Consider the following 144,179-nt stretch of genomic DNA (forward strand, 5'->3'; position numbering starts at 1 on the left):
TGCACAATGTCCTAACGTCACTCCAAATAAACAGACAGTGCCTTCAGAGATCTGAGTATTTAGTTCTACTGAAGCAAATAGCGTTCTTTTCATTCTCAAGTCAAAAGTGTCCCATAACCGCTATTTACGGAACAAACAATATTTACTACTTGTGCAGTCTGAAGCAACCCCTTCCACGTTTCAGCGAACCCATTCGACCTGACGTGTTAACCGAATTTCACACGGAGAGAGGAGAAAGACAATAACGCTGTTAAATTCATTAACTTAGTTTCTTATTCAGATAAATGAACCAGATCCTGAAAATGTAAAACTGATGCAAAATTGATGTCTTCAATAGTTTTGTTTTTAATCAATGCCAAATACTGTTAGAGCTTTCTGTCAACCAATACACAACATATTAGAGATTTTAATGTCCATAGAGAAGTAGAGACCAAATTACTGTATAGTATACCTTAACAAATAACTGTATGGTATACTTTAACCAATTTCCTATATATAGAACAACACAAATCAAACACCTGCTAAGGTCGTCAGGTCATGTTTAATAAACACTTTATCTTTCTACATGTGCAGATGTGAATCATAATAGATCTAGAGCATACTTGAGAACGGAATAAACCAAAACACAATGTAGATAGTTGTACGTCTTTGGCTCATACTAAAACACGATAAAAATACGAAGGCATAAAATTCTCTTAACTTATGCAACGCTTCCAGGATCTGTGATTTATCCTCATCTATAAGAAATTTATAAAAAATATCTTTAAAAATTCACCAGACTGAGCTACAAAGAAATAAAAAGGAGCAAAAGAAACGTTTTTATGTGGCGCTTTATTTTGATTCAGCATCCCTCTGCTAACATCTAAAATTTGGCTTTATTTGATAATAAACTACGTCAAAAAAATAAGCATATCTTAAGAGGCAAATTTTGACAAAATCACCTTTTATCCTGATTTGTTTTTAAATTAAATGAATGAGCCATGAATTCCAGTGAGAGTTACCTCTCTTATTTAAAGATCAAGATACCTCAATATATATCACTGAATGCACCAAACAAGTACAACGTGTGTGAGATTGAATCCCCCTTCCCCAAAGAAATACAAAAATAACCTCTTTTGTTGTCACCCATACTTTTTTATTTTTATGCTTTTTTGAGCGTCACAATATTATAACCTTATAAACAATTTTATAGTGTGGATACACAAAAAATGATAAAAGGTTTTTACAATATCCATGACAATAGAGAATTGAAAACAATATTCTTGTTTTTCCCTAATGTAAAAACCTGTATAACACTGTATAACATTAAGTTTACAAAAAGTAAATTTGAGCTACTTTCAATACAAGTACATAGTCATGGATAAAATGTTATTTTGTATAATTTTTGGCAATAAAAATATTTTATTTTAAAAAAGCCAATATTAACAAATAAGGTAAATACAAAACATGTCTACAAATAACATTTGCTACAGAAACACTTTAAATATTAGCACTTTTATCATGTAGAAAATATTGAATAAAATCAATTTTATCTTTTAAATTTTTTCTCATTCTTTAAAAATCAGAATTCATTTTGGTTAAAGGTAACAACAGTACACAACAGACTATAAAATTATGACATCCATAACATTAGTTTTCTCCCTCAGGGTCTCTTTCTAAAACATAGACCAATATTGTTTTTCTCCAAATGTCACCTCCATGGTGCAGATATACTTTGATCCACCGGAAACATTTTTAGATCACAGTGGAATAAATGCCTTGTACACAGTGTCACAACAGTGAACATGGACAATGTGTGCATGCAGCATATTTAATTAATGTATCTGATAAAACTTACTGAGATGATAAGATTTTTACATTCTTTTTCTCTCTCCTTACTAATTTACTACTATCTACAGTAAATAAAGTCGAAATCAATACATGTACTTATTGACTATAAGCCCGATAATTACATTCCCTCAAATACATTTCAGATGAATTTTAAAATTCTATTCATTTCATTATGTCTTGATTTGAAATCAGTTAAAAGTAAAATAATTTTTAGTGCAAATTGATATTCGTCACATAACAACTCCTGGGTTTTTTTCATAACTAGGAACAACTGAGCAGAGCTTTAAAAACTCTGTACTATCAATATTAATATCACCCCTTATACAAAAGTTAAACTAGAATCTGAACAATTTAAGATGTTGTTTATTTGCCCTATTAAGCAAACAGGGTACATTCACATGGCGAATGCAATAAAAAAAGACAGTGTTCCCTGTCATAAATATAACAAATTCTTCAACACATACAGAGCAAACATTTCACTCTACCACCTTAGGGTAGGCTATTTTACGAGAACATATTTGAACAAACACACAAAATAGCATTCAAGCACCATTCTCAAGCATGCCATAAACCACACTATAACCGGTACACATATAATAAGGCAGTAGATTCGCTCCCCACAACCTTGATATTTTGCACCTTTGACCAAGCTGGGTCGTAAAGGCAGATCAATAATCACTTACGTCAAAACGGGACAAAAATCAATAGATATGTTCTCTGTTAATATTACACTATTGGGACCCAGTTTTCTTGCTGTGTCTTGAATTGTGATGTACGTCACCTAATAATTCTGCCATTCAAGGTTGTAAGTTCTCTATGAACGAGATGAAGCCTATGTATACACACAAACAAACAGACGTATTTCACCTGGTGTGAAATGACCTTAGCAACAATGATCATTGTGTAATGACAGTACTTCCAGTTGTAAACTACAACATATACAAGTTCACTGAATTTTTTTTAAAAATGTTATCGACAATAAGATATGCTATATTCAATAGATTCTAGGGATATGTTTTTTTTTGTTTATGTTACAATTGATTTATACACACACAAAGCAATGCAGATCAAACAGCATCAGCTCTTATTGTTTTTGAAAAATAAGCAATTTACTATGATAGCAATTAAACACAAAGCTGAACATGAAAACAGAAAGCAGGATACTGCAGTGAATGATGGGAAATGTTGCAGTGGCTGATGGGTAATACATTGTGAGTATACTCTAGAGGTAGGTGCTGCCGAGCCTGAAGATTCCCTGAACATTTTATTGTCCTCCCTGAGGCTCAACAGTCAAGATCATGCCACTGAAATGTCTTTACACAAACCTAGGCAAGAACTATAACACACAAAAGCTTCCGAAAATGCACTATTCTCTACTTATAGCAAGCCTACAAATCATGAAAATTTTAGCTTCTTTAATCCCTCCTTGGGGAGTTAATTTTAATCTGTACCCCCCTTTTTAAAGGAAATAAAATTGGATTAACTCATCTTAATTTGTAAAGTATCTTTGCTAAAAATAAGCTTTGTATTTCACTAGATAACCACACAGCTTTGTTAAATACAAGACAGCATGCTAAATTTCCTATAATATTACAGACTTGCAATTCATTCATACATGAAGTCTTGGTCCTAATTGTGGTAGGAATAATTCTATCCTTACCAACCTACTCCCCATCCCAAGACAATAATAATAGCTTAGCTGCCTGAGCCTGGTGCTTCAGAACAAGAAGACAACATTAAGAGCACGATGATGCCATATTGTACAAGGTCGTTGATGTAAAAACATACTACTGTTTGTTTACTCCTGTTTAACCTCACATTTTTTTGTGCCATTTTATGTCACTTTTGTAAGCTGAAGATTTCCACTAGCAGTGGTTCGAGTCGTGTAATATCAAGGTGGGAGGCCAGTTGAGCACTGGACTCTCCCAGACTTCTCACGTCCAGTAGCTTCATTAGAAGCTTGGGATACAGCTGTCGGGCTTCGCTGACGGGATAAATGGACTCCAGGTAGGCTTGAAGCCAGGTAGAAAACTTTTCCTGTCCCTTGGCCACTAACTCCTTGTTTTTGAGACATGGTCTGTCTGAGGAAAATAATTCAATCACGAATAGTAGGGTCAATATGGTTTTGTTGGCTTTTGTGAGTTGATTTAGACTCATGACAAATTTCACATGGTCTGAATACATGTGGGTGTCCATCGTTTTGATCATTTCTGGGCTAAGTTGTGTTTCACATATTTTATTATTTTGCGATAACCCTCCTCTCACTTTCCATCCCATGGACTGTGAATCAAAGCCCATCACTGAACGCAAAACCATAATTTCCATGATGCCTCCCTGAAAGAAAGTAAAAAAAAATATATTGTTTAGTTATTTTTTCATATTGCAATGTATTTTGTTTCATGTGTCATTTAATTTCATTACTTAAAAGCCACTGGCTTCACAAGTTGTATCTGATTATTAAGTATTTTCATTAAGGTAATAAATTGCCGTTTCATGTTGATTAACAGTGCTAGCCCTGTGTTGTTTTCCTGATATGCAGTACATTAAATTCATTTTAGGATTCAGCTAAATAACCAGAACTTGTCCTAAGGTGATTTCATTATTCAAAGATAAGGAATGAAACAAGAAAAATGTTTCTGGCATAACAATTATTTTTATGATAGTGGATCGATGGCCCCATATACAAGATTGTGTTTAAGATAATTTAGTAGGCTATCCAAAGAATGACTTGCATGTTGATTATAAAATTCCTTGCAGGGGTTTAAACATAAAGCATAGTGCTCATCTACATATTACATGGCATAATGACCTAATTTAAATTAGAAATGAATAAATCTTAATTAAATAAGGAAAAATTAAAACAACATTTAGAAATTGTAAAAAGTTAACCATATATAATCATTTTTTAAAAACCCTAGTTATTTATTTTTTCCTCAAAACAATAGTGTCCTTTTTTTTTTTTTTATCAGTTTGACTTACTGAATGATTGCTATGAGTTGATTGCCAACTAGCAAACAAAAGACCATGCATCAAAGGTCTATATTGAATTAACAAATTCCTTTGTCATACACTAATGTATCATTTAGTATATGTTCTGGTATTTTTTTGTCATGGCTGAGTGAACGAGTCCTTTAAAGTCAAATACTAGAAAGAGAAGCACTTAAGTTACCTTAAAAGTTGAGTTCTTCAAAAATTTTAATTTTCGAAATTTAATTTATCAATTAAATAATTTTTTCCCATGAGAAAAATAAAATAAATGCAACCAAAGCTGTTACAGCTGAAAAGTGAACACATACTTTAATTAATGAAATCCTCATGAAATACATTAGATTTTTGGGTCAAAATACCATTTTCTTCCCTGTAGTACCTAGAATCTGGGGATATCACAAGTGCTCTAAACAGCAATTCTAATTAGACAAACATTTGTATAAAAAGCATGATTGAAGTGAATGTCAAAAATTGGAACCATTATAAGCCAAGAACTTAAAAAATATGTAAGGAACAGCAATTAAAAATATTGAAATGGGAAAGTACACTTGACATTGATGTTAGTTGTGAATTGATAAATAAGACCTTAGGTACATAAGTGGGAGGTTTAGTGCAAAGATAGATCAAGGAGTTAGTACATCTAATGCTGCAATCTTTTCATTATCTTGTGTGTGAATTAAGTCTTTCCATTTCTGTTTCCCCATAAATAGAGGTTGAAAAATAATCTTCATCATCTTAGACAAGAGTCATTAAAGATTCACATTCAAGCGGGATTTTTTCTTTCATGCCACACACGTTTTATCATCAATAATTCACACCAATGGTACCAATCTGCTCTTTCATCTGGTATCCCAAAGCCCACCAATTATTTATTATGGCAGATTAGGTTCCATTTAAAACAGAATTTGAAAAACTTTTTCTGGTTAACAACATAATTGTCTTGCTAGAAATAGATGTGAAAAACTGGGTAAAATGAAATTTAAAATTACAATGCATTAGAGCAAGAAGGTTGATGTAATGTAAGAAAATAGCACAGGTTCATCAAGTTCTAAATATGACTTTTTCATGGCTGACCTACAATGCTTCTCTCTGTAAATGTCTAGACAGACGGCTAGTCTTGGTATTAATTTTAAAATTTTGGTACCTTCATTTTAATGAATTATAAATGTTTCAGATACATATTTGTACAAAGATAATGGATTAATTTGCCATTCTTCATATGATTCATTACAATTAACATAGAGGCATGAGTTAAGTTTCTAGAAAAATCTTTAAATCACTAACCCAATGAAAGTTAACAGTTGCTGAAAAACAGCATTAAAAAATCACCCAATTTTTAATGAGGAGGAAAAGGGGGACAAGATAGTTGAGAGGAAACAGATAGGAAGTTACATAATATGTTTCTGGCAATTTTCTTAACTGCAATGTTCCAAATACCAGCACGGCAAGATAAAATATCTGAAACTAGAGTTTCTTGCTTATCTTTTGAAAGGGAAAGTGTAATCCTGATATTGAGCAATTCATCAATCAAAACCTAAGTAGATGATGTAAAAGTGCACTGTGAAGTAATGAATATAAACACATATATCAAGTAAATATATAAAACATGGCTTCATTTACATGTACTTGTACATGTCTAAACAACCTTGAAAGTTTATTTTTAATGCTTTCTGATAATGAAAAATCTGATTTCATCTTATAGATATTTACATAAATATTAAATGAATTTGACCAGTGTGGCTTGTGATTATTTTTCGTTACAGATACTATTAGTCCATTTTTATTTGGGCAATTTTTGTTTGCAATCCCACTACTCAAAAATCCCACTACTCAAAAAAAAAAAAAAAAAAGTTAGGCAATATTCATTCAAGATTTTGTTTCAAGTCATCTTGATTATTCTGATAATAAAAATACTTGCTCATGGCCTTCAACTGGACAATGCTATTCCCTAATATATCCATAAAGGTTTAAATGTATACCCACATGATAGGTGCATGCTTTAGTTTGAGAAACTTGATACATGGAAAAACATTGAAATTGAATAGGTTCCTTTTCAATTATTCAATGAGAAGTCTCTAATGGGATTGTAGCTCTATGGTCTGAACTTTCACATTGACTTGAATCATCTTAAATGTTTTACATGAATAAATACGACAAAATTATCTTGATGTTGTAGGTTCTCGACTTCATCGGGCTAGGAGCACCTAAATGTAAGGATTTTCCTACAATTTCCAATTATTGCAACAATGTTCGTTTACATAATGAAGATAATGAAATGAATTATACTGTATTCTATATTGTACTATTTCATTGAATCAAATGAAAACTGAAAGAGGATTAGAATTCTAAAAGATATATACTATCCATTTATTAAAATCAGTTCAAAACAGTAAAACGAGTTGATTTATGGACCTGTATGAGTAAAACATTATTCTGTGAGTAGTAAACATTTTAAATGTTTTTATCAAAGACAAAAAGACGGACAGACAAATCCCAAAAGAAACTTGTTCATGAATATACTAGTCTGTTCTTCAACAGTGCAGGAGCTAATATCTTAGGGATAATCATTTTGTGCAATAAAATATATGTAATGCAATACATATAAATTGATAAAACCTACTTTAAGTAAATGAATCTGGTCTTCCTGCTGTAGCTGCTTGAACTCTGGTACATGTTTGGCAAACTTGATCAATCTACGAATAAATATGTCTGTTAAATTGAAAAGGTCATTAGCTGACCGGGGACTTTCTGTCAGTTTCCTAAATTGGGTCTCATTGTATGGCTGGTCAAACACCGCTGCGTACTGCTCCTCCAAATTCTGAATTTCTTTGCGGATGTCCTCGGGCAACGGTCTTGGGTAGTCATCATCATCCATTTCTGATTTGAAGGGAGATAACTCTGTGGGAGGGGATTGGTTGTAAGACGACGACTCGTCCGAGTGGTAGTTGCTGGTGGACACTTCTGGACAAGCTGTGACCGGACATCCTGGCTCTTCTATCTTACGAAGTTTGGCTCGATCCTGCTTTGTAAGCTTCTGTCTACGCTTTGCCAACTGATCTTCACCTACAAGGAAAAGAGGAAAATGAAATTAAACCTTTCCTTCTTTTTTAAATACATATACAGTAGAGGGGATAAGGGCCAACTAACATCTACACTTTGCATAAAACCTATGGTTGTTATAATGACCTTGTAGGCAATCTTTCATTGGGTCAGATTTGACCAACACATTTCATACCAATTTAATTGTTATGCCTTTTTTAAAAAAAATTAAATTCGATGTTATTTCATCTACCTTATCAATACATAAAATCAAGTACGAAATACAAGAGCTTACAGTCAAATTTCCACAAATCTTTTGCATTACATTTATTTTAGAACACTTCACATGGGATACAGAATATTTGTACCTTGTTCAGATTTTACTTTTTTTTTTATATTCAGGGTGTATTTAATTTAGTTGTCCATAGTCTCAATTTATCTTTTTCATTAAAATAGAGATTTGCAGACAAGCATGACTTATATATACATTATTTAGACATCCAGAATTAGTGTTAAATCTAAAGCAAACTAGCATGGCGAGGCGCCATGCCCCTTTTTCTAGGCGCCATGCCCTTTTTTCCAGCGCCATGCCCTTATTTCCTAACCAAAAATTAATAAATATACCCAGTTGAGGCAATATTCCTTAGCTGTTCTGTTTATTTAGTGCATGCTGATAATCCCTTATTGTTTATACAACACACGAGGAGTGGATTCACGACAGGAAATCACTTCACGCTTGAACGCACGCACACAGCCACCTGGCAAATTAACATGCCTCAGGCTGTCAGGGTACAGGATTTAACTTGAGAAACTGTCATTTGATTGCATTAATTATGCAAGAATTAGCCCAAGACCAAAGATAAATTAACTTGTAAAGTATTAACTAATTAAAATCAGGATCGTTTTTTTTTAAATCGAAAGTAGAATAAAACACATAGTTGAAGAAAAAGCTGGTATTTTATCTGAATAAAATCAACTTACATTGTACCCAAAACTGAGTGTAATGTGATAAAAAGACTTAAAAACAATAAAGTAAGTTAGTTTCTTTGAATGAATGGATAGATTTGACAAGATGAGAGTAATGGTCATTTTTCTCATTTAAGCCCGAGTTTTTTTTAAAAAGAAAAACAATTTTTTACATGGCATTTATTTTTGAGGGGAGTAAGATAAGTTTTCACTTGATCATGTCAGTAGAATATTTTCCAAGTAAAAAGAATGGTCTCTACATGTATTATCCAAAATGCACCCCCCCCCCTTTCCTGGAAAAAAGTATTTTTGTTTAATATTTAAAATGACTGTACTTAGTACACAAATAACACATTCCAAGCAGGTAAAAAAAGTCATACCGCCAAACTTGAATAATTTTTGCACTGTAATAATTTTTGTTTTAGCTAGATTAATACCATTACTTTCTCTAGTGTAACCTTACTAATTTTTTGATTAAAGAAAATGGATGTAAATATTTTTTTTATATTCTTTTTGTTTCAGTAATTGTCATGTCAGCCCAGGTGTGCTAATTGTGTTGGTATATATATATTTTTAAATGAATAGAATACAGATATATGAATTTATTTTCAAATTACTTGTTTAGATAAAGATTTCATTATGAAAGGATATCAGAAGTAATTAAACATGTTAAAGTATGTTCAATATAATTTTAAAGACATTAACATTTGTTTTAAAAGTGCCCTCGTGAGATCCTGTCGCGACACAAAGGGCCCTTTTGATTCCTTGATTACCATGCCCTTTTTAGGGTCTAGATTTAACACTAAGAATATTTATTTGTGTTTTCAAATGAATAAAATTTTCATCACATTTAAAGTTCAGTCATCATTTTGAACCCAATTCTAAGTCAAGGGTATATCAAATGTGGTACCACGAACATTCTTTGAAGTTAATACCTCATACCAGCATATAAAACATATTGATTACATCTAAACATTTTGAAAGTACATGATAACTAAAATTTGATAACAGATTTGGTAGGCTGCCAGTGATAGAGGTAGATCTTTCTATTTAGGTGTCTTCGTTTCCTGTAACATGAGACCAATCAACCTACCAGTTTGCCTACAGCTCATGCATTCCAATGCATAGCTACAATTGCATAGGAAATAGTTCACAAAAAACACAGAACCAGGCCCGGGTGTATGAAAACAGATGCCATCGAAACGCAACATATTTAGTTTTTGACCCAAGAACTTGCAGTGTCTGAATTTTATTGTATTTGTCACAACAATCGCAATATGATACTTTTGATTCTGAATATTGAGTAACCAAAAGCTTTTAAAAATAACATGAAGCTTTGACCCAGAAAGAGAGGAAAATACATGCATGTACTTTTTAAAAAATTATTTCATTATCATATATTTTACATATGGTCATTTTGTCTAATGTCATCCTGGATTTCTTTTTTACTCAAAACAAACTGATTGAATAATATGTCCTTTTTGCTGAATATTTTGCCTACTAGTTAAACTCTGCAGCATGTCTAATCAAAAAGAAGCTTTAATATCATTGTTAGGTGCCCGGTACTACAAAATGACACCATAATATCAGATACAATGAATTACAGTGTGCAAAGTAATTACTGCTGCTCCTGAGGCCTGGTATAAATATCTATTGTCTAGAAGAGAGATCAAGTTCTATGTAATCCTTATGTACAAATGATCAAGCATATCTTGCTTACTTAGAATCCAGTCCTTCTTCATGCCGATGTCAAAGCACTTCTTAAGACGGCAGCCAGAGCAAAATTTTCGTGTGTGGGTGTCAAGCTTACAATTGCCATCAAAGCTGCAAGCAAAAACCTGAAAGAGTCCAAATAAAACATTATAATTATACATCTTCATTATTTCCAGCTCATCGTCAGATACCCAGTTCTTCTAAATGCATCAAGTAAAATTAATAAGTACCATGACTAATGTAAATACTTCAGAATGTTTTTGCTTTAAATTTAACTAGGAATGTGAACTGGAAAAAGCAGTTAGAAAATACCGGTAGAAAAATTCAATTACAGAGCAAGCCATTCTTGATATGACAAGTAAAAAATAAAGAATGCAATTATATATGCTTGCAAATTTGCCATGTAATTTGTATCTACAGTTTTTCAGGCTTATAACTTTGTATTATGATTTGTATATGAATTCAAAGATAAAAAAGCCCCATTTTGGTATAAAACACTTTTAAAATGATTTCATACAAATGCATCCTTTGTTGTTTTGCAATTCCAACTTATTTGATTCCAAATAAATTTTGTAGACTTTAGGGTGCCATTGTTTACTCTGCATGATTTAATAACGAAGACACTTATGGCAGTGAGAGTAACCTGTACCAATCCTTACAGTACTTTGAATATCTGCTAGTTTCAACATCAAATTTGATCAAAGCAAAGTCTTAGACCCTGCTTCTGATTAAATCATTATCAAGTTTTGAGGATTTTTCCTGTAATGCATGTTATTTATTGGTACTTCAAAGGGACACAGCATTAAATATATATAATTATGCAGAGTTTGCATTTCAAATAAATCAATGCCTGGATACACTGATTAAACATTGAGAAAATACTTCTGACAATCTACAGTAGTGATTGTGTCATTATTCTGTACCAGTAAATTATAATATTTAAATTGTAAAAAAAATACAGTATTTTCTAATTCAGTGTGAAATTACTGTTTTATGAAAACGATTTTTTCAACTCTGACTGAATGCATGTTTTTCCTGAAATCAGTGACCTTTGTGCATGAAGTACCATTGAACCAATAAATGAATAAACAAAATTTACATATTGCATAATCAGAATTTTTCCTTTTTTCTATATCTTCTGTTTCCATCTTATCACTTTTTTGACATCACTAATACAAAGATATTTTATAACAGGCAAATAAAAAATAAATAAACAAAATGTACTATATTACCTGACCCACCCTATTTTTTTCTGTCAAATTCCTCACCCTACATTTTTCCCCCTGAAAATTTCTGGTTTAATACGTAACTGTTTCTTATGTTACAAAATTGTAACAACTACAAACTTTTTGCCTGCAAGAAATGACATTCTCTGTCATTAAAAAGGATCATAAAATTATTATCTTTAAGTTAATTAGATTTGAAGATGTAACAAATTTAAATTAGTCCTCTACAAAGCCATTTTCAGGGTACATTGTACCTATCCTGTAAATCTCAGCTGGAATCTACATCGGATTGAGATGACTGCATCAAACAAGTACATGTAATGCAATACATATATCTGATAAATGACCACCAATGTTTCATTATTAATAATTAATTAATTTAGGTGTAAGTTGGTCCTTGAGTAAACCTAGATTTATTTGATTGTTAATCATGTTCAATATACTTTGATTCTCCAACCCTACAACCTGTCAAAAAAAATCATCAACCAACACAAATATTATTTTTTGGCTTCGCAAAATCAGAACATAGGGCACCTCAAAGTAGAGCAGCCCCTTGTATTTCTACATCAAGGGAGCAATCCTGATGCAAATTACAACATTTCTGTTACAAACACAAGGACAACCTAACCCAAATACAGATATGTTACTATATCCCCTACAACTGCCTTGCAAGGGGATAATAAAACCTTTATTCTTATAGCTTAAGCTGAACATGATTTGTAATACAAATATATATAGCCAGTGAATAAAGGAATTTGAGCACCATATTCCTTTATTCAGTAGCTTTATCTGAGGGCCCCTATATAAGCCGCTCACTTAGTCTCTGCTTAGCGTAATCACTTGTCACTTGTGTAGACAGATTGACTCAACTCTTGGTATTGACAAAAATTGTGTACTTCATCCAAGGCAGGAGAAAAAGATATCAAAGAAATTTACAATAGTTGCACAGAACAGTGCATTATACAAACAAACACACATACACATAACTGCAATAACATAAATAAACAAGAGGCCCAGGGGCCACATCGCTCACCTGAGCAACTAGCTTGGTAAAAGCAAAAATTAGTTCAGTATTGAAAAGTTTAAATATACATGTACACTACGACTTATGAAAGTGGGTTCGAGGGACGAGGGGGGGGGGGTGTTGAACAAACTTAAATCTACACTTCCTAAAAATGATTTTGAATTAATATGACACATAAAGGCTTTTTTGTTTATTGTTATGATCCACTTTAATGATGCTTTTAAATCAATGATCAATCATGACTTTGTGAAGAATTGTAATGATTTTTCCCATGTATTCGTATGTAAAACTCTGATACCCCATTTTGCCCCACTCTACCACCAGGGGTCATGATTTGAACAAACTTGAATTTACACTACCTGAGGATGCTTCCATATAACTATGACCAATCACAACTTTGCTGTTAAGAAGATTTTAAAAGATTTTTTCTATGTAATCCTACTTTGATCACACATAATGTCCCCACCCTTGTCCCAGGGCTCATAATTTGAACAAACTTGTATCTTCACTACCAGAGGATGCTTCCATATAACTATGACCAATGACGGCTCTGCTGTCTTTGGGAAAAAGATTATTAAAGATTTTTCCTATGTATTTCTATGTTAAATTTTAATACCCCATTGCAGCTCCAACCTACCACCAGGGGTAATGATTTGAACAAACTTGAATCTTCACTACCAGAGGATGCTTCAACATGAGTTTCATCTTTCCTGCCCCAGTGGTTCTTGAGAAGAAGATTTTTAAAGATTTTTCGCATGTATTCCTATGTTAAAATTTGATACCCCATTGTGGCCCCACCCTACCAACGTGGGGTCATGATTTGAACAAACTTGAATCTACACTACCAGAGGATGCTTCAACATGAGCTTCATCTTTCCTGCCCCAGTGGTTCTTGAGAAGAATATTTTTAAAGATTTTTCCATTGTTTTCCAAAGTTAAAATTTGATACCACATTGTGGCCACAACCTACCACCAGGGGTAATGATTTGAACAAACTTGAATCTTCACTACCAGAGGATGCTTCAACATGAGTTTCATCTTTCCTGCCCCAGTGGTTCTTGAGAAGAATATTTTTAAAGATTTTTACCATGTATTCCTATGTTAAACTTTGATACCCTATTGTGCCCCACCCTACCCACGGGGTTCATGATTTGAACAAACTTGAATCTTCAATACCAGAGGAAGCTTCCCAAAAGTTTCATATTTCCTGGCCCACTGGTTCTTGAGAAGAAGATTTTTAATAGATACCATTAATTTATCACTAATTCATAATCATCTCCCCTTGGGAGAGGGCATGGCCCTTCATTTGAATCCTCTTTTATACCCAAGGATACTTTGTGGCAAGTTTGGTTGAAACTGGCCAAGTGGTTCTTGAGAAGAAGATGAAAATGTGAAAAGTTTACGACAACGACGACGACAGACAATGGACAAATTTTGATCAGAACAGCTCACTTGAGCCTTCGGCTCAGGTGAGCTAACAAAGGCAATGCAAGATAACTAGCATGAACACGGGTTGCCAATGAAGCAGTCAGGTGTAACAAATGCAGAGTATACCCTGGTGCTGATATTAGATAGTATAATCCAGTATGGCATATGCCTCTTTATGAGTCGTGTTCATCAAGTGAGAAGATAAAACATTTTATATCAAACATTTAACAGATATTCATTAATTATTTCATCTGCCTAATGGCAAAGGATCATCAGAACACATATGAAGGGTTACCTTTGTTTTTAAGGCATTTCTCCTGAAGAAAGCCTTACAGGATTCACAGGTAATGGCATCGAAGTTGTAGCCCAGCGCCTTATCCCCACACACCCCACAGACGAGCAGGGTGCCATCTTTAGGTTTGGGTCGCCTCTTCTGTTCTCTCTTGGAAGCTGCGTCCCTTCCATAGTACTGTATTAAAATAACAGGATAACAATTAAAAAATAGACAAAGAACTCTGATGAAGAAAATTTAATGACTGCAAGGAGAGCATACTTAATAGATATATAAACTAAATGGCCATCAGAATGCAAGTGCCATGGTTCGAAATGGCAAATTTTAAGACAATAATCTCCACCCCACTAATTCATAGAGTGGTGAATTCATATGAAAAATTACATGTATCTACACTTGATCATTTCCTATCAATTAGCATAACTTAAAATAATATATAAAACAAATGAATGAGAATCAATATGAAGACTGTAAGCTATGATTAAACCAATTGGATATAAGACAAATACTGTAAAAAGAGTAGTGTATATATTTCATCAGCGGTACGTTAAGCAGTATGTTCTTAAGGTCACACTAACACCTGCAGCACGTCCATTACAAGCCACAGGTAAGTGTGTAATCTCTTACTGGGACAAGGATTACGCAATACCTTGGAGGCAAATAGGGGGAATATGATGATTATTTGGCAAAGTAAAATTACCATTTTTTATTGAAGTCATACCAAATTATTGGAGTCTACATATCAACATTTTTAAAAAGAATGTTAACAAATAACAAATTCACAGACATATCAGTATTTTACCAGTATAGAGCTAAGAAGAACTGAGTGCCACTTTTTTAATGTTCAATGAGCACCCTTGCTCCTGAGTAAAAATGCTTACTATTCAAGATAGTTACATTTTTTTGACATTCAAAATGCACACACAAAATATTTGCTTTCACTAAAGAGTTGAAAATTAATTAGGACATTGATCTAATATTAGGATTTTCCATGCACTTCTGAGGGGAGTAATTATTGTGGTGAGGTAAAATCTTCAGTCCGTTGCTTATGTCATACACTTCTCCATTCCTACAACAACCTTAAATTTCAGCACAGTGAAACCGTCATCAGCTAAGGTTAATTTTTATGTACACGTTTTATATGATAATAATATTTGCCCTGAGTGGGTACAGGACAGGGGTCAGATTTACAAAGTCAGCCATTATCTACTGAAAGTTTACAAAGGCTATAAGTACATTATCTGTACTGTATAGTTCTAATATTATGGCCAGGACAAGTAAGACACAATGACGCAATAATGAAAGGCAAAAATGAATTGCTTAGCTGGAGAATATTCAAGTAAATTAAAGATCAAGTGACCAGTTATGTGAAGTTAACCTTGAAATCTGAGCCTTATATTTAAAGTGGTTTAATTATTATTAATTTACATTGTATTCTCCTTTATTCGCTTGCCTTTTGTTTGTTTACTTTTTACCTTAATGGAATCTTCCACTGGAAGAATCTATTTGCTAATTAAAAGATGGGTTCTGCCCGGAGGGCGACTATCGGAGGCAAACTAGCGCCACCTAACGTCACCATTATCCAATCAGATTGCTTACTTTCTTGCTTTTAAATTCGTCCATGTGCCATCCAATCAAATTGCTTTAATCATCTATTTCAACCCATGTTTTGGCCAGTTAACCTCACTTTCTTAGAAATTCCTCCGAGGCAGAACCCACGTCACTTTATTTCATAATTCAAACTTAGTAAAATTTTTTTTTTTTTTTTTGGTTGTATGTGTGCGAATGCATACATGTTAACTCTCCCGATTTAGGCGGGAGTCTACCGCTTTTTCACTCCAGCTCCCGCCTACCGATTTAATTCAAATATCTACCGCTTTTTTACAAAAGCTGCGTCTAAAGTATTTTTCGTTCGCTTGGGTATCCATTTTTGAAGCCACCATCATAAAATCTCGCTAGATATCGCGTGATTTGACTCGGAATCATACAAACGCTTTTTTGTACATAGATTTCAAGCACGGATTTGACAACGACAACAACATAAGACTACCAGTGATTACATTGGTTACGATAAATTAATCAACATCTCTGCCATGAAAAAGGAGATACAGCTTTTAAGAATTAGATGAAAACATTTGACATCGTCTTTAAAAGCACAGAAGCTCACAACTTTATCAATAAAGTCAATAGAAATCACTCGATTGACCAAACTATGTGGCACATCTCTACTTTCGTTTTCGATCATCGCGGGAAATCTGATTTATATAACGAAAGATACAAACTTGTTTTAGATCTAGATTAAACCATGCCATCATTTGTTTTGTTTAAAAACTGAATGAACATTCAGAATTAATGTCTCTAGGCTATTTCAGCGAAGATCGCTCTTCAAAAGGCTAAGTAAAGCAGCCAATACAAGCAAAATGATGAGCATGCATGAAAAATATTTGAATTTGTACAATTTATGTCAAACTTAAGGTGTTTCTGTCTTCTTCTTTGCTGTTGATATTTAAGATTAATTAGTGTAGGTACCTGATTTCATTTAAGGCTTATAATATACATGTATATTACATGAAGATATCGATAATCCAAGCGTTAAACAACACGCGCACAATGCTACCGCTTTTCAGGTCTGAATCTCCCTCTTTTTCATCACAATAGGTTAACATGTATGGCGAATGTGTGTATGTGTTGGGTGTGTGCGTGATATCTATTATGATGTCTAGTTTAGTAGTATTAGTTTAGATTCTACCATGATTTGTAATTTCTCACAATGCTGAAAATTACCCATGAACTCGAATAATACTTTTATGTTTACTTTGTAACAATGCTGAATAAATCATGGTTTTGCCCAAACTGTGTCCTTTCTATATACAAGAGGAAATTAATATTTCTGATTATATGAACTACAGTACACAATTAAGATCTGATGTACATGTAAGTCTCTATGTTGAAAGATTATCTTATTTTTACATAGGAAAAGAAATCATGAATATCTAACATAAACAATTTTAAAGAAGGAGTATACGATCATGTGTGGGAATTATTGGTGTCTTTACTGTGAGTTCAGGTCTCCACAGAGAAAGGTTTAAATAACACAACAGGCTCTTGCCCAAATATTGATATTGCTCATAAAATTCCACATCTGGGCCGTGAAATGAAAATGTTGATAGGTATTGGATGTACATTTGTTTAGCTTGGTTAATGTTTTGTTCAATTTAATGCCTTTAAATGGAAGTTAATATATAGGTACACTGGTGAACTTAAATTAATCCTTTTTGCTAGGATTGCCAAGATTAAAACCAATACAAATCTCCCATTCTGTTAATCATCAAAAAGTTATTGGCCTTGAAAAGAAAATGCCTTGCATGTAAGCTTACAAAATGACCTGGTCAAAATATGATTATCTTCTTTTCTGATTTAAAGTGCATTATTACTCTATGTGCTTCATATTTAAGCGGCTTTGGCATGGACTTTGATGCGCTAATTCATGAATGCCGCTAAAAAAAACTATTTATAAATACGATACATGGTACTGTACAAACATACATAGCATTAATTCATGATTATACACCAACATCTCCATACCCAGTGACTGTGCTAAATTTTGAATACCCCAGTTAAGTACACTTACAGTATTTAATGCATCCAAATTTACACAGAAACATTAAATAGATACCAGGTAATATATCAAAACCTGGAATTGAGAAAACAACAATATATCCTCCGGAGCTATCAGAGCATCACCCACATGTACATGCACTCATAATACTAATAAACCATGAAACGACTCACTTATAGAACACCAATGGCTGCGGGTTACCCTAATTTTATTGTTAACGAGTAACCAACTAATTAAAACACACCAAGATAACCTTTAAAACATCTCTGATAAAGTGTCCTTTTCATTAGGTTCACCTCAACTGCACCCAATGCTTCCAGATCTAAGGGGTAACTTTATGACATTTAAAGAGGTTAATGATAAGACTTGAATGACCAGTACAGGCTCATTACAGAAATAGGTGAGAATATTGGTTACACGCTTGTCTGTCTGTTTGCAATCTGACTGTGCTCCAAGGTCTTAATTAAAGCAAATGTGTGTGAATCCAAAATATTGTTTTTTTTTCTTCAAATCTTTCATTTCTGGACATTAATTTGCATATCATTAATGGCCTGGATACTGTATAATCAAGCAAGATTAAAACATTTTCTCTAAGTTTCCAGTATCTTTCTTTGTAATATGCATAACAGTTTATTAAATATAATGTCATTAACAGAAGAAGTTCAGTAAGGAATCATGCATATAAAAGATTTATTATTTCATAATAGATTAAGAGGGTGTCCTTCAGAGAGATTAAAGGCTTATATGTTATATGCAGTGTAGTAGTTTGGGCTACTTTGGACTGTGGATATCAGCCTGGCTGGCTTAGTGGTAGAGCACCTGTCTAGTGATTCATGGAGCCTGGGTTTGACTCCTGGTCTGGTACAACATATTAGTAACATGTGGTGCTGTGTCAGTGACCATTAGTCCTGGAAGTGCCCGGAGAAAAGACTAAGGAAAGCTTGGGTTGCTGTCTTTTGTGGCACAGACCTTTAAGAAAGGAAGAATTTGGTGGTTAAGCCAGTTCAATAACTGGTGGTCAGATCGGTTAAGCACCTGATCTGGGATTCAGGGGGCCAGAATTCAAATCCTTGTCAAGTTCCTTGCATTTTCTCCTCTCCTGGACAACAGGAACAACTGTATTTGTTATGTATATACAGTTGAACTTCAGTATCTCAAACACACATATCTGGAATACTTACAATAACATGGATATGTCAAAGTAATTGAGAGATCCTAACCTCTCTTTATTCTAGTGTTTTCCCCTTGAATATCTCTCAAATCCCAATATATATCTTAAAAGTTCCGTCCCATCAAATTTGAGATAAAATTATTTTTTAAGATTTAGACCTATAGATCATCTATAGATGATATGTGCCAAATTCGTTGATATTGGTTCTACAATTCCAGAGAAGAAAATGATTTTTTTTTAATATGACAATGAACAAATTAATTAAAGAGCAATATATAGGTCAACTAATTTTCTCTGGTGATAAAAATAATAATAATAATAATATATTCTCTTAATAAGGTTTCATACATCTCTAAAATTTACAAAAATCAAGAGTAGGGTTTACTTGGACAAACTATGGGCCTCAAAGTGGCCCCCTGAAATCCCCCCTCCCATAAATTCCTTGATGTGCATATCCTTTAAGATTGGCGAACAATTGTATATCTTGAATGATGACATTTGGAGTCTTTAACCCCTCTGCAAATGTAATTTGTGTGGCAATCACTAAATTGAACTTTGCAAGTTATTTTCACAAATGAAAATATCTAGTGTAATCAGCAGATATCTTTGTTTATTAACGAGTTCAGATATTTTTAATCTTAAATTTATATATAAGATAAAGAACAATGTATTTATGAGAGTGAAAAGCATTTCACAACTTTTCACCTGTCGTATGTAACAAAGGTACCATGATAGTACGTAACAAAGGTACCATGATATAGCTTAGATAGTGAATCCACTTATTAATAACACAGATATACGTGTAGCCTGCAGTTATTGTGTCTGAATATAGATATATATACATGTATACTTATATAGTTCATATACTCCAAGGAATGGGAATGCGTTATTAAAATGATATAGAATATATCTGTATTACTGGGCATTTACTGTCATCTTGACCCAATTTTTAAATGTTATGGTTGACATACAACCTCGGTTTTTGTTGTTTCAAACTTGCTTTAGGCATTTTCGTGATTTTAAATTTAAATATGCAAATTGAATAAAGACGCATGGAAAATGATATCAATGATGGGATCTATTAAAACTGAAATAGAATGTTTAAAATATAAGTACGTATAGAAGCGTGTGTGAATGTTTTGTATGGATTCTGACGTTGACGTTTTTCAAGCATGAATATAAACAGGGTATTGTTTACGTACACGCAAATCCATATACATTCAGCACGAGTTAAATATATGTTACATCATTACTTACATTCATATCCTGTCAATACATTACTGATTTTAATGCGCAATACTTGATAAGCACTTGACTCCAATATGATGTAGTATTCACCATAACTGGGTCATTATTAAGTGCCAAAATAAGCCTGAAGTTCATCAGTTTTAATGTATATACCCTCTTTCTGCTTCATATGTGTTGAAGAGACTAAATTTTTTATTATGCTTTTATCATTATAAAAATTCATGGAGGGAAGTTTAAGACTGTGATCTATAAAGCATGGCAGGGGAGAAAAGAAGAGCTTATCTTTTAATTGTCACTTATTTCTGTGCTAACATATTACATGCATTCAAAAGTAGTTACAACGGAATCTGACAATTCTGTACATAGCACGTTCTCAGTGGAGAGCTGCAGGCAAGGAAAGCTAGAAATCTATTAGAACGTTGTCTTATTTTTAATTGCCTTAAAAACTTTGTCTTATTTTCGGTTTGCCTTAGAAATGTTGTCTTTTTGGGGGTTTACCTTAAAAACATTTGTCTTGGGGGGTGGCCTTTAAAACTGTCTTATTTTTTTTAATTTGCATTAGAATATGTCTTAATTTTGGTTTGCCACTGAAACTTTGTCTTAAGTTTATTGGTTTGCTTTAGAAACTTCAGGTTTGGTCTTATTTTTGATTTTTTTTTTGAGAAACTTTGCTTTATTTTTGATTTGCCTTTGAGACTTAAAAATTGTCTCATTTTTGATTTGCCCAACTAATGCATAAACCATACCACATTAAAAACCTGATTAATTTGTTTGTATCACTCATATTTCTACAGGAATTTCTATTGTACATTGTATGAACTGTCATCTTACCAATATCACAGCATGCATGCTGTATGATTAAATTTCCTTTGATATATTTTTGTACAATATATTAATGTGGTTTTTTAACATCTCACATTATAGCTATATATAATCAAAGTCCACCTCTTTTTGTATAATTTTAAATTAATGTCAAGTACATATAAATTTAAATCAATTAAAAAGAGTAGTTATAATAAATGATTTAATCTACAAATATTTTCTGTTAAAAATATTCTGAGTTGTGAAAAAAAAATTATATTAGAAATCTGTTTCTAATGTATCAATATTTACAAATGTATAACTCAGTGTGTGGATAGCATTCTTTATAATCTTAGAGATATTATAAATTTTTGATTTAGTTAAATGTTATTTTAAAATAGAGTAGACATACTTTTTGCCATTAGGGGTCAAACTAAAAATATGACGATAAACTTTTATGACAACTGATTTTTAAGGCAATATTATAAATGGATCTTATTTTTTTATAGTAATCTACACAAAATATAACTTGGGCAGCTTTAATAGCTTGAAGTTAACGCAATTTCTATAGAACATGAATGTAAACAGAATTTTTTTTAAAGATATTACTTTTTTTGAAACGGTATGGACACCCAGAAAACAAACAAGCATTAAATGCATGTGGATCTCTGCTCTTAATCGTTTGTAAAAATCGGAAATCATTTAAAATCAGCAAATCGGGGATTTTTTTTGTCCCTCCCCTCCTATCCAAACATGTCCAAAGATTGTGCAAATTTTCCCATGAAAATACTCATTCACAGATTGAGATTATGATGCATACATGATCAAAACAATTACTCATTATAAGGAAACATTGACGAAGATAAACCATATGTCTTTATTGTTTATTTCATGAAAAAAGAAATCACTTTAACTTATTGATAATTAAACTTTCATGCAGGTACTTTTAGTTGATATATTACTCTAATATGTATAAAATACTGAATGAATTGTATTTTTTAGGGCCAACAGCTCCTAGAAGTGTTTGTTTGGGGGGTTTTGGTAGATAAGCAATGTCTGGTCCTATCTCCCTAACAGCATAAACATGTTTTAAATAAATCAATAATTACAAACCACTACTGACATTTTTTTGCTATCTTGAAAAGCTTGTTGTCTCCAAATTATCATTTCAAAGAGATTTTTGATGAAGGCACTGACAACGTGTCATTTGACTTTCACTCTCTACAATTATTGAGATTAATAACGGAATACCAGTCAATAAATATAGAGCTTCGATATGACGAAAGGTTAATTAAGCCAACAGGTATACGACTGGATGAATCCTTTCATTGTGGGGGAAAATGCTCCACAATTTATTCTTCAAGACACAAACACGGTTTGATATGGTAATACAGTATCAAAAAAATTTTAAGATCCAGTAATTCACCCCCCCCCCCCCCCAATAAAACAAATTAAAACAGGGACAGCTTGACTTGACAAATCTGGAAATATTAAAAACAATAGTTACATATACTCACTTCCGAAATGACCCAGTTTAATATTTCAATGTGCTTTATACTGCACAAACACCAGATAATGAAAAATCAATATTCTAAATAAAAATATGTCTTGGTGTATGAGGTTTACTTCAATAAGCAGTTTGAAGGTGTGTATAAACAGTGTAAAAACCAAGTAACAGTGCACATATTGTTCATGTTTGTTTACAGATCAACTTGCATGAGCCTGCATGTAAACATGAATCAATGACAAGTACTAAACAAGAGAAGTTAAAGGTGAACAATGGTAGTTGTTTACAGTAAAAAATCTGGAGAGGAAACTTATTTATAAGTACTTATTACTTGACATCAACATTAAGATAATGCAATTCAGATAAATAAGGATGTCCAGTCTATTTATCAGATTTTATAGACACATAGTATCCCCCCTCCTAAATGAATTTGGAGTTGAAAAAAAAAATCAAAAAAAAAAAATAAGTACAAGGAGGTTACACTTAAATTTTAATCTTTTTTTCTAATACTTTGAAAAGAAATACCCCTTAAGAGAAAAATAGCTAAATATTCTTGAAACAAGTGAAAAAATATATATTTTTTTCTCTTTTTAAAATGTTTGTATTTAAATTTTAATATTTTCATAGGGAGTTTTAAAAACTGAAAGTATACAAATATCTTCAAAAAATTCCATTATCATGAAAAATATGGAGGTAAAACTAACAAATGATTAATCAGTTTTTTAATTTAATGTTTACATTGGTCTTCATTTATTTGTATATTCAATATTTCTTCTGGGCATTTTGAAAATTGCAGAAACTTCTCTTTTAAAATATTGCAAAACCAAAGAGGGAAAAATAACAACTATTTAACAAGTTCTATTTTATTGACTATTTACCTAATTTATAAACTTAAGATTCTATAAGTTTGGGGCAATGATTACAGGAATCCCCTCATCTTTCTAAATTTTAATCGGTTATCATTACAAGACAGATGCACCTCAAATAACACACTGAATTACCAATCCACTTAAAAAAAAACTAGCTACCTCGTCCTCCCCTCTGAATCCAATAAAGATAATTATGTTGGAGACACAATGGTAGAACTGTTATGTAATAAGAGAATATTATCTCCATCGTGCCCTACAATATATAGAGATTTCTAAGTGACCTATTTTAGGAGAAAAATGACCTGATATAACCCACCTCAGATGAATCACAGTCCATGTAGGTATCCCCCGTGGTGGACACTTGCATGGGTTCGCTGGTGTCCATACTCTCCCTCTGCTGCTGGCCGGGGTGCTGGTGGGGAGGGGAGATCATCGGGGTGCTACTGACCACGGGCGGAAAAACCCCTTGATGAACAGTACTCACTGGATGGGGATTATATAGCCAATCTTGGAAATCGTCGTAAATGATGCTATTCATGATTCCTTTTTTTCTATATATAAAACTACTACTTGCATCACATAAGTTGGAAGCAAAGTAAAACTACAGGTTTAAGTCCCTTGAGTGAAGAGATTTTTTTTGGTTTCTAATCCTTGAGCTGATGAAATATTTCCCAGACGAAGCACTTTCAACTGAATTACACAAATAACAACACCGAAACGATTAGATCATTGAACAACACTACATATGCTACTGGCACACTCTTACACTGGTACAGTCACTGCATTCTTAGGATCTATGATCCAACGTGTGTCATAAACACTTAAGTGTCAAATACGAGGTGGGAAGATCTAAAACCATTTATTAATATCTTTCCCTCTTCAAGCCATTTACTTCAAATCTCCCGAGTTTCAAATAAATTATGCACATTCCATATCAGGTAGAGAATATTTATCTACTGTTGAAACAGCCAAGAATATGACCTCCTGTCCAATACCAGTGAAATATTGACCCACTCGGGTATGTTTACAGTAATATATACATGGCACAATCAGATTCCAGCGTGTGTACGTAAAGTTAATTGTACAACACAATGTCAGTGGTATGTAATATTCCACGGAAAACTCTTGATATGTAATATCCTGTCTTGCTGGGTAAAACTAAGTCAGTTCACTGCGCTGTACTGGTAATATGGTGTCAGATGTTCAAATTTCAACTCGTCTGGTTATCTGTGCCCCGCTTACACAGGCCCACTATCTATATGTAATCCCGAACAAGGTCATATGAGGCCAACGGGAAACGCCACTGTCTCTATCACCCAACCAGCACAGCAATTAAAAGAGCCATCAATATTTGGGTGATTATTTAAATCCACAAATATGCTTCGACAACCACCAATGTTTATTCCACTCAAATGGCTTTTAAAATGCTGATCAACTCCTCGCAAACGTAATAGTTAAGAGAACAAAAATCTACAGAAAAACAGCACAGCACACTCTTCCAAAATATTTCTAATAAGAAAACAAAAGACGTCTGTACGGCTAAGTCCCTGCTCGATTTCAATCAAAAAACAGAACAGTGTGTTAAATTAGTCCAGGCTTTAACAGTTCACTGAGCACATACAGTTAAGTCAGGTAAGAAGATATGGGAGTATGTATAAAATCACGGTTAGGAAACAAATAAGTTTCCAACTGGTAAACCTTCTCTAAGAACACGTGTTCTCTTCACGTCATCAGAAAGCAATTTTAAAACATTCCATAACCCTGCTCTTTTCATATTACAGTGACATAATTTCCAGCTCTATAGCCCTACTGTACATGAATGGAAAGTCGATAGACAATAGAAAATTGATTTTTTTTCTCTCTACCAATTCTTTTTAAAAAAAAGCAACCTACTTTGTATTTTCTCCCAGGAAATTTGTTTAATTCAGCGGTGTAATTTCACGTAACCAAATGTATTTTTAACTTTAAGAAGTCAGGTTTGATGCCATAACTTGTATTTTTTTAATCGTATGTCATAATCAAGCTTTTAAGTTGAGAAGTGGATGAGGCTCTTGTCATCTAAAGAGAAATTTATAGGGTTACTCTATCATAGCTTGTCTTCGCAAGCTGCTCCTTGTAAATTTCATGGTTAAAATCTCATTAATAAAACCTTAATTTATAGTAAATTAACAACACTTTATGCATGCTCAAATGCTTTTATTTTTAATGAATATATTTATTCCATTTGACATTTTGCTTCGTTAGAGAAAAAAGATCTTCCTTTAAAAATTTATTATAATTTATTCTATGCAGAGTTCTAATTTCTTCTCAATATTTTATTTCAAATTCGATGCATTTTTTTGAAAATATTTTCCTGCAATGATGTTTCTTAATTGTTTAACTGCATTCACAACTATCCTCCCTTCCACCCCTTATATGCTAGTATATCAATTCTATTAATGTGTTTTAATGATACATTCTTTTTAATGAGCAGTTTTATAGTTAAACCAACAAAAACTTCTACATAGTTTACATTTAGATCCATGCATGCACCTCTTAAAATTTCAATAACACTAGACACACACTCTTGAATGTCATCTGATATACATTTACTAGATTTTCATAATTAAGTGTCGAAACAGTGCAATACTTTCATAAAAGATTTTGTAAAGTAGAGATAAACTTATTTTTATTTCCATTATGCTCTCTGCAAAAACCTAATCACCATAATTATGCACGTTATATTTGACATTAATGCATGGAATTGTGGTATCGAATGAATTCTGGGAAGGTTTCACACGAAAAATTATCCTCATGAATGTTAAGATTTTAGTTCAAATTTCCTCTGTATTCTTATACATTAGTCTATTGAATTCACTTCCTAGCTAGCAGTGACGCTTGCTGTGCTTCAAATTACATCTGAAACTAAATGCATTTTTCTAGAAAAGTACATGATATTTTCAATATACTTTAGTTTATTTCTTTTTGCCCTGTATTCAAGTTTATTAATATAACTTCTGATCAATATGTTACATAAAGGCTAATTTCGATTTAACTTTACGTAGAAATTCACACACTAAAAACATGAAAAATTGAATTAACTTTGCCAGAGTTGTTGCCCTTGACTATTTCATCTGTCTACAGTACAAAATCTGGACTTTTGATTTAATTAGTATATATGTTGCCAATCATGATATAATGCAGAAGAAAATCAGAATATATTCAACTAATAAATGTTATTCTTTTCAAATTTAAAATTCCTTACATAAAAAAATTGTATAGATCTGCAACTGTAAATGAGCTATTTATATAGCACATATATAAAATACCTATTGGATAAAAAAAAAAAACTAAAAGGAGAACCTATGGACTTACCAATCGTCTTTAGACAGAGGTTATTTAAACATATGAAAAAGAAAGAGAGATTATATAGAAAATTCTATTTTAAAAAGGTTATAATTATTTAAGGAATGACTCTAATTCTTGGCCAAATTATCGAGTATAATATGGTTTGGGTCAGTTTACGCTTTATAATCCGCGAAGCGGATTATAAAAAAGCGTAAACATACTCAATAATCTGGCCAAGAATTAGAGTCATTCCTTATAATTTAATTTTAAAATAATTATTCAACTGGGGATGTAAAATTGTGTTGTTTTTATGAGTTCAAATTTACCGCGCAATAATACAACCGTAGTAACGGAAGTGATGGGAAGCGAGGGGAGGTAAAAACTGATACACAGATCTAGCAGCCATGATGCTTGTTTACATGAGGTAAGATCGAATAACTGTTTGAAGTTAAAGGTACATTCATTAAATCTGGAATTTTCCATGAATCCCAAGGACTGGAAATGAGGGGATTGATGGATACAGATGATTCAGCTGGTTGTCAAGGGGGTGTGTCCCCATACCAAACCAGATTATACAAAATGTTATGCGTTCCTTTTTGGAAATCAACCAATGAGAGGCAAGAATACAAGCAAAATTAAATTATAATAACATATTGGAAAAAAATGTTATTTGCCATGATCAGGTGTTGACCTATAAATTTTGATGTAATTTCATTGACCTAATATTTGAGGAATTTTTTGGATCTCTATTTAGAGGAATATCATGCATGGCAAGTTGGTATCTCCCGGATAAAGGCATTACAATTTTAGATTAAATGCACCTGCACACACTAGAAAAATCTGATAAAGTGAAAAAAGATGTTAATTCGTTACTTTATCAAAAAGAATCTCTTGGCTGCTGCAGCAAATTGTATCACACCAAATGAATTTTTTTCCTCTACTGAAATTGATCAATGTGTTTAAAAGCTAAACCCCAAAAAGAAAAAAAAAATGTTTGTAAAAAATGTTCTGTTCATCATTTCTCAATTCTATCACAGCTTCTTCAAGTTAAATCATTATAAAGGAACTCAAATGTTGCAGCTAGAAAGGTTAAAAAATAAGACATATTTTCAAAAGTGAAATGGTGATTTTATTAATTAGGCACCTATTGTATGCATGTTTAGGTGTCACAGAAATGTACACTAGCAAAGTTAATCCTATATTGCCAAAAACTTGGTCTAAGGAATAGGGCCTGGAGAGACATGAGATTCTTAGAGCAGTGCAGAATTCTTATTTCATTGAAAGATGATAGGTGTGTACTTTCAGGGTTCTGATCATACATATTCATGAGAAATGCAAAATTACTGAATATTCTTTGGCAATGTGTCCTTTTTAATGCAAATTATGTCTTACACACTTGACAAGAATTCAAATAGTCATAATCAAGCAGAATTTGTGAATTATATTTGCATTTACACTTTTTATGTTATGAAGCTATGTACCTTTACATCTTAAATAAATCAAAATTAATACGAATTATACAGACATGTAGTTGGATATCTACAATGAACAGCACTATAAGGATACCACGCAATATGTACATAGGCGCTGTGCATGCATTGTGCAATTCCTTTCAAATATGAATGTTAGAAATAATCTTTGCCTATATATATATCTTCTACTTTGCGAGACTACACTTAAAATTCATCTGAGGAATAGACTAGGCCGGGCTACCCTTCCAAGCATTTCAAGCTGAATCTTCTGATGACATATATCATATTTCAGTATTTTATCTATCTCCTAGACAGTTATCACCAGGCCATGTTGGGTTGCAAGGATAACTGATTGTCTCCTTAGGTGTAGAAATGGCACTGGCCTATTGGCCATGTGAATAAAATAGGAGAGAAAGGATATTAATCTAAGAATCTAATTATCTGATAAACCCCTGAATCCTTTCTGTGGCATCAAACTCCTTCCTGTTATTTTGATGGATCCTCTATCGGGGTCCTTAACTTGTAACTGGGGCCAAATATGATTTAACAAATTCTAAACTACAACATTAGAGAGAGCCATTAAATTAAAATCTCCTTTGGTAAAGACAGTCTTAAAATGATGACAAAATATCCCTGCCTTTTTTCACCATTTTTTATTCTGGATTATATACCATTGAAAAAGGGAATGTTTTCCAGTTGCACAAACTTTCTTCATGGCATTAATTTGTTTTAATATAATAAAGTGGTTCTATATTGATTAACGATGTGAAAAGGACAATTCAAATTGATCAACTTCATTAGATGCTAACTTAGGAAAAAAAATATATATATGTTCAAATCTTTTTATGCATGCTTATTTCACCATGGCATCTGATCCTACTGACCTCTGATGTTTTAGAGCTCTGTGTTGCTCTGCTCCCAATATCAATTGACTTTTGAGCTAGATTACTGTTTACTATCCCCATAGTTCATATATATATATTTTATAGAGGCATATGTGTAACAACATTTCATTTGGTAATATTTTGAATTTTAAATACTGAGGTTAAGTATATTCTTTTCAGGAACCAGGAGTCATAGATATACGGTATTTGAATGATCTCTCTTTCATCTTGGGAATTCTTCCACCAACAAACTAAAAGAGTCCGATAAAAGAAAATATTTTGAGGTAGTTAAAAATTGAGCTTTATAGATCTGCCTTCACCCTCCTATGACGGAGTTAATCAAAAAGACTACGCCGCCAACGTCTTGGTGCCGAGATTCACTTCAGACGCATCTTATCCAATTGAGTAAATGCAGGTTTTCCTGTTGTGTTTGTTCTGCCTTGTTATTTCTAAAGTAGATCAAGGCTAAAAAAAACTTTTGTATTCTTTTTGTTCTCAGCAGAGCCTGTCATTTCAATTCTCCTAATAACATTTCAAAGAAGAGCGCATCACGCTGCCCCAAACTATCTTTTCGACTAGAATAAAAATTCCGAAACCAGTTGTTTGATATGGTAGTAAAAGACAATTACAGGGGGGACCATGCTAGATACATAAAACAAAAGGATATTGACATCATTTTACAGCTTAAATGGTGAGCTCAAACCATTTGAATGAATGTGGAATAAAAATGAAAGCAAACCAGTGCAGTGAGTCAACAATTAATAAAAAAAAATTCTGCACCACTTCACTTTTTCTGCATAATTAACTTAAGTGTATAGACCAAGATGGCAAAGCCAATCTTGCAGTTCCTGTATTTAAGTTGCAACTAATGTAGTGGCTCTTTTTCTCTTGAAATAAAAAAGAGGCAGCTAAGTTTGTTTTTCTCAATAACGCATGACTGGTTCCCATTCATCTGTAATAGCGCTGCACCAGACAGCCTCTTTATTCAATTGGAATTCACCAGGCCTCTGTTCAGGCTCTCATCCATCCCTGCTTTATTGTCTCGATATATCTTTTTTCTGAACTTCAGTTTACTATCAAGGGATGAATTTACTTTGCATATTGTTAGATAAAATTTCAGCAAGTATTCCATTGGCCCTACCAAAATCAACAAATACATCTTGCTACTTGGTGCCCTAGGCTATGATGAATTGCATAAAGCTCACTCGTGGTTCCAGTTCAGCATGCTGCAAAAATTGCACCATTGATCTGTTTTTTTCACCCGACTTTTTTTTTTTTTTTTTTTTTTTTTTTTTTTTTTTACCAAGAGGCAATTCTATACATTGCCATTTCAAAGGGTTAAATCTCTTGATATCTGATAAAGCTACCTAAATACAAGAGCTGATATCTCAAATTTTTCCAATTTAAATGTAACAAAGACCTGCTGCTTTATACTGAATGTCAAAATTGAACTTAACTTACTTCAGCTTTTTTTGGGGTGAGCAAAAATTCTTTGAGTATTGCATAAGGATACGGATATTTAAATAACTAAATGTAAATCTTATTTCATATTACTAAATAAAAATCTTATTGCAAATACATGTATGTGAGAAAAGGAATTTTTATTCAGTCCCACATTTCTACATTGGAGTTGAACAGATATTGATAGCATTTTTATCCATATTACTAATGTGCAAGTTGTTGAATCAAAGAAAACTAAAGGCCTGAATAATTCAGTTGTAATTTAGACCCCATTGATTAATTTTCAAACTTGCTGAACTTCTGCTTGTCCAGCATGACTGCTTTTCATATATTTATCACAAGTAAATGAACAAATAATCTTTGAAAAAAAATATATATGTAAATTTTAAATTAATAGTCTGGTCATGCACCTCTTTGTGTAAAGTGTATCCCCCCCCCCCCACTTATAATCATAACTACTGTGAAATATTTATCCACTCCACTTTTAATGTTTCTGAGTAGAAACAGACTCAAACAGAAACCCTAAGTTTATTTTCAATTCTGGAGGTGGGCTTTACAGGCCGTAAAGGCCTTCATTGTAGTTACACCTGATGAAATTGAGCATCCATTCAATACAACCCTGACCTTTCAGTCTTCAATAGTACATGTACATGGACTGATGATACAGGTAAAAGTTGATGCTGCATCTTAGATAATTTGAATAACATCTCAACCTTACTTTAAATTTTTTAAAGCAATTTGGTATGTTTCATGTAATACAATATATCCATTTTCCCCTGTTTTAGGAGTGTTTGAACTTTCTATGCCTGCTGGTGTATATATTTCTAATATGATTCCTGAACATGCAAGAACTTTCTAAGCTGATGTCATCTCATGCCTTGACCCATTTACTTTTTCAGAAAAAAGTTGTCTGTCAGTATTCCTTTCCTTTCGTCATAGAATGCTATATATCTTCTGATTCTTAGGGATAATTTATGAACTAGCTATATAATAAAAAATTCTTTATGAATATTTTAAAAGTACAAAACGATTGTTAGTAAAAAACGATTGTTAGAAAAAGTGCTGTAAGCGAAGTTTCAGGAATGCGCCACACAATTTAGAATCATTACAAGAGAGTATACTTAATTACAGGAACTGCAGTTTGAAATGTAACTTATTACCAAAAACTCTTCTGAATGATTGAAAAAAATCAATTTAGATTCAGTAATGTTCTCTTCAAGTTAAAGCATCAGGTTGCCTGGCGATTACACTTATTATAAATGCTAGGATGTTGTGTATGTTATTTTTGACTTCAGGAATGCTTTTTTTCTGTGTGTGCCAATCCTAATGAATTGTACTTTGCTATAGAAGTGCAATAACTCTTACATGTTTATCATCAAGGCTTTAAAATACTTTCATGCAATTTGATAAAATATTAAACCATTATGAATGCTGAAACTTTTCCAGCAATTTTCTTAATTTATGACAGCAAAATTTCAATCATTTTTAGCCAATAAAATTCACTTTATATTTACAATTTTATATTACAGCATTTCAAGCAATTGAGTATAAAAAATAAAGAGGCCCATGGGCCTTAATTGTCTGACAGGGGCCATGAAATTCACATTTGTTGTACCCCTTTATTCATTGATGGTATATGTCAAATTGGTTAAAATTAGTTAAGGGTTCAAAAGAAGAAGCTGAAAATGTTCAAAAGTTTACAACTGGCGAATAAAGATGGCCAAAGACAGACTAAGCGTGTGACCTAAAAATAAGGAGCCCATGAGCCACAAAACTCACCTGAGTAACTTCTTTAGCAGATTCTTTTCTATATGTATTATTATGTTCTAATTTTTAAAACATATTGTGGCCCAATTTACCCTAGTGATTCCAGAGAAAAAGATGAAATTGTAAGATGTTTAGGACAATGCAAGCTAGTCCAATAACAAATTTTGATACTTTTAGTTTCCAGCAAAATGATCAAATACATGTCTTGTTTCCATCTACATAGATAAGATTTCTTTGACTCTGTAAATTTAAGTGATACAGTAAAACATGCTTATATTCGTGAACATACTTATAATGACATTACGTTTACAGCAGAGTGATTTTTCATTCCTCTCCACTTTTAAAATATATTGTAAACTTTGTAGATATAATGAATTATGCTTGTAACGAAGCAAAATCATCCACCACTAGTGCTTCGTTATAAACATGTTTTACTGTTAACAGAGTTTATTTATGATAACTGATATTTTTAATTGAATATAGATAGGTGGCAATATATGTCTGTCTTTCAACAGTACTGCAAAGTAAAGATGACAGTTTAGATATATTTCCATGTCAAGTGAACCAGATTCATTGGTAGCCAATCAGATAACTTTAATCAAGTTTCTCTTGCAGTGGATGATGGGAATAAGGATCTGGACGTTCAGCAGCAAAGCTGTGTAAATTACCACATGGAGACATCTCATTTTGTAGGACCAAGCCAAGTCAGCAATCAATAGGGTAACAACTGGATAGGGACCGTAGTAAATCACGGCTCTATCTGTTAGAATCCTTCCACATGTCAGAAGCCAGCGAGATTAATCCTATCATACAGAGTCTACAGTCCAGCAATTCTCAGAACCCATTCTGATAATACAGTTTTTGTACAACAACAATTACTCAATAAAAAGACATTTTTTTCAATAAGGTCAAAAGACTTTTTGCAGGGTTTTCTCTTTCATTAGGATAGAATTTATTTCTTTCTCGTGCAGTTGTGTTTATTGTGATCATCAGAGAAAATTATATTAATCGAAGAAACGCTGGGTCCCAGGAATTACATGGTACATGTAAATAAACATACATGTACATCCAAACATAATACATAAACACTGACAAAATAAAAATTTCCTTTGCTCAAAGTCCATGTTTATTAAGTTAAAGGTTTTCAAGTAGATGTTTTGAAATCTTTATCGTGTACTGACAGACAGACAGAGATAGAAACTAAAGAAAAAGAGATCTGTATTAAATAAGCAGTCATAAATACATGCATTTGATCTAAAATGCTGTGTGACTGAACATTATATTGTTATCCTGTACAAAATGTTGCTGGCAAGGATAGGTACCTACCCTAAACTTATATGTCTTATGCTGCCTCACCTAAGGGCAAAATATGTACTATACAAGCCTTATATCAATTAAGGGTATAATTATATATAACAAAATTACATTGTCTTAGGCATACACTGGTACAGTCAAACATATTGCATATATTAATAAATTTCCAGGGCTTTCTTTTGTCCAAAATATGCATTTGAAATTGAAAAAGGAAAATAACTAGATGAGATCTCGTTGCGAGCAATGAGTAGGTCACACGTTCGATTTTTGATAAGGTTCTAAAACAACTTTAAATGAAAAAAGTGTTAAGATCAATTATTCAAAATACGTGAGAACACATTTAAGAGTGAAATCTATCAATTTCAAACAACTTCCGGTCTTTATAATTCACTTCCGGTGTGACTGGAAGTACTTAAAATGACCTATAACTCCTTTCTGAGTGTGAAGGAATCATCCCTGATAATTTCGAGGAAAAATGCTCATTTTTTGGACTACTTCCGGTTTGGAAAAAATAACTTCCGGTGGACATAATATTACATGAGACACTCTATTTGCCTTCATAAGAAACATTTTAAAAAGAAAAATAAAATTTTGCATATTTTTAAACTACTTCCGGTGGACAATATGATAACGGCAACAAAAACCATATATCCTTCTCAAATCTAGGAGTCATAATCTATCATCCCTGAAAGTTTCAGGACCCAATCTCCAACCGTTTTCCAGAACACTCTCGGACAAAATGACACTTTGAAAACAGAAAAATGGCTATATTTCGCGACCGGAAGTGACGACGGCAAAATAAAAAAAAACGCATGAAGTTCAAATAGTTTCCTATCATTGCTGAAAGTTTCATGAAAAACTGTCGAGGCGTTCTTGATTAAAATCGTCTGCACAAAATCGGTAAGAAAAAAAAGAATAATAACTAGATGAAACTCGTTGCAAGCAACGAGAGGTCTTCCGTCCGATTCCGGAAAGAAAACGTAAAATCGAGGTGAAAAAGTAACAAAGATTTGCACACAAGGGGGATTGAACCAAAGTCGCCAGCATGAAATTCCAACGCACTGAATATTACGCTATTGGGACTTCAACTCTATATCTACTTTTATATGTTTACGAAACAGTGCTTCTTTCTTAAAATTATGAAAGGCAGGTCACTATTCAAAATTTAGCGCCAGACGCCACGAGTTAATCTTCGCCTTTTCTTTGGAATGTTCTATTAAAAAGGTGTTATAGCTTCAATGAAATTAAAAAAAGAACGTTCTTATAGCCTAAGATTCGAAGTTTAGAAAGTATATTTAAAACATTTTACAAATTCCATATTGTATATATGCATGTAACACTAAAGCGGTAAAACGGTTATGATTTTTTAAAAAACTTTTTTCCAATTTCCTGTTTATCCTGTCTGAACTATCCAAATAAGTTAATCGAAAATAGTTGAAACATTTCGCCGAAAAACATAGCTCGCCCTACGGCGGTCAAAGAATCAGATATCATTTAAGCTCAATAACTTGAATCAGGTCTTTGAGACAAGAATGCTAAAATAAACTCCATAAAGCGATCTTTAGAAAAAAATCGTTTCTTATTTTTGTCTTATTTATTAGTTTAATATAACACAAATGTGCATAGGAAAAACAGTGGTTAAGATTTATACTTACAATATGAATTGATATTCTTTTTTGAGAAAGTATTACTTATAAGTATGATTTAAGATCTGTTTTTCCGTGGTGTACAAAAGATATTAGGTATCGAATTTCATTTTCACATTTAGTCTTTTCTTTTTCTACTTTGAGAACCAGCCAATACCAATTATAGAAGACGTTAGTTTGACACAGAATTGCAACGTAAATACGACGTGACAATCCAAGTATTCCATTACATTTCATTTATCCTTATGTTACTTTAGTTCAAGCAAACGCTCAGCTGCCTCCGTAAAACCCTATTGCGAAATGTCGGCGTTGACAGAGACAGCCGCCATTTTGGACCCGCTTCAGATGTTTGAATGCTAATATCTTGAGTATAGATTTATCAATATTCAAACAAATTATATAGTAAGCATAATAAGAAAGGTTTCTATTAATATACAAAAAATAAATAAAAAATATTGAAAAACAAAAAAGTTAGAAAAAATGCAATTTTTTTAATTTCATCTCTTAACGACCGGAAGTACTGACGACAAACGAAAAGGCAATTCTGCAAACCACAAAGTCATGATCTATCATCTCCTATAAGTCTCCAGTTCATACCTCAGCCATTTTCGATAAAAGTGCGCGACAAAATCGCATTTTAAAATCAGGAAATCGTCCATAACTTGGCACCGGAAGCAAATTTTCCAAAAAAAATACAGACTGCACAACTTCATGTAAAGACGCATATTTTGTGAAAGTTTCGTTAAAAACCGCTGAATAGTTTTCGAGAAATCCCGTCCACAAAATTTTGTCAAAAAAAGAATAATAATAAGAAGAAACAATACAATCACTATAAGGTCTTCCGTAAAGACGGAAGACCTTAATAATAATAGTGGAAAAGAAACAACAGAATCGGTAGAAGGTCTTCCGTTGGAGACGGAAGACCTTAACAAGAGGCCAAAGGGCCACATTAATCACCTGAGCACACACGACTAGGAAACAAGCAAAAATTTATTTTTAAAAGGGCTGTGAGAGTTTTATACCCTATAGTTGTATTTATGCTGTCATAATACAATTCATGAAATATCCTGAATACTATAAGTATGTCAAAGAAAATCCATGGTCTTGACCTCATTCTTAATTTCTCATCTTTCATTTCTCAATCCCTCAGATACCCGGTAGCTTTTTTTGTTTTTCCCACTCAGTATAAGATGTCAAGGTTTTACTGTAACTTAGATTTTCAAAAAATATATCACTAAGGTATTGAGGGATTGTAAAATCAATGTCAAATCCATCAACGGCAATTCACAAAAAAAAACATCAAATGTTAAGTTGCTTTCACATTTTGCACTTTGAAGTTATCAAGTATGATATAGCTGCTCAATCTGTTGAAGCTCTGTCATATTGCTTTTAATTAAATGTCATAAAATCTAGTGAAGAAAGAAGATTTTACTGCTCTGTCATATTGCTTTTAATTAAATGTCATAAAAATCAATTGAAGTAAGAAGTTTTTACAGCATCTATACCATTTTTTAAACATTACTATTTGTCTTTTGTAGTTTAACTTATGTTCAGGTGATATCTTTGATTTATTAAAAGTTAATTTTGCATATTCTAAACAGAGGATATTCGATGTTTTGTAGTTACATATGGAATTTATTTCACGAGTGGGACAGGATTTTTTTTTCACAAGTGCGAAGCACGAGTGAAGATATAAAAAAATCCTGTCTCACGAGTGTTATAAATTCCATATTCCACTAAAAACATTAAATTTTCTGTTTATTACATTTTCTTTGATTTTATCCTTGCCTACTTGTATTTTTGTATAATACAGTCATAGGCAACATGACATCATAGTTGAGTGGTTGAGACATCATAGCTAAGTGATACGAGATTGAAAACATTGTAAACATGAATTTTTGCAACATATTTGGGGGAACTTTGGCAGTCCTATTCTCTGTCAGAATGGTTTATTTACTCTCTCTATATATTACAACAGTCCAAGGAATATTTTTATAATACTCTTTATTATGGGATGGTAACTTGAGAGTTTTATCGTACTTCTGATATTTGTCACACTCTGACAAAATATCATTTTTGATATCCTTTCACACTGTGACAGGATATCACTTTTATTAAATGGAAAATTAACAGTATATCACTGTTGAAAATATAATAAAACAAATATTGTTAATGCAAATGAACAAGCATTATAATCAAAATATCAAATTTTGTTCTGCAATCCTTCCAATTAACTAGGGTATATATTATATAGACTTGTGAGTTTCATCTTCTAAAGATTTTCAATGATAACAGTGTCAGCTAGGGTATGAGTTACAAACACTGCTTTCAGCATACCATTTAAAAGAGTACTACAGCAACATTGCATACTTTTTACCTCACAGTATACTATAGACGTGCCTTCTGGTTCAGTAGGAAGCTAGAGTTAAAGTTATCAATGGCTACATACCTCTCCATATTCATCACTTGTGGACATGGGTTCCGGCACCGAATGATCTGTGTAACCATAGCGCCATGGGTCACTCATTGCATGATGGGGTATGTCACGCACATGTTCCATTGCAGTGAACCTTTCTACAAAAATAGATTGCTTTATTAATACATCATTTAGATCTTTCCATAACTTCTTGAAATTACACTTAATTTATCTGACGATTGATACTGCATATATATACCAAACTAATATATTGTTAGTTGTCAAAGAAAAGCATATTAACAATACTTGGTTTTTCCTGAGTGAATACTCAAAGGTAAAAAGTTATTGGTGACAGATATATCTTACATGTAAGTGCCACATGTTTCCCACAAGTATCCAACAGGATTAGTACAAGACACCTTTAGCAGTCCAAGAGATGCAACTCTTACAGACATTATTAATTTTCAGTGAATGAAGAAACAGTCTGTACCCAATCATATGACTTCTCAGATCTATTCTGAGATTCATGACCGGATTATTTTTTTGTGAATAAAAATGTATCACAACTATAAAATAAAATTAATCTTAGACTAAACACCTATCTAGACATATTGGTTGATTGTTGTTTTTACCTCCCTTGTGAGGTTTTATTTTAGTCATGCGAGATATTCCAATGTGAACAACATAATGTGCCTTATCTATGTCTGCTTGTGTACACGGTGATATCAAATTGAAATTTGATGATGGAGGAAGAAAAATAAAAGGGCTAGGTGGGGGAAAAGGTTAAAAAAAATTAACTAATAAGAATGTAAACCAAAATGCATCATTAATTTGAACCAAGTCTATCCTACAGAACTAGGAAGTACAATAGATAAAATTAAGGAACAATTTCTTTGATTGATAAATTAGAGTCCTCTGAGCAACATGATGTTCTTGAAGCAATAAATTGACAGAGGTTCTTGATCATCTCAAACAATATATTCCTCTAGGAACTCCAAACACTGCACAATATGAGGTTCTAATGCCAGGGCAATTTCTGTTTAATAAGTACTTTAATGTTAACTTTTTAAACATTTTTTAGGCAGGTACCCCATGTTGTAAATGGACTTTAAGAATTCAATACATTCCTTTCAAGAGAAAAAAAAATGGAATTCAAATAAGTAAACTGTAGTTTGTAGGCCACCTATGTGTGACATAAATCACCTCTAAAGGTTTTATATAATATAAGTCAAAGTAAGTATAAGTGCATGAGGAACATGTTTTGTAAATACAGGTGTATTTCATTTACAAGTGAAGATTACCAAAGTGTTAGTGAATATTTCACTTTAATCTTGGCCATGTCTTTTGAAAATTTGGTGCTAGCGATTTTGTTCTTCACATATGTATCCTTGTAACAAGACCTTCCTTTAGATACCAACAACTTTGACCCTTTGACCTACTTAAAAAAAACTTAAACTTTTAAACAGTTAGGGCTAGGGCTTTCTTACTTCAAATATGTAATCCTTGTGACAGCATCTTCCTTTAGATACTAAGAACTTTGAACACTTGACCCTGAAGTTTGACATGCTTTAATTTTTTTTAATCTTGATCAAAGCATCTGAATAGGTGGTACTTTCATATTTCACAAGTGTATTTCTTGAGAGAAGGTCTTTGGGTACCAACATAGTTAATTTGCATTTGAGATTGTTTACCTTCGCTATGAGTTGCCATACAACTGGATATGGCAGTGTTTCACAAACACATCTTGTTAATTTTTTTTTAATTTTAACTCCCTTTGCATGAATATCCAGTTGTTTTCAGGTTTTATTAATTCATAAGAAGCCTATTGGTAAAAAAATCTTGATGACTTTTGTCCAATATTTCTGTTAGTGAACTGAAACAATATATTTAGTTTGCATCATAAAGCAAATTAAGTGACTATAATTAAGTGACTGACAAGTCAAGCATGTGACCTTATTTACAAAAAAAAAATCCTTATAAGTCACTTATCAGTCACTTATAAATTAGAAGTATCAGTGAAGTGAAAATTCTGAATAAACAACTTATAAGTAAAATAATTAATCACTTACAGGTCAGTCTTCAGTAATTCCAGTCAGGTTTCTTTTAAAATATCAAACTCTAACTTGAATTTCTTACACAGAAAAAAAATGCTATCAAGATTGATTGTTCATGAAAAAGTTTAATGATCCAGTACTTCAACATACTATTACAGAATAAAAGTGATAATATCAATTAATTTTTTTGATACAGATAACTTTTTTATTGCCAGACAATGGTTTTGCTTAAAATTAAAACCTTATATATTTAATGTCATTGAAATATCAAACCTTATTACTTTTTAAAAGCTTCGATCCCACATAAACAATAATCTTTAAAAGTACAGTTGAACCACACATGTAAATGTAATCCATGCTTGTGGTTACTTTAAATGCTTTAAGAAAAAAAAAATCTATTAAAATCTTCAATATCTAACATTATAATTTCATTTCTAAAAAATATCTTTTTTACAAATATATTTTTTGCAGAGCATTTTCACTCTTTTCAATATTATACTTGCAAATTGCATGCACCTTCCTTTTCTTTCTAGAACTGTCAAAAAAAGTCGTTAGGTTGTTATTTTAGTTCATAACAACTAAGCACATATCCTTTGAATATTTGAAGTATAGAGTGAAAAAGTACAAACATGAATTATTCAATGCATGTCTAAGTGCAATGTTGCTATTTTACATGTACTTCATGTGTCTAGGATTTTCAGGAAAAATATGAATCATTTCCCAAGATTTTAAAAAAATCAGGTGGAAATAGTTAATTAATTTTAACAGTCAATCAAGAAAACGGCTCCTAATCTTGACATTAATAAATGTACATAATAAATACACTCGGTTCAACAGCAGCTTAAAGGTAGCATGCACTTCTAGATTTCACTGTGGGGAATAATTAATACACACATGAATCCAATAACAATACAGTATATTGTGTCATATTTGTGTGTAATATGGCAAACCACACTAATCAATTGTCATTATTTAGTCTTTGTAGAAAATGATACAAAATTCTGAAGAGTTGACTATTAATTGATCAACTTTTCATTGAAGTGAGTTCCATTACACCTTCAAAGAGAATTTCTTAATAAGGTTCAAAGCACCCGTGACCTAGGACAAGAGGAAAAAACCTCAGGTCATACCAAGTACTTGGGGAAATTTTGTAGTCTTGGAGTCTGCTGCTGAAATAATTTTTTAATAAAAAAGTCTCCAGATTATGGATTATAAAGTAATGTATCTTGAAATCAATATACTAACAGAAGGGTTGATATTCAAAACAAAACAATTGGTCTCACCCACACAATTTAAGTTGATGGAACCACAATCTATAGTCCACTTTCAATATTAGATTGTCTATCAAATATGATTTATCACTATTATATGCTTAGAATATTGTTGTAAGGTTGAATGAAGCTATGAGGCTTCAGGTACCGTAAGCATATAAAAAGACATATTCTGGACATGAATTTAAGGGGGAAAACTCACAGCAAACTGATATCATTATCATCAAACTATAAAATTCATCAAATGTATTTGGGTAGAATCATAACTTGATTCCATAATAATTTGACTATACATGTATTATCAGCTTCTGAAGAAAAGTCTCTGATATCAGAAAGTCATTGGTTCAATCTGAGACCTGAAGTTGAACAAGAGGCCCATGGACCACATAGCTCATGTTCCCATATTGGCTAGATCAGTTAAATTAGTTTTGAAAAGATTAAACATGTGATTATGAATACTCCCAGGAAAGGGGTGGGGGTAGGGTGGCTGATTTATTCACACTTAAATCTACACTAACCAAGAATGCCTTCATGTTTCCTTGAATAATCATGACTGTATAGATTCTTTTTCTACAGCTTTGTTCTATTTTGGCCTTGCCCTATCCCAAAGGGACATGATTTGAACATATTTAATATATTTTGCTAATTTTGCCTTTACATTTTGGTTCTCTATAGATAGTGAAAACATAAAACAACACATAACAATCAATTTTTCAATCAAAACAAGTATTGATTAGGACAATTACATTCAATTTACTCTAAACCAACTTTTATTCGCATGCGAGAAATTTTCACAAAGTTCTCGAGAGTCTCGTCATCGCGAAAATTTCTCGCAGCGAACCGTCCTTAAAGTCTCTGTGTCTATAAACAACAGATCCAAAAAGGCTTGATCGCAAAAATTAATTGTTGCGAACTAGTTTAACCCTAGTACATCGCAAAATAAAGTCGTCACGAATAAAAGTTGGTTTACAGTATCATAATATGCATTCTGGCAAGAAAAAATCTTTTAACAAAAAACAATTTTGGTCAGTTGATTTTTTTTTTTTTTATTTCAGATTTTTATGACAAGCTGCCTGCCCCCTCCCCCCTTTAGAAACCACTCTGCCATAACTTTGATTCCACAGGAGAACTATGGTTTGGCCATACAAAATCCTCAAATTGAACTTCAAAATTTATTCCTTTTGAAACTTTCTTTGAAGGAAACCGAGTGCAATGATACATCATCAAGTCAGACTTCCGATAAAGGCGCTATTTCTATATCAGATTATGTCAGTATTCTATTGTCTCAGGAAACATTAACAGCACAAAATTGATTAAAACATAGGAGAGATATTAAGACCACAACTGGGTTTTGCAGCATCAGTGCACTTATCCCCCGAAACCATACAATATCAGATAAGCAAAAGTCTCTGATGAAGGGAGTTCTACTGTTCTGCACCCAGAAAGTTGATCAAGTTTAATATAAAATTTTCTTTTTTCAAGAAAGAAAAGGAAAACAACACCAGAAGTCTATGATAAGACTGTAGCTCTACTGGTTTAAACTTAATTACTTTGAAAATATCCACTGTTTACTATATTTTTTAACGTTTTTACATGTAATTTGCATTGCTTAGAAAAATTAGATTGAAATTTTGATACCTTGTCTTGTTTATATTTAAAAAAATAACTGGTAAATGACACTAAAAATGGTGAAAAAAGTTTTAATGTAAAGAGTGACGTTCCTTTAAAAAGTAATACAACAGTAAATGAACTTGGTTTACTGAAATGATTCCAGAAAATGTGTTGACAACTGATGATTTTCATTTGCTTTTGATGGTTGGCATTGTACACCCTCTAGCAACATTTTACTGTTCACATATTTTATAACATAAATCTTTTATCTAGGATTATGTAATTTTTTTTTAAAAGCACTATTCTGACTGTTATCTGTCAAAAACTGTAGGAGTACATTTTTTTTGAAAATCTGATTTTTAAATATAACCTATTTTAAATTAGCGACGTATTAATATTAATTCAAAATGAAAAAAAAAAATAATTGATAGAAGGTCTTATGTTATCTTTATATTGATATTTTTTCATGCAGGAAGAAACTAAAGGAAACTAAAGATTATTTAACTTCAGCAAAAGAACGAAAAAACTGATCAAAAGGAAACATTATATTAAAATGAGAATTATACAGATCTCAAGTCTACTTGTATCAAATTTACTTGAAACAGCTAGCACTGCATCAGGTGAAAACAGCAATTTATTAAATAACAGTCATCAATTCTATCTTAAGTAACCAAGGCAATACACATTTTACAATAACCAACAAAATTTCAGCTGCTGTGTGAGCACAGTGTTAGTAATCATGCAGTTTCCAATTCTTTTATGAACAAAAAAAAATAATAATAATTGTGCAAAAGATAACTGAAAAGAAATGAAACAAATGGAGGAGCAGAGCAAACACAGACCTCCAAAACATCAGAGGTTGGATCAGGTGCCATGGAGGAGTGAGCATCCCCTGTTGACCGGTCACACCCGCCGTGTGCTCCTTGTCATGATTGTGAAATAATGGAAAAATCTGTTGTCAATTCAGTGTATAAATAATGGACTAACAAATAGTATGAAAAACGTCAGTCAGCATTTGACTCAATGATCAATTATATTTGCTGACATGGTCATTGTATCGACCAAAGAAATTACGAAATGATGACTTTAAACGATACTGCTGAAATTTTTGTTTCATCAACTTGTTTGTCAATAATTTACCTCGCTTTAAAAATTGTTCATAAGTAAAGCATGCTTTTGCGTATCAAATCAACTGAAATAAATATCAAACAATAAATCATTATTATTTTATTCACCTTCAAATTTATACTACCGGTATCAAGTTAAAAAAGACAACTTTCAATATTTTAAACATTAAATCTGCATAAAGATATGGAAATAAGTATTCTGTGATTTGAATTTACTTGATCTACACTAACAAAGAATTCTTACATATCTTTGACTTAATGTGTTTTTTTTTTGTATAAGTTTGAAAATTTCATTTTGGTCCCATCCAGTATCCCCTGAATCATGATTTGAACAAATTAAAATTGAATATACACAACCTTTGGAACTTCCGTATAAATATAACCAATCATGACGTTGTTCTTCTTGAGAAGATTTTTAAAGATTTTTCCAATACATGTATATTCCTATGTAAAACTTTGACCGTCCATTGTGCTCCCTACCTCCGATATGAGCAAACTTGAATTTACACTTCCTGATTTCTGACCCGGTGGTTCTTGAGAAGATTTTTAAAACAAAAAATGCCACCAAATTTTGTTTATTTCTTAATTATATCCCCTTGAAAGATGGCATGGCCCTTCATTTGAACAAACTTGAATTTCCTTCACCCAAGGATGCTTTGAGGCAAGTTTAGTTGAAATTGGCCCAGTGGTTCTGGAGAAGTCAAAATTGTGAAAAGTTTACAAACAGACAAAATATGATCAGAAAAGCTCACTTGAGCTTTCAGCTCAGGTGAGCTAATAATATTAAATGAATTGAAATAATTTATTTTAAAATCCCTAAATATGAAAAAATTCTGTTATATAAATTAAAACTTTGAACCGTAATATGGGTCAAGTATGTGTTTGGGTTAGCATTTACCCATAACAAGGGCACCCCAAAGATGAGCATCTCCTCACAAAGAGCAATTATCTATAAATCAAAGCCGCATTCGATATTGATCCCAATGCAAATTACATCACTTTTATTTTGCATATTTATAATACAGGAGATTAAGTGGAAGAAAAGTGTTCACAGCGAGATTTTTATTTTATGTGGGTGGAAAGTATGCTTGATGTGAAAGTCAACTAAAAAGGAGACATCTGATGGTCAAGTCCTGAAGATTAACAGGTATAGTGACACCAAGCCACCAGTTATTTTTAGAAAATCAGTGATGCTATATGAACCTTGGTGTCATGCGTTACATGTACTTTAGTATCAAGATAAAACTAGAAATATGTCCATAGGACATGAATGCCCCGCTGAGGTTATATCAGTAATGCAACATGAAAATTCGAATCTGTGTATGAAATTTAAGAATATCTTGAATAGTGATGCAGTTGAATTGCTTACATCAGTATGTATCAGCATATGAAGTTTGACACTAATTCAAGAAAAGTGAGGTCAAGGTCAAAGGTAAGGTCAAGGTAAAAAAAAAATTGATGCAGTTGAAAAGCTCTCATCAGTATGTATCAGCATATGAAGTTGAAAAAATATTAATGGTTTCTTTAAAACTGAATCACAATTTGATAAAAGTGAGGTCAAGGTCAAATGAAAGGTAAAGGTCAAAAATGTTGATGCAGATGAATTGCTTACATCAGTGTGTATCAGCATATGAAGTTTAACACTAATTTCTGAAGTGAGGTCAAGGTCAAAGGAAAGGTCAAGGTCAAATGTTGATGCAGTTGAATAGCTCTCATCAGTATGTATCAACATATAAAGTTTGATAAAAAATATTTTGAATGGTACCTTTAAAACCGAGCTAAACACTCATTTAAGAAAAGTGAGGTCAAGGTCAAAGGAAAGGTCAAGGTCAAAAATATTGATGCAGTTGAATAGCTCTCATCAGTATGTATCAGCCTATGAAGTTTGATAATGCTTTTGTATGGTATCTTAAAACTGAGCTAAACACTCATTTTATATATTTACATATTTCGATCTTCACTTAATTTACATGCAATTTCTTCACGCCCTAAATTTATAAGAATGTTAAGATTCATTCTTGCATTTCACAACTGATTTAAGTCGCCCCCATGCATGGCACAGTGGTAAGAACATCTCAGTCTCAGAGTAAGGAGTTGATCCTTATGTTGCAGGTTTGAATCCCAATTTGACGTGGAGGTCCTTCCAACAAAACCGTATAAACCAAGCCCTGTGTCGCAGCAGGTGCTGGCACTAAAAAGACCACTCCATACACAATGGCCCTCAGTGCCAAGTTAAGTTCTTGTGAGGGATGTTAAACGACAACACAATTACTTGGAATTTGTGTTGTAATCTGTTTGATTTACATCAAATAAGGTCATTAATAATGTCAATATTGTGGAAAATATGTATAGCTGCGATTTTGATGGGTATCTTTTTTCTTTCAAGTCAAGAACATACTTGCCAACCTCCAGCATGTAAAAATCTGGTCATGACCAGATTTGGAAAGTAAAAAATCTGGTCATAACGCGTAACGACATTCACGACATAATTACCATGATTAAATTTTATAATATATATACAAAGTTTTTGTGTATTGAGAATTCTTTTATTGAAAAAGGATTTAATTTACTATGACAAAATAATTCATATATAATTTGATTTAATTTACATGTTAAAAAAGAGAATTGAAGGTTTCATATTTCAATATTGACCTGATTCAGAAGTATATAAGTGTGCATTTTTTTTTAAAAAGCCTTTTCACATGTTTCAGTTTCTGCTAAATTTGAAAGTATACCAATTTCAGTTTTGAAGTTATTTTTCCTCTCTATTAACTAATTAACTACTGTAATATGTTTTAAATGTGAAGTTAGGCCTACACTGTCTTCGATCACTTTATTTTATCTAGAATGAAAGTTTTTTTTCCCCAAGATTCCTAGATATGTACATAAATATCGTTTCTCTTTTTCTTGGTTCAATCAGAGACATGTGTTTGGTTCAATTTGTTCCTGTTGGCCCTGATAACGATCTAGTTCTATCGGAAGCCATTTTAATTGACTCCAAACATTGAATTGTCAAAACAACATCCAGTTAATTGTTTACACCTGCACTGATAATTAATCCATCGGCATTGTTTACGCGTAGATCTAAGCTTGGGTTTTAACTGGAAGTTAAAAGTGCAACCTAATTTACGAACCAAATCCGGAAATCGGGAGATTTTCGGGTTGTTTGGCAAAAATCGGGTGATAAGCATGACCCGCCGGGTCATAAAAAATAATCGGGTTACGGGTTGAAAAATCGGGTGTGACCCGACGAAATCGGGTGAGTTGGCAAGTATGCAAGAAATATAGTCTACCACCTTAAGCAAAAGTCTACCGCCTTTTTACTCAATTGGCCTCCTACCACTTTTATTAACTAGAGTGTTCCAAGAAACATTTGTCACCTGCTTTACACAGCATCAGCTAGGCCATCATTTTTTTTATTTCCTGTTATACGGGAGCGCTGACCCTATTTTGGGCTAAAATGAAATAAAAATAAAAGTCTCTACTTCAAGTTTTATTTTTGTTTCTCCTGCTGATAACTTATTTATAGTCACCAAAAAAATGAAAGAAACGTCAACAAAATTTTTACAAGCCTATTAAAACATGAATTGTCATTGGCTATGGTTAATATATATATATATCCATCCAATCACAGTTGGCAAAACTAATGAGCATGAATGTGAAGCGTGGATAGTCACTGCACAGCATAACAGTTAGCGGCAAAATGTCAGAATTGTGGGGTTTAGTATATTCTTTAATAGACCCAGTCATTTTAAAAAGTGACATGTCATTTATTAGAAAAAAAGCATTAATTTCAGAGTAACTTTTAATGAAAGATTGAATAAAATAGATGAAACAGTTAAATCTTAAAATCAAATGTTATGCGGAGGGCCACGCGGAAATTGAGGTTCTGTCAACCCCTTGTTTTGAGAGGTTTCAAGTATGTATTATCTTTGACAATTGTTTCAAAGCATTGAAATACGGCTTGAAGATTGTTTTGAAACTTATCTTTAATACAATAATGTTTTCTTTTACGTGTAATGACAGAACAGAACACTGTAGAAAGTGGTGTGATTGAGGAAATTGGAGTCACAACTTTCACTCGTTAATATCATGTTAATTACACATAACGTATAAGTAGAATTTTTAGCAAGGATTTAACTTTAGCATTATTAATGAGGGTGCTGACATCGTTAAAACTGAATATCGCTAAAAATTAATTGAATATTATTTGTAGTAGCTTCTTTATTAGCATTTTAAAATCACTAAAATTACTTCTCACTAAAAATAAAACACCAGATTTTAGGTAGAAATCGCTAAATTTGTGTCTTGCTAAGATTTCCACTTACTGTAGGTCACTAAATTTTCGCAACACCTTATTTTCGTGAGATAGTCACTGACTCTTGATTAGCGAGACAAAATTTTCACGAATTGTGGTTAATGCTCTACATAATCTTAAGGAATACTATTATACGCGAGAAATAAATTTTCGCAAGCACATTGTCTCGCGTATTACGCGAAAATAAAGTTCTCGCGAATAAAAAGTGATTTACAGTATACAAATTTTACCAAATTTTTTAATTCTGCAGTAAACAGAGTATTGTCATAGTCTATTTTACATGTACATGTATATACTTATGGTAAAGACGTGTATTTTGTACAATCATGTTGAAAGTTACAGCATTGAGGCATATTTGAATATGTTTTCAAGAGATAGGATACATTTTATCCACCTACGTGTCTATTAATTTGAATTACATTGATTTTCTTTAATTAGTCTCCCTTGTGAAATAATTTAACTGATCCATTAAAAGCCTCACTATATTTCTTGCCATATGATAGCTACTCAAAAATCTTCAAATCTAATTATTTATTGAATACCAAAAAAATTATAATAAATTTTTTGCATGCATTAATTTTTCAAATAACACCCTTTTCTACCAAAGGAACCAGGCAGCAAAAAATTCCATTCTCAATAAAAAAAAAGAAAAAAAGATGTGTTTGTGAAACACTATGCGCCCGGTGGCAACAAAGTTCCAAAAACTATTTTTAGCATATAGGTAACAGTCAAGGTCACAAGGTCATTTATCTTACTGTCATTTGAAAGAACTTTATGAGTGGAGTATGCATAGCAAATATGAAGTCTCCATCTCCTAAGGTTCAAAAGTTATGGTGAAAGTTAAAAAGCTATTTTTAACACATAGTTTACAATCAAGGTCATAAGGTCATTGAACTTGGTATCATTTAAAAGAACTTTATTAGTGAAGTATGCATATGAAAAATGAAGAATGTATCTCCTATGGTTCAAAAGTTATGGCGAAAGTTTCGGGGAAAAAAAGCTATTTTTAGCATATAGGTCACAGTCAAGGTCACAAGGTCATTTACCTTGGTGTCATTTGTATGAGTTTAATAAGTGAAGTAGGCATACCAAATCTGAAGTCTCTATCTCCTATGGTTCGAAAGTTATGGCGAAAGTTCGAAAAGCTATTTTTAGCATGTAGGTCACAGTCAAGGTCACAAGGTCATTGACCTTGGTGTCTTTTGAAAGAACTTTATTAGTGGAGTATGCATACCAAATGTCAAGTCTCTATCTCTCAAGGTTCAAAAGTTATAATGAATGTTAAAGTTGACAACTGACAGACATGCAGACAAACAGATAAACAAACAGACAGGACGAAAACAATATATGCCTAGGATCTATTGATCGAAGCGCATAAAAATTGTTACATTTTTTTCATTTTATTTTTATTTTTCTGACCGACTGCTTGAATTTGAAGATTTTATTTCTATTTCGAACCCCCAACTCAAATTTTTGAAAAAAATTCCAGTAAAACAGGAAATAAAAAAATGTTGGCCTAACAAAAAGATTACTGATCAAATAATTTGTTTCACAAAATAGTAAGATATCTCTTAGTTGATTCAATATGAAAGAGCATGATCAGCAGAAGAATAATTTCTAAAAACAAAGCATGCTTGCTATTAACAAACAAGTTAATGAAACAAAGATATCAACAGTTTCATTTGACATAATCATTTTGCTATTTCTATGGTCAATACAATGACCTTGTCAGCAAATACAATGTATCAAGTCAAATGCTGAGTATTGTTAGGCCATTATTTACATGCTGAATTGTCCAAGGAATTTTCCTTTGTTTAAATCTGATCATTACAAGAAGCACATGATAGGTGTGATTGGTTGGCAGGGGATGCTCACTCCTCCATGGCATGTGATCCACCACAGTGTTTTTGGAGGTGTGCTCTGCTCCTGGTTTCCATTGTTTAAATAGACTGACTTTGAATAATGTTTGTTATCTCTATATTTCACTTTTAAAATACTTTTTTTTAAAATCCCTGTTATTAAAAATGATTTTTAATAATTATCATGACAGTAATTCTGGAAGTTATTCAAGTTATCAATGACTATTTTAATAGGATTACATTTAGGAAATCAACAATGAATAAATTAAAATTGGAAGATGACGGAAATAAATATAAAATTCATTCAAATATCAATGAGAGAACTCCTTTTTCTTACGTAAAACAAACAGTAAACATCAAATTATAAGTCATTTTCAGACAAGAAAAACTATAACTGTCATTTGTAATCAAATTTACCTTTATTACCTAAAATAAAAGTACAGTTGTGCAAAAATTGAATATTTTTATAGTTGTTCAATCTAATTTAAGTTTATACCTAGCATGTATAAAATCGTTATGTGATTTCCCTAAAATGTTAAACAAATTCTTCTTTAGTGTAATATATTCACAATAATATATTCCTAATTGTATAATTTAATTTTCAATAGAACTTCCCTACATCAAAACATTTTTTACAATAACAAAATGTGAGCTACTTTAAATTTATGCTCACCAGAATATTTTAATCTTACAAAGAGATATATAAATGCAGATGTCAGTAATCTTTTTTAGGTATGAAAATCTCAATGTTGCATGTAGCAGGCCACCAAAATTTTTACCAGGAATTTAGTTTTGTGAATAACTACTTGTTGGGATGTAAATTTGTGGGCAAGGCATCTTCATTAGCTAATGGTTTCTGATATGCCCCTCTGCTTACAAACTCTTTGGTTCAACATATATCTCATCATTTTAATTAACAATCACTTATCAATAATCTTCAAACACAACTCCAGAAATGCTTACTGTCAATTTGTATCCAATGCTTCATAAAAGAGAAGAGGGTGGAAGAACTAGACAAAAATATGATGGCAGATGGAGATAAAAGGCCAGCCTTGACCTTTCAGCTGAGATTTTGGCCCCAGTAGTTGAGTTTTTTTTCCTAAGTTAAAGAAATTCATGACTAAAAGTTTCATTGCAAAGCTTACAGAAATTTGAAAACTATACTAGCATATGGAATATTTATTTCCCTGCCCATGACCTTTGATGTCACCATGTAATAAGCATAATATACAACAGATAAATTTATAACCTTGATCTTTGACCTCAAATACAAAGGGGTCTTCCTTTAGCCATAGGGAGTTGTAATATCAAATTTATTTGTAAAAGTTCAAAGGCTTCTTGAGATATCTTCTGGAAATGGAAGTGTTACACACAGACAAACTGACGAATAGATGGAAAAGGCAGACCAAGTTTAATATATTTCCTACTTTCAGAAAGTGGGGGGCAAAAATCACAGCTTCTGAGAGCATCATAGGCAGTGTTTTAAGAAGGAAAGGATGGAAAGGTCTAAGGAGAATAGAGTTATGAAGAAACTTGATTCTTACAACATTGTCCTATAAAACTTCCAGACAAAAGTTTCATCTTTGATGGCCTGGTGGTTCATGAGAAAAGTTTAAAAAGATGCTATTAATACATGTATTCACCTATTCTTCATCTTCTCGTGGAGGATCATCTGAGATGCAAGATTTCATTTAAACTAATTTGAATTCCACACCTAATGAAACTCTTTTTAAGTTTGGTTAAAATTGGCCCAGTGGTTTTTTTTCTACTTAAAAATTAAAAATGTAATAAGTTTTCAAACAGTTTATTATATAGTCTATAGACACATTTTTATCAGAAAAGCTCACTTGAGCCTTTGGCTCAGCTGAGCTAAAAATGACTGAACAAAAATCAAAACAAATAATTTGATCACCCAGCTTCTCTATCCAATGATATCTGAAATGAGATCTGGAAACAAACACTTTTTTATTGATTATTATAAGAATATTAGTGAATGTTTTTCATTACAAACAAGCTGTTTTTTGTTTTGAGTGATAGACTTTTATTAGAACTTTTATGAGAACAAAGTACATCATTATAATACTATACACACACTTAATGTAATTCTAGATTAGATAGAACAAAAGAAGAAGTAGAACAGAATCTTAAGATGCAGTGGTAGACTGGTTACCACACCCAATATACAGCAACAGATAATTCAAACCTTATACAACACTTACTAGCTTTGTAATTTATATTTTCAGCCTTGAAACAAACATTAAGATTATTTTTCCAGTACACTGGACCAGAGCATGCAATATTGGGTACGTCAGTCTTAGGTTAAGTTAGTAAATTAAGAATTTTCACTTAAGTCAATTGCGAAGAAATATCAAATAGCACTGTTTTGTCTTTATATATCTCCAAGGTCAGGATCAAAAGATCAAAGTTGTTAGTATCTAATGAAAGGTCTTCCCACAAAGAATACATATATGTGAAGTATGAATGTCCTAGTATCTACCCTTCAAAAGTTATGGCCAAAGTAAAAGTTTGGAATTTTTGTGTAAAAGTGGGTCAAGCTCCAAGGTCAAAAGGTCAAATTTGGTGGTAGCCAAAGAAAGACCTTGTCATAAGGAACACACATGTTAAATATGGAAGTCATAGCCTCTAAGTCAAAAGTTATGGGCAAGGTTAAACTTTTTGTGGCAGATGAACAGACTGATAGACAAATGAGATTTAATGTCCCCTCGCTTTCCTGAAAGCAGGGGACAGAAGAATTTGGAATATGTCTTAAATTGTTTAATATAATATATGTACTTATCAAAAACATAGGTAATCAGAGATTACAGAGCTCACCTCAACGAATGTTGTCTTTAAGTAAGGCAAATTAAGTCACACACTTAACCAACAAAAAGTGTACATCCAAAAATGCAAAATTTATGCAATTTTGATACTTTGGAATAGTCCTTTATAAAAACTTAAAACTAGTTCTTCATCATGAAAATGTAATTAAAATCCAGCATCTGAAGCAAGATTGAGAGTTTTCATCCCTCGATGCATCATTTGTGCAACTTTGGTTTATATAAGCCTTATAGTTTCTTGGTGATAGACCTGCACCCATAACTTTTACGAGGTCTATTATCTGGAAAATGTATGTCGAATTCAGCATCTGAAGCAAGTCCATTAGTGTGCATCCTAAGATGTATCATCCATGCAAGTTTGTTCAACATAGAGCTCAAAGTTACTTGGAAATGAAACCTGTATAAAAAACTAACCTTTTCACTAATCCGGAAAATGTAGGTCAGATTCAGCTTCTGAAGCCAGCCTAGTAGAATGCACCCTTAGATGTACCATCCATGCAAGTTTGGTCATTATAGGGCTCAAAGTTACTTGGAAATGAATCCTGCACCATAAACTTTAACCTGTTTAGGCTTAAAAAAAAAATAAGTTTGTTTCCTGTAACATTCCCAAAAAATCAAGGGTCGGTAGGTCGGAAATTTTTTTTTTTTTTTTGCTTATGAATGGTCAAACATACCCGGACCGAAAATACCAGGTGTTATATTTACAGTGGACACCCAATATGGCATCCAAAATGGCTGCCAAGCGGCAGAAAACAAACTTCAGAAAGTTGTAGGGGGAAACTGTTGTTACAATAATGATTACTCTTTATATTTAAGGTAAATGTACACTAAGTTGACATATTTTATGTCTCAAATTAAGCTACAAGGTATTTTTTCAAATTCAATAAATGGAATCAGCTGATTGATCAAACGAAGTTTTGCCATTTGTCAGAAAAAAAAATCCACCCGGGGATAATTTGAATGGGTCGGTCGGGTTACAGGAAACAAACATATTTTTTTTTTAGGCCTTACTCGTCCAGAAAATGTAGGTCAGATTCAGCATCCGAAGCAAGTCTGGTAGTTTGCATCCTAAGATGTACCATCCAGGCAAGTTTGGTCATTATAGGGTTCATAGTACATTGGAAATGAAACCTGCACCAAAAACTTTAACCTGTTCACTCAACCGGAAAATGTAGGTCAGATTCAGCATCTGAAACAAGTCTTGTAATATGCATCGTAAGATGTACCATCCATGCAAGTTTGGTCATTATATGTCTCATAGTAACTTGGAAATGAAACCTGCACCAAAAACTTTAACCTGTTCACTCAACCGGAAAATGTAGGTCAGATTCAGCATCCGAAGCAAGATTGGTAGTATGCATCATAAGATGTACCATCCATGCAAGTTTGGTCATTATATGTCTCAAAGAAACTTGGAAATGAAACCTGCACCAAAAACTTTAACCTGTTCACTCAACTGGAAAATGTAGGTCAGATTCAGCATCCGAAGCAAGTCTAGTCGAATGCATCCTAAGATGTACCATCCATGCAAGTTTGGTCATTATAGGGCTCATAGTATCTTCAAAATGAAACCTGCACCAAAAACTTTAACCTGTTCACTCAACCGGAAAATGTAGGTCAGATTCAGCATCCGAAGCAAGTGGTAGTATGCATCCTAAGATGTACCATCCATGTAAGTTTGGTCAACATAGGGCTTATAGTTACTCAGAAATGAGACCTACACCAAAAAGTGCACCAAAAATGTTAACCTGCACCAAAAACATTAACCTGGTCATTCCTTTGCTGAAATTGCAGCATCTGAAACTTTGACTGGTACAATGAAACACATTAGAAACATCTTCCATGCATGTCTAATCAATATAGGACATAGAAGTACTTAAAAAGAAAACTGCTCCAAAAAACTTAACCTTAACCCGGGACGCCGAGGGTATCACATATGCTCCCCCCAACTTCGTTGAGGTGAGCTAAAAATTTAACCTTGGCCAGAACTTTTGAATGGTAAGGGTTAGGGCTTTCATGCTTCACTTATGTAATCCTTCTGAGAAGACCTTTCATTGGATACCAAGAACTCTGACCCTTTGACCTATGAGTTTGACTTACTTGTAAAAAACAAACCTTGGCCATAATTTTGAAGAATTTATAGGGCCTTAAAAAAAATTGTGTGTTTAGGGTAACACTGTTGACAAAATTAGGGTAGGTAGGTAGTGATTTATTATTTTTTTATTATTATATTTTTTGTATTCATGACCACTGGAATTAATGTATATAGAAAATCAATACATGAGAATATTATTTCGTATTATATTTAACACCAACATGTTTGAAAAACATCAGACAACTAAATTTTACCGAGTTTCATGTCGATTTAATATTTTCATTTTATCTTTATTTCAGTGCATATGAGTGGCTAAGTTCCAAATATGTGTTTAACCCTTGTGGGTACAATCAGAGTGGATTTGTTCTGAATTAAAAAGATAGCAATTTATATTGGATAATTTAAAATTATTTTATTGAATCTCTTCTGCATGGGAAAACTTTAATTTTTACACAAATCACATATTCATAATCATTAACTGATTATCCTAATTATTATATAAAAGTATTAAAATGTATGTTTACTCACCAATCAAGGGTCCTTTACAGGGGCATATACAATTATTTTAGTATGATTACATATAAATTATATTAAAGTACAGTAATATGAAATAATATTAATCATATCCATCGTGATGGTACAATTGATAGATTGTACAATACCAAGTAAGATACTTGTGTCTGAAAAATATTTACAAACAATGTGTTTTATTTTCATATATAATTGCATGAAAATGCAACATATATTAAAGCACAGAAGTCTTAAACAGGGTCAAAAATATATATACATATATTTACATTACATATGCAGTTTGAATTCAGAACAATAAATTATAACACAATTCCTTATTGTAATTGTGAAGCAATTATAAATATTTTTTTTACCAGTGAAGATTTTTGATCAGAATTAAGGCTGTAATTTTGTTAATGTTTTTGTTATCTAATTATTGTTTACAGTACAGCTTGTCCTTGCATTTGTGGGGTCTTTCAACTTCTTTCCAAAACATTCAAACAGGCTTTTCTGTATGAAAAAAGCCATCTAAAATATTCTAATACACATTCATCAAAATCTATGATTTTTTAATAAAAATCTTTTCGAAATATAGGAAAAACATTTTATTATATGTACCTGTGGCACAGGCTGTGCGTTTTTAAACATGTTGGTTCACCTGTGGGCATGTATACCAGTTGGCTTATACATACGCAGTACGAAAACACGCGGGTTCAACACTTAATCGGAACGTAACCACCCAATACCATTTCAGCTATGTCACAATACTTTTAAATTACAGAAATAATCAAAAAGATTTCCCTCCATGCTGTCGGATCCATCATAAAAACGCTTGCATGTTGATCTTAATTCCGTTCATGTTGACTGTAAGCCTAAGCGTTTTAAAGACGTTTCTTAGGAATGAAAAAGTAATAATCTGATAAAAATGGATTTTACATAGAAATAAAAGGAACTTTAATCGAATAAATTCAGACATCGAAGAAAAAAAGCATTAGGATTGGCATATTTTTTTTTAGGGTAGGTGGGGTTACCCGAAACACACAATTTTTTTTCAAGGCCTAGGGCTAGGGCTTTCATACTTCACATATTTAATTCTTGTGACAAATCCTTTAATTTGATATCAAGAACTTTTTCTTTACAATCCAGATAAAGTTTTCTTCAATAATCTTCTTCCCGTACCCCCGTATTTTTACATAGGTCTAACGGTCTAAAATTTCAATTTGCTAGTTGTGGACAAATGTCATGAATACCCTAGTTTACTACATGTTTTATTATGCATATTTTGGATCTATATTGGCGATATCTCGAGCATTACACATAATTTAACAAAAGTGTGGTGCACCGTCAATTCAAGAGACGTCATTTTCACAGTCGTTTTCACGGGGATCGCATCAGAGAAAAATCACTATATTTCTGTAAATACTTCAAATATCACATCAGAAATCTAAATTTTATACATAATAATAGAACAATTTAAAAATATATACGAGAAAATTGTCGAAAAATATCGCGAATTATAGAGTATTAATGAATTAAATTTTGGATCCCGTATGCTTTTGCTTCTAATTTTTTGTCCTGCTCTGTACCTCTCCATCAGCAATATCAACTTACCGATAATTTTAGTAGAATTTTATTAAAATACAGAAATTTTGCCCAAAATTTATTCGACTCTTTAAGATACATATTTCTGTGAAATTTCATAACTATATGACGTCTGTAAGAGTAAATAATAGCACAGTCCGCATAATTTTTGAACGGCCCTCGTAAGAAGGGCACATGATATATAAAGTTAATTCAATGAACAAACATATCATAATTTAATGAATCAACATTCGATATCACGGGAATAATTTCATTTTGATTTTTACATCGGGTTTTCCAGGAGCATTAGGCCTATTTGTGTATAAATGCATTTAAAGTGCTAAAACACTGATCTGGAATTTCACCTTCGATGATTTTAGTTTTTACGGACATGCTCAATTTGTAAAAAATTAACACATAAAAATTTTAATCACCTTATTTCAGCCAAAATTCGTAAAAATAACCTGATATATACGGTATATCAAGAAAATAACATCTCACCCACAAAGACACCGAAAACAGGGGACCACAATTCTTTGAATTTGCTCATTTTACCTGTTTAATAATCTTTAAAAGAGGCCCATGGGCCTTAATGGTCACATGAGCATCATGTAACAACTTTCATCACTTGAATTTTGTTTGTGTTTTTCTGAGCAGAGGCCAACCGGGCCATGACATTCACAATTTTGAAAGAGGCACTCATTGCTCATCATAACTTTACACTTAGCATGCTTTAAGTTTGGTTACTTTCAAATACCCAAAGGCAGAGTAAGGGAGTTTTAAAAAATGCATTCCTTATACTTATCAGTAATAATCAGCAATAATCAGTAGTGCTCTAACCAGCAACCCTGGACTCTGGGACCAAACATTTTACAAATTTAGAAAAGGCACCCTAGCTTGCTCATCATAAATGTTTAATATCAAGGAGCAGATAAGACCGCGGAACATTAACTGGCAAAATTGGAAATATACAGCTTACGTTATTTCTATCTAGCTGTTACAATCAAAACATTCAGTGATAGACAACGAAATGGGCGGGTACAATTCGACGCGGACGTTTGGAAAACATGGGATTGAGATTGCAGATCAAAATTCATTTTCAATCCACTTGAGCTGTTTTCAACGCAAAGAGTGAATGTATGATCCAAAAATCAACTATATTTTAACTCCCAAATACATATTCTTTGAAGTTCACGTTAATATGAGTTTTAGCTTATAATTTTAAGAACGCGAAAGATAATACAAGACAAAGATTATTTTTCAGGAGATATTTGATTCTAGAAGGGAGGGGGGGTTAAAAATTGTCGAGTCAGGTCATGGCTTTACATGACAATATATTTTATTTCTAAGATTATAAGAGTGTATGAGTTTTATACTTATTCTCACTGAAAACTGTTGGACAACTTTATTTAAAAATCGTTCAAACCCCCCCCCCCCCCCCCCCCCCCCCCCCCCCCCACCCCCCACAAAGATATACATATATTTACCAAACAGAAATGAAATATTTCTCCGTTAAATATTTATTCATTTAAAACAATGGACAAAAAAATTCAAACTGTACCGAAATTGAAATTATTTATCTTCTGGGTCAGTCAGTAATAATGTACCTTCTAGCGTAGCTGAGGTGGATTGAAAATGAATTTCGATCTGCAATTTCAATCCCATGTTTTCCAAACGTCCACGTCGAAAGCCCATTTCATTGTCTATCACTGAATGTTTTGATTGTAACAGATAGAAATGACGTAAGCTGTATATTTCCAATTTTGCCAGTTAATTTTCCGCAGTCTTATCAAAGCATTAATTGATTCATTTTGAGTATATAATCATTAGAGTCTGGCACCCCCCTTTAAAGTATCCCTGACCCAGGGGCTTTGAAATTCACAATCCTGGAAGAATGACCCTTGCTCATCACAACCCTGAAGGTAGTTCATCTGCATAATACCCAGGAGCAGAGGAGAAGGTTTTTAAAGAAATAATGCATTTTCACTATACTCATATAATCAATACCCCCCCCCCCCAACACCAGAACCCCTGACACTGGGGCCATGAAATTCACTATTTCAGAAGAGGTAACCTTCTCATCATAACTAAGTATGTAGCAAGTTTATTAATACCCAGGAGCAGAAAAAGAGATTTTCAAAGAATTAATGCACAATTTTCACTATGTAACAACAGCGCCCCACCCTAACACAAAAACTCCTGACTCAGGAGCCATGAAAGTCACAGTTTTGGAAGAGACACCCTTCCTCATCATAACTATAGATTAAATTTGTTTGTTGAATATCCAGGAGCATAGATTTGTTTTGTTTGTGTGATGTTAATTTCCCTCTCGAGAATTTTTCACTCGTATGGAGACACCACCACTTGCAGGTGGAGAGCTACAAATTTTGTGCTATACTTAGCACTCAGGGCCATTGAGCAGGAAGGGATCTTTTTTGTGCCTGCACCTTCTGTGACACGGGACCTCGATTTAAAAAGTCTAATTCTAAGGACCGTTCTCCACTTCCCACTCTGGGATTCGAACCCACCACTTAAGGATCAACTCCTTACTTCGCGACTCTAGAGCAGACACTCTAACCACTGCACCACAAGGGCCATCTTATGGCCAGGAGCATAGAGGAAGAAGAATTTCTAACAATATGGGAGGTGGGGGGTATTCTCCAATACACTGAATAAAATTGTGACAATTAATCCCTCCCCTTCCCCTTTGGGGGGGATTTAAAATAATTTCACTGAGAATATTATTTACAAATAAATCTGTAAATAAAATTTTAAGGATTTATATATAAATAACCCTTTAAATAATCTATTTTCATACTGAATAAAACACTAAAAATTATATATTCTAACTCTCTCAAGAAGATATATATGCAAAGATAAATAAAAAAGCAATTATCATGCACTGATAATAAGCCCTCTTGTTTTAATGATAAAACTTCATGATGCATTAACCACAATAATATATGATGACAATTAGTGTATACATTACTGGAAAGTTTAACCACAGCACAATAATCAAGAACCATATGATTTCATTCATTATTCTAAAACTTACCAATAAGGGAAACCATTGGGAAATCTTCTTTTTCCATCCTTTTTAAGTATACTATTGCTGCTAGAGACTCGATTCACAGGACACTCTATTCAGTGCTAACTAACATGTGCTTCAGCCAAACCTCTGACATCATTACATAAGCTCAATGGTAAAGTGTATCTATGTCACTCAGTCATTCAGTGTGAAAAAAAAGCAGATCATGAAAAATGTATTCTAGGCCAATAGCAAACCCGAAACTTAACGATTCCAACAGTAAGTGAAGATTGAATCATCTGACAAGTCCAGCTCCTAGGAATAATCAGATTTTTCATCCGTTTCGCTTAAAGTACTCTTGGATCAATACGTTTGTTTTATAATCCTTTTATATCAAGACCCAATCAACTCTCATTTGTCAACCACACTATGTCTTGTTATGGGATTGATGTATGTATATCAAATATTTTCTGACAGGATTTTATACTTCTTCCAAGACATTCATTTTTCTGTCATTTTTTTTTATAATGATCATTTCCAGATTTCACACTTCATTATAATATGCTAGCGTACATCAACGTAAGCTAGTCTAGTGCCTGCAGGTACTGTCACTATGGAGACATATCAACTTCAAGACCCAAAGTCTGAGGGTCAGCAATACAAAAGGAAATAATTTACATACCTTAAAAATAAGCAGATTGATTAATTAATTTTACAAACAAGAAATTCGTAGCAAATTTAAAAAAACAAAAACAAATAAATACACTTTATTTTTATTCCCTTTTAATAAAATTCCATATTAATGCAGACAAGTTCTTGATTTAGAATATTAAAATAAAATTTAGAATGATGTATAATGTTAAATTTTGTAAAGAAAACTGGCCCAATCCATAATTTAAAAGTCAAAAAGAAGTCTTTTTGCAAACCATGTACAGTTATTTCATAATTAATATTAAAATAAATTAATCATTTATGAACCATTTTTAAACTCTTATTCATGCATCAATCAATGTTAAGATTACCTAAAAACTTTGTTTTTAAAAGGGGGTGGTGGTAAAAAACACACATTTTGAAGGGGATCGAGGGGACAAGAGGATGGGGTCGCAATGTAATTATTTCCTTAGAAAGGAATTGGGATATAGAAATGCAATCATGTATGTGTGTGTGTGCGTGTGTGTTTGTTTGTGGGTTATGTCTTACTTGAAACAGAAGTGGTGTAATTTGCATCCGGATCAATGTCAAATATTGCCTTGATTTATAGATATCATCGCTCTTTGCAAGAGGATACCCCACTTCACTTTATAATCAACATAAGAAAGCCTTATAAATATTGGTCACAGGAACAAATGCACAACTTCCTAGCAAAAAAATAATTATCAGAAAATAGTTCAGTATGTGGGTGAAAAATCAATATTTTTTTCTGCCCTACAAACATCAGTTATATTTTTTTTTTTTGGTAATCAGTGACAATGACAAGACAGATAACTCCTACATTGTGTTGAGGAGTTAACTCACTTCAGACATTAAGGAGTGTGCTAATATGTACGAATTACCAACAAAAGCCCTCCAATATGTTATGGCACAAAAGTCTGATTAGATATAAATTGTATTTGTAGACTGCTGTTGGTTAAATGCTATGTGTATCATTTATAAGAATGAAACGCATGCATGCATGCCTAAATATCTCAATACGTACCACATATTATATTGTAAAAGTAGCATGAACTGAATTACTTTACAAATCAATTTCCCATTTCACTTTAATTATTTTAAGATACAAGTTCAACAGATCAGGAAAACAGTTTTCATGTATAAACACTTTTCAACTGAGTTTTTTTTTCAATTTTGCATTCATACCTCCTCCCTTCTCAAGATAAGAAGTCCATGTGTCACAACAGCCACCCAAGTACATAATATATACAAAACTCATTGGAGCCAACTAAATGAATACAACTATATTAGGTAGTCTTAAAAGACTTTAACTTCAAATGGTTCAATAGCAGCAGCTCTATGTCATTTCTTATAAATTCCACATCTTTTGCTCCTTTTTTAAATTTATTTATTTATTTTTACTTACACAAGGGCAAGCATTTTAAGGAAAACTGAACCTAAACAGTATTCACTAATATATACAAAACCAGATTCACTAAATGTAATATCAAACAGAACTATTGAATATCATAATTTTGATAGAGAACCAAGTGTTAAATTATTATAAAAATAAAACTCATTGGCCTGCTTTATGTCAATATTTAGAGAAGAGTTTCAAATTAAGGAATAATGTTTTTTCAAAATTAAAAATACTAAGGCTCATGCTTAAGGCCTAAATTATCCATGGGCCCTGAATTTCACAAAAATGGTGCGACTGTACCCAAAACAGAACTTGACCTAGATATTCATCTGATATATCTGTATACTAAATTTCATTTCAGTATGTGCAAGCTCTGCGAAGAAAATGAATGGAAACTGCAAATAATTGGAATTTTTGTAAGTCCAAGGGGCATAACTGTCAAAAATGGTGTGACCATGCCTTAAACAGAACTTAATTGGCCTAGCTATTCACCTGATATATCGGTATACCAAATTTCATTTCAGTATGTGCAACGGTTGTGAAGAAAATGAACAGAAACTAAGTAGACCAACAGACCGACCAACCGACTGACAGCAGCAAAGCAATATGCTCTCCCTTCTTCGAAGGAGGGCATAAAAAAATTGAATGCACACCTTAGGGCCCCCAATGGTTGATTTAATACACCATTTTTCACTTCAATGTGACAATGTTGTGTGGTGCAAGCTACTGAATAGCTAGCTACTAATATCCTTGTTAGTAGTTTCCATTTCCAATGCTTAAAATTTTCTTTGGACCCAGCATTATTTAGGGTGCATGGTTAACATTCTTGACAATTTATTGTTTACAATTTGAATAACCTCCCTTGCAGTAATTATATGTTAATCGTATATTTATTCTCTCCGACAAAATTGAAGTTTAGTGTGTGATTTTGATTTGGTAAAAAGTAATTATGACCTATAAATACCTTCTCTCTTCATGTTTTAATACATCATGGACATTTCCTGGCCCGTCATCACCAGCCTTAAGAAATCAGGTTGTTCTTCATGCAAGCAGAGAGTGATCAGTGTGTGTCAGATCGTTCTGCTCATCAAACTGCCAATCAAAGAATTAAGACATATTATACAAGTTAGCAACTGAGAATTATACGTAAAAACGGTTTTTTTAACTGCAGATCTAACATTGTGGAGAGGGCTTACATAGGCTATGCCTGCATGCTGCCCAATCCATTTATGTATTGTTACATAGTTAAATACATTTGAATCAAATCAGATCTAACAATGCTACTGTAGACTGCTAATAGCATTTCTTTTTTGTTTTTGATTTGTTCTGTAGGTATACTTAGTATCTAAGGCCATATAAAATTGAAATCTTGGTTCTCAGGCCCGCGCGCATCCGTTGTGAGGTAGCCGCATTGCCGATTTTATTGTATTTTTGATAAAATAAAAAGTTGGTGTTCCGGAGACCAATCCGGGAACAAAAAATTCCGACCTCATTTGTTTCGTAGTTTAGTATTCAAATATCACTTCCGGTAGCCATTTACAATGAGATTTTGGCTATTTCATTTGAAAATACATTCGAGGACATTACCTACGATGTTTTCACGCTGTTAAGCAATGGATAAAGCAGAAATTTTGACCAGAAATGGAAAGTATATATCTGTGATTAAAAATATTATATTTATGTTAAAGAAAATTCGGAAATTAAAATTAAAAAAAATTACTCCCTCATCTACTTTATTGCCAATAAAATGAAAAATAAAATGCTGCCCTCTGTTTTGGAGAAAATTGGCCTGAGAACCAGGGAATTAAATTTAGATAGCCTAACATTTTCTGTGAAGTACTCCATTAAAAAAGGAAAATTTCATTTCGCAAATTATGACACTTGAGATGCCCACTTTTAAAACAATTAAGACAAATAACAACAAAAAATTTTAGGTTTCACGTTCCATCTCCCTGATAAATATATGTCTTACAGAGGGTGTGACTTAGTCAATAATGGATGTTTACTCCTCCTAGGCACCTGATCCCTTCCCTGGAATTTCCAGGGCTCAATGTTCTATGTGCTGTTAACAGATTCGTTTTGTTCATAGATTTAATTTTTAGGGGTTTGTTATCTTCACCTATTAAAGGATCCTTTGCCAACTTTGGTTAAAAATGACCAAATATATATTTTCTGAAAAGCCTAAAAATATGTCAGGTTTTAAGATGAACAGAAAGACAGACTTAAGGCTAGATAATAGGTGATCTGACAGAACAGCTCACTTGGGATTTCAGCTCAGGTGAGCTAGTGATTTGACAGAAAAGCTCACTTGGGATTTCAGCTCAGGTGAACTAGTGATCTGACAGAAAAGCTCACTTGGGATTTCAGCTCAGGTGAGCTAGTGATCTGACAGAAAAGCTCACTTGGGATTTCAGCCAGGTGAGCTAGTGATCTGACAGAAAAGCTCACTTGGGATTTCAGCTCAGGTGAGCTAAAAACAAAATATGATGAGACGACCAATGAGAAATATCTCTTGCAAATTCACGTCTGTTAAAAACCATCTATTCACAGTTCAGATCTCAAAAGAACAATGAACTAATGTAAATTAAGCTTATATTTAAGACATCACAACAGCCTGCAGGGTTTAAAATTAACTGAAATTTCCACTAGCCATGTGGGCTCCTAACATTTCAAATTTAGGAGCCCACAGGTAAATTTGTTAGCCCACAGTCAGTTTCTTTGATTTTTAAAAATTTGTTCCTTTTTTTTGGACACTGGGACAAAAGTAGATATAACAAATAAAATATGATTGTGTATAAATACATTTGTTTAAATTGGAGTTCTTACTTTCTAAAAATCAAATGTCATATAAATATTTAATCAAAGGAAATAAAATTGAATTCAAGCATTACTTTTACTATCCTTTTTTTTTTTTACATGGTAGAAGATGTATAATACAAGTATTTGCTCCTTCAAGTTCAAATGATGAAGTAATAAAGGTACATAAATAAGATTTTCTATGTTAAATATCTAACTGCAACATATCTGAAATAAGTAAAAACACTTACAATTTATATTACTTTTAAAAGTAGTTTGGAGTTATTAAAATTGTCTATCTTTCACGTATCAACCGAGGAATGAAGGAAATTCGGACTAGGAAAAAAAGATCGTTTTAGGGCTTTCACAAATCATGTAGTACTGTTAAATGGAAAAGATGAAGGATATTTACGAACAATAGAACCATATTGGTGTGATTTATTTCATTGGTTGGGAGTTTTGAATAAAAAAACTATGGAAATGTCTGTTTTTCAGTAAGGGGACTGGTCGAATGAATTCGGCCCCTGCAGAATTTCATTCGCCATGTGGGCGAGCAAGTTATAAATTTTATGAGCCCACACCAAATTTTACTCACAATTTGCGAGTGGGTGAGTGTTAATTTTAAACCCTGGCCTGGTCAATTGTAGGATTACAACCTGAAAAGGAGATAATGAAATAATTGTGTAAATGCATCACTTTTCATCTTTAATTTATATTGTACAATTGTTATTCCATGGCTAAAGTTGTCCACAAATGGTCTAACATGAAGCCTATGGACCACATCACTCACCTGAGCACATGGAAAAGGAAAATGCACAAATCAGTTCAGTATTGAAAAGTTAAGGCGTGTTATACATTTTGACAAATTGAAAGCATGAAAATGTGAAAACATGGGACATTGATAAAAGAATCAATAAGTACTTCCTGCTTATTCTTTAAAACACGTAGTTATAGGTAATTAAGTTGGAATAAGCGCCAAATACATTATATTTCATTAAATGAGACAAAATTCTCATTGTTCTTCTTCGAAGTTATTTTTCCCAATTGAACCAGTACCGGACCCTTTCCCAATGGGTGGAAAAAAATCGCTGGACTAACTATAGCTTTTCTGTCCCTCAGAAGAAGATTCTTATGCAAAACTGACCCCTCATTGTGGCCACACCCTACCTCTGGGGGGTCATGATTTGAACAAACCTAAATATAAATCACCTGAGAATGCTTCCATTAGATCCATATTGCTAATCATGGATTTGCTTAAAAAATTGAAAATAATTTAATATATATTCCTATGCTAAACTCTGATCCCATATGGTGGTCCCACCCTAGCCCCAGTAGTTATAACTTGAACAAACTTGAATCTATGCTACCTGAGGATGCTTCGAATTAAATATCACCATGTAATCATTGGCTTCGCTGGTTTTTTGTTTTGTTTTTTTTTTTAAAAAGAAAAGATTTTTCATGTTTTTCTATGTACAACTTTTATTGCCCATTATGGCCCCCCTACCCCTGGGGGTCATGATTAATGAACAAAACTGAATATACACTACTTAAGGTTGCTTCTTTATTAATATCACCAATCATGGCTTTGCGGTTACTGAGAAGATTTTTAAAATTTTCTCCTATAATGTATTTCCATGTAAAACTTATATTGCCTATTATGGACCCACCTTCCATCCCCCACCCCATCCTTTGGGGGTAATGCTATGAACAAAAAAATTGAATCTACACTACCTAAGATTCCTTCCATATTAATATCACCAATCATGATTTGGCTGTTCTTGACATTTTTTGATTTCTTGAGATTTTTAAAGATTTTTCCTATACATTTCTGTGTAAAACTTTGAATACCAAATTTGACCCCGGCCACCCTAACCACGGGGTCATGATTTGAATAAACTTGAATCTACATTATGTCAAGCTGTCCTTTCAATTTCGCCCACTGATTCATTTTTCGCCTACAGATTCTTGAGAAGAAGATTTTTAGATACATCCACTCAATTTTCATTATTTTTTAGTTATCTTCCTTTGGAAGACAGTATTTGAACAAATTTGAGTCTCCTATACCTAAGAATACTCTGTGCCAAGTTTGGTTGAAATTGACCCATTGGTTCTTGAGAAGACATCAGAGAAAAGCTCACTTGAAGGCTCAGGTGAAGGCTTATGCAGGTGAGCTAAAAACTTACTTGCACCCTATTTTCAACTCATGAAAAGAAGAGAGAACAAAATACAATAAAACCCCATTTTGTCTAACTCAAAGGGACCATGAAAAACTTTTTAGATATTTGGCAAGGATTTGAGATATCCAGGGTAACATACATAACGAATAAGTGTGACTTCTAAATCACTTTGACAAAGATTAAGCCATTGTATTTGAGATATCAGTGTTTGTACCAACATTAAAACAGTGCCTACTTTTCTAAATCTCTGCACCTTTATATTCAGTCAAAACATTTACATTAAGCTTATATAAATCTTATTAATTTTTCATATTTAATCAATAATGGTTTCTCGAGCAGAAAGTTTGGATTTTTGTTTTTAATATTTTACGCTCGATATCTCAAATCCTCGAATAACTTGAAGTTTTACCTCAGTCCTACCTAGTTTGAGATATTGAAGTTTGACTGTACTTGTCTTAATTGATCAGTTAAGTTAGTAATACAGGAAAAAATGGTTATATAGAACACACTTATAATAAATGGATGCTTACGATGAAGCAATTTTCATTCACCGTGACTTATAATAATTATACATTAATGTAAAATTGATCATGCAAACAAAGTAAAATCGTACATTGCTGGCACTTGGTTGTAAGTGTGTTTTTTATGTAACTGTATTAATCAGGGCAATTTATAAAATAAAACAGCTACACTTGCAAAGTTTTACTTTTGTTTGATTACTTGATTAATCAAGAAGGAATGCCACTTCAACATTTTATTTACCATATAATCCCTATTAACTGCCCCTGCCCCTATAAGCACCCCCTAGGTCTTTTTCAATTGTCAGGTAATAAGGGCCCCCTTTACAGTGATTTAAATCATCTAGAATCCTATCAAAATTCTGCCCAAATTTGAAGAAAGTGAAAATGAAACTTGTCTATTATCCCATTTCTTTGTGGAAAATGAATCATTCAGCATAATTTGGGTGGATTATCTTCACTTAAAGACAAGTTAAAGTATAGTTAGACATTATTTCAGTGGTTCTTTCAATTTATCATTTTTTTTCAAAAGATTTTTGAAGTTAAAATATGACATTAAATATTATAAAGAGAATACCAAAATAACCGCCCCCTTTTCACAATTTTCTAAGTGCCCGGGGCAGTTAATAGGGATTATACGGTAATAAATTTTTAAGACATCCTTTTTCATCTATGATTTCAACATTACAAGACCAAAACAAGCTTTTTATTTATTTTAATATGCTTTTTTTCCCCAGCAAACCTCCATGTTCTTGAGTTCAAACCTCAACCGACCCTTAATCTCCATTCTGCTCAAAGTTTAATTAAGAACACTTACAAACTATCCCCCCTAAAAAAATTTTTTTTTTTAAAAACTGGTCTGTGTTTACCTTACTTTGCAGAAAAGACAATTAAACCACATTCTGACAAAGAGGAAGAACTACCTGGATCAACAATACAAGACCATTTTAACTTGATGAGTGAGTGTAATAAAACACAGGTGTAAATTCACTTCCAATACATATTCAAGACAGATTTTCTTTTCCTCACTCTGCACTTTAATTTTACAGGATGTGGGTGAACTTTATAAGTGCAAACAGTATGTTTTATAACTTGAACATGGTGATTACCAAAGTAAAGATTCCCTTGTGGCTTGATGGGTTTATTTTCGCAATTTTCTATTGAGATAACAATTTTCCCTTAAGAAAATGCAGTTATATGTTGTTTTCAATCTTTCATAAAAATGCTTAAATCAATAATATATTTCCTAGTCTTAAAATTGCCAAGGACCACTTTACTTTCTTAGCTAACATCCCCTATTCAATGCTAGAAGATTATTTAAGAGCAAATACCTTATAAAAAGAAAAACTTTTATAATCTTGTTTAAAAAGTCTCATTTATAGAGGGTTAAACTTGTCAAATGAAAAGTCAAAATGGTAACTGCATACACTGTAGCTCTCATCAAAATGTTTGTTTCTTCCAAAATAAGATGAACACAAGTTTGAAGTCAAGGTCAAAGAAAAGATCAAGATAAAATTTTGAACAGCTCCCATCTCTAAGTATAAGCATATAAAGTCTGATAAAAATACACAATTTAGTAAAAGACAATTATGTACAGCAAAACTCGGTTATAACGAAGTCACTGGGACCTATGAAATTACTTTGCTATATCCGTAATTCAGAGGGGTGGGACGATATACCAATACACCGATACATACCAATATTTTCCTCTAAGATACGATTTACGATACAAGCATTAAAATATCGATACAAAACGATACACGAACGACCGCTATCCAAAAATTGAAAATGACAGTATACCTGTCCTTCGAAAATGGCGGCCTGTAGTTGTACGAAGCGAAGAGATGATGTTCATATTGAAAACACACTTTAGAACTAATAAGTCGTTGATTAGGGGTTAAACATTTTCACTTTGAAGCAGCCTAGGAAGATTGGACAAGAAAAGTTCAGTATGTAAAGTGTACATGCTATACGCAGAAAGTATCGTTTCCAGAACATTTGAAACAAACTGTGGATTTTTTATTTGTAATCTCAACTTGGCTACAGACTTTCAGCAATTAATAATTATGTACATGTGATTTTTTTAAAATGATTTTTTGTCAGTGTTCTTTGATGAACTACACAACTATCTGTAAACATTTACTTGTTAATAAAAATTTGGTATTATGTACATGTATTATTGTTTTTGTAAAGTTTTAGTCAATTAAACTTATGAACTTCAAGTATTAATTTCAAAGCACACATGATTTGATATAGAATAATTTGTTAATTTAATGTCAAGACAAAAAAATGTAATAAAATACTACATTTTTTGAATGATTTTATAATTTATCATAATATCGAGATACGTATCGTATCGTGTTAATGTATCGAGATACGTATGATATCGCAAGATCTGTGTATTGTCCCACCCCTAGTAATTCGTTATAATAACTGTATAAGAAACTCATTAAATTCATATAGCTGGGAATCCAAGATGACTTCATTGTGTCCATAAATTCGCAATATCCCTGTTCGTACTAAACAAGTTTCGCTGTATCAGGATATACGTTTTTGATTAAAGTAAACTTGAATAGTTACATTGATATTGAGCTTACTACCATTTTCAGTTGAACCAAGTCCAGGTCAAGGTAAAAATGTTAATGCAGTTGAATAACTCTCATTAATTTGTATAATGTCTAAAATATCTTGTAAGTTGAACAGTTTCTTTGATGTTAAGCTCTAATACCATTTTCAGATAAGTGAGGTCAAATTAAAGGTCAAGGTCCAAAAAATTTGATACAGTTTAAAAGCTCTCAAAACTATGCATATTAATGTTTGATGAAAATATCTAAATAGTTTCTAAGAAGCTTGGCTACACAAAAATTTGGGAGAAGTGAATACAAGATCAAAGGATATGTCAAGGTCAAAAACTGTTATGAATTGGAGATATTTCATCAGTATGTATCACCATATTTGGTTTGAAAAAATATCTTTGAAATTGAGCTAATTAAAACACAAATATAGAGAAGAAGAGGTAAACCTTTTCTATATTTTCAAGTTTGAATTTTTGATTACCAACACAGATTGTCCCCCACTCTCTCCCATTTAATAATTGAATTACAATTGAATTGAATTACAACTCCACAGATTAGTAAAATAATGCTTATTTATTTCCTATGTACTTTATTTTATGAGACTGGAATTATATTTTTTTAATCTTCATAAACACGTTTATAATCCTAGTTTTTACAAAGTGGAGTATGTTCCATACAAACCTATAATACATTTGTAATTTCTGTTCATTTCTATGGGGAAAAAAAACAAAAAAAACTCTAGCATATATGAGAATGATGAGAGAATTAATTTCTTATTTTCTGTAAATCGATCACAATGAACTTTTGCTGCCATGAGGTACTTAGGTATGATGTACTTTTGTTTTTTTAGCGTGAAAAAATAATAAACACCTAAGCAAATATCATGTTGTTCACCATTACTAAGTTAAAATGTAATATCGTTTCATGTATATCATGTATATCAACTTAGCTGGCATTCAGATAAATGATATCATTGAAGGACCTTGGGGAAGATTTCAGAAGTCAAAGAATGCTAGAAGTACAGGCTAGACATAAATTTAGGCCAAGAACATTTATTATAACCCCCCCTCCTTGAAAAGTGTGAGGGTATATAGATATCGGGATGACTCTCCTACTATCAGTAGGTCCATATGTTCATCTGTTTGTTACGCTTTGGAGTTCTACCACCAAATGAAATTTAATGAGACTTTTACAGAATCTTTATTACATGGTGCCATTGTGACCTTCTACTATACATAGTGCCATTGTGACCTCCTATATTCTACTTTTTGATCAGACACATATTTTGAGTTTGCCATTATAATCAAATAGGAGGCGGGGGATATCATTTAGTGAGCTCAGTGCTCACAGTGCCTCTAGTTTCATTATGAAGCTACATGTGATATGAACAAGAATTTTACACTAAGATTCCAGTTACCCTGACTTTGCCCAAATAACCATGATGCAGTGTTGTTATGTATGTTTAGACACAGGTATTCTCTATGAATAGTACACATGTACAAATATTAATCTTCTACTATTTTGCTTTGACATCAAAGCTATGGCTACAGCAAGATTTTTTTTTCTACTTCTAACCAGTAACTGTGACCTGACCTGCCCTAGGTTATATATCTTTAAAGATCCTTTTAATTTTGGGGGTCATGGATTCACAGAGGTCAGAATTGACAGAGGTTTCAGTGGTACAGCATGGGTGGAAAGAAGAGCATCCCATTTTTGATGTGGTATTATAACTGAAAACATCCCTATTGCATTTGGTCAGCAACCCTTCTAGTTCCTCCCAGAAAAATGACAATGTTCTATTGTTTAAAAACAAACCAGAAGTCTCTGTCAAGACTGTAGCTCTACTGGTTTGTACTTAATATAACAAAGGAAGAGAAAACTAGCAGTTGGAACTTGAAACTTTACAACAGCAAAAAAAAACAAGAGGCCCAGGGGCCACAGCGCTCACCTGAGCACATTGGCTAGGAAAAAGCACATATCAGATCAGAACTGAAAGTTTATTGGGGGGGGGGGGGATAAATGATATCATTGAACCCCCCTAGGGGTTCATGATTTGAACAAACTAGAATCTACACTACCTGAAGCTGATTCCATATTAATATCACTAATCATAGCTTTGAAGTACTTGAAAAGATGATTCTAAAAGGTTTCCCTATAAATCTCTATGTAAAACTTGGGTCGGCCATTTTGGCTCCACCCTAGCCCCGGGGGTCATGATTTGAACAAACTTGAATGTACACAATCTGACGATGATTCCACATGAGTTTCATCTCTCCTGGCCCAGTGGTTCTTGAGAGGAAGATTTTTAAAGATTTTTCCTTTATATTCCTATGTAAAACTTGGGTCGGCCATTTTGGCCCCACCCTAGCCCCAGGGGTCATGATTTGAACAAACTTTCTACACTACCTGAGGATGATTCCACATGAGTTTCATCTTTCCTGGCCCAGTGGTTCTTGAGAAGAAGATTTTTAAAGATTTTTCCAATATATTCCTATGTAAAACTTGGGTCGGCCATTTTGGCCCCATCATAGCCCCAGGGGTCATGATTTGAACAAACTTGAATCTACACTACCTGAGGATGATTTCACATGAGTTATATATCTTTCCTGGCCCAGTGGTTCTTGAGAAGAAGATTTTTTAAAAATGCCATTAATTTTTCTCTAATTCATAATTATCTCCCCTTGGAAAAGGGTGTGGCCCCCATTTTTGAACAAACTTGAATCCCCTTTACCCAAGGATGCTTTGTGGCAAGTTTGGTTGAAATTGGCCCAGCGGTTCTTGAGAAAAATCGAAAATGTGAAAAGTTTAAAAACAAACAGACAGACGGACAGACGGACACCGGACAAAATGTGATCAGAAAAGCTCACTTGAGCCTTCGGCTCAGGTGAGCTAAAAAAAAAGAATGATTTTTCATATAGTCACTTTTTGCGGCAATATTGAAATAAGACTACAACTGTAGGAGTAGCTTTTAATAAAATTTTTAAGAATTTTCAATTTTAGCTACCATGGTAACATCATTGATTTCATCAAAATAAAAAAAAATAAATAAAAAAAACTAAACAATAAAGACAATAATGTACCTTAGTGTAGTCTACCTGCATACCACATTATATTATTATAATCAGACTAAAACTGTATTTGGAATAGCATTTTGAAATTATTTCTCAGAAATTTCTATTTTTAGTAACCACAGCATCACTGTTCATTGAAATCAGAAAACGATAAAAAGAATTATGTATCTTAATGTAGTCTACATGTGTGCCAAGTTATACTGAAATCAGACCAAAACTGTAGGAGGAGTAGCATTTTAAAAGTATTTCACAGAAATTACTATTTATAGTAACCACAGCATCAACGTTCATCAAAATTGAAAACCGATACACAGAATTATGTATCTTAGTGTAGTCTACTTGTGTGGCAAGTTTAATACAAGAGGCCCAAGGGCCTTGAATCGCTCTTCTGATAAATTGTACAATCTATCACTTCTATTAGAAGCCTCCAATTCTATTAGAATCGTAAGACCCAAAATGCATCAACTTACAAAGTTTGATAATATTTAGCCAGTTAAGACTGAAGATATTATAATATAATTATAAAATACCATAAGTAGGTCACAGTGACCTACCTTTTGATTGAAATTTTCTGAGAACTCAAGATACATTAATTGACAAAGACTGATGATTCTAATTAAATAAGTACCTGAGACCTACTTTTTGGTCAACATTCTCTGAAAACCCAAGATGCATCATCTGACAAAGTTTGACAATTCTAAGCCAATTAGTACCAGAGATAATTAGATATAGCTATCAAATGTCAAAAAAAAAAAATTAGGTCACCGTGACCTACTTCTTGTTGGACATTCGATGAAACCCTAAGATGCCTGAACTGACAAAGTTTGATAATTCTGAGCCAATAAGTACCAGATATAATTAAATATAGCCATTAAATGTCAAAAGTAGGTCACAGTGACCTACTTTTTGGTCAACATTCTCCGAAAACCCAATGTGCCTAAACTGACAAAGTTTGATGATTCTAAGCTTATACGTACCTGAGATATTCAAAAGTAGGTCACTGTGACCTATTTTTTGGTCATTCTCCGAAAATCCAAGATGCCTCAACTGACAAAGTTTGATGAATCTTAGCCAATAAGTGCCTGAGATACTTAAATATAGCCATAAAATGTCAAAAGTAGGTCACTGTGACCTACTTTTTGGTCGACATTCTCCGAAAACCCAAGATGCATCAACTCACAAAGTTTGATGATTTTAGGTCAATAAGTACCAGAGATACTTAAATAAAGCCATAAAATGTCAAAAGTAGGTCACCGTGACCTACTTTTAGGTCGTCACTCTCCGAAAACCAAATATGCATGGACTCACAAAGTTTGATGATTCTAAGCCAATAAATACCTAAGATACTTGAATATAGCCATAAAATGTTGAAAGTAGGTCATCGAGACCTACATTTTGGTCGACATTTTTCAAAGACCCAAGATGCATCTACTGACCAAGTTTGATGATTGTAGGTCTGAAGGTAATCAAAATATGCATTTTAAACAATTTGAAAACAAATGTCGGCAAAATTCAAAAAGTAGGTCACAGTGACCTACTTTTTCATAAATATGTTTTAAGGTCCTAAGATGCATCAAAGTACAAGATTTGATGATTCTAAACCTCCCAGTGTCTGAAATAATGGGATTTAATGTTTTTAAAAGGATAAGTCATATAGTTCAAAAAGTAGGTCACGGTGACCTACTTTTAAGCTGACATTGTTCGAGGACCCAAGATGCATCAACTGACAAAGTTTGATGATCATAGGCCTTAAAGTGTCCAAAATATGCCTTCAAATCAATTTGAAAACAAATCCCCGCAAAATTTAAAAAGTAGGTCACCATGACCTACTTTTGAGTTAACATGATGTGAAGTCGTAAGATGCATCAACTTACAAGAATTGATGATCCTAGTCCTTATAGTAAGCAAAATGTACACATTTTTATTAATTGTAAATTTAGGTCAACTTTGAAGTGACCTTGAGACCACGCCCTTTGCCCCAGGGTAATTCCCCGTGCAAATTTTAATCTTCAACATATCCTGTCCTTCTATGCAAGTTAAGTGAAAATCTGCCTAGTAGTTCCGGAGAAGAAGATTTTTTAGCAACCAGTACTTTTGGTTTTGTTTTCCTGATTATCTCCCCTTGTTTAAGCTTGGGTCCCAACCCTTATTTTAGTATAAATGGTAGCCCTTGGGCCAAGGATACCCTGTGACAAATTTGGTACTGATTGGCCAAGGGGTTCTTGAGTTATGGCCCATATTCTAAAAAGTTTACGCACACCGCACACCGCACAAATGGCCATAGCATTAGCTCTTTGAGCCTTTGGCTCAGAAGAGCTAATAAAATCAGACCAAAACTGTAGGAGTAGCATTTTGAAGGTATTTCACAGAAATTTTAATTTTTAGAAACCATGGCAACACCGTTCATCGAAATCAAAAACCAATAAATAGACATATGTATCTTAGTGTAGTCTACTTGTGTGCCAAGTAACATTGAAATCAGACCAAATCTGTAGAAGGATTAGCATTTTGAAAGTATTTCAGAAATTTCTATTTTTTGTAACCAAGGCAACACTGCTCATCAAAATCAATAACTATTATACAGAATTATGTATCTTAGTGTATAGTCTACTTGCGTGCCAAGTTTTTTTGAAATCAGACCAAAACTGTAGGAGGAGTAGCATTTTAAAAATATTTCACAGAAATTACTATTTTTAGTAACTACGTCCCTGACCAGTAGAGCTAAAAAGAAAACCAAGTAGTACTACATTGTATTTCCTAGCAACCTGTGACCGCCTTCAACCTTAAATCAGTGAGACCCTCTGAACCTCGTTAGTCAAACAATAATTGCAAGAATTCAAATGGATGGTAAAATAGCAGAAACTGATGTTCCATACCTCCAGTATATCAAATAGACAAAATGTGTTGGTGAACTTGTCATCATGAGGATTATTACTCTACATATTTATCACTTTCCATGTGTGACTTTCACATGTTTCACAACTGATTATTAATACTGGAAACTAATTGATGAAGATGCTGCAGCTTATGACCATAATTTTTTTAATAAGAACTACACAAGGTTGCTCTTGATTTCTTCCTACAGCTAAAACATTTCTTTAAATTTCAATGTTAATAACAAACTGGCCATTAAAACTTTTACCTTAAGAATATTATCAGAATGAATCAAGATTTGCTTTTTGAAACATTCAAGCCCCAAATAAAAGCTCAAGGCCAATTAAGGTTTAAAGTTATTTTTAAGTATAGGTCATGCTTCAAAGGTCAAGAGTTAAAACATGTTGGTAACCAAAGAAAGGCCATGTCACAACTCACAAGGAATACACGTAGCATCAACCATTCAGAAAATATAGCCTAGGTTAACATCTTTAAAAAGTAAGTCATGCACTACAAGATCAATATCATAAGGTCAAAAGTATTGGTAACACAGGAAAGTCTTGTCATTAGGAATATATGTGAGTTATGAAAGCCCTAGCATCAACTGTTAAAATTAATAGGCATTTGTTAAAGTTTTTTTGCCAAAAGTAAATCCACCTTCAATATTATGGTCATGGCATCAAAAGAAACGATACCCAAAGAAAGTTCTTCACACAAAAAACACATATGTGAGACAAGAAACACTTTGCACCAACCTTCAAAAGTTATTACCATGTAAACTTAATGTTAATAATATATTGCTTCTTTTTGAATTTACACCATGGAACAATGCAAGATAGATTTCACAGACTGAGAGTTATATAATTGATCTTAGCATTTCAGTATAACCACTTAGTTCTTATTTACACATATAAACAAATTTTTCAGCAATTATGTTCAGGATCTAATACCTCTTTTATAATATTTACACATTCAAGATTCAGAAAGTCAATAAAAATTGCATGACTGCATGCTCCAGAAAACAAAAGTTGTTTGTCTATTTCTTCATATACATAAATTGTTATCAGTTTATAAAACTGTTTTAAGCCAAATAAAACTGATAAAAACAAAATGTTACTATGTTTACCTATTTTAAGTGGGCTTTTAATGTGCTGTTCATCAAAGCATAACTTTTTTTTATTTACTTCATTCACAGATTCTGAGCCAAAAATTATAGTACACACCCTTTAAAAGAAATCCGAGTTCTAACTGAATACATCATATTAATGGTAGATCATCACTTGAACAGTCCATTAAACATGCTTGTTATAACAATTTAATGAATACATGCACCAATACATTTAAGAATGAAATTAACCCTAGCTGGAAAAAGAAATGTGTTTGTGAAATGATACAACCCTTTTCCAATTTCAACTTTAAATTCTAGCTTAACAAGAAATCTGTGAGCCAATGCTCACTAGTAATACCCCCGCTCTGATGTAAATCAGCACTATCATGTTAATATACACAAGTTCAATTACAGGCAGATGCACAGAAAAATATGAAGTTGACATCAGATTCATATCAAAATTAATCCCACCATATGGCATGCCTCAACAAAGAGTGTAATAAAATCTGCTATGAATAGCTAATGGGAAAATTGCGACAAAATTTTTTATGTATGAAACGGACAGACGCACAGACAAACAGGAAGTTGACATCGGATTTTTAGCAAAAATGACTATCCCACCATATGGCATGCTTCAGAGAAGATTGTGTTAAAATTTCAAGCATCTACGATGAGTAGTTGCTGAGAAAACTGCAACGAAAATTTGTTACGGACAGACACACGGACACACAGCTACACAGACAGACAGACAGACAGACACATAAGGGTAAAACAGTATACCCCCCTCTCCTTCAGAGCGGGGGTATAATTAATCCAAGAATAGAAGTCTGAAAAACGTCTTTGAAAAAGAGACAAATGGGCCACATTACACACCTGAATATTTGACTTTAAAGGGGCATGCACACAGTTTCAGCTAAAATTTCAAAATCTATTTTTTTACAAATATTTAACTAGGGTCTAATGATCATCAAAATTTGAACGCCAGTTGTCCAGATACAAGACAAATTTACAGCTCCAAACCTTTGTTATGTAAACAACGCTAGTGTCATGTTTTTGTTTACACAGGTTAATATACCGCGTATAAGTGGAAATTTTAGCAAGACACAAATTTAGTGATTTGTCCTTAAAAACAGGTATTTTATTTTTAGCAAGATGTAAATTTTTGCGATTTAAAAATGCTCACTAAAGAAGCTATTACAAATAAAACACAATTAATTTTTAGCGATATTCAATTTTAGAGATCACGGCTCCCTCACTAATAATGCCAAAATTAAATCCTCAAATCATTAAAAAATTCTGCTTATATGGTACTGATATATGTTCGTTCAAAGAAGATAATTTCAAATAAAAGTTAATTTTAAATACGATTCGACAGTTACTATTGATTTGCTGAATTTCATTTTGTTATAAATATGATATTTTCTATATGTAAACAAAAACAAGGCAAGAGCCTTGTTTACATTATGAAGAACTTTAAGTTCTGTATCTTGTTTGTTAATCAACAAATGATGTTCAAATTTTTGCTAATCATAGATGATGACTTAGGTAGGAACTGTAAACATTAAAATTGGTTTTAAAAAATCAGTTGAAACTGTGTCCAGGCCCCTTTAAAAAGCAACTATAGAAATATGTCCATAGGACATATGAATGCCCTGCCGAGTGCATATTACTAATTTAATTCAAAGGAAAATTTGTATAAGTGTATGAAGTCTGATACACTTACACAAATTTTCTAAGTCTGATGAGAATATCTTGAACAGTTTATTTAAAATTGAAATCTAAAAAAATTGATATAGATGATAAATTCTCACCAAGTTATGTATGAGTGTAAGCTTACATAAAAATCTTTGAAAATACAAATTAAAGAAAAAAGAGGTCACAGGAAAATGCAAGGTGAAAAGTTGCTGCAGCTTAATAAGCTCTCACTAATATGTATCAGCATATTCTGTTTGATAAAAATCTTGAATGTTAATTAAGAACTGAGCTAAACACTAATTCAAATAAAGAGGGCTCAAGGTCAAGGGAAAGTCTAAGGTAAAAAAATGTTGTTGTTGAAAAGCTTACATCAGTATGCATTGGCATATGAAGTTTGATAAAAATATCATCAATGGTTTATTTGAAACTTAAATGAACACTAATTTTAAAAAAAGTGACGTCAAGGTCAAGGAAAAGTGTCAGCTTTCAGCAGTATGTATCAGCATATGAAGTTTGATAATATCTTGAATTGTTTATTCAAAACTGATCTGGACGTAATTTTAGAAAAGTGAGATCAAAGTCATAGGAAAGGTCAAGGTGAAATACTGATGCAGTTGAAAAGCTAACATCAGCATGTATCAGCAAATAAGTTTGATTACAGTAACTTGAATGGTTTCTTTAAAGCTGAGCTAAACAAGAATTTAAGAAAGTTGTAGTGAAGGTCAAAGGAAAGGTCAAGACATGTTGATGCAGTTGAAAAGCTTACATCAGTTTGTATCAACATTTGAAGTTTAACTACATTATCTTGAATGGTATCATTAAAACTGAGCTTAACACCTAAAAAAGTGAGGTTAAGGTCAAAGGAAAAGTCAAGGTAAAAAAATGTTGATGCAGTTGACTAGCTTACTTCAGTGTGTATCAACATATGAAAATTGATTACACAGTCAAGATATTTTAATCAAATCTGATATGCTGATATGCAAATATATGGCATCATAATTAATGCTTTTATGAAGTTGGAATACATGCCTGAAGGTTTAAGGGGACTGACCAATTAAAGCTTTGGTTTATTAGGTTACCTTTGTTAGCTTAATGCAAGGAGTAGTTGCAGGATAAAGAAATTGATAGTGAGCATTTATAAGACTCAATGTTTGATTTTTTTAACAGAAACCCAAGAAGGGAGAGAAGCCTGCTGTGTCCGAACATTTCAGTCAACCAAACCTAGGTAGCAACCGTCTGGACCCCCTCCCTAACTCCCCCATGCACCACGATCCACTGATCCCCTCAAAACCTCTGCCATCCTTCACCAAGAAATTCATCAAAAGGATGAGACACTGTGTGATATTTCTATAGTGCTTAGTCTATTTTGGACCTTGACCTTCCCTTTGACCTTGACTTCCACTTTGGTTTTTGGCTATACTTGAAAAAATATTCAAGTTATTTATTTTCATTACTTTATACAAAATGGTGAGATTTGATGAGAACTGTGTAGTTAGTTTAATACCCATGCAGGAGCAGAAAAGATTTTCAAAGGTATTAATGCATTTTTACTACTGTATACAGGGAAATTTTCGACCCCGTTTTATTTTGGCCCCTTTCGCCCTCTCCTTGATTGGGCGAATTTAAAACGGGCCGAATTCAAATTACACCTCATAATTTCTTAAACAGAACTATGGCTGGGTGAATTTAAAATGGGGCAAAATTGTTCACAAGTTCAAAAGGGGGAAAATAACACAGGGCGAAAAAAAAAACCTGTATACAGTATATAATCTATATATAGCCCTGCCCTAGCACAGGAATCCCTTATCCTATGGCCATTTTGGTAGAGGAATCAATGCTTATCAAAATGATGCCAACAATTTGATTGTTTGATGTCCAGGAGTAAAAACAAAGATTTTTAAAGACTGCATCAAATTTGGTGGTTTTAGCCCCACCCCTCAGGCCCCAAGGGGGCAGGGATCATGAAATTCACAATTTTTTTTTCACCTTCAACCACAGATGCTTTATGCCAGTATTGATTGAAATTGGTTCAATGTTTGCCGAGAAGCTGAAAATGTTCAAATGTTAACACAAAACACCCAATGGACGAAAACAGATAGCAATAGGTCACCCGAGTTTACTCAGGTGACCTGGAAAAAAAATTTCAAAAAAGTTAAAATTATGTTCGGAAAAGTAACTTTCACTGTCACTTATCTTTATGGACAAGTAAGAGAAAAATTAATGTAGAACCCCCTCTAATCTGTATCCACAGGGGCACATTTAGTTGCTGACTTTTTAAAGCTTTTAACATGCATGTAATGTCAGAGACAGCTAAAAAGAAATGAAATAAGAAACACTTGCCTTTTGATGACATTTATAGCTGTAATTAAAACATTTCACTTATTCCACTTCCTCATAGGTAAGTCTAATTAATAAATGTCTTTTTACTTACATATGACTTTAAACGCTGCCTGTAGATCCATTAGATGTCCCGAAAAATAAACATTCTTTGAGTTGTCACTGAACAAATATCACTCAGACAAAACTGAATTTTGTTTAAACATTTCCATTTTCTTCACAAATAATATCCAGATCTGTTAGAAGAGGCCATCCAAGTACCCAGAGTGTGCTTCTTAAACTATCAAGTTAAAATTCAAAATATTTTTTTTTTATTGAGGTACCATCCCGTTTCCGATTCTTTAAAAATACAAACGAAAAATTTAAACAAAGTCGACACAATAAACTTGTGTTTTATATTATGCAGAAGGCACCCTATAGTGAACAGATTGGTTCTGTACCATGCTCCCAATTCTACAAAAGTGCACACAAGATGTACTCTTACCAGGAACATTACACTTAGACCAGAAATAGATTATATACTCTTCAAAAGAACATGGCACTTTTCTGCACCAGCAAACACTCTTAAAGAAGACATGGAATCAGCACAGTTAATGCATACCTTGAGGCAAAAAAAAACAAGAGGCTCAGACCTCCAATACATAGAGGGTGTCAAGAATGTGTTTAATTTAAACCCAAAGTTCAAATTTGGTAATCCCAAAAGGTGAAGCCAGGTTTAAAGTCAATGGTTTTAAGATTGTTTTTCTATAAGGAATTAAAACAGTGAAGTCGGACACAATTTAAATGGAATTAATCTTAAAAATACCTTCATTATTCTTGTTCATTAATGCAGATGTTTTGAAAAAATATGTACTTTACATATACAAGTGCCTATATATGAGTACTTTAAGTAAATTACTCATATGTTTTCTACATGTTAGTGTCCCTGTCATTCACTAGTTTTGTTTAAGAAAATTCATATTCTTTTTGAGCAATCAACTTGTCCATGTTGTCATTCAATGCCCATGTTTAGATCAAGATCAAAATGGATGCTTGCATATAAAAATCTCTTATCATGGTCTTGCTATTTTTTGGAGATTTCAAAAGAATTTTTGGATTCATTCCCACCCATTCCCAACTGTGGCCTAACCATTTCCTCGAGGAAGTTGGATTGGGGGTGGGGGTAATGAGGGCAAGATTTCAACAACTTAAATTGAGATTTGTCACAAATCTTTAAAATAAATCTCACGATTTTAGGTCTAGTAGCTCCTGAGAGGATTTTTAAATGAAAAAACAAAATTTCCACTATTTCTTAATTAGCTCCCCTTGACAGATAGCATGACTCTTCAATTGAACAAAATCCCCATTTTTAGCCAAGAATACCTTGTAGCAAGTTTGGTTGAATTTGGGGATTCAAAGATTTTAACAATATTTAAAGCTCACCGATGGATGTAAGGATGGGACTAAAAAGATGCTGTATTTTTTGTAAATCTGAAGTCATAGTCAGATTACTTTAGCTAATAAAAACAAAGTAATGTGCTAGTTTTGTAAGGAGATGACTGTGTAGATTATATTTTTTTTACATTACTTGATCCAGCTACTAGATATATAAATATATGTCAGAACACAGCACTGCATTAGAACACAGAATTGTGTAGGATTTACAAAATGCTGATGCTTAAGTAACTTACTGAACGACTTCACCTTACTGTAAATCTGGAGCCATATACATTTTATTCTGTATTTATGCAAACAGAGTCAGCCCACAAGATCATTAGCCCGATTGATCTGTTGAAGCTCTGTGCTGGGCGCACTGTTCTGATGAGGCTTTTAGTCAATAGAATGGTCTGATTTTTTCCCCCAGTATGTTACAAAAGCAGTACTGGCTGACCTACGATTAAGTAAGCTAAATGTATCGATTTTAAAGCAAAAAGACTAGAAAACATTGGTTAGTCTATTTGCCTGAATAAGCAGACAATTAAGACACTTGGAAAGCTCTATTGCACCAAAGATTTTAATATAAATTTTATGTGTCAGTCTGACATGAATTCCCTATAAACATTGCAAATTAAGATGTAATAGTCCAAGAATGTGAAAATTACAATAGATAGAAATGGCACAAAAATAGACAAGAGATGTTTGTAACACACTTATGCCTTCCTTCCCAAAATAATTGGAATATTTTTAAGTCCAAGGGGCAAAACTCTGTCAAAAATTGCACCATCATACCAAAATAAAAACAGAACTTGACCTAGATTTCATTCAAAATGTGCAACCTTTGCAAAGCAAATAAATGAAACTGCAAATAATGGATATTTTTTTAGTCCAGTCCAATGTGCAACTTCTGTGAAGAAAAAATGGAATGGTAAAGACCGACCTATGGTCCGACAGAAAGCAGCAAAGCAATATACCCTCCGTAATTTTCAAGAGGGTAAAATAACGCTGCTGCATTGTTTTCTATAATATGTTGTCCATATCAAAACATACAGCTGCATGAAATGGAAAGCACTTCAAAGTAATAACATAGGTAATCAAAGATTACAGATTTCTGCTTCTACCTCAATTAATGTTAAGTCTTTCAGCAATATCAAAGTAGGAAACAAAGCTCCCACTAAACAAGACACAGTCAGAAAATGCAAGTCAAATCCAACATCTATAAAGCAAGTTTGAGACAGTTTGTAAATTGATGCATCTTCCATGCAAGTTTGGTTTGGATAACCCGTTTGTTTCTTGGTAATGGAAGCTTCAAGTAACTTAAACCTGATCCCTCATCAGCATCTGAAGATGCACCAACATGTTCACTGATCTGGAAAATGAGGGTCAAATCCATATTCTAATTCAAATCTGCATCAATAAATATAATGCAAAGACTGGTAAGCATGGGTCTTATAGTCACTTTAGAAAGCTAAACCACTCCAAATAAAAATTTACCTTGTTTTTTCATCTGCAAAAAGTCAAATTCAGCATCCAAAGCAAGTATAGCTGCATGTGTACAATCTTAGATGTATCATCCATGCAAGTTTGTTCAAGTAGGGCACTGGAAAATGGAGGTCAGATCAAGCATCAAAAGCATCATCCATAGTGTGCATCCTTAATGTACAACACAAGTTTGGTCAACATCAGTATTGAAAAATTTAGTACTTAAAAATGAAATGGGAGGGGGAAAGACTTTATAACCTTGTCATTCATCTTGGAAAATGTAGAACTTTAAATAAACAAACCTGGTATGATATTTTTCAAGGAATTCTTTATAGAGATGTAAAGAATTATGGATATAGCTAGTAGGTAAAATTTGATAAGCCATTGAATTTCCTCGCCCTAGTTTTACTGTGGCAAGAAAAGCTGATGAACAAATCCATGTTGCTAATTCTAAAATCCTTCCCCTTTGCCAAGGACACCAGTTCTATCTTCAATAATACTTAAACCCTTTGACCTATGACTCCAAAAGCCAATGTTAACCAGGAGCTCTATTTGACCCTTCAAAAATATAAATGTGTAACTTTTATCAGCCATTGTTGTTGCCGGTGGCCAGATAGCTCAGTTGGGAGTCATGATTTGAACAAACTTCAATCTAAACTACCTGAGGATGCTTCCACATGCAGTTTCATCTTTCCTGGCTACAATAAACTTATGAAAATAAAGCTATAAGAAAAGATCCTCTTAAAGTTCTGTTTTTTGAATTGGTCAATGAATACATTAAAATTGCCAAATACATTATAGGTATACTGTGGTCAAAGAAGCTATACATTGTCAATCAGATTTAATATGAAATTCAACTCAATTTCTTCTCCGATATTTATAAGACACCCCAGCAAGAATTAAATCAAACATGGACATTTTAATATTTTCCTTTCTAAATGTACAATGTTTACATTTCTTTTATGAATTGTATGTGTACCAACATATTCTTAGGTCTTCCTGGGGGAAGACTAGACACAGAAAGAAATATTGATAATTGAACCTTTGGACAAATATGTGATCAATTATATTGCTTATTCAGCCAAGTAAAGGTAATGCATTTATTGTTAGATAAATGTAAACATAAGTCAACTCAATGAACTAGTTTCAAGACAACTCTGAACAGACAATGACTATTATTCCAGTAATTTAAACAAACTGTTTCAAGACAGGGCGTTAATTTGGGATCAAACACATTATTTGAAATCAGAAATCTGTTAATTTTTACTAAGGGAAGTAAAATTCTTTCTTCTCTTGACCTATAGACTCATTAAAATAATGTTGTCAACAGCTAGTTTGAACTTCTATTCTGACCAGACAAAGATCAGTCAGTAGAGTGCTTGTTATTTGGTTTAAAGGTTGTAGGTTCATACCCCAGCCATGACAATATAGCTAGTAACAATGTTCTTTCACCAAGCATCTTGCACTTAAAAGATTAAAAATTTGCTGATTTAAAAAAAACATATCATGGCCGAGTTAGAACACTAAAGATCCTTCACTGTTCAATGGGCCTGAGTGCCAATAAAGGACTTTTAACTCTACAACAAAAAATGCGGAAACGCATGTGCAAAAAACATACCGTCAAAGGATTCTCAGGTGCTTACCAACTGAGCTATCCAGCCATTAATGACGAACTTAAAACTACAATAGTCCATTATCAAACACAATGCCAAAAAAATAATCATAAAAAGAGGTCGTTATCAAAGAAATCTACAAAATCATCTGTTATAACAGTAAATTATACATAAACAGATCTTGTGTATCTTCTATCTGTTTCAGCAATGAACATATGATAGAAAGGGCACTTTTATCGTATGCGTCGTGCGCCATTACGAATTTCACAAAATTTTACATTCATGTATGTGTGTGCCTGAAAAGTGACTATGTGATAAATTAATATTTTTGCACAAAATACTATTTCCATTAAAAAATTTTATATAATAATGAAAAATTTGAATGTTACATTAACAATGCTCATGAATGGAAACAAACCCCACATAACTGAAGTGCGGAGAACCAAGTCCCTGGCATAGTCTAAAGCAATGACCGCGTTATATACATGTACAAACAAAGAATGTGCTGATTTTTCATAAAAATGCCACAAATTATAAGTTTCATAATATATTTATCTATCAATTAACCGATTATCATTTATTTAATTTCATGGTACAGATGCGAATTTAAAACGCTCTTTTGTAAACACATATCGAAGGCATGGTGTCTGAAAGTTACTTAAATATCATAGATAATCAATGGCGTCAACGTATTTCATCGTCTCAAACATAGTCAGCATGTTTGTCGGCTGTTTTAAGACTTTGAATCACTGTATATTGAACAAAATAATGTTATATAACAAAAAAAATTGCCGACAAACGTGTGCTCACGCTTAATTTATCAAAACACGTGTTAAAAAAACTTCTCGCTTCCATTGTTAAAAACCTGTTAAATATTTGTGGCAACGTGATGTCCACCTTTGAGTGTACTCGTGAAAACAGATGAAAATGTGATAAGTTTACTTCAACAATGACCTCGATCCAAATCATGTCTTTGACAATTTTTGCCGATCAGAATTTAGCACTTAAGCCGAATAATTTTACGTGTCATCACATTTTAAAAATAATTTCATATTGACATCACTATAATATGCTAAACACGTATTCGAATTTTTGGAGAGAGAGACAGAGGGATAGAGAGAGATGTCAACAATGAAGCCAAATACATAGTCCCGCCTATAATAAATAGCTTATTGTGTCAATCAGAAATACCACTTCGGGTACATGTCTTCTCGGATATTTATCATTGCTTCAATTTTGATACATGGCAACATGGCAGTTTTTAAAATGTTCAACCTAATATAACAAATTTTAGCTCTTTCCATTGCTCGTAATATATTTTGGATTCACTTCAACATAGCTTGGTAGAGGTCTTCCGAAGATCCAAAATAGGGCGAAATCCACCCATTGATACTTTGAACTTCAATAGGATTTTTTGTATATATAATTTAAAATGACGTGTAAATATAAATATACAATATATTTATACGGAAAATTTTCAAAAATATGACTTGACTTAATTTATTATCAGACAGAATATTAGGAGATTTTTCTCCAACAGACAAGGATAAAGCGCGTTTTACAACATGCCAAGCCTTTTCCCACCATATCTCACACCAAAACAAGATAGAGAAGAAATGTAGTGGCGGACAGAGGGAGTTTGGGGATCAAACACTTTGAAATCAAGCGAGGAGCCCCAATATTGTTACGTTTTATTCAAAGTTAAACTATCTCTCTTAGATAAGTTTAAAATAATGTTTTAATGGTTAAGTTGAAACTATTAAACCAGACAAAGATCAGTAGAGAGTGTTTGTACAAATTTGAGTGCGGGGACAAAGGCTATGAGTAAGTTCAATACATTGTACATGTAGCTATGTACATGTATTTTACCAAGAAAATCCTGGAATGTCGCATTAAAAATGTTAAATGTCACAGGGATACATATAAAAACAGATAAATATAAGAATTGTTTCTAATTGTTTTATGAAAGAATTATTTAAATGGGCCGAGCTTGCGTCAAAATGTTTCTTGTTTTGTATTGTTTTATGGAATGAGATTGAATACTGCTTCGTTATCTCCACATCCTTCATGGAACAATACAGACTGAGAATCCAGCCACAAACACTTTTTATTTGCGAAACCTATAATTTTGCGTAATTAACACAAGGCCGAAAATTTATTTCGCGTACAATAGAATTCCTTAAGATTATTTAAAGCAATGACCACAATTCGTGAAAATCTCGCTAATAAAGAGTCAATTGACTATTTCGCGAAAATAAGGTGTCGCAAAAATAAGGTGATCTAAGTATATGCCCGACAAGGAATTTCCATGAAATTTTATTCTTATCTTGCCTGCGTGGTGCAGTGGTTAGAGCGTCTGCTCTAGAGCTGCGAAGTAAGCAGTTGATCCTTACATCGCAGGTTCGAATCCCACTGTGGGTGCTGGCACGATAAAGATCCCTCACTGTTCTAAGGACATCTTTAAAAGTGCCGAGTATCAGGGTTAGGACAAAATTTGCAGCTCTCCACCAGCAAGTGGTGGCATCTCCATATGAGTGAAAAATTCTAGAGAGGGACGTTAAACAACATACAATCAATCAATCTATTCTGACCCTCACCTTGGAGTAAGAATTTGTTCAAGATCACTGCAAACCTGTCATGCAAACACACTCTATAATAACACCAAAAAGTAAGAATTAAGATCGAGATGTTTCTGACAAGTGATATACGCATTCAATTATCTGTAAATGATAGAATTTTTGGAAAAAAATTATAAACTTAATGAGACTTTGTTTGATTGAAAAAGGAACAGTGTTTTCCCTTTATTTCAAAGTAAAGGGTTAGAGATCAATTGTTGCAGGGGCTGAGGTTTATACACAGAAAGACATTACAACAAATTTTTATTTCAAAATTTTTGTCAATTGAAGCGGTCAAAGGAGGGTTTAGTTGTAGTTCAAATTGCTGATTAAATCAAAATGTTTACCAAGCTCTATGATAAATGATATGACTCTAACTTTTCCATCATCAACTTCCCTTACTTATGCAGCAATATACCTTCATCACCTACATACGGAGTTTATATATCTCAGTTGATTCAATACGCAAGAGCATGCTCTACGTATGAACAATTTCTAAAACAAGGTAAATTATTGACAAACAAGTTGATGAAACAAGAGTCATCATTTTGTAAGTTCTATGGTCGATACAATGACCAAAACAATTTATCATTGAGTCAAATGCTGACTGACGGTTTTAATACTAACTGTTAGTCCATTATTTATACCCTGAATTTATAACAGATTTGTCCCTTATTTCCTGATCATGACAAGGAGCACACGGTGGGTTTGACCAGTCAAAAGAAAATGCTCACTCCTCCATGGCACATACTTTCCTGATCCCAACTCTGATGTTTTGGAGGTCAGTGTTCCTCCGCACCTAATTTGTATTGTTTTATGGACTTTTGATCTTGAATATTGTTCGTTATCTCCTTGTGTTTCATGTCAGAGTTCTTAAAATTAGCACAGTATATAGTTACAGTTAATCCTAATTGTTACATTTCATGATTATCATATCCGAAAGCTATTTCATTTTAACATATGATATATGTGAACTTTGTCTCCAAAAATTTGATTTTCCAACCTTAAAATGTTTTTCATGCAATACTTCTACAAAGATCCTAAAGCCCTGTTTCCACGATCTGCATTACTGTAGCTGCTTTGAAGGAGAGCTGGAAAAGAGAGGCATGTAAACTAGGGCTTATGCACTGCATGCCTGCAATCAGAGCTCTGTTTTAGTCTGCAAATATAGTTAAAAAGGTAATCAAGATTAAGAGGTTACCTCAACGAATGTTGTCTTTAAGTAAGCTGCAAAGTCACACAATTATGTACAAAAATTTCATCCAAAAATGCAAAATTTATGCAATTTTGATTTGATACTTTGGAATAGACCTATATAAAAACTTCAAACTAGTTCTTCAAGAAAATGTAATTAAAATCCAGCATCTGAAGCAAGTTTGAGAGTTTTAAATCTCTTGATGCAAATCATTTAAAAGTTTGGTTTCTATAAGCCTTATAGTTTCTTGGTAATAGACCTGACCCATAACTTTTACGAGGTCCAAGATCTGGAAATCTATGCCGAATTCAGCATCTGACGCAAGTATTAATTGCATCCTAAGATGTATCATCCATGCAAGTTTTCAACATAGAGCTCAAAGTTACTTGGATATGTAACCTGTATAAAAAACTAACCTTTTCACTAATCCAGAAAATGTAGGTTGATCCTGTACAAGTCTTGTATGCATCCTAAGATGTATCATCCAAGCAAGTTTAGTCTATAGGGCTCATAGTACCTTGGAAAGAATCCTGCACCCAAAACTATAACCTTTCACTCAACTGAAAATGCTTCAGATAGATTTTCTGTAACAAGTCTGGTAGTCATGCATCTTAAGATGTACCATCCATGCAAGTTTGGTCATTGTAGGGCTCATAGTAACTTGGAAATGAAACCTGCACCAAAAACTTTAATCTGTTCAAAATTCAAGGAAAATGTAGGTCAGATCAGCATCTGAACAAGTCTGGTAGTATATACACACCAATGCTTTGGTCATTATATGGCTCACAGTAACTTGGAAATGAAACCTGCACCAAAAACTTTAATGTTCACTCAACCAGAAAATGTAGGTCAGATTCAGCATCCTGAATCAACTGATTTAGTTGCATCCTAAGATTTACCATCCATGCAAGTTTGGTCATTATATGGCTCACAGTAACTTGGTAATAAAACTAATGCACAAAAAACTTTAACCTGTTCTTACCAGAAAATGTAGATCAGATTCAGCATCTCAAGTCAGTTGGCATATTGCATCCTTAGATTATCATCCATGCAAGTTTGGTTACTATAGTGCTTATAGTTATAGAAAATGAAACCTACACCAAAAGACTGACCAAAAATTTAACCTGCACCAAAAACATTAAGGATTCATTCCTTTGCTGACATTGCAGCATCTGAAACCTGGTACAATGAAATCACTAGAAACATCTTCCATGCATGTCTAATCAATATAGGACATAGAAGTACTTAAAAAGAAAACTGCTCCAAAAAACTTAACCTTACAGTGATTTGACGCCGACGCTGAGGGTATTACAAAGCTCCCCCAATCTTTGTTGAGGTGAGCTAAAAAGTAAGAGCAATTGGTTACCAATATATTTTTCTAAGAAGCAGCTGCAAAAGCAAATTATGTAAACCAGATTTAAAATACATATACACTTTTAGGATGATATCAGTCTTTGAAATAACTATGATAATTCCATAACGTAGATAAACAACAAGCAGGGAACAAATGGACATGTAAAAAAAAATATTCCATAAATTAGAATTCAGATTTTTGATAAATCTCTTTCAAATCAAGAAATATATTGACAGCATAATGTAACAAGCAAATATTGGTGATCCTATAGGTCGGGATAGATATGGTGATCTGGCCAAATTCACATTGCTAAAAAAATTTATAAAGACAAAAATATTTTCTAGGCTGCTCAATTTTTGGCAGGGCAACTTTTACTAACAGTCAGTTCTGAACATCTAGCTTATATAATAACACTGATGAGTCACTAACACTTTTATAGAGTCAGAATTGTTACGAGTTTGATCCTGTACATTTACGCAAGGTGAACCAACAAAGAACAAGCAATGAATCTTGATCTCAGGAAGAACACTAGTCTAAAAGTTTTGAATTTGTGAGAATGCTTTTAATTATTCTTGTATAACACTGTAGTCATGAAACACGTGTTCCGAGTGATCATCTTCGACAGTAGAACAAGGGCCTCGGTCCTAGTCTTCCTCAGCTCAGCAAGTTTGATTAGTGGAATGACGTCACCCAAGCTTCCTGTCTCGTTAAAATTCAAGCTGTGATCACCAAACTCGTACATATACACAAATTCTTCAATAATTTTTGCCCTTAAAACCTTATCTTTGAAGAGTACTTAATGTTCTGTTAACAACAAACAGATTTCCCTGAATAAAACTGATTTTCACTATAAAGATTATGCAATGTGATAAATATTGTGATCCATGACTGAAACATAAATAGCTAATGGGCAATTAATTTTCAATGGCTCTTAATTTAGTAAGGTAAATTTCCCTCTCAAGTCAGTTTGCATATTAAATACTGTACATTCATTCAATGGGGGGATAAATGCGTAATATTAATGATATAATGTAATCAAATAGACCTGATAAATAGTTTTGGTTTAGCATGGCAGACAGACAGGATTCAATCACCGTTGGCCAGATGGGAGAGTGGCCTGACACCAGGTTCAGGAGATCCTGGTTTGAATCTCGGTTAAATCCGTCACAATTTAATATTCCTCTCCTGTTACGACACTGTACATCAGCAATTGACATACAGTGATTATGATCTCTTTAGCATGCATAAAGAACCCATCCAATCTCTCTTGCCTCCCTAAGCTCTTGTAAAATCATTCTTTACTCACATATATTTTTCTGAAATATGTAAAATTAAATGAAAGTGAGATGTCTTAAATCAAGTATATTCATTCAAATGGATTTAGAAATAAATGCTTTAATAACCTTCCATAACGTAGATAAACAACAAAGCTTTGACAAATATGGATATGGAATGTCAAAATGTATACAAGAAAAAAATCTTGCTAAGGGTAACACTCAAAGTTTTCACTCCAAGAAATATATTTTCAACAGATATGGAAAATGATATTCATGATCAATAAAAGTCATAGCATGTTTAAAGGTCCAAGTGGTTCAAAGTTTAACAGAAATAGCACATTTTAAGAAGAGACAACAAAGTTTGTGTGTTTAAGGATTTTGTGATTTTCGGTTAAATCATTGTGACCAAAATTTTAACATCACTTTTCGCATTATATTTTACGAGGTACTTCAGTTTCATTATCTTTTGTCCTCTGCTGAAAGTGAGGGATATTAACTTCCATCTGTCTGTTCGTCCGTTTCTCCGTCTGTAGTAACGTTTTCGTTTCCAAGCGATATCTCTAGTAAGCCTTTCAGCTTTTGCAATGAAATTTTACACGATAAGTCCATATGGCCTAAGGAAGATCCCTTTTGATTTTGAGGTCAAAAAGGTCAAAGGTCAAGGTCATAAATTAAAAAAATTCTGTGTTTTAATAGCTTTGTTTCTGCAGGATATCTTGATAAACTTTTGAGCTTCTGAAAGATATTTTATACCAAACTCTCTATGGCTTAAAGAAGACCCCTATTAAATTTGAGGTCAAAAGCTCAAACGTCGAGGTTGTAAATTCATACATTTTATGTGTGAGTGTAACACTTTCCTTTTCCGGCGATATCTCAAGAAGCTTTTGGGTTTTTGCAATTAAATTTTATACCATAACTCCCTCTTCCCCCCTTTTGTCCATCCCTCCCCATCCCTTCGTGTCTGAAACACTCTCATTGCCAAGCGATATCTCAAGAAGCCTTTGAACTTTGCAATTAAATTCTACATGACAACTCCCTATAGCCTAGCTAAAGGAGACGCCTACTGGTTTTGAAGTCAAAAGGTTTCGTACAGGGTAAACTAGACACACTTGGTTTTTCATAAAATTCTGACAATGTACAACATGATGTACATGTATATGATATGTTATGTGACCTATTGTTTGCATTTAATTCCTTGCCTTGTCAAGTCCGTCAATGGCCAAGGGGAAAACTCTTGCTTTGCATGCTAATTAAAGGCCCCTGGTTTGACTCCCTATTAAGCCTTTTTTTAAATCTTTTTTTATCAATTACTAAATGATAGTACATGTATTTAGCATCTGAAATGAAGAAGTTATGATGCATGATGTGTACAAACAATTTTTATTTTGTGATAATTAAATATTTTAAAGAATAAGCAGTCAAATCTTCATCCATATTGGCATTTTTTGTTTGCTTCAGTACATAATTTAATAATTCTGCAAATCCGGAGAAGGCGGGGGAAGGGGGGGGGGGGGTCAACCCCCCAAATCAGAGCATCCTCCTCTTTTTTTTCTTCAGCAGGGGACACAAATTCTCAGAATTAGCTTGTAAGAGATCAATAAGGGTAAACAGAATATTTTGAAATGGACTGATAGTATACTTAGCTATCTACCGTAATTTTCGGGTTATAGGTCGATGGGGTATATAGGTCGAAAGGCTCATTTTCAGCCTTAATTTTTGAAAAATCCTAAGATAGGACGAACTTACTTTAACTCTTTTCCCCCTAATGCATTACTTCCTTTACCCCCTGATGCCACCATTTGACGCTATGCCCCATTTCCCTGTTGACGACTTTTGACGCATACACACAACAACCCTAAATAGCTCTGTGATTTCCCCTGTTTCTAAATAAATTCAGGACTAAAATAACAGCCAATCATGTGTATTATAGTCATTAGGTAATGTTACTATAATCACTGAAGTCACAGCTTGGTGTGAAGTACTGTGTGAAAAACAAGATTGTGTAGAAAGGTTTCATAAGCTATATTCAGCCTTAATATTGCATTTTATGTAACATACCTTGGATTGTATTAGCATTCACAATGTTTTTCATCAGTTCTAAAGTTGAATTTAATAGAAATAAAATTTTACAATGAAAATTAGAAAAAAACATCATAGAATCTTTAACAAGAACAACAATGGAGGATGGCTTTCCTATCAGTTATCATCTAAATAATACTTTCAACATTTTTTTCATCAGGGCATTGATTTAGATAACAACATGTATTAATTTATTTCCCCCAAGACTTTTGCAAGAAGTGGTCAACTAAATATATAAAGTATTTATAAACATGCCTGCTTGAACATGATTGCCCCAGGGGTCATGATAATTACCTATCATTATTAATCTATCTTAATTAATATTAATTAAACAAAAATAATGAGCCTTTTAATTGGTTTGGTATTATATTTTAATCTTTACTGTATAGTGAAAATTTCTCTCATAGAAAGGATAATATGAAGATTTTTGAAAAATTTTTTACCTGGTTTCACCTATATATTGTTAATTGTAGATTAAATTCTTAGAAAATTATATGACAATACTAAAGTTTTTCCCCAAACATTGATATATAATATGTGACACTTTGATGACAAGGTACTTAATTAGCATGTTCTAAATGTAATGGTCAGTCATTTCCAGTCATGAGCTTTCATCTTTCCTGTCCTAGTGGTTCAAATTGGAGAAAAAGATTTTTAAAGATTTTTCTTATATATTCCTATGTAAAACTAGGGCAATTCGTGACATGAACGTATCAAGAAAACAAACATGTATTTTAATGAGTATAGCATTTAAATAAAGTTTTTTAAAAAATGTAGTTAAAACTTCTTTGAATTGTGTTTCCACATTAGTTTCAACTTGCCTGTTCAATGCCCCAGTGTTGTTAAACCAGAGGCAAAAATAACAGAATACGTTTTTATTTTAAGCTATTTTTCCTATATATTCTATGTAAAACTTGGACACATTCCTAATATAGTTTATTCAGTTAATTATTTACCGGTGGCGACAATTGCTTCGATGTCCGCCATTTTCATTTTTGTTCCAGGGATTTGCTAAAATGATGTAAAACATATCAATAAAATTAATTTTTTACACATGTATTTCCATAATTGCTTGTAAAACTTGATATCCAAAACGATTTTTAGGAATTTGGCAACAATTTATTTCACTCATTTTACATTAAAATAAATATAAGACTTAAACAATAAAAAAAAAGATTATTTAAAAATGCCATTAATGTTAAAACACTACACTTGTGATTTTCTCCCCTTTAAAAAGGGTGTGGGTTTTACTTTTAGTAAACGATAATTCCTAACTTCCAAGATGGCTACCGCATGATGGCAATGGATAACACGTTGAGGAATTATTTTGTGCCAAGTTTGGTTGTCAAATTGGATATTTAATGGAATTTATTTTGAGAAAGAAGATGAAAATTGTTTAAATTAATTTTTTACAACAATAATGAAAAAAGTTATAAAAGTGGCACAGATTTGCTCTGAAATTTACGTAAATTTTATTGATTTTGGGGCATAAACTTGAGCCTTAGAAAGGTCGAATTCGTATATTGGGCGACCCTAGCGGTTCTGAGAAAAAAAGTATCGACCTATAACCCGAAAATTACGGTATATAATAATTTATAATAAAAGAAGAAGGTATGGTTTGATCTTTATTGTGCCCTAAATATTTATACCATATAAGCAGAATTTTTAGCGAGGATTTAATTTTGGCATAATTAGCGAGGGTGCCAAGATCGCTAAAATTGAATATTGCTAAAAATAATTGCACTTTATTGTAATAGCTTCTTTAGAGAGCTTTTTAAAATAACTAAAATATACATTTCGCTAAAAATAAAACACCAATTTTTAAGGACAAATCGCTAAATTTGCGTCTCGCTAAAATTTCCACTTATACGGTATAATGTTCTTAAGAAGTTATTAAATTGGCTTTAACATATGAGAGAGAAATATGATATGAGTAGATGAATATGATATATCATTGAAGAATAAAGCATGATGGAGGACCACTGAAAATACGACGTCATTAAGTTGGTAAATTTCTTACTTTTAAGGAGAAAAGCCTAAAATGACTAAATGCTGAGATATTTTCCTTTAGAAAACAGTGTCCACAGTCATTGCCCACTTCAATTTTAAGATTTATTGTGTAATATGCTTTGAAAAATCAGATATCTCAAAATCTTTGTGGGCGATGCATGTGGTGTACTGTTTTCTAAAAGAAAATTACAGTAAAAATTGATGTCTTCTGCTACATCTAAAAAAAATATTCACAAATGCACAGGTTCATTCTGTCACAATTAGCATAAGGATGTCCTATGAAAAATATGATTAGTATTTTCTTACGACATGGGATTCCATCAATTCAAAAAGCATCAATTTTGATTTATTACATCACTCTCACATTTTAGAAAAATATAGGGCAAAATTTGTATTGAAACTGTACCTTGTTCTTAGCTGTTTTATATAGTTTGCCTATATGGTGCAGTGAATATATATAGATGGTATGTATTTCTAGAATCACCAAGTAAAGAGTTTTTCCCAATATCTTTGAGAGGTAGTAAAAACTGATGTCTCGTTATAAGTGCTTACAATAAAATTATCTCTTAATTGCCAGTGTGTAAATCTGCATCCTATAATTTCATTGGCAACTATTGGTGACCTACCAAGATTGAAAATTTCAAGGGACACATAATTATAAAGCAAACAAAAACATAAAGCTACCTATCATTTCACAGATTTTGCATCAATATGACAATTAACAAGACATTTACTTGTTTTGCGTCAAGAATTGGTATTCATTTAGCAAGTTAATGAGGTAAATCATACCAATTTGTTAATTTCACATTGAAGAGTGATTTACAAGTAGCTCCCTTCTAGGTAAATTATTACAAATGCAAATTATAATATTAAAAAAAAATGTCCGCGCGCGCTTCCAAAAAAATCCGACTACAATTTTTTTCTCGACTTTTTGCACCAAACACACAAGAACTTGGAAACTTGTATGACAGATGCGCGTGATTTATAGTGAGATTGAAGCAGTTTGTGAAGTTTTGCACCATGTCTGTTTAACTGTTCATATGTACCAGGGGTGTGCAATTAGCATCAATTTTGAAACGCCCAGGGCTAACATTTTTGGGGGTCGGGATAGTGGTTTTGAATACAAAGAGGTAACCACGTCGGGTTAGTAAATATTAATATAACTACACACGCAATACATGAAAAGCACAACCGATATTTTAACTCGATTTTGGCTATAAAATTCCCAAAAAGTTTATATTTACTAGGACAACATACTCCAATTACTGTCAATAAATCTCAATAATCTTATCCATTTTGCACAACTACCTGACTTAGTTTACTTCCAAAAACGATCGTTTTTTCCTAGATTTAATCCAATTATCTGTTCCTCCGTTTCTAGAGCCCCACCCTAAATACATGCAGCTATATCTTTAAATTATTTATGATCACTCAATCAACTGAAAGATAAGTGTTTTGTGACTCACATAAAATATATTTCTTTTGTTTTGAATGATATAAGATGAAAACAAAATGAATTTAATTTCATTCTACATGTTCTAAATGAGCTAGTGCAATGATCAGAGAAAGGGAAGATAATTAATTGAAGTTCATTTTAATTTTATTTCATAATAATTTAAACATGACTGAATTTAATAGGAGCAGAGAAGAATTTAAACTTTGACTTTACTAAAAGAATGACCTCAGTACCCTGACTTTTATCAGCAATTAATTTCTTTTTCAACATTATTTTATAGTTTTAATTTTTGCCCCTGTGCAGGAAGTACCCATAACTAATTGCAGCTGCCACTAGCCTGTGGGCTAGTGCAATTTTTTTAATTGCACAACACTGTGTACTATAGTTAAAAACAATTACAAAGTTGTTTCATACACAGCAATAGAAATGGAAGCAGAGGAGATGTTTGAAAACATTACATTTATGAAAGTAAAGTCTTTGAAATTTGACACATTTTTACTTATTAAAAAAAATCCCCAAAAAGTTAAGAATGATAAGTTCATGTGGTATGCAAATGATATCTATCTTTATTTTTTAGGTTCACGCTCTTTGAAATCACACTTCATTAAAAAATATATATATGTATTAATTATATTCGCTCGCCTAATTTTGGAACCCAAAATAAAAAATAATATTTATAAAAAAATTTCGCTCGCTCGCCTCACTTTTTATTTTTGAAAATCCGAAGAACTATTTTACAAATTGGTATGGCCTTACTGTGTTAATGAGGTAAATCATCAACAACTCTGTTATTTTCACATTGAAGGGTGATTTACAAGTAGCTCCCTTAGAGGTAAATTAATATAACAATAATAGGCAACTGCATTAGGCTTGATGTAAAGTACAGTACCAGTGAAATGTACTATTTCAGAGTGTGTTGATCTCAACTGAACGTGGATAGTTTAAAGCATATCACTTTTAAGGTGTAAATTTGGTTGTAATTTTAGCCAAGCAAAAATGACCTTTTATAGTTATTGAAAAACATACCCATATATATAATGCAGATTGTTTCATGCATTAGTTCGACTGCACCTAACTTATGAATCCAAATGAAAAAAATTTAAATACAATAATAAATATTTAAATAAAACCAGTCTCTCAGTCATTTTTTAAAGGACAAGATAAGGTAAGACCCCTTTTGGTCCCTGGTTAGGGGTGTCTTAAAATGATCATGCAACAATTTATAAATTAAAACTACTTATCACCCCTGCTACAAAATTAGCATTGGTTCTACAGAGGTCATTATAAGAAAGGTCAGAAAATATGTGAATTTCCAAATTTTCTCATTTTTATGCAAATTTTAATCAATTTTACAGCACATTTTCTTTCAGAAAACAGAGCACAAGCTTGTTTATCTACCACATTTATATATTTCATACACTAGTATCAGATGCATCTTGTGTTTAAAAATCGTGTGCTCTATTTTTTCCGAAGTGAAAAGTATTTCAAAACTGACGAAACTCCACCAGAACTGAGAAAATTTGGGTAAACGTTATATTGTCCTATTTATGAAAACTTTGGTTAGGGGTGTCTTTTAAAATGATCATGCAACAATTTATAAATTAAAACTACTTATCACCCCTGCCACAAAATGAGCATTGGTTTTATTATATGCACTGTTCAGTTGTTCAATGCATTATAATTTTAATTCATCCATACGTTTTAAATAGCTTTGGTGGAGCCATGTAAAAATTAAAGCATAAATATGCATAAACTTGCATACCATTAATAAATGTCATGCTCCATTCATTGGAATTTTTGTGATTATTTTTTACTTATTTCAAAATTAATTATATACTACATTAATAAATGTGGAAAGTCATTCACTTATCGATTAGTGGTATTAATTAAACAAGCCATAAAACTCACATACATACAACATAATAATATTAAATGATTCTCTTTTGCTAAAAGCCTTGAAGTATAGTGATCTAAAGACAATACCCTGTCAATTTAGTGTACTGGTACATAATATAATCATGTTTCACACTCAAACGTTTGCTTCCAAGATTTTATTTCTTCAATCATGATTACCAGTATGTGATAGCCACATTTCGTTAATACATATGTCCGCTAAAGTAAACATGGACTCTGTTGGGGGAATGTTATGGTCACAGCCAGGTATTGATTGATCTGCCTGTGTTAACAGTGAATTGATTATAACCTCCATGCACTCAGACAAAATTTGCATAACCCACACTTTATCACAGAATCAATTATATCCCCATCCTATGTCCTTACAGTACTTGTACTTTGGTAGCTATATATAATTACTGTAGATCCTGATGTAGATTAAATCCGATTGTTTTAAATAGATTCAACCAACTTTATTTCCCCTTAGTACAACTAGAATGTCATTCATTCATTTCAGTTGAAGACAAAAATAACATATTTCTCAAAGTTAAAATGAAACTCTAAGTAAATCACTGATATGATATGACTTACCAGTAATGGCTGAGTAGAATAAATCACAGCTTTCATTGAAATCTTAATTCATGTGGTAAAATCATGCGAATTTCCTCTCATTTACATTCCTCGAGCTCTCCCTGTGTGTACACAAAAAAAAAAATGCAAAGTACATTAAGTGCGCACTCAGTTCACCTTGTGAACAGTTATTTGGGTCATGTCGAACTAAAAAAATATGAATATCATTCAAGTACAGAGCCCAGTGTTTACCTTTACACATATATGTATACATACAGAAATTCTTAATCCCATGTACACACAGTGTTTGCAGTAAATATTAACCTAATATGTACACAATGAAAGCTAATATAACCAGGGAATACAAAGCAGTTCATAAAACGAAATCAACCAAGAGATTTTTGGTGTTTTCCTGACTTCACTGCACTCACCTACATTGATAAGGCCAAGCTCCAACAGGAAACAATGAATGAAAAATACACTGGCCACACTCTTCCTAAAGAGAGAGAGAACTGCACTTTATTGTAAATCAATGATTTCTCCTATATCATTATAATGCAGAGTCTACCATTAAGACAAGCCAACTAAAGTACAAGGCTATAAATAGATCCAATATGCTTACAAGCTCTAACACTGTCCTCCACTGACCTATGTGACCCCATTGGGAAGCCTTGCTTGACCAACATGTTATAGTCAGCCATGATTAAAGGGCACTCATGCCCCTCCTGGTTATTTATTTACCAGTTAATAGTTAAATACAAGGGTTTTTAAAATTATTTTTTGATACAAATACTGGCAATTAATATTACTTGAGCATCATTCAATATGATAACAACTGTAACAACATTCAATTTTTTATTACATTGCAATGTACTTGCAGGTTAGTGTTGCATGAAATCGTTCCAGTGGCGGATCCAGAAGTTCATGTGGGGGGGTTTTGAGGCCCAAAGGGCCAAAGGGGGAGGGCATGGGAGGGGGTGTCCCCCTCCCATAGGTGGGGGTTTGGGGGGCCTCCCCCGAGAAAAATTTGTTTTAAATGGTTCTAAATGGTGCATTTTCCAGCATTTTGGGGGTACATTTTGTAGCTTTTTTAAACAGTCCAGTCCAATACGAAAAATCGTAATATTACTAAAATTCGTAATATAAGCAATTTCTAACTCTTCTAAGAGTTACTTCCCTTTTTTCTGATACAACCTGCTTGTTATGTTTCATGAGAGATTATACGTCTCTGGTTTCATCAAATCATCGTTGATATGCATGCATGCATTTTCTTTGTTTTGATGCATTTGATCCAACTGCATGCAGAGTCAGAGCCTAGTGAAAGTTGTACAAGTTATATCCCGTAACATCTCGGGATGGAGATGAGGGTCTGATTTTTAGGGTAGTCTTCGGGAAAAATATAGGGAATTCGGGGATTATAGAACACTATGACAAGTTTTAGGATACATTGAAGTTTTATGGAAAATTGTTCCCATCCCTGGGAAAATTCTTATATAAGAATAATAATACAAAATTTTCACTCACCCATTACTATTGTTACTTTCTTCTTGCATTTTCATACTTTTCGATAGACGTCACTGACCAAAATGACCACGTGATACTAGTACCATTGGGGCATAATGTATTTCTGACGTCATACTTTCCTTAACATCATTCAGTTTCTTTCAATGCTTAATTTTGTCTAACATTACGAAAACTCGTAATATAGTCTCTCACAACATGCTATATTACGAGTTTTCGTAATTTAACTATATTACGAAAAATAGTAATATAAGAATAATATTACGATATTCTGTAATATTACGATTTTTCGTATTGGACTGGACTGTTAAAGACCGATCATCACCAATTTTTAATAAAATGTTTTCAATTTAATTTAACTTTAACACAAGACTTTAGACTTTGCTTTAAAAAAATGTTAAATCTGACAATTTAAGGAATGCAAGCAGTTGACTTCAAGTTGTCTTAGTTTACTTTAAATGCACCTACAATTAATTAAGTCCTATGTCAAGCTGACTTCCAAGATACAACTATTAATATACCAAATTTTTAAACACTAAAAAAAATAAAAATTGAATTCTTCTCAGAATCCCTAACTTGTGCTTTTCAACTTACTTGAGTATATACTGTCAATATGATTTGGAATATAAATACCCGTGTACAATTGATGAAATTTCAAACTGAAGAAAAAATTTACATAAACTGGAGAATCTGTCAAAACTAGAGGGGTTTGTTAAGCCAACCCGGTTTTGTAAAAAAAATTATATGAATTTAATTTTAAAACGTTAAAAAAAACCTGAATAATAGTTTATTCATAGTTTAAAAAACATGCATTTTATCAGCAAAAGAATATTACTGAGCAGCACCGTAACTTTGCAGTTTTCTATTGTTGGTACCTGATTACATTGTACTGTGACCTTGTGACTTCACTAGATGCACGGACTACCCGATCTCTTTGGCAATGTCTCTGTTGATTACCTGTGTATTGTGTGCGTTCAAGCGGAAAGTGATTTCCTGTTACATAGTGGATGTATATTTCACAGTTGTACAAACAAAGGGTTTATGTTTATTAGAGTCTTATCAATGCAACAAAATGATAAAATGACACTAGTAAAAAAAAAAAAAAAAAAAAATAAATTAGCGGGGGGGGGGGGGGGGTGTTTCCCGTAACCCCCAAACCCCCCTGAATCCGCCCTTGCGTTCATTATATTATTATTTAAACACACATCTAAGGAGGTTACAGGTATAGGTAATATTTTTTAAAAATATGCAAATTAAAAAAAAAAAACCTCTTTATCTTACAAAAAAATGTACATGTACTTCATCATGCTGTGTGTACATTATTTGAAAAAAATTCAGGCAATGAAGCTTTAAAAGATGGAGCATGATATAACTATGTCATTTTTAGCTCACCTGTACGATGGCCGATATCAGCCTGTCTAAAATAAAATTACGCGACCTATAATTTTGTCTTTTGTACACGTACATTTCTTGAAATTTGTACATGTACAAAAGAAAAAAGTTAATAAGGCCTAAAATTTTGTCTTTTGTACATGTACATTTCTTGAAATTTGTACATGTACAAAAGAAAAAAAGTTCTTTCGTAAAAAGAAAAAATGTACATGTACAATTCTTAAATGTTGACAAAAAAATCTATGGCGGTATACAGGTGACTCTCGATCTCTCGAAGTTCAAGGGACCGCAAGAAAAGTTCGAGAGATCGGGGGGTTCGAGGGATAGAAAGTAAAAAAAATCTGGAATTTTCAGTTCCGAACACCGAAGTTCTAATTTTATAGATACCAGAAGTATATGTAAATAAAATCATTGCACGTTTTCAATCGTATTTGACAGGTAATTTACGTTATATCAACAACAATGATTGTATCTCGAATAAATAAAACGAATTTCCAAAGTTTCAGTTTTTATTTGTTCTTATTTCATGATTATATGAAACCCGAATAGCAATTGTCGGTTTGCCTATTTCGCGGCTTGATTGGGACCTTCACCAGTGTTCACCAGATTTTTCTTAATCTGTATACAGTCCTTGAGAAAGGAATTTTCTTGTGCAATATTTGCCATGCTGGAATTATTTAGACTCTATTTAATCATAATAAAAGTTCATAGTCTATTGGAACTTACTGAAACGAACACCTATAAATTAAATTTCTAAAAATTATCGTCTCAGTTTCAATTCGAAATAAGTTGTGAATTTGTTTATAATCTACCCTGTAATTAATAATCACTTAATTATATCAAAACAAGGACGACCCACAGGTGTAGTGTCATCTATGTAAACACACAATTAACACCTCTATGCCACCACAAGGCGTTCATTGTTTCCAGGTAAGTCCAGACTGCATCAATTTTACGCTTGATTGGTGTATATAACGTGCAAACAAAACTTCGAGAGATAGAGAGTAAAATTCAATGAAATATTCGAACGGGACCAAGATTTTGGTTCGAGAGATAGAAAACTTCGAGAGATAGAAGTTCGAGAGATCAGAAGTAAATTTGCTTAATTATATAGAGGAAAAAACGGGATCGGAGGTTCACTTCGAGAGATCGAGAACTTCGAGAGATCGGAGTTCGAGCCATCAAGAGTCACCTGTATATAAAAGATTTTGTCACTATAATTACAATTACAAGTACAATTCTTTTATCAAAATTATAATTAGCATACTTCTACTTGACGTTTGATAACCTGAACGCAATAAATAAAAGATAAGTGTTACTTCGTAAAGAACATGTGGGAAATATCAATTAATCTAAGCATGTTTCTGAACTTTTATATGTTACTTTTTCAAAGAAATTGGCTCCCATCAGTCACGTTCCTCAAATCACTTGACTAGACACTATATAATCTAGTGTTTCCGCAGTGTGATATTATGGAAGGGAATTACCGCCAAAAGTCTATGTATCTTGCTTTTATTCTTATTCTGACTACTTCTTTATGCTTTGTTATTATTGTAATTATATGTCACTTTATTGTTTTCATATTCGTCTTTATTACATTTCACTTTGACTTTTATCCTTCTTCATTTTGCCCTTACTTCTATGTTGCTTTATTCTTGTAAATTCATTTTACTTTCTTTTAAATTGATACAGTTTCTTAAATGATTATCTCTATTACGAACGTAAATTCAATCACACAAAGAATGAAGCATATTCAATGAAGACGAATACAAGTTGTCAAAATTTAGTGCCGCATTATAACGCTAGGTGGCAGGGGTGTTCGCTACGAGCGTTGGTAAAACTAGGTAAGCAAACCCGAGCCGGGGTTATTCGAGATTTTTCAATTTTTATCAATCGAACTTCTGAAGGCCGAATCCGATCACCTGATCCAATGATGGAAACTCCATATTTATTTTCTTTGGGCACACAGGAATAGCGGCCTCTTTTTTCAGATATAACTTTATATAATTTACTGAATATGTTCATTGAAGGGCCGACCCACTTTTTGTAAGGGTAAGGGTCAAATAAGGTTAATGTAGTATAGTAGGGAAAAATTTAAATTTGATACTATAGAAGAAGTTGAATCTAACCCAAAACCCACCCCCGAAATAGGAGTTCAATGGCGTCGGACAAAGTGAAGGTTGGGGCCCGGAGGGGGGGGGCAAAGTATAAGAAATATTTTTTAGACCTTCAAAAAAAAACTTGACAAGCCAATAAAAAAAGGAATGTCCACTGTCCAAACACAAAAATCCTATTTCGTGGAGGAGGGGGGGGGGGGTTGAACTTCAGTGCCAATTTTTTTTCAAAACACCACCACTTTCCACATTTTAAACCTATACTGCATCGTGTCCATGGAAAGGGGGGGGGGGCTAAACCTACGCAGCAATATTCAATGTCTATACTTAGTCTATCTTTGGAAAGAAAAGTGGGGGCTAAGCCCTCCCCCTCCCCGGTTTCGACGCCTATGTATTTTCAAGTTTGGAAATTTTCCTTTTTTTTTTTTTTTTTTTTTTTTTGCTTGTCAAGTTGTTTTCAGCCAGGTAGCTTGAATTTTCAAAAACGATGCTACGTCACTGTTCTCTCGCCTGAAAAAATATAACTCTATTAAAGTTATTTGTTGGATAATTGATTTCCAGTTCAATTGATGTAAAAATGTTAAAAATATTTTGATACTAGTTACCCCTTATAAATGAAGTTGTTTTTCAGGACCTTCCACTGAACTGAACTTTATTTCACGACAAATAGTAACTGCTCATGCGTGTGATTCTAGGGACGGGGCTTTGCAAAGGAGTGAGGAGCGTTATGGGTAGGCGAAGTCGGAACCAGGCTACACCCCAGGCATACTAGAAACTCCCCGGTCTTCTTTTCTGCTATAATATTTTATATTGAAATAGTACTCTTCAATAAAGAAAAGAAATATCTTTAGTACGCACCGTATTTTACATCAGCCAGGAGAGCTAAAAAAATCTTAAAACTTGGAAATTCTATTTGGTGGTGGTGACAGGGAGGGGGGGGGGGTCGTCAACTTTTTTCAGTACCAAATATTACTCACTAAGTACATGACTTTTAAAATATAAATTGACTATTAGTGCTGCAACAAAAAGTGTAAAGGATGGGGGCAACAAGCTAGCCTTTCGCTGAACTTTGCCAGTAGTAAAAAGTCTGTTACGTTTAAGAAAATGTTTCGTGGCCACCCTCCCCTCTACCGGTGCAGCGGATCCAGAAATTTTTTTCTAGGGGGAGGGGGGTCCACCCCTGTCAAAAAAAACCCCAATCCCTATTTCGTTGGGGGGTGGGGTGGGGGTGGGGGGGGTGTAGTCTATGACTTCTATTGCCTCAAATCCTTCATTTTTCATTCCCATTTCACACATATTCATGTTTACCGGGGGGGGGGGGTCCAAGGTAATTTTTTTCTTGCTTTAGTATATACATTTCTTAACCTTGTAAATTCCAGGGGGAGGGTGTCCTGACCCCTGACCCCCGGCCCCCTCTAGATCCGCGCATGCGGTGAAACTTACCCCATAGGAGGTTGTACTGTCAGTATATATATTGAGACTTAGGGGTGTGATTGTACATTGTATAACCTCACTTTAAATTGGAGAATTTTTAACTCAAATGGAGAAGCCACCTCTTGACGGTGGAGAGCTGCAAATTTGTCCTATATACCCGGCACTTATAGCCATTGAGCAGTGAGGGATCTTTTTTCGGGCCAGCACCTACTGCGATACGGGACCTCGGATAATACGGTCTAGATCTCATCCGGAGGACCGAACTCCACGTCCCATAGTGGGACTATGATTCGAACCCACGACGTATTGATCGACTCCTTACTACTGTGTTTCGTGACTCTAGAGCAGACGCCGTAACCACAGTGCCACGCGGGCGACTGCACCGGGGGGGGGGGGGGGGCTGCATCCAGGGGCGTGGAGAAGGAAGTCATTATCCATTTGTACTCGTGAAGATTATCTATGTTTTTTTAAATGATTAAAATGATTTAATTATTAACCACTATTAAAATGATATCATTTAAACATTTATTCATATAGGACGGATAACTTTTCTTCAAAAACTGAAAACGTTAGTATATAAACATTGTTTAACGATTAAAAAAAACTATTCGGGGGAGGGGTTGCTATGAAGGGGGACGAATTGCTATATACAGCGAGATTTCCCACGGATGACTAGCTATATATTAAAACCTCCCCGGGGGAAGTCTCACTGTATAGTCTTCCGAAGGAAGCATCACTATATAGTCAGTCTTCCAGGTGAAATAATCCCATCTTTCGAGGGAATGGCATTATCGGGTACATACCTGAACTTATAACAAACATCATTTGAAAATTTAAGTTCGATTGATAAAGTATTAAGGCAGAAAATTGAAAAATCCCGAATAACCCCGGGCCGGGTTTGCTTATACCTAGTTTTACCAACGCTCGTAGCGAACACCCCTGCCACCTAGCGTTATAATGCGGCACTAAATTTTGACAACTTGTATTCGTCTTCATTGAATATGCTTCATTCTTCATGTTCTTTATGTGATTGAATTCATGTTTGTAATAGAGATAATCATTTAAGAAACTGTATCAATTTAAAAGAAAGTAAAATGAATTTACAAGAATAAAGCAACATAGAAGTAAGGGCAAAATGAAGAAGGATAAAAGTCAAAGTGAAATGTAATAAAGACGAATATGAAAACAATAAAGTGACATATAATTACAATAATAACAAAGCATAAAGAGTAGTCAGAATAAGAATAAAAGCAAGATACATAGACCTTTGGCGGTAATTCCCTTCCATATGATATATACGAGGTTTATGATTTTTATAGTATATTAATTAGCTGCAAATCCGGCATCATCAGGAGCCTATTTGCACATTTGTTATACAGGTTACGAAATTAGCAAGGAGAAAAGCATTTCACTCAGATTTATATTGTGTTGAATAACACAATAGTTTATTGTGGGAGGATTGTACTGCGATTCTTTTAAATTTCTTTGAAAAAGTAACACATAAAAGTTCAGAAACATACTTTAATTGATATTCCCCACGTGTTCATTATGAATGAACCATTATCTTTTATTTATTGCGTTCAGGTTATCAAACGTCAAATAGCAGTATGCTAATTATACCGCTATAGATTTTTTTTGTCAACGTTTAAGAATTGAACATGTACATTTTGTCTTTTCGCGAAAGAAAATTTTTTATTTTGTACATGTTCAAATTTCAAGAAATTTACATGTACAAAAGACAACATTATAGGCCGTATTAACTTTTCTTTTGTACATGTACAAATTTCAAGAAATGTACATGTACAAAAGACAAAATTATAGGTCGTGTAATTTTATTTTAGACAGGCTGATATCGGCCATCGTACACCGGAGCTTAAGGCTTAAGTGAGCTTTTTCTAATTGAAAAGTTCTGGTACATGTATTTGTGTTTTCTTTGGTGCCAACAAATTTTTCACATTTTTGAGCTCAGAATCTTCAAAAGAAAGACTTGGCCATTGTGAATAAAACTTAATGTAAACGGTACCATTCCTAATGCCAAAAAACATTAATTTTTCCCAATTTTAAGAAAAGAATTCTCAACTTTTAAGTAAGATATTACGGAAGCTCATTAAGGACCAATCAAAAATATATTTGAATTCAATATAACGAATTGTAGAATTTGTTATAACAAATTCAATTCGTTATAACAATTTCTTTGAATTCGTTATAATGAAATTAATCTGTTATAAAAATTTTTTTTATTTCATTATAACGAATTCAAAAATTTGTTAATACGAATTAAACTCGTTTTAACGAATTCTAAAACTAGTTATAATGAATTTAATTCATTTAAAGGAATTCTTTAATTTGTTATAACAAATTAAATTCCTTAAAACAAATTCAACAAATCGTTATATCGAGTTCTTATATATTTTTCTATAGGCCTGAACTGCTGAATTTGTTTATGAAATGAATTTAATTTGTTATAACAAACTTTAGAATTTGTTCAAACCAATTTAAATTGTTATTACAAATTAAAGAATTTGTTATAATGAATTCAGTAATAACAGATTAAAATCGTTTTAACAGATTAAATTCGTTATAACGAATTCAAAGAAATTGTTATAATGAATTAAATTCGTTATAACAATTCTACTATTCGTTTTAACGAATTTAAATATATTTTTTGATAGGTCCTAAATGGGCTTCCGAAGGAACAGACTATGAATTTGGCAACATAATTCATTTCTATTTGAAAAGTTGTATGAGGTAACTAAGAGTTTAACTTTCTCTTAAATCGAAAGTACTGTAGACAAACTTTTTTCCACGGGGTTGTACTTCCGCGGAGTTCCTATTTCTCATTAATCCGCGGGTAGAAAATCACGCAGATTTCTTCGGCTTTCACTATGTTCCTTACAAGTATATTAAGTAGGATGGGAAAAATTTCTGCGGTAAAATTGTCAACCCTTACATTGTGTAAATTAATACCAAGCGGGAAAAAGTACTTGTAGAATATATAGTTCAATCTTATAGCCAATATGGCGGGACATATTATTGACAGCATAGTCATGCTATAGTTTCTTAGATTTTTGACAAAATGAAAGCATGACAACAAGAGAACAAGGGGCATTGATATGTAAAACAATGAATACTTGTTGATTATTCTTCAAAGTGTGAATTATAGGTAATACAGAATTGAATCAGTGCAAAATAAATTTCATTTGGGGACATGACAGAAAATTCCTGTTTCTGGGTAGAAAAACATAGGTAATCAAAGATTACGAAGCTCACCTCGACAAATGTTATTAGTTTAAGTAATGCAAATTTCACATCACATTTTCTTAACAGTTTGTATTTATTCTGACAACAATATTCAAGCAAGTTCTGTTACTTGGAAATGGACCTGCTCCAAAAACTTTAACCTGGTCACTCATCTGGAAAATGTAGGTCAGATGCAGCATCCGAAGCAAGTCTGGTAGTGTCCATCCCTAGATGCATCATCCATGCAAGTTTGGTCTAGGTAGGGCTTATAGTAACTTGGGAATGGACTTGCTACTAAAACTTTAACATGGTCACTCATCTGGAAAAAAGTAGGTCAGATCCAGCATCCAAAGCAAGTCTGGTAGTGTCCATCCCTAGATGCCACATCCATGCAAGTTTAGTTCGAGTAAGTCTTATAGTTACTTGGGAATGGACCTGCTCCTAAAATGTTAACCTGGTCACTCATCTGGAAAATGTAGGTCAGATCCAGCATCCGAAGCAAGTCTCGTAGTGTCCATCCCTAGATGCATCATCCATGCAAGTTTGGTCCGGGTACAGCTTATAGTTACTCGAGTTTAGACTTGCTCCTAAAACTTTAACCTGGTCACTCATCTGGAAAATGTAGGTCAGATCCAGCATCCGAAGCAAGTTTGGTAGTGTCCATCCCTAGATGCATCATCCATGCAAGTTTGGTCCAGGTAGGGCTTATAGTAACTTGGGAATGGACTTGCTCCTAATACTTTAACTTGGGACGCTGACGCCAACAACGGGGGTATAGCATAACTTCGTTGAGGTGAGCTTAAAATCACCAGTTCACCTGTTTCTATTTAAGTATACATTACTTTTTAATGATTTAAAATAAAAATCGGTCATTTTTTTAAGAGTGACTTTGAAAACATCAGAGCATTAAATGTCAACCATTTCTAGAAAAATGTACCAACTTATAACCTGGTCAATGGTAAAAATGACTGCAAAAACAGTGTTTTCCCTAAGAATTGGCTACTGGCCAAATTGACCACTTCAATTGACAAAAATGTCGCTTTGAAATTAAACTTTGTTGAAAGGTCCACAGAGATTCTGTTCATAAACCTCAGCCCCTAGCCTTCTGCAACTGATCTCTAACCCTTTACTTTGAAATAAAGGGAAACCGCTGCAAAAATCACAACAGACTTATAGGCAGACATACTTACGCGAGTATATATGGTATATAATAAAGGGAAGCAGGTCCAAAAATTCTGTAGAATAAAATTGGGAGTACTATCCGGGGAAAAGAGCAAAGTCTATTGCATATCTGAATCTGTATAATACTTAACAACTAAGCTCACAGCTAAAAATATCACATTAATAATCCACCCAGTATTATTGAATTCACAGCCAATCTTAAATAGGTCATTTACTTTTGATATTTTTTACCCTTGGCATGATACATTTTCACAAAAATGTTTCTCTTACTTGAATATCTCTCATCTATTGGTGTTTTATCTTTTGTTTTGAATTTTTATAGCTGCAGCAATAAGTATAATGACGCCATTTATTTCTGACATCAAATGTTTTTTTGATCTCCATAGAATGCACTTGATCAAAGACAACTATAACATGTATAACATCAATGTTTCATTCATTTCATCTAAACTAAGCTAAAGATTGATCTTTAGCAACTGTTGTAGGTGCACAAGTACTCAAATATATTAATATACCATACAAAAGTAATATATACACTAACTGGATTCTTGTTAAAATTTAAAACTAAGATTGTTTACAAGAAGTTTGCACGTGATGCGAAATATTTTAGAAAAATTGTTCATGGAAACCGATTCTGATCCCTCACATTCAACCCATTGCCATTTTGTCCTATTGTGCTTTTTTCTTATAAATTCATCATTCTTGGTAGCTCAGTCAGTAGAATGCTCTCTCTGTCTTTGGAGGTTGTGACTTCCAATCTCTATCCCGTATGACCTTAGTCGATAAAAATTTGGGTAGCAACTGTTCCTCTGCCATGGACTCAGCACTTTGGAGTAAAAGTTGCAGGTCTTTGAAACCTATGAGACTTTAAAAACCAACGCCCCGTGTCACAGTAGAAGCAGACTTGATAGAGACCCCTCACTGCCCAATGGCTGTGAATGCTAAGTAAAGGTAAAAATTTGAATCCCATCACCAGGACAGGGTGACATCTCTATAAAAGTGAAACATTCTTGAATGGGACATAAAACAAGGTATACAATCAATCTTATAAATTCCTATTTCAATTATGATCACACAGCATGGTAAGACCCTACCCCCAGGGGTCATGATTTGAACAAACCAGAATCTATACTTCTCTAAAAACTTTCATTTCTTTCTTGCCCAGTGATTCTTGAGAAGAATTTATCCCTGCCAATATTCACTTTATCTTAATTTTCTCCCTTTGCAGAAGGACGTGATTGACTGCTCATTTGAACAAACTTGAAAATCTCATTTACACAAGGATTCTCTGTTCCAAGTTTGGTTGATATAATTTGACCCAGTAGTTCTGGATAAACATAAGTAATAAGAGATTACAGAACTCATCTCAACAAATGTCTTAAAGTAAGGCAAAGTCCCACAATTAACTTCATGTAACATTCTTGAAATTTACATCCCAAAATGCAAATTAATGCAATTATGATCTTATAAAACATTTACCTGGACATTCTTTTGCTGAAATTGCAGCATCTGAAACCTTTTCTGGTACAATGAAACACACTAGAAGCATCTTCCATGCATGTCTAATCAATGTAAGGCATAGAAGTACTTTAAAAGAAAACTGCACCAAAAACCTTAACCTGGGACACCAACACCAAGGGTATCACATAAGCTCCCTCCATTGTGTTAAGGTGAGCTAAAAATCTGAAAAGTTGACAATGAAGAGAACAATGATGATAGATAACAGACAAGTTTCACTCAGAAAAGCTCACTAAAGCCTAAATGGCTCAGGTGAGCAAAAAAAATTAAGCCAACAAATTTTAGTACAAAAATTGTTATAGATGCAAATTAATTCAATCAAATCAAGTTGCTGAGCTTTTTCACTTTGTTTCCATTTTGCTTGAGTGTATCAGATGCTTTACGTCACATTCAAGAATTTTTCACTCATATAGAGAAATCACCTGATATATACCAGTGAAGGACTTTACATTTAGACTTTAACTCGGCATGTAGGGCCATTGAGCAGGAAGGGAACCTGATTGTGTCAATTTAATACCAGATGTGACAAGGGGCCACGGTTTTCAAGATTTCATCATATGACCCATAACTTTCACATCAAAGTGCCAAGCACTTGATAAAGGAACAGTTGCTACCTATTATTTAAATGGTCAGTTGCAGTCTGGGTTTGAACCCACAGCCTTCTGATCATGTACCAAGCACTCTATTGAGTTACTTTGACTGTGTCAGCATGCAAGTCTATAAGGTAACACGGGTTTTTTGAACAGCCTTTGATGTGATATGTCACCTGTGTGGCACAGTGCAGAATATGTGTTATAACTACCAGTGTAACTATGATTGATTAATTGATTGTATGTTGCTTAACATCCCATTCAGGAATTTTTCACTCATATAGAAACGTACGTCACCGTATGCTGGTGAAGGGCTTCAAATTTAGACTTATACTTGGCACTCGATAAGGGCCATTGAGCAGTGAGGGTTCTTTATCATTGCCAACGCCTACAGTGACACAGGACCTTCAATTTTAAGGTAATATCTGAAAGACCCGTGACTTTCACTTATAATGCCCAGCCCTTGGGGAAGGAAATTCACTACCTACGTTAACGTCTTAGATTTGATGTGATGCCGTGAATAAGAATCAAACCCGGGCCTCCTGATCACAAAGCTAACACTCTACTACTAGGCTACTGCGACCGATTACTAGTACTGTGGTTTCATTAATATTCGTTGAACACCAATTTTCGAAGATTTGGTTGTTTCCGCGAATTTAAATGTTCATTGTATTAGGAAATATGTTATTTAATTGTACAGGCAATGCTTTTGTCCACGACATTACGTATCCTCGAAAACGTCTGTTTTACAAAATCCATGAAAATTGATGCCAAAGAAAATTAATGAAACTACAGTATAATAAACATTTAATATAAAAACTTTAAGGATAATAAAACCATCCAGCTTCGAATTTAAATTCGTTATTCTTCCTATTACAATAAGGTTGAAATATACATAATGTTAGTCAATATAATGTGATAATTAATATTTCATTCCAGCTGGCCTTTTAAGTATAAAGTTTCAAGTTTCAAGTTTTTATTTAAGATAAAGACCCCAACTGGGGTATATGAATACAAACAATACAAGATTTTTACATATAAACAAGAATTAAAAATGTCTTTCTAATATGTGTTATGAATCCAGAAGTTATCTTTCTTTGACTGAAAATTTCTATCTGATTCAAAATATAATCAAAAACATCCATGGGCTACAATGCTCACCTGAGTCACTTTGACTGCCCCCTTCATCATCATCCATTGACTTTCTTCTCAATTTCACAGTTATTTATTTTCTTTTATTTTAACTTCATATTGTGGATCAAAATCTATGCCTAAAAAATCTATGAATTAATTCAAAGTTAACACAACATTGGGATGCTTCAATAACAAGAGGCCCAGGGGCCACAGCGCTCACCTGAGCACATCGGGCTTTAATTTACTCCCCCCCCCCCCCCCTTCCAGGCGTTCATCATTTGAACAAACTAGAATCTACACTAACTGAGGATGATTCCATATAAATACCCCGGGTATCACTAATCATAGCTTTGAAGTACTTGAAAAGAAGATTTTAAAAGGTTTCCCTATATATCCCTATGTAAACCTGGGTCGGCCATTTTGGCCCCACCCTATCCCCAGGGCCCGGGGTCATGATTTGAAAAAACTTGAATCTACACTACCTGAGGATGATTCCACATGAGTTTCATCTTTCCTGGCCCAGTGGTAATTGAGAAGGATTTTTAAAGATATTTCCTATATATTCCTATGTAAAACTTGGGTCGGCCATTTTGGCCTCACCCTTGCCCCGGGGGTCATGATTTGAACAAACTTGAATCTACACTACCTGAGGATGATTCCACATGAGTTTCATCTTTCCTGGCCCAGTGGTTCTGGAGAAGAAGATTTTTAAAGATTTTTATATATTCCTATGTAAAATATATTGGCCATTTTGGCCCCACCCTAGCCCCGGGGGTCATGATTTGAACAAAAATGAATCTACACAACCTGAGGAAGATTCCACATGAGTTTCATCTTTCCTTGCCCAGTATCTGGACACATTTTTAGATATTTCCTATATATTCCTATGTAAAAATTATAATTAAGGCCAGCATTTTTTTCATGATTTGAACTTGAATCTACACTACCTGAGGAAGCTTCCACATGAGTTTCATCTTTCCTGACCCAGTGGTTCTGGAGAAGAAGATTTTTAAAGATTTTTCCTATATACTCCTATGAAAAACTTTCGGCCATTTTGGCCCCACCCTTGCCCCAGGGGTCATGATTTGAACAAACTTGAATCTACACTACCTGAGGATGATTCCACATGAGTTTCATCTTTCCTGTCCTAGTGGTTCTGGAGAAGAAGATTTTTAAAGATTTTTCCTATATATTCCTATGTAAAACTTGGGTCGGCCATTTTGGCCCCACCCTTGCCCCGGGGGTCATGATTTGAACAAACTTGAATCTACACTACCTGAGGATGATTCCACATGAGTTTCATCTTTCCTGACCCAGTGGTTCTGGAGAAGAAGATTTTTAAAGATTTTTCCTATATACTCCTATGAAAAACTTGGGTCGGCCATTTTGGCCCCACCCTTGCCCCAGGGGTCATGATTTGAACAAACTTGAATCTACACTACCTGAGGATGATTCCACATGAGTTTCATCTTTCCTGTCCTAGTGGTTCTGGAGAAGAAGATTTTTAAAGATTTTTCCTATATATTCCTATGTAAAACTTGGGTCGGCCATTTTGGCCCCACCCTTGCCCCGGGGGTCATGATTTGAACAAACTTGAATCTACACTACCTGAGGATGATTCCACATGAGTTTCATCTTTCCTGGCCCAGTGGTTCTGGAGAAGAAGATTTTTAAAGATTTTTCCTATATATTCCTATGAAAAATCGGCCATTTTGGCCCCACCCTTGCCCCAGGGGTCATGAAAAAACAAACTTGAATCAACACTACCTGAGGATGATTCCTCATGAGTTTCATCTTTCCTGTCCTAGTGGTTCTTGAGAAGAAGATTTTTGATGGTTTTTCTTATATATTCCTATGTAAAACTAGGGTCGGCCATTTTGGCCCCATCCTTGCCCCAGGGGTCATGATTTGAACAAACTTGAATCTACACTACCTGAGGATGATTCCACATGAGTTTCATCTTTCCTGGCCCAGTGGTTCTTGAGAAGAAAATTTTTGATATTTTTCTTATATATTCCTATGTAAAACTATGCCATTTTGGCCCCATCCTTGCCCCGGGGGTCATGATTTGAACAAACTTGAATCTACACTACCTGAGGATGATTCCACATGAGTTTCATCTTTCCTGGCCCAGTGGTTCTGGAGAAGAAGATTTTTAAAGATTTTTCCTATATATTCCTATGTAAAACTTGGGTCGGCCATTTTGGCCCCACCCTATCCCCAGGGCCCGGGGTCATGATTTGAACAAACTTGAATCTACACTACCTGAGGATGATTCCATGAGTTTCATCTTTCCTGGCCCAGTGGTAATTGAGAAGGATTTTTAAAGATATTTCCTATATATTCCTATGTAAAACTTGGGTCGGCCATTTTGGCCCCACCCTTGCCCCGGGGGTCATGATTTGAACTTGAATCTACACTACCTGAGGAAGCTTCCACATGAGTTTCATATTTCCTGACCCAGTGGTTCTGGAGAAGAAGATTTTTAAAGATTTTTCTTATATACTTATGAAAAACTTGATCTTGGCCATTTTGGCCCCACCCTTGCCCCAGGGGATTCAATCATGATTTGAACAAACTTGAATCTACACTACCTGAGGATGATTCCACATGAGTTTCATCTTTCCTGTCCTAGTGGTTCTGGAGAAGAAGATTTTTAAAGATTTTTCCTATATATTCCTATGTAAAACTTGGGTCGGCCAGTTTGGCCCCACCCTTGCCCCGGGGGTCATGATTTGAACAAACTTGAATCTACACTACCTGAGGATGATTCCACATGAGTTTCAACTTTCCTGGCCTAGTGGTTCTCGAGAAGAAGATTTTTAAAGATTTTTCCTATATATTCCTATGTAAAAGTTGGGTCGGCCAGTTTGGCCCCACCCTTGCCCTGGGGATCATGATTTGAACAAACTTGAATCTACACTACCTGAGGATGCTTCCACATGAGTTTCATCTTTCCTGGCCCAGCGGTTCTGGAGAAGAAGATTTTTTAAAAATGCCATTAATTTTTAACAAATTCATGATTATCTCCCCTTGGAAAAGGGCGTGGCCCTTCATTTGATCAAACTTGAATTCCCTTTACCCAAGGATACTTTGTGCCAAGCTTGGTTGAAATTGGCCCAGTGGTTCTAGAGAAGAAGATGAAAATGCGAAAAGTTTACAACAACGACAACGACAGACAACGGACAAATTTTGATCAGAAAAGCTCACTTGAGACTTCGGCTCAGGTGAGCTAACAATATGATCGACTGTCATGGCCTCTTTATTTTACAGATTTTTTTCCCCCTGTAAATGCGCATTATGTAAAATTTCAATCTTTAATCTTGGCCAAACCAAGCTACTTATTAAGAAACCATGAGGCCACAATGCTTACTGGTCCCCTTTGTTCTTTAATTTTTAGCATTTTTTCTTGTATTGGAAGTCCATAATAATATTTTTACTTAAATATTATGTATGATCAGAGGAAGTCACTTTTACAGGAATATAAATACCAGCTAAAATTAAATTTTTATTCTTTTAACTTTCTGTCAATTCAACACCAAGATTTTTATTAACTGATATTAATTTGTGGGAAAGTCCTGATAATGAATATACTGACTTTTTTCAAAGAACTTACGACAGCATTGTAATTTAAAATTATACAAGAATATATTGGAATATCATCATTGGGAGATTACAAAACAGAGCAGAGTACATGGGCTAGCTGTACATGTACATTGCACACATGATTAATCTTACTATATTTAGAAACTAAAAATTAATTAAACGCTATAGTTACCACATTCTGAAATTTTAAATGACTGATTTTGATGTCATATTTAAAACTTTGAACCTGAACAATGTGATTCAATAAAAAATATGACTTGCATACTTTTCCATATCTCAAAAGTGCACAATATTTTTATCAATATCATCAATTAAATTTTGTTCTTTGGTCACCAGCCTTTCCTATATAACAGTATCAACTCAAAAGTATTATTTGGCACATATTGACCTCAATACGTAGATTAATTTCATTATTTTAACTAATCAAAGAAAAAGTCATTAACTTGCCAGCATATGTTTCCATCGTATAATTATCATATATCTGCTTCATGAATCCCCCATCCTTAAGCATTTAAAATCAATATACCAGTAAAACAAGGTTACTGATATAATTTCATACTTAAAAGAACTAGGGAAAGAAATCTTTAAAAGTACAAAGACAGAGGTGAAAATTAAGAATCCATGTAATAATTATAGGCTCAGAAAATTATTTCTGTTACAGGCTTCTTCTTTTTTTTTCAAGACTGATCAATAGAAATTTTCGATTTGTAAGAATTTCAAACAAAAAAAAAAAACAAGAGGCCCAAGGGCCTTGAATCGCTCTTCTGATAAATTGTACAATCTATCACTTCTATTAGAAGCCTCCAACTCTATTAGAATCATAAGACCCAAAATGCATCAACTTACAAAGTTTGATAATATTTAGCCAGTTAAGACTAAAGATATTATAATATAATTATAAAATACCATAAGTAGGTCACAGTGACCTACCTTTTGATTGAAATTTTCTGAGGACTCAAGATACATTTAATTGACAAAGACTGATGATTCTAATTAAATAAGTACCTATATTCAAAAGTAGGTCACCATGACCTACTTTTTGGTCAACATTCTCTGAAAACCCAAGATGCAACATCTGACAAAGTTTGACGATTCTAAGCCAATAAGTACCAGAGATAATTAAATATAGCCATCAAATGTCAAAAGTAGGTCACTGTGACCTATGCACGTTATTCATAAACCCATAATGCCTAAATTGACAAAATTTGATGATTCTAAGCCAATAAGTACCTGAGATATTCAAATTAGGTCAGTGTGACCTACTTCTTGTTGGACATTCAATGAAACCCTAAGATGCCTCAACTGACAAAGTTTGATAATTCCCAGCCAATAAGTACCAGATATGATTAAATATAGCCATAAAATGTCAAAAGTAGGTCATGGTGACCTACTTTTTGGTCGACATTCTCCGAAAACCCCAGGTGCCTAAACTGACAAAGTTTGATGATTCTAAGCTTATATGTACCTGAGATATTCAAAAGTAGGTCACTGTGACCTATTTTTGGTCGACATTCTCCGAAAACCCAAGACGCCTCAACTGACAAAGTTTGATGATTCTTAGCCAATAAGTGCCTAGATACTTAAATATAGCCATAAAATGTCAAAAGTAGGTCACTGTGACCTACTTTTTGTCGACCGTTCTCCGAAAACCCAAGATGCATCAACTGACAAAGTTTGATGATTTTAATCAAGAAGTAAAGATACTTAATTATAGTCACAAAATGTCAAAAGTAGGTCACCATGACCTACTTTTTATATCTCTCGAAAACCCAAGATGCATCAACTCACAAAGTTTGATGATTCTAAGCCAATAAAGTACCGGAGATACTTAAATAAAGCCATAAAATGTCAAAAGTAGGTCACCGTGACCTACTTTTAGGTCGTCACTCTCCGAAAACTAAATATGCATGGACTCACAAAGTTTGATGATTCTAAGCCAATAAATACCTAAGATACTTAAAAATAGCCATAAAATGTCGAAAGTAGGTCATCGTGACCTACATTTTGATCGACATTTTTCAAAGACCCAAGATGCATCTACTGACCAAGTTTGATGATCGTAGGTCTGAAGGTAATCAAAATAAGCGTTTTAAACAATTTGAAAACAAATGTCGGCAAAATTCAAAAAGTAGGTCACAGTGACCTACTTTTTCATAAATATGTTTTAAGGTCCCAAGATGCATCAAAGTACAAGATTTGATGATTCTAAACCTCCCAGTGTCTGAAATAATGGGATTTAATGTTTTTAAAGGGATAAGTCATAAAATTCAAAAAGTAGGTCACGGTGACCTACTTTCAATTGACATTGTTCAAGGACCCAAGATGCATCAACTGACAAAGTTTGATGATCATAGGCCTTAAAGTGTCCAAAATATGCCTTCAAATCAATTTGAAAACAAATCCCCGCAAAATTTAAAAAGTAGGTCACCGTGACCTACTTTTGAGTTAACATGATGTGAAGTCGTAAGATGCATCAACTTACAAGAATTGATGATCCTAGTCCTTATAGTAAGCAAAATATACACCTTTATTATGTTCCCCAAACGAAGTTGGGGAACATATTGTTTTTACTCTGTTTCTTATTATTATTATTTTTCTTTCGGGAAAATTTTATTCCGCGAATGATCTTGTAAAGTATACATCCGATTAAGGGGAAACCTTTTTAGGGTAAGTAGGCATGTTATGTAGATTTGCGGAACGAAGGTCATTTTGCGCGCACGTGCTTGCAAGAGCGCGCACGTGCAACACGTGAAATGACCAATATGCTTGAAATTGCCGTAACTTTTACATTTTTCGATGTAATGCTTTGATATTTAGAATATATAGACATATTATAAATGTAGATAAGATGACATTGTCAACATGCAATTTTGTGTGCACGTGCTTGCAAGAGCGCGCACGAGCAACACGTGAAATGACCGATTTAATTGATATAGGCGTAAATTTTTACCTTTTTAATGAAATGTTTTGAGACTCATAATATAAGGATATTGTAGTAGCATAGACAATATGACATGGTCAAAATAGCAAGATCTCACGCGCATGCACGTGCGCTTCGCTCTGATTGGCTGAAACTAAAGTCTCAATATCTTTCTTGTTTTTTGATGAAATCCTTTGAAATTGTGTACATAGCCATGCATTAGGATATCCTACAACATGATATATAACAATTTTCATGAAAACACGTTAATGCACGTGCGCTGTAATCTGATTGGCTGAAACTTTAAATAGCTATAACTCCCTTGGTTTTCAATCAAACAGGATGGGATTTGGAACATAGATAGATATAATAGACTTCTACAAGAAGGTATGGTCACCATGCACATCCATACATGTGTGTGTACGTGCGCTGCAATCTGATTGGCTGAAACTTTAAATAGCTATAACTCCCTTAGTTTTCAACCAAACAGGATGAGATTTGGAACATAGATAGATATAATGGACTTCTACAAGAAGGTATGGTCACCATGCACATCCATACACGTGCGTGAACGTACGCTGCAATCTGACTGGCTGAAATTTTAATCAGCTATAACTCCCTTGGTTTTCAACCAAACGGAGTGGGATTTAGAACATAGATAGATGTAATGAACTTCTACAAGAAGGTATGCCACCATGCTCATGTATGCACGTGCGTGCACGTGAAAAGAGTAAAATCAAAAATACACTTGAATGAGCATAAGTTTTAATACTTTTAGATTAAACACTTTAATATTTAGTATATTAAAGTATATAGATTGTGTAGACATGATGATATGGTCATTACGCACATGCATTCACATGCGCACGCGTGCAATGCTAAAATTTGAATGAACTTGGTACCCTTCTGGGTAAACGTTGTTAAAGTCTCAAATGCATAAAGTTTGTCTTATTTAATGAAGCTTACAGGGAATATGGCACCAAAAGGGAGATGGGGAGCGTTTGGGGAACATCTGTAACGGTCCCCGTTACAATTAGCACTAGTTAATTGTAAATTTAGGTGTCAACTTTGAAGTGACCTTGAGACCACCCCCTTTGCCCCAGGGTAATTCCCCGTGCAAATTTTAATCTTCAACATATTCTGATCCTTGTATGTAAGTTTGGTGAAAATCTGCCTGGTGGTTATGGAGAAGAAGATTTTTTAGCAACCAGTACTTTTGGTTTTGTTTTCCTGATTATCTCCCCTTGTTTAAGGGTCCCAACCCTTATTTTAGTATAAATGGTAGCCCTTGGGCCAAGGATACCCTGTGACAAATTTGGTACTGATTGGCCAAGGGGTTCTTGAGTTATGGCCCATATTCTAAAAAGTTTACGCACACCGCACACAGCACAAATGGCCATAGCATTAGCTCTTTGAGCCTTTGGCTCAGAAGAGCTAAAAAACATGGGATTTACATAAAAATATCTATTCAAGAAAAGCATTGGCTTATTCTCTCCCTCCACGACAAAACACAAAACTTAGCTTAACCAATTGGTGTACAATCTCATTAATAGGACACTATACATTGTATATGCATTGATATTCATCTAGAAGTTAAGTATTCAAACAATATATACTCTTCAAAAAAAGAAACGCATAGTAGAAACAATGCCCTGAAAATGTATGATAGTTTTTCATACCTTTTATTTTTGTATGGATACGATATATTCGAGTGAAATGCATAATTTTTGATGCATTTGTTAACTTTACAGCTATTCCACAAGTCTCACAGACAAAAAGACCTGATTTTGCAAAATTTTCCCAAAAATTTTGATCTCTCAATTTTCATTTGTTGAATTCCGATGCAATTCCTTCAGGTACAAAGGGGCTATCAAAAGCGGGGGTTTATATTTTGAATCTGGTTTTATCTGAAAAATGACGCTTCCTAAAAATGCTGCATCTGAATGTTGCGTAGCACAAAAAGGAAAATGGGCGACTGGAAGCAGGGGTATCGCAATCTACAAGTGCTAGAGGTTGTAATGTTATACACAGACAATTTCTAACCTATAAAACATAAACCATTAACATCGAACACCCAATGTTCGCAAAAAATATGGTAGACTACGTGTGACATCAGCAGCACAGCATCACTTCCGAGGATTACGAAAATTGCATGAATGTAATGCAAGAACGTTATCTAAAGCATTAGCTATCCCTGAACTGCACAGATCATCTAACAAGACTGTTTTCAGTTGACTATGATTTATTGCAAGAAGATTATTCATGCCATTGTTCTGACCCCACAACACCCCAAATATCGACTTCAAAGATCTCAGATCAATTGAGTATGACCACAGCTTCACTGCTGAACAGTTTGGTTAACCTACAAGTCCAGAATGTTTATCTGAAAGCCTCTTATAAGTTTAAGAGTGCTAATGCTTTGTAATGAATGTTAGAGAGATAACTGCCTCCAGGACGTTAAAAAAGTTGGTGGTGGTAGTGTAATGACATGGAAAACGGTATCATAAGAAATTAACTTAAAGATTGATTTGGTTCGAATTCAATGGACTTTGATGGAAAAAGGTACCCTAACCATGTTCTTCCTACACATACCCATTCAATTTTGCAGCATCCTAGAGCTGTAATGCAATCTCACAATACACAGCCACATATGGCTCGTTTGACACACCTATTCTTGCAAAGAAACAACAACCTGTTTCAGTCACAGTCATCTAAATCGCTAGATTTAATCCAAATTAAGCAGCATTGGACAAAATGGATTGACATGATTTGCCAAAGACAATCGCATCCCCAGACTCTGCAACAGCTGACTAAAGTTCTACATTTGGAGTGGGAGAGAATTCCTATACAGTTTTTATTACACACATTTGCTTCCATTAGATGCCGTTTGTGGCTATCATTTGTGTCTGCGGGGGGCATACCAGATATTGATCTTTAATGGTCTTAAACTGACTGTAATTTTAAAATTGTTGAGTAATTATGACATTCAGATAGTAGTCGTGTTGCTTACAACATTTCTGTTTTATCAATGCATCATCTTACTAAATAATCTTTATGTTCAATGTGTCACTAAAATTCTACTATGCGTTTCTTTTTTTGAAGAGTATATTTACCAATTTCAAACTACATGAATATGATAACAATGTTAGGAATTCTTCCACTAATTTAATGAATTGTAAAACAGGTAATGACACAATGATTTGTGAAGGAGTCTGTCTTGACCACATATCTGAATTTAAATTAGTTTATTTTGGAGTCTTCACTGGATTGGGCTTAATGCCACTGATTATTCATGGACCATACATGGAAATTATCTCCAGGAAAAACGAAACCATTAGAGTGCATTTAGCTTCCTTTTAGTTGAAAAAAAAATGATCAAGTTAATAAACAAAAAGCAAGATGTATAAAATGAAGAATGGAAAAGATACTTTTTTCTGGGTACAGAGAACTTTTCCGAGTAGTAGGTATCACATGTCAAAATTAAGTAACTTAGGAACAAACTTTAAACTTACAATCAATTCAATCAATGAACTTTAAATTAGTGTAAGTTGTCCTCCTTTTTTTCCAAAATGAATTACTAGCATGCTAATCACAGCATCTCCCATGTGTGCTCAGTGGTTAGAGCATATCTGCTCTATAGTTGCAGAGTTTTAAAGGAGACTGGTCTTAAGTTTGATGAGACCAAGATCTTGGAATAAACCAAGGTCTTGTATCACAGTAAGTGCTGACCCTGACTATTCCAAGCCCTAATTGTATAAGTACAGATCTAAGTTTGCAGCAGCCTCCTCTGTCATCTCCATATCAATGATTGAAAAATTCTCAAAGGGACTTAAACATACAAACAGACAAATAAACAGGCTAATCACAATAGCCATGCTGAAATCAATATATCACAATTACACAAGAAATGTCCTAACAATTTTAATATAAAGCTAATGCCTTGGAAGGATTATTCCTTTGGTTGCTTTTCACAAAACAGTTTTTGAATTCAAATATTTTCTTTCATTAACTTTTCTTCTGATTAATATGCACTCCTCTTTTTTTTTTTTTTTTTGGGGGGGGGGGGGTGTTGGGGGGGGGGGGTTTACAAGAAAATTTAATACATATGAGCTGTTACAATTGGTTGAATGCATATAAATATAAAGTTAATCATACGAGTGTTCTTACAAACTTATTTGCTTATGATCAAGACTTAGAATCCTTGGTTCTACCGACTAAGATATAGATACAGCCAGACAGACAGCTAAACAGACAAGGGGATATAAAAAAAAACTTCAATTTTTGAGAAACCCATGGCATTAATTAGATTCCAAAGTTAATAAAAGGCCTAAGGATTTCAGTAAAGTTCCAATTACTTACTTTAATAGCTCTAACTAACTACAGCTCTTATTCCAAATCATGGTCAAGTTTTTGTACAAATTCACAAGGTTAAATGTCCCATTGAGTTAATTAAATTAAAAAAAAAATAACTGAATGTTATTAAAACCTTACCTTTGTCACTTAAATTCCTTAAATGTACTTGATGATGAGAAAACACTGAGGTATAAACATTATAAGTTTTAATATCTAAGTCCACCTATATTCCAAACAAGATTCAGCTTACAAGATATGCCATATGTGTCAAACAATTTATGCAAAGGAAGTCTAACCTGCAACTCTGTGAAAATGTGCCAACATGGGCATGGTAAAGTAAAAATCCAGACAGCTATTTAGTAACAATGCTAAAGTACAAAGATGGCATAACAAAAATAAAGGGCAATGATTGATAATAGAGCGTATGAAACTGGGCAAGGAAGTAGAGGGTGAAAAATGCCAAGGATTGGATTAGTACACCTCTCAGCACCAGACCTTGTATAAAACGCAAATAGCTTTACAGAATTTCTAAATCATTCCTTATACATTACAATTAGTATGCAAATTTATGTGAGGTGTAAGGTGTTTAGATGAAAACTGCAATATAATCAGACATTGAGGGAAATCTTCCTTCATGTAGGTATATAATTAACAAGCACTTGACATTTTTACGAGCCTAAATTATTAATAATTCCATAATTATAAAAAACATTGCCTTATCATTTTCTCATTGGCTTATATATTGCCAAAGAACTTCACTAAGATTTGTTGACATTTGCTCACACCTAACAAAAATACCCCCATTTCCTATAACCCCCTCCCCCTCCAAAAAAGAAAAGGGGCCCATGGTTGAGTCATGGACCACAACACATACGCACCAGAGTCAACATGGCCATGCTGTTCTTAATTCATGAACATTTTTTGTAATACTTCTAATTCTCGGTGTGCTACATTGTAACATGGAGTGATTGGCCCATATGTGTTTACGGATACTGTTCAATTCACAATGATATCTGTCACTTTTGAAAAGCAAACTTGTTCCTATGCTTCGAAAGCGAACAGTAAATATGCAAAATGCCTCGTTCATGCAAGATGGTGCAACAGCACATACATCTAATATAGAATTAGATTATCTCAATGAAAGGTACAAGGTGATTTCCAGACAATACCCTGAAGTGAAGGATTGTGGACAATTTTAGCTTGCACAGTCCTGATTTGAACCCATGTATTTACTTTCTCTGGGGATACCTCAAGTCTTCTGTTTACAGACCAAAACCAGTGAACACAAATATGCTTTTGTCAAACATCAAAGGGAAAGTTAAGAAGATCAGCAAAGAAATGTGTCAAAATGTTATTAACAATTTCAAAGTGCGAGCTAGAGAAGGGATGCTGATGAAAGAACATCATGCACTTACAGAACATCATTTTAAGGTACTCTGTACTTAAAATGCTGCTAAAATAACATTACTTAACAAATTAACTAAATTAATTATGCTACCAGAACAAACTTACAAGCCTTAACTTGTTTTATATGTGTACATGTTTTGATATAAATTTTTCAACCTTTAATCAGCAAAAGTGTTCCCTTTCTTTTCAGACACCCTGTATATTCCTATGTCAAACATGGATCCCGGTGTGACTTACCCAAACAAAGATGTAATGTTTTGAACAAACCTAAATCTATACTATCTGAAGATGTTTCCTTATTCATGTGATTAATCATGGCTTTTCAGTTCTTGAGAAAAAGATTTTTTATAAATTAAAATATATTCTGGCCTACCCTGGGGTCATGATTTGAACAAACTTGAATTTACACTACCTGAAAGTAATATATTTTTATATGAATGTGAAAGTCATGCTTTTTTGAGATTTTAATTTATTAATATCCTTATGTTACCCTCAGAAAGCCCATTGTGGCCCAACCTTCTCTGACTCAAAGTCATGTTTTGAATAAACTTTTATCTTCAGTGGGTGGGGGGGGGGGGGTAATCAAGTTGAATTAACTATGTTAAATATGACAGTTTTTTTTCATTTCAAGTTTGAACATTTTATGAACACAAAGATTCAACAACACACCTCACTTTGCATGCTGCAGCTTCCACATCATAAAAACGAACAGATAATAAACAATTTAGTCTATTGAAATAACGTTAACAAAATTGACCTGCAGCCAGGTTCTGCACATTTATCAACCCCCACACAGTTGTCTCTCAATACAAAAATAACATAACAATGAAAAAAAGGCCAAAATATTTCACACCCACTGACAACACAAATCATTAATCACAAAATACAGATCCTTTCATTTATTTCTGTTCATGAAATGTCAGTTATTTAAGCCTCAGATATGCAAGCCGAGTTCAACAATTTAACCAATATCTCAGATGCAGTGTTGATCAATTCAAACTGATTGACATCATTGTTGAATTTTTTCACAGTGATCAGTGAAGCAGCAGTTGCTCAGAGGAGAAAAACAATATTCACCAGCGAATAATTATCTGTCAGGGATTATAATATGTCTATAAATCTGACATATTTCATATCAAAATCAAATATTTATTGCTTACCAGTTGATTTTATTCATTTTTTTGAAATCACTCATTTTCATGGGGTTTAATTTTTATTGTTTTCACGGTATGAAAAGACCGTCCCATGAAATCTTGTCTCCCACAAAAAGTTGAAATATCCCATTTGGCATTACAACTCTTTGAAGTATTTACAATATGTATATTTTATCAAACAAAAAATACTATGTCAGAAAGTTCAAGGACAAATATTTTGGTATAGCCAAGTTTCACATTGGATTTAACTTACTACATACATGTCTTAAGTCCTCTTCAGCACAAAAGGCCATCATGAAAGACTTCCATGCATGTAAATTATGTTGCTATACCTAATGTCCATCTATGAACTCATCTCATAACCAGTTGTTTCTTTATTCTCTCTCCATTAACCTTCTTTAGGTTATTTGGTCTTTTCTTTCTCTTGCTGGTTGGTGTCCATCTCAATGCAACCCTTGGATTAAGGTTGGGTCCATTTTACATTTATGTGTCCTATCCACAGCCATTTCTTAAAATCTGTGATAGCATGGGATAGAGGAGTGGTGTTAGTCCTTTTGAACAGCTCTTCATTTGAGATGATATCAAGCCAGAAAATGCGTAATATTCTGCAAAGGCAACAGGTCTGGAAAGCATCTAGGCTGTTAAACCCTCAAAATGGAGTTGGAGGGGATATATAACCCAATGATGTGTATGTGTTTGCTTGTGGGTGATTTAGTGGATAGTATTTTCTTTTTCTGTGCTTTCTGATGCTCTACTATTTTCCATGTTTTGTCCAAGATCCGTTTTTTTTTTTTTTTCCCTTTCATGGACCAAATAGCTGCTCAGAGCATTGTCTAATAGCACTTCATTAAATATTTCCATATCGATTTCATCTGAATGTTCCATGAAAATCAAAAACTTGTTTTGAACTTTTCATTGAAAAGATCTCATAATTTTTTTTTTGTCTTTTATCTTTTGGATATCAATTGTAGGCATTATTTGATTCTTCTGCTTGATTTCCTTAATTTCAACTTGACTTTAGCCAATATTAATGAATGATCACTTCCCATGTCTGCTCCTTGTTTTGCAACCACAGACAGGAGGCTACTTCTCAATCTCTTGTTGAAGATGACATGGTCAATTTGGTTTTTGTATGACCATCTGGGAAGTTCCATGTTGTCTTGTGGATTTTTTTTTCCATATACATATGTATTGTCCCACCTATTATTCAGTTGTTTTCTTGGTAGAAAGTGCACAGCCTCTCTCCACTGCTGATACATTCTCCAAAGCCTTGCTTACCCATGATGTTTTCTTTGCCTTGGTTGCTTTTCCAAACTTTTGCATTTAAGTCTCAAAAGATACAGTGGCTGCAACTTACACGAACGATCACGTTACATGAACGATTCCGCACGATTAACGCACGATTAAACCTATTACACGAATGATCCTTCACGCACACGATTCTACACGTTACATGATCTTACACGATTGCTAACGCTAACGCACGATTCTTCACTTAAAATAGTTCAAAATATTTAGGAATCGATATTTTCAAAACGAAATACAGCTTAATACTGATTTTAGATTTCAAAGAATTATGAATATTATTTCATCGACTTTGAAAATTAAAAAAAAAATGAAAGATGTATTTCTGGAACTAAATACATGTAAGACTTATTCATTATTTTAGATTATGAACTAGAACTGTCCAAACGGGACAAAAAACCCCCCGCTAGGTTTTTTCAGAAGCAAGTTTTTCCATAATAAAGATATGTATCACACATGAATTATGAAATTTTTCTTCCAGTGACCTTGAAATTCCCCAAATGACCTTGGGTCAAGGTCATGACACACCCTTGGGTCATGGGCAATCTTTGTGTAAAATGAGAACCTACCAAGTTTATCCATAAAACAGATATGAACCGGAAAGAATTATGAACTTTTTCTTCCAGTGACCTTGAACTTCCCCAAATGACCTTGGGTCAAGGTCATGACACACCCTTGGGTCATGGGCAATCTATTGTGTGAAATGATAACCTACCAAGATTATCCATAAGAAAGATGTGGACGGGACACGAATTAGAAACTTTTTCTTCCAGTGACCTTGAACTTCCCCAAATGACCTTGGGTCAAGGTCACGACACACCCTTCGGTCATGGGCAATCTTTGCGCGAAATGAGAACCTACCAAGTTTATCCATAAGAAAGATATGGACCGGACACGAATTATGAACTTTTTCTTCCAGTGACCTTGAACTTCCCCAAATGACCTTGGGTCAAGGTCATGACACACCCTTGGGTCATGGGCAATCTTTGTGTGAAATGAGAACCTACCAAGTTTATCCATAAGAAAGATATGGACCGGACACGAATTATGAACTTTTTCTTCCAGTGACCTTGAACTTCCCCAAATGACCTTGGGTCAAGGTCATGACACACCCTTAGGTCATGTGTAATCTTTGCGTGGAGTAGTAGATTCTAATGTCCCTCCATAAGAAAGATATGGACCGGACACGTTTGCACAGACAGACGGACAGACAGACGGACAGCTAGACAGACAGACGGACAGACGGACAAGGTGATTCCTATATACCCCCCAAACTTCGTTTGCGGGGGGTATAATAATTATTCAGGTAATTCTCCGACTTAAGAAAACGGAGTGTTTTTTCCCATTCTATCAGAATATGTACATGTAAATATGCAGAAAGGGGGATACGATTGAAAAAAAAATGAGCTTGCCAATTATTTTACAATTTTTTTTATTTGCAGAAATTTTAAAAATTAATTAAAAGTAAGCTCCAGAGATAAACACTGCTAAACAAAACCCCGAAAATCATGTCGTATGCATGTACATTCAACGACTAAATATCTATGTAAGCATTGAGAAATGTTTATTTATTTGTAAAAAAAAAAAAATATATTTATTACTGGTGTATTGATTTTAAAAATATCTTGACCACAATTATATAGCAGTAAAGAAGAATGAACATCAGAGAAAAAATCTTTTTAAAAAATTAAACATCAAAGTACGGTTTATCACAATAAGTCACGCTATTTGACGAAAACATAATATTGTACGACTTACTATATTGCTTGTTTACAAGCGATAATTAGTTCGTACTGCATTCAATGATGTGAATTGGGCTTCATTTATTTTATTTGGATTTTTAAAATAAATGGAAAGCGAAATGCTTGTTTAACAAATAACATTCCAATAAAAACTAACAAAACGGAATTTACACGTTTCTAAACGCAAGAATACACACGATTAAAACCTCAAACGATTGAGTCTGATACGCGCACGATCTCGCATGTTACACGAACGATCACGCACGATACACGAACGATTCTAAACGATTGGTTTATCGACAATAACGTTGCAGCCACTGTAAGCAAAACATCATGAGATGGTGCATTTTTTACCATCTCTTGAAAGCTATCATAGAAGGATACTTTCTCATCATCTTCTGCATCATCTGTTGGTGTATAGCAGACCATTACAGAAGTTTGGCAAAAGCTGAGCTGAATCTTGTTGCTCTGATCTGCTCACGAACAGGTTTCCATTCAAGTAGACTCCTATAAATGTCTTAAGTTTTGGTTACATGTACTGTAAATCACTTTTTATTCATGAGAACTTTATTTCACGTAATTTGTCTGTATGCTCTTGAAAATTACATTCTCCCATAAATACATATTAGTAAGGATTACTGAAACAAAAACCATAACTCGCGAAAATTTCATCTCCCTTATAAATACCTTATAGCTCGCTCAATAAAATAAAGAGTCACGAAAATATAGTGATTTACAGTATTGCTGTTCTTCTAATATAATGTTCATTAGTTCTTCCAGAGTAGAGAATTTGATGTCCCGACACTAGAAGTTTTGACTCATTACCTGCCCATCTAGCTTCTGTTCAAGGAGCGTGATTTTGTTATCCTCCATTTCTCTAACCACATAAGATCAACCCAGCTTCAGATGCTGGATGCAAAGATATTGCACTGTGGTACACAAGTAAAACATAAGACCAATCATGCTTTAGACTCTTTGAGTTTGACATTTTATTACTGGTTTCGGTAATAGCAATATTATGCAATTAATTACCCCTTTTGCGGTCAACATGGTGAAATAGTATAAGTTTATTCAGGATACAACTTTGGGCAATACAGCCCATCAGTTTACAAAATGACAAATATATATACATGTACAACATATAATACAATCGACTCTCAAAGAGTCTAAACTGGGGGGTGAAACCCCAGGTCAAGTGTTCCTCAGTCCCACAGTTCCAATCATCATTTATATGATACAATTATAATAAATTTGAAATTAGCAGTACAGTATTATTCAAAGATAGAGTACAATATACAACCATGCTATTTTGATATACAGATTACAGACATAAATATAGAGAACTTACATGTAAGTCAACCTGATAAATATTCGTTACGTAATGTTAGAGCATGTTGAATATATTTCCCTAGACCAACCAAAGTAGATATGCGGTTTGTACTTAATAATTGGATTAATTTAAATGTACTTGGTGATTTGTAATAATACTCATTTATATATTTTTTTCTTAGGTTTAGATATCTAGGACATTGGAAAATGAAATGAAATTCGTCTTCTATTTGATGACTATCACAAACATCGCATATTCTATCATTTCTGCTTTTGCCTTGGTACCTTCCGCATTCTATGTTTAAATAGTGCGATGAAAGTCTTATGCGGGAAATATGCTTTTTTAAATTACTTTGTAAAGGTTTTGTTAAATAAGGTTGCATTTTACAGAAGTCAGGTTGGACAATGTGCTTATATAAAAAACATTTTGACGAATTATCCATAAATGCATTGCATTCTTGGAGATGTATATCTAGTAGTCTGTTTTTATATATATGCATGAAATTAGCAGAGTTTATTACTTGTTGATTAATCCAAAATTCTCCCAGACCCAACCTAAATAATTCAAGCTTTACTTCACGCGCCCAGTTTATACTTGTGCTTGTTCCCGGCCCATTCTCTGCATCATGTCGCAGGTATTCGTATGACGATTTTAAAATGCAGTTTTATATAAGGACCCTCGACCAGGCCCACGAGGTGTCCAGACCTGACCCAGGCCGCGGAGCAGCCGAGGTCAGGGCAGGTCATAGAGTGGGCCAGGTCGAGGGTCCTTATTTCACCATGTTGAACTCACAAAGGGTTATCAATTGTTATATTATACCAATATATATCAAAAAGAATGATTCTCTTATCGTTATCAATTCTTTCTTTGATTGGGATCGGGATTTGCTAACTCCATATAGTGAAGTTGTTTACATTGACGTCTGCAAGGCTGAAGTTGTGCAAGTTTTTGCATCATGATTTACTAATTAAAACAATATTTGGTTAATAGCAACATACATTGTTATAACTAACGATTACTTTTCCTCTACACAGTCAAAATCTAATACAGAATTCAACTCTTTAAAGAGCCGCTTCTACATTCCATTGAACTGAATTGTAACGATATATTGAAATGAGTTAACGATAAAATTTTACCGTATTCTGTATAGTAATGCAAAACAGACCATGCACAATTTTAAAAAACATGTTGTTTTTCTCGAATAATTATTATTTGGTGCATTAACTTCACTCAAAAAGGAATTTTTGATTAAGAGGTCATTTTTAGCGGTCATTAATTATGATGACCGGGTCATTATATCCCACATGCAATGATTCCTAAGTCATTATTGCTGTAAACAGTACCATTTGGAGTCATTGTTGTGTTTAAAAGTTTTCAAACCAGCCAATCAAATTCGAGTATTATCAATAGAGGTATAATAATATTACATAATCAACATTTGATTCTACTTTACATATAATTTTTCATTAATCAAATGCATATATATGTGTGTGTGTGTATGTAAAAAGAAACTTCTTTTAAAATGACCCCATCTTTCTTCAAACAACAGAGTGCAACATTAAACTACAGTATATATTCAATTATATTGAACATTAAATTAGGTTTTTAACAATGACGAATAAATGAATATATTTGAAAGAATTGAAAACTGCTTCTTATCACTGAAATCAGGCAAAAACTTCACTAGTATTTTTTTTTATTTTCTTTAATTGACCTGACAAAAAAAAAGGAAAGTTGCTGCACACATTGACAATGCATAAACTCCTCTTTCCATCAGGATTTAAAGGATATCAAATTATCCCAACTTACATGTACTTAAACACTTTTTCTTTTTGCTAACATCCAATGACAGCAATGCAATGTTTTATAACAATTTTTAAAAACACTGAAGAACAAAAAGACCAAAACATGCCATCTCTAAAAGAATGTTAACCTACCCTCTCCAAACCTAGGATAAAAAATATAATTATATAAGTAGGAGAAATAGCTCTTCCATAAATATACAACACAAGTGCTATATTTCCAAAATTTCTAGAAACTGAGGGTGTCAATCAAATTAAAACCATTTTTGACAGGATGGGAACATTTCAGAATGAATAAAATGTGATAATTTCCTGAAAGTTTAAAAATGTTTTGTCCGACTCTTTTTTAGCCAATAATAACAGAACAAGAGGCCCACGGGCCTTATAGGTCACCTGAGCATTCTGCAACAACTTTCCAGTTATTGAATTTGATTCATGTTTTAAGCCAGATGCTATATGGCATTCACAATTTTGAAAGAGGCACCATTGATCATCATAACAATACACTTAGCAGTTGCTTAGCTTGGTTTATTGATTTAAATATGCCCAATAATAAGTTCATAGGATCTTCATGAACGTTTCATGAACATTTCATGAATAAAATTCATGAAAAATTCAAGGAAATTCATGAATTATTCATAATCACCTCGCAAGGGTACTGATACCCATACGCAAGGTAGGGGAAAAAAATGCATTCCAACTAATCAGTAATATTCAGCAATAATCAGTAATGCCCCTAACACTGTGAAATAAACCCCTGACCCTAGGTCCACACATAGCACAAATTTTAAAAAGGCACCGTTAAAATTGTCTATCAAAAAATAAATAAATGTTTTATAAATACAAAGGAGCAGATTTCAAACAATTAATTCATTTTCAGTATATAAGTAGAGCCCCACCCCCACCCCTGACCCTGGGGCCTTGAAATTCAAAACTTTGCAAGATTAGGGCCCTTGCTCATCATAACTATTTAGGTAGTTCATCTGCTTCATACCCAGAGACAGAGAAAATTTTCAAAGATTTAATGTATATTCACTATATAATCAATAGAGCCCCCCCCCCCCCCCCCCCCAGAACCCCTGACCCTGGGACCATAAAATTCACAATTTTGGTAGAGGCACTCTTGCTCATCATAACTAAGTACTTAGTTAGTTTATTTAATACCTAGGAGCAGAGAAGAAGATTTTAAAAAAATCATGTATTTTTACTATATAATCAATACAGCCCTGCCCTAACACCAGAACCCCTGACCCTGGGACCATAAAATCCCCATTTTTTGTAGAGGCACTCTTGCTCATCTTAACTATGCACTTTGTTAGTTTATTTAATATCTAGGAGCAGAGAAGAAGATTTTCAAAGAATTCATGTATTTTTACAATATAATCTATAGAGCCCCCCCCCCCCAACACCAGAAGCCTTGACCCAGGGACCATAAAATTATTCACAATTTTTGTAGAGGCACTCTTGCTCATCATAACTATGCACTTAGTTAGTTTATTTAATACCTAGGAGCATAGAAGAAGATTTTAAAAGAATTCTTGTATTTTCACTATATAATCAATAGAGCCCCCCCCCCCTAACACCAGAACTCTTGGCCCTGGGGCCATAAAATTCACAATTTTGGTAGAGGCACTCATGCTAATCATAACTATGCACTTAGTTAATTTATTTATAAATATCTAGGAGCAGAGAAGAAGATTTTCAAAGAATTCATGAATTTTTACTATATAATCTATAGAGCCCCCCCACCAGAACCCTTGACCATGGGGCCATAAAATTCACAATTTTGATAGAGGCACTCATGCTCATCATAACTATGCACTTAGTTAATTTATTTAATATCTAGGAGCAGAGAAGAAGATTTTCAAAGAATTCATGTATTTTTACTATATAATCTATAAAGCGCCCCCCCCTACCAGAACCCCTGACCCTGGGACCATAAAATTCACAATTTTGTTAGAGGCACTCTTGCTCATCATAACTATGCACTTAGTTAGTTTATTTAATACCCAGGGGCAGAGAAGAAGATTTTCAAAGAAATCATGTATTTTCACTGTATATAATCAATAGAGCCCTGCCCTAACACCAGAACCCCTGACCCTGGGGCCATAAAATTCACAATTTTGGTAGAAGCACTCTTGCTCATCATAACTAACTACTTAGTTGGTTTATTTAATACCCAGGAGCAGAGAAGAAGATTTTCAAAGAAATAATGCATTATCACTACCTACTTATTTAGCCCTGCCCTAGCACTAGAACCCCTGACCCCAGGGCCATGAATTTCACAATTTTGGTAGAGGACTCAATGCTTATTACAATCATGCAAACAGTTTGACTGCTTGATGTCCAGGAGTAAAGAAGAAGATTTTTAAAGATTGCATTAATTGTAGTGGTTTTGGCCCCACCCCTCAGGCCCCAGGGGGGCAGGGATCATGAAATTCACAATTTTTGTTCCCCTTCACCCATAGATGCTTTGTGCCAAATTTGGTTGAAATTGGTTCAATGGTTGCAGAGAAGAAGCTGAAAATGTTCAAAAGTTTACGAACGACGTACGACGTACGACGTACGACGAACGACGACGGACGAAAACAGATAGCAATAGGTCACCTGAGTTTACTCAGGTGACCTAAAAATGTTCTAAAGATGGCCCATTAATTGACGAATTGTGACTTACCCGAAGTATGATCCCTCTGTACTCAGTAATTCAGTCACTGATCATGTTATATCATCTAATCGGAAGTCAGTTTATGTGTAGTCAGCTTAATGCTGGCAGCATCTAAGTACAGAAATCACGGACATGTATAAATGTCATCCTCATCTCAAAATCAGCAAAGAATGGAGTTTATAGGTTTTAAATGTCAATTAACACATTGGCAGTGAAAATTTTCTCGTAAAGGCAGTAAATATGTTGGAAATTTAGTTAAGGAAAAAAATATTTTTCATACATGCTATAAAGTCAATAAAGATAAATTAAGAAAGACCCAATGTAAAGTTGCAGGCAAAGTTCATAGGCATACTCAAAGTAGGACATTTTTAAGGATTTATAGTTCAGTCTATAAAACAACTTCAGACTACTTCTTAGACAAAGATCAAATACCTGGATAATCATAAAAAATTTGCCAAAATGCAAAATCATATTCAAAAATAATTTTTGAACTACCCGTAATTGAAAAAATACACATTTAAAACCCAATGGTATTTTAAACAGTTTTCTTCTTTTAAAGGCATAAATTATTATTTCAATCCAAAAATTGTATACAGGTACATTGTATGTCAGATGAAAAGTAGTGCTTGAGATTTTTTTTAAAAATAAAAAGCAGTTTACAAAATGAGTCCTTTACAGATACAAGAAGAAACCTTGTTTTTTGAGTTTATAAACGAAGTGTTGATTGGTTACTGGATGGCAGATACATTTCAAACATCTTTAAGTTATTGTAGATAACTTGCACAATTCAGTGCCTATTCAGCAGCATCATTTTGAACTTTTAATGTCTTTTTGTTTTAGTGCTCTTTCTGTGTCCTTAAGTTTGGATCCTTTAGTGACCTTCAGTTACTTTTCAGTCATCATTTAAAAATCTTTTGGTGGCAAGATTCAGCGACATTTTAGTTACCTTCAAGTTTAAATAACATTTACACAACCAATCGGGGGCTAACAAATATATATATTTTTTTTGGCACTTGTCCAAGGGCAAGTGGATAGTCAAAATTCACTTGCCCTACCAGAATTTTTACTTAACCCCCCCCCCCCCCATGATACTGTATGATAGACAACTAATACTGTTAATATTTATTAAAATTTCAAAAAATAGAAAGACAAATGGTGTGTACTGAGTAAATCATGTATGGTCCTATGCCTAGCTTTAATTCTATTTTAACTTACATGTGGATTTAATTTTTTTTAAAGTCACTTGCCCATGGGCAAGTAGTAAATAAAATTTCACTTGCCCATGCACCCATAAAATTCACTAGCCCTGGGCATCAGGCAATGGGATTTGTCAGCCCCTGTCAATATTCATTTCTTTAATATTTACATTCAGTGTAATTTTCTTTACGAAATCCATTAGAAATCCACGACATTCAGATCTCTATTACACAAGCGAAACTTTGTCACTGTGCGTTCGAATACACAGTAGGGACTTCATGCATTTTCAATACTTTATGACAACCAAATTGTACATTGTTTGACACAATTTAATAAAAAAAAAAATAACCCTGTTGAATTGACGTAAAATACAACAAATGTGCATTTAAAATTAATTTGTCACTTTTTTTCCTCGCAATGTTCGTTTGCGTTATTTAACTTTACGACGTCACAAACGTTACAAACGGCTCTTCCGTCTATAAAGCACACCAGTTTTGAAGGGCACTTAATTCACATGAAAGATTTTCGAAATAAACATTTATGAAGAGGAAAAACTAAAGAATGTTAATATAAATATTGAATTGAATTAAGGTTTTTTTTTTTCAACTTCATGAGACATATTTATATCAGTTTGACTTTGTCAAAAAGGCTAATAATCAGATAATGGTAATAAGAAGGTGAGCAAAGTTCAGAATGACAGATCATTTAAATAAACAGTTTTTTCAAAGCAATCAAACCACTTTCAATTGTTATCTATTGATTGAGGTATTCACAAAACCCTAATGGCATTATCGGTAAACTGTGACAGTGTATCGGTAATTAAGAAGTATATCAATTACTAGAATATTTTACTTCTTTCTTTTTCAACATCAAATTATTATTTTAGAAGGCAGAGCTCATATAAGAACTGAGAGCAAAACCAGAATATATTTTGACCCTCAAAAAATCTTTTTGACTCCCAAATGTTTACTTCAAAGGGTCATAATGACCCTTCATTTTAAAACAGGGCTCTCGATTCTCTAAATCTGGGGCCGATATTCGGCCCCGTTCCCAATGCAAAAAAGGTACCTTTTTTCCCAAAAGAAAGGTGTAAATTTCCCAATTTTCATAGCAAAATATTAATTAAAAAATAAAAGTCCATGAAACATAATCGCAAAAAAACCCCAAACAAAATACACTCGCAAATGAAAGTGAAACTGTACTATTTTATTAGTTCGCGCCAAATGCATTCGTAAACTGGTTCGGGGAACCAAGTTATTGTTTTTACAAAAATGTGTATTAACTATGAGTGCAGAGCATCTTGTCATGTAGTTTCGACAAAAAAAACATCAGTTTGGTTTCAAAAATAGACATTTCATTTAAACATTAGTAAGCTGCACCTAGAAACATACCTACGCTTCGGCATGTTCAGTCTCGCGCTGTATTGGTAAGCAAAGTTGTCCATGTGATCGAGGAAATTCGGAACTATGTGACTAGCGACTGTCACTCAGAAAGACATGCGTAACCACAATATTAACACTCAAAGATAGTAATGACAAAGCTAATGTACTTTCATAAATAGCCTACGTACATGTAGTACCCATATTTGTTCTGTTTAACTGTTTATTCAAAACTTAAATTAATGACAAAATGCTAGAAAAGCAAAATTTGAGGATTTTTTTAAATGAATTTTGATTATCCAACTTTTCCCAAAATGACGATAATTTTCCCAATTTGAACGGCCCCGGCCCCAGTCCCAAAAAGTGTTGTGAGAGCCCTGTTAAAAGTTAGTAGAAACACTGAGCTAAGTAACACTGAATAAAGTACCTGGGGTACGTAAATGAAGCTACGGTAGGTAATTCTACCTATACGTAGCTAAATGTACTGGACCTGATGAAATCTGGAGGTTCGAACATGGTTTTTTTTCCATGAAATGATGACTTTTTACTTGCCTCATTTGTGTATTAAGTTCGGGTAATGTCATAACACGGAGACAGTTCTGTCAGTTCTCAGCATGCTCCGAGTCCGACATCTGTTGCTGATAACAAACTTCGCGAGTCCACTTATCTTTCATGGATTTGAATATTCTTTGATCAAGAAATATATGTGGTTGTTTTTCAAATACATTTAGGGCTTTTTGTAGGTGCTCGTATTTCTAGACTTTCTCAAATATTCTGTTGGGTATCCTTACACATGTTACATCCAGCATCGGATTCTGAGTTGCCGCCAATTTAAGTTATTTGAAATTCGATCCCGATATAAATGGTTAAGTGTAAATTTTTTGATCCCGATGTAAATGGTTAACCTTCAATGTTAGAAAAAATTCTACTGGAAAATCGCATGTGTTCCAGAGAAAAAGAAATTGGAAGGTTAAATAGAATTATTACTGCTTAACAATAAATACAACAAATGCTGATAACCAATCTATACGAACTCCAAACTGGGGGAGAACCGTGAACGGACGAGGAAGTTTTGAGACTGAAAGACTCCGAAAATAGAGTTTGCGCATGCGTATAAACAAAAACTGTTAAAACTATCCGATGTACGAAGTTTTGGAGAGTATGGCAATTATGCCTATACTCTGAAGTACTACAAAATATTTGTCGGATTTAAGATTCTATTTGCAAAAGAGATATTTACTTTCAGAGTTGACGTTTGAACATGCATGATTGTCAGATCACTTAAAGAGAAAATGATACGTTTGAATTAAGTAAATATGAAAGTAATAGAGAAATTAATATATGCAAAATGGGACTGTAACTGTTAAAATTTACATGTGCACATTAATTATGTACTCCATCTGAAAGAGTAAGCTCGAGATCGCCATCTATATAAACTTACCGTTTTTAATCACTTGAGAACAGATATTATCATGTAAACATTTATTAAATATGAAAACTTGAAAAAAAACCAAATGTGTTTGTGAAACACTGATGTCTCCGTATGGTAGCTGATGTCGAAGGTTGAAGTTTCTCAAATGCATGTCGAATTCCAAGGTCAATTTCAAAAGGTCAAACTAAAAGTTAGGTATATTTTTGTAAAAGTAGGTCAAACTCCGGGTTCAAGGTCAAGAAGTTAATTTTGGTGGTACCCGAGGAAAGGTATTGTCACAAGGAATGTACAAGGCATGTACCTGTGAAATATGAAAGCCATAGCCCCACACAATCAAAGTATTGGCAAGGTTAAATTTTTTTGCGGACAAACAGACAGACAAGCAGATAGACCAGAAACATATAATTTAATATTATATGTCTCTGGATAGATAGATAGATGGTTGGACAGACAGGGCAAAAACTATATACCCCGAATCATCGATTACGGGGGCATAAAAATACCCTTTTAACAAGATGTGTTTGTGAAACACTGATGCCCTGTATCGCAGCTTATAGCGAAGTCCGACGTTTCTTAAATGCAAGTCAAAGGTCAAAAAAGTATCAAGGGGAAGACATTTTCACAAGGAATACACCTATTAAATATAAAATCCCAGGTACCAATTGTTCAAAAGGTTATGACCAAAGTCAAAGTTTTTTACAAAATGGGCCAAACTCTAAGGTCAAGGTCAAAATATCAAAATATTTATACTCATTGAAAGGCCTTGTCACAATGAATACACATGTAAACTTGGAAAACCCTAGCATCAACTTTTCAAAAGTTATAGTCAAAGTTAAAGTTTGGTATATTTTTGTAAAAGTGGGTCAAACTCCAGATTCAAGGTCAAGAGGTTAATTTTGGTGGTGAGGGAAAATACCTGTGAAATATGAAAGTCATGGCCCAACACAGTCACAAGTTATGGGCAAGTTGAAAGTTTTTGCGGACAAACAGACAAACAGATGTCAACAGATGAATAGACAAATAGACAGACATTACTGGACAAACTAAGACCACAACAGGTCTTCTAGAAATGAACATGTTAATATCTAGCTCTGTTCAGTGGTGAAAAATGCATAACTTCTGCTTAAAATATAGGATGAGGTGCCATACGGTTCCCTAGTAATTTAAAGTAAAACTAAAAGTTAAATTTATTATACTATAATACCCCCCCCCCCTGTAATCGAAGATTCGGGGGTATATAGTTTTCAAGACCTTTCTTTGGGTTCCACAAACTTTCACCTCTTGACCTTAACCTTAGAGTTTGACCCATGTATACAAAAGATGATTACACTGTAACCTTGGTCATAACTTTTGAGCAGATTGTGCAAAGGCTTTCTTGGTTTACATGTGTATCCAAAGTAACAAGACCTTTCAGTAGGTGTAAATATTTATTTACCTTTTGACTCTTAGAGTTTGACCCATTTTTTTATTTTTACTTCTGTATAGCAAGAGAAGGCCCTCAGGTATTGTCACGTGTTGGTGTTTAGGGGCAGCTTGAAAACGTTTCAAGTGAGGTAATACATCTTTTTGACATGAATATATGCTTACTGAAAGTCCTCCACATGCAACAGAGGTGCATGACCTTGAAAAGTCACAATCACCCATACCTGGAAGCTGCCATATTCATGCATATACCTTATGTGTCTCATTCCCTAGAGAGTACCTTAAGGGGAGATAACTATGCTGAAACTTCAAGTTTATGTCTCATGAAAGGCATTTTTAATTAATCAAACCTGTTAATTGTTTGATTTTATTTTGAACAATTATTTTTATTTATAGATCAACATTAATGAAAAATAATAATCAGTTAATAAGCAACATTTGTCTTTTGTTTATTGTGTTTATGTTAATTTTCACCCAAATTTCTCTGATAATTTAACACTGATTAACTACTCAAAAAACGACAGATTTTCTCAAAACCCAAACAATTCCTATTGCATAGAGAATTCAAACATACTTAACTTTTTAATTAATTTTGAATTGAAAAATAATAAGCGTCCTAACCCTGTTTAATATGAAGATTTTTATGGTACCTTTACATCCGAAACGATATTTCTGTCAAAAGAGACATTTTTGACGGGTTGCTATGGCAACATTGCATGTTTGACAAGAAATCTTTTATTATCAAACATAAAATATAATATTGAATTTTTATATTAAACAAGTAGTTTATGTGTAAATGATTGCTTTTGGCTCTAATGCTGCATTGAAATTGAATGAAATTCCCCCTTTATTTGCCATTTCTTATGCTTTATTTTCCTGGTTTTAATGACGGCCCTGTTACTATAAATAGAACAAGCTATCAATTTTCTCACCTCATGATTTTTTATCAGTGATGTGTACCTTATCAATATTTAATGGAATAATGACATTTAAAAATACCTTAAAAATTGATATTTTACAATTCTGCCTGGTTTTCTCATAGAACCACAGTTAAAAACTTTAACCTGGGCCATAACTTTTGAACAGTTAGAAGTAGGGCTTTCATAATTCACAAGTGAGTTACTTGTAACAGGTCGAGACCACTAGATTTTCTGACGTCAGAATAAATTTGCATGTAAATTAGCTATCTGTTTACTTTACCCACTGATGAATGAGTCGCAATGCATTGTGGGCTACTACAAGTACTCAGCTGTGTTGAAAATGAAGGCCAACTTGAATTGTTCCTGGGAAACTTATTTTTAATTCTTTTTTGAAATTTATGGAAGAAATATATAAAATGATGTATAATCTTTCATTTCTATGCTCACATTTACAAAATTTGCTTTATGAAGCCTTATATATCGACTTATAATACATCGGCCTAAACCATTGTTCGAAGAGACGTACATGTAGGTGCTATCGTGTCGATAAAGCATTAAGTGTTTTTCACGTGATATACGTGTACATAGTTTTAGACAGCAGTACAAGGTGCGCTATTATTATTTAAGCCCTAAATATTATCAAAAAGTTTTTTAATGTACATGCAAACATAAAAGCGTTCGCACACTATTCGAAATTTTATGCAACTATTAATCATATAAAACAACTCCAATATTAAATGTGAGCATGGAGCAATTTCGTGGGAATGTAATCTTTCAATTTCGGACTTAAAAAGTGACAAAGAAGCTCTACGGTTTTTCCGGTGACGAAGTGAATATAGTGCAGAAATCGGCGAAAACCACGTGTCGCCATCGAATCGTAAACAAGTAGTAGAGTGTCATGCTTTCGGACTCATTCACTTGATTGGCGAACGGGTGTG

At 33.4% G+C, this 144,179-nt stretch overlaps 1 protein-coding gene across 5 annotated transcripts; it reads right to left on the reverse strand.

Moving 5' to 3' along the window:
- Positions 1-255: 255 nt before the first annotated feature.
- On the reverse strand, positions 256-101,047 carry LOC134273102 (nuclear hormone receptor HR96-like). 5 transcript variants are annotated; one of them, XM_062755282.1, is made up of 8 exons: positions 100,914-101,047; positions 100,504-100,604; positions 63,335-63,462; positions 38,042-38,166; positions 14,510-14,683; positions 10,544-10,661; positions 7,439-7,881; positions 256-4,164 (listed from the first exon to the last, which is right to left on the reverse strand). In XM_062755282.1, exons 3-8 carry the CDS (start codon positions 63,345-63,347, stop codon positions 3,670-3,672), a joined length of 1,368 nt encoding a protein of 455 aa, XP_062611266.1. In that variant the 5' UTR covers positions 63,348-63,462; positions 100,504-100,604; positions 100,914-101,047; the 3' UTR covers positions 256-3,669. The 5 variants fall into 5 exon arrangements, with proteins under 5 accessions (XP_062611266.1, XP_062611267.1, XP_062611268.1 ...); XM_062755283.1 differs by having other exon boundaries at positions 100,918-100,934; XM_062755284.1 differs by lacking the exons at positions 100,504-100,604; positions 100,914-101,047 and adding an exon at positions 81,617-81,738.
- Positions 101,048-144,179: the final 43,132 nt, after the last annotated feature.

This window comes from Saccostrea cucullata, unplaced genomic scaffold, assembly GCF_032062105.1.
Source record: "Saccostrea cucullata isolate Sc308-1 unplaced genomic scaffold, CSIRO_AGI_Scuc_v1 ctg994, whole genome shotgun sequence".
Taxonomy (NCBI): domain Eukaryota; kingdom Metazoa; phylum Mollusca; class Bivalvia; order Ostreida; family Ostreidae; genus Saccostrea; species Saccostrea cuccullata.

Bases quoted from the DNA above. Each gene is read 5' to 3' on its own strand.
- LOC134273102 (XM_062755280.1), bottom strand. From the start codon at position 24,259: ATGAATAGCATCATTTACGACGATTTCCAAGATTGGCTATATAATCCC. The intron at 14,684-24,037 runs GTGGGTTATATC...ATTTTAATACAG, and splicing joins TGGACTGTGATTCATCTGAG to TACTATGGAAGGGACGCAGC. The intron at 7,882-10,543 runs GTAAGCAAGATA...TTTTCCTTGTAG, and splicing joins GAAGAAGGACTGGATTCTAA to GTGAAGATCAGTTGGCAAAG.